This window comes from Hippoglossus hippoglossus, chromosome 22, assembly GCF_009819705.1.
Source record: "Hippoglossus hippoglossus isolate fHipHip1 chromosome 22, fHipHip1.pri, whole genome shotgun sequence".
Taxonomy (NCBI): domain Eukaryota; kingdom Metazoa; phylum Chordata; class Actinopteri; order Pleuronectiformes; family Pleuronectidae; genus Hippoglossus; species Hippoglossus hippoglossus.
In genome coordinates this window covers 5,869,729-5,995,369 of record NC_047172.1, presented here as the reverse complement: position 1 = coordinate 5,995,369, position 125,641 = coordinate 5,869,729, and the positions used below count along the sequence as shown (strand labels likewise).

Below are 125,641 nucleotides of genomic sequence, written 5' to 3'. Positions count from 1 at the left end.
ATCCCAAATCTGCTCAGCCTCTTCCCATTTTCCACAGCGTTCTCCTAAGTCCTCAGACAATACACACCCATCAGAAACAATGTTCGTGTCTCCCTTCTGCACCTTCTCCCAAAACTTCTCCCAAATCCTGAGAAGCTGCAGGGCCTGAGCCGGAGCTTGGGCCTGGCACAGAGGCGCCTGCCAGTTTGATCACAAAGGTTGAACTCTAATTACACTCGCAGGTTTTAGTTCAGGTTCCACAGAGTTCAGGAGAGTTTGGATAGTTTGAATATCTGTTCCTTGTCTCCACAGTGATGAGGATGTGCAGTATGTGGACAACAGAAGGCCCATACACCCCCACATTAACAGCTTAGGATGCATAAAGGATGCATGTTCTGACAAACACAATGAACTCACGTCTGAACCTTTTACGCTGCACAACCCTAACACTTGTTTCCACAGCAACTGAATACGTCTTGAAACACCGCAGAGTCACTGAACTGCAGTTTAAACCATTCTATTGTTTGCCTTTGTTAACGACGACTCAACACTTAAAACTTCCATTTCACCTAATTCACATAATGGGGGAAATTCAGGGGTCTAGTGTCCTGCCTGAGGTGGAATGAGGATCCAAGGATTGATGACCTTCTGGTTAGTAGACGACCTGCTCCACCTGCTGAGCCAAATTTACTTCCCTTTTAAACCAGAAACATGAATGTGTTTTATTACATTGTTTTCACACACACCCACACACATGCACACACTTTTAAAACTAAGTCCTGGGATTTGGGCAGTAGAGGTGATTCAACATTCACTCATTCATAAATCTAAATCTTTTCTTGCTCCCACCATCACCAGTGGATTTACAGATGCAGAAGATTCCTGGACCAACCAGAGAACATATCTGCAACACGAGCACCACCTGCTGGATGTCTGGTGCAGGTGCAACATATTTTTAGCTTGTTCTCAGGATGTGGGAGTGAAAGAATAAAGTAAAAAATGATGGGAAAATACTTTAAATATTTGTTTTTTAACCGCTGAGATCAATTCAGTGTGTTTGAAATTGATTTAAAATCTTCTATAAAGGAGATATAATAAGAGCAGCCTCACAGTCTCAGAGGATATTTATGTAACAGGGTGAAATCCCTTGTTGACTCTGACCCTCTCCACCACTAGATGGGGGAGTGGGGCAGCAGAAGTGACACTATACGGTCCTTTTCTCCTCCTGTGGTGGCTGCAGACCTGGATCTGGTCCCAGTCTATAGGGCTGCACGTATACACACACCGCTCCTCTCCTCCTGGAGCCTGGAGTCCGGAGCAGACAGCCTGGTTCCCCTGCACGTCACACGATAAGGCTGGAGGGGAGCCAGCAGGGCCCCCGTTTGGAGAGGGCGACCCATATCTCAGTCAACGCGCGCGGCCAGGGCCCCATTATCTCCAGCGTGCAGGGAGGCGTAGCCCCTCTCCCCCCCACCCCCCCACCCCCCCCCCCCCCCCACCCCCCACCCCCCACTCTCTCTCTGCACTCTCTCCCTCTCCCCCACTGTACTGACTACAACCTGCCTCAGACGACGCCCCACAGCCCGTGAGATTTGCGCACCAGAGCGCCGCCTCAGCCACCGTGCGTATTTTCCTCGCGCCAGAAGAGAAACCATCCTCGTTTTGTTCTCCTCCTCGTTCCTGCCGGGCTGTGAGCACAGGCTGCCCCGCGGCATCACCTCAACATTACCAGCCAGGCTGCCTCTCAGAGGAGGAGGAAGAAGCAGCAGCAGCAGTAGAGGAGGAGGAGGAGGAGGAAGAGGAGGAGGAGGAGGAGGAGGAGGAGGAGGAAGGGGTGGCAGAGTATTCCGAATTGACGCTCAGAAATAAACAAGACGACAGACAGCCTGGTTTTGGGAGACGTCCGCGGCGGGGAAGCGAATCTGCATGTGAGTAAAGTCGTGATTTTGCAGTGTTTTCCAGTGGCTGACCCGCTTTTTGGGGGATTTGTCCAGAGGCACAATATATGTGCAGCTTCCCGGCGGCAGCAGCATCCTCTGGTGCGGGCTGGAGGGGATGGAAGAGGGAGATGGAGACAAGGGAACCAGAATAGAAATAAGAAAAACCTATAGATGCTATCTGTGGGAAGCCCTCACTGTGAACACCCTGCGATGGTCGCTTGCGTCAACGCGAGGTTACAACTCACGGGAGGCGCAGCATCCTCCGAGGGACACGCTCAGAAATAACATGCTGCTTTTTGGGGGGGGTTTTCATAGAATAAAAATGGCTGCAGCGTTATTATGTCATGTCAACATCCTCCAGTCCATCGCATGGCTCCAGGGCCGCTGCACCGAGCCGTGCGCTGCAGCCCCGGACGACAGGTGTATCTGGATGACATGTTTACGCGTTTGATGATCCCATCGTGTATCATCGATCTGTTTTTGCGAGCCCAGGGTTTTTCAGGATGTCTGAATGTTCCAGTGGCGCCACCGCTGCTGCACGGCTGAGAGAGAGAGAGGGAGAGAGAGAGGAGGGAGATGCTGCTGCCTGGCTGTGCAGGAGCCGGGAGGAAGAGGAGGGTACGACAGGGTGTTCTGGCGCTGTGATGTGAGCAGCCTGCTCCAACATGGCGCGCATGAGCTGATAAACCTTGGCCATTACATACTCCTGTCTGGAATTTACACTGTGCAGTGGGCCGGGCACGCTGGGTTTAGTACGAGACCGTGCCTCATCAGCCTGGTTTGGCACCAGATGACTCTCAGCTCTCTGGTTGCCACGGGTGATGGAGTCTGCTCCCTCTCTCCTCCACCCTCTCAGAATATCACGTAGGCTTGTGTTTATGTTGTGGAGCTATTTCCACTTGTGGTGATGTAATGATGTTTGATCACAGCAGGTTACGGGCGCAAGCACACAAAGAGTGTGTTTATGTTTGGTCTGGTGTCCATTGTGTCTCTCCAGGTTTTTTTTTTTCTGTCCTGTGAGCCGGTGTCACTGTGTGGACAACACCTCTGTTTACAAGACGACAGCATGGTGTCCACAAACATAACACACCCATTATATTTGAACTGGTGTGAGTCCCTCGAAGGATGCAGGACATCAAGTTTCTGATTATCACTGAAAACAGCCAGAGGGACCTGTTTGATTCCTGGAAACTCTGCAGGGACAATAAGTGAAGTGAAAGTTATCGACTTAGACGTGACAGGTCATCTAAGGTGTTACAAGCTGGAGGCACATTTCAATTCCAAGTAACGATGTTTTTCGGTGAAGCGATAAGATGGAGAACTTTCTGCACTCTTTGGTCCTTTGGTTGCGATATTATTAACCGTGTTACAGCTTGGATCCTGGATCATAACCTCCGTAATGTGAGATGACTGGGTTTAGTTTCAGCGTCTAACTAAATTTAACCTCTGCTATTCCCTAATAAAATAAAATACATCCTAAAACTCAGGTTGACCTAAGCTTTGCCATAATTAAGGCAGGTGTTTATATATGTGACCTTTGAGCAGACTTTATAAAAGATCTGTTGGAAATAAGACGACCACTGACGAGTTCTTTTAGTTTTAGTGAGAAAATACAAATCAAACCAACAAAAGGTTGAAGAATTAACTTATCAGTGGCACATGTCTGCTGCTATTTGCGGTTTGTTCTGTCATTTTTGTTGTGTGTGTGTGTGTGTGTGTGTGTGTGTGTGTGTGTGTGTGTGTGTGTGTGTGTGTGTGTGTGTGTGTGTGTGTGTGTGTGTGTGTGTGTGTGTGAGACATGTCAAATCCACCCTAGGCCTCAGCCCGGCCGTGTGCGAGCGGAGGGTCTATATCCGCTCGGCTGCTCTGTGTTGTGTCAGCAACTCGCTCTGGAGCTGACAGCACTTGTCTTGTCCACCCAATCATCATCCGGCATCAGGACTCTGGACAGCCACATGTCTGTGTGTGTGTGTTTTGTGTGCTTGTATGTATACGTGTGTGTATCTGTTTGTTTGAATATGTGCGGCCTTTTGTGTGTGGTAGTCTGTTTTAGCATTGCACGCCTGAAACAAAAAGATGGATAGCGTGCACGTGTGTGTGTGTGTGTGTGTGTGTGTGTGTGTGTGTGTGTGTGTGTGTGTGTGTGTGTGTGTGTGTGTGTGTGTGTGTGTGTGTGTGTGTGTGTGTGTGTGTGTGTGTGTGTGTGTGTGTGTTGACTGTCTCCTGGTCTGGCGTGCAGGGCACTGGGACGGATCTGCTTTCACCAATTTAGATCAAGCTAAATGGGCTGGTAAGCAGAAGGTCACTCATTCCTAATCTTGTACTGTCAGTGAGAAATGTGAGCGAGTAAAACTCTTTACGACCAACTACATTCAAAGTGCTCTTCAGTAAAAGCTCTGACGGCCTGAACTCCAGGACTGTGACAACATACTGAGCCGCTCCTTGAAGTGAAAGTGTGGACCTGTGTTGCTAAAAGGAGCACAGACACACCAGCCCTGATAAAAACACTTAAAATAGGCAAAGGACGTCCAAGTGACATTACGGTGTCGCTGCTGATAACCAGGCAAAAAACGCTGCTTTGGCACAAATCCATCTCTACAGCAATGTTCAAGTCAAGTCACACCACCGACACATTATTAAAGTGGCTCTAATCAATTCATATTAATGGATCATATGGACTCATTGTATGTGGAAGGGGTCATTTAAATCCACAAAGGACACGAATGGCACATCCCCAGTCCCCTTATACAACCACATTTAGATTCACTAGATCCGGGGGTTTATTTGTATCTGCACCAAATTGCACAAATTCATGTTTACTCACATATCAGTCCCTTCAACATTTCAGACTTTTTTCTATCAAGTTCCATGAATTATTCTCTGGGAAATCAACAAAAATGTTGGGGGGAAAAAGTCCTATCTCGCATTGTCAAAGAAAGTGGAAAGAAAGATACCTGGATCCGCCTCCTGATCCGGATCGGCACCAAAATTTCATGGGTTCTCTCCTGACCCATGCAGCATCTTGCCACCAAGTTTTGTGGAAATCCGTCAAGTCGTTTTTGCTTAATCCTGCTAACTAACAGACAAACGCAGATGAAAACATATTATCACCTAACGTTGCGTTTCCCCTCTTTACAGCATCTTTCGGGTCATTGCTTTAGTTTTGCAGATCACAACTTTACCATCATCGACAACGTGTAGCTGCTTAAAGCCAGATATTTCCTCTGTAGGCATTAGCGGACACATAGAGATTTACTCCCGATGTTTCTCTGTAGCTGCTGATTGTGTAAATAGGCAGCAGTTTGTCAAAGGTTAAAGGTTAGAGGTAAATCCTATGGTATTTTTAAGTTTAACATAGCAGAAATACTGCTACTGCATGGATGCAACATTTCAGTGGCACAAACGGGCGGTACAACATGATTACCAGAGGACAGCCAGCCTCCTCATGGGTTCACATCCTGCTCGGAGCGAGGAGCCCACGAGTGATGGATACTGCTAATTAACCTCACCGACCTCGCTGTCATTAAGGAACCATTTCTGCCTCGGTTATAAAACCCGACCAGTAAGCTACCCCTGGAAAATGAATGCTGTGCATTACAGTTACACGTGCTGGAAGATGGTATTGCTGGGTGGAAGAGGAAGTGGAAGTAAAAGCTTTGCTTAGCGAGTGTAGCGATAAGGAGGAACATCTGGGCTCTGAGACGTGAGATATTATTAGATATCGTGATGCACTCCACCTTGCCCTTTTTCTGTCTCTGTGTTTTTTCTTTCTCTCTTTCTATTAATCTCTGCCGTCTCTCTTCCTCCTGGGTAGTCACTTTTTCTCTCTAACTATCTCTCATTACATCCCCTCCATCTTAAACGCTTCGTCATGACAGATAAGGCAGAAGAGGATTGGTTTTTTCACTCTCTTCCCAGCAGATCGTCTGTCTGCACATAAACTGTCATTTTTAGCCCATAAATCGCTTTAATCTCAGAGGGAAATGTGCTCGGCAGCAGCACGTTTGTTCATTTGTGTGTGTGTGTGTGTGTGTGTGTGTGTGTGTGTGTGTGTGGGTGTGTGTGTGTTGGGCCCCTCCCTAAACTCACGTACACCCACACTCATATGATGATCATCTGTGTTGTTGCAGAAATGATATCAAAAGCACTATTGATAAGCAGCAGAGAGAAATAATCCATCTTTTTTGCACTGTAGATAACCTCACACACACACACACAGACACACACACACACACACATCTGGTTTAAGGGCGAGAAAGAGAAGGAATATTAGATCTCGTCCCCGTTGTAAATGAAATACATATTCTTTTCAAATCCCAGAGGAGGCTGGACAAACACCTTGAGCATAAACAATTGGTCGACCCTCTTGAGAGCCTTAAGTGGGGATTGGGATGTTGCCATGAGGGGAGGCACCTATGTGGCCTAATGGTTCCTGTGTTAATGTACCGATGCTGCTCCAATAATGCGAGTGTGTAGGCTTCCTATTCCTACATCCGGATATGTAGAGTTTGCTGATTGACCAGGAGGTAGAGACCACACAGGGCATAAGAGACTCCACAATGGAGACGCACATAAAAGCCGTGCTGTCAGCAGGTGATGCTGATACTAATGCTGTTACTTTGCTTTTGCAGCGTGAAGTAGACTGATCATTAGAACTATCGGCCTTCTCCTCTCCACTGCACCACCAACGATCAGGTGACGGATTTTTCTAATGTGCGATCCAGGCCAGGACATTTAGGGGATTCACTCAAGTTGTTTTATTGCATTGGCTACACTTAACATTCAAATGGAGGCAGGCGAGAACACCCCCTACAAAGGACACATTGTAAAAACCCAGCCGCTCTGTCTGGAGCAGATTCAAGACTCAGCTCTTTTGTCGAGATTCCCGGTCGTGGAGCCGTTGTTTTGCTGCTAATCTAAGAGACAACCACAAGAGCAAAGGGCCCTGGTGTAAAGGTCCTCTAACGGCTGCTGGAAGCTCGCTCCAAAAATGTTCCACCGTGAGCCGTGTCATGCTTTGTTTGTGGGGCTGCAGCTAGGAATGGTGTTTCATTATTACGTAATCTGCAAGCTGTTATCTTGAATTGTTGTTAAATTGTTTTGTCTCAAACAAACAGATTCAAACTGCTCGAGATGACGTCTTTATATTGCTTGTGTTGTCCAACCAGTAAGATTTCAGTCATCTGGCAAGAAAAAGCATCAAATCTGCACATTTGAAAAAGCTGGAACATGCTTATTTGGCAGGTTTACTTTAAAAATCATTTATTTCAATTCAATCCAGTGATCAAAACCGTCATTTTTTTACAACTAATACTTCATAATACTCGTGCAGTGCCTGTTCTAAACCTGCCTGTTTGGAATGGGCAGTTTGTTTCAGTGGCACCGAAGACACTATGCATTCCACAAGCTGAACTATGGAAACACTGGGAATCGATAAGATGCGATCAGAGCTGTGGATGTGTAAGAATGAACAAGCAAAGACCACGACGGCCACAGATCGGCAGTGTAAAGGTTTACTGTAGCAGAAGTAACAAAGGTCGAGTGTGGTCAAGTGGAGAGATGTGGTCATAAGGCGAATCTGTGAGGAGGAATCCAGGGAGAAGAGACACAGGGCGAAGACGTCTTTGAGGAGACTCACAAGAGGCACAGAAATCGTTTTGGCCACTTTCTGAAACTGATAAGTCAAGTCATGCCGATATGAGAAAGTAGGCAAGATTCCAATTTTTTTTTTATTGAATAAATGAGTGGAACATTATGAATGACTGACCTGTTTTCCCCGTATCTGAACGATTATCGCATCTCATCCCGCTCTAAAGCTGCTTTGAGACGTGCACTGAACTCCACAGTTGCTCCGTATTTTCTCCGGAGGACATGCCTGCGTGAACGCAAATGTTCGAGGGAGACGCTAAGCAGTTTCTGCGGACTTTATCTGCCTCTGGCCTCCTAGTACAAAGTCCCTAGAAATCCAGGAGAAGTCAATGTGACTCCTGCCTTCGACTGTGGTGGTTTGAAACAACCATAAACACTGTTGAACCCCTTTTTGTTCTGAGACTACTGTGAGAAGCTGGTCAACATGGTGAGGGGGGAAATTATAATGCATAATAAAGCACTGGTTCCAGACGTCAATTAACATTCTATGCAATAGACTCATCTCAGAGCCCATCGGCTATAGAATGACGATGAATTTGCCTCTGGGGGCTATGGCCAATATTTTGGGGCTTCCAGTGTAGACAGCAGATATCTGGGCCAAGACTCCTTCCTCTGTTCCCTGTACACAGTTTACAGTCCGACGAGTTCTGACTTATCTCTTATAACAGCTGTCTGCCTATGAATGCTGATACATTAAAAAGCTGATGCATTTATAGTCTCTTTTGCTCGGCAACCAAACCCTGTTCAAACCTGATTGGTCAAACCCGAACTAGAAACAGAAACCAGAAGGCTTCCGGCCTCAAAATCTTATCCCTCACTGACAGATTCTGAGTATTCACATGAAGAATCTGTTCGAAGAGATTAGAGGAGAAGTGCAAAGGTTGCCTCATCTCCAGCTGTGCCACTGTGGTTTTAAAAAAACACAAATAATCCAGATCAGTTCAGTCAACATGGTGCTATAGTCAGCCCGTTAAAACAGTTGTACGATGCATTGTGTGGCGTCGGAGGAGCTTTGTCAAGTCCAAAAATAATGCAGCGGTGTCACCATGCAGGGTCTGAAGATAGAAACCTTTCGGGTTGGGGCTACACTTAAGAGCTATGAGAGATATGAGAGTTCGGGAGGGTCTAATCACAAGATGCTATTTATTGGCATTCTGGATAATCTATGATCTAATCCTCCTGGAGCTTGACTGATGTTCGGAACTAAAGTCATGTCATAGTAAATGTCAGGATATTTCGGTCTCTGCTTCTTTACTCTGTCCCCGTACGTTATGTAAGAGCGTCGCTAAATCACAGGGGGATTTTATTTGTTTGTCTCGGTCTTAGTTTTAAAAAAAACCACAACAACATATTCAAGATACCACTTCATTAACTCGTGGCCAATTGGAACAAATTGAAAAGTCAAATCGGACTCTCGGTCCCCGCTGACCTTCTCCCTGCCGCCCACGTGTCTGTGTGAAGCTTCACATTTGTCCTCTCGACATAGATGTCACACAGCGTCTCACCCTCGTCTGTCCTGACAGAGCTGTTATTTGTGGGGCGACCTCGGGGGGGGAGTAAGGAGTTTTGCCCTCTGATCCCTGGAATACTAACATGTGACCTCAGTGGACTTCCTTCGGTTTTTATTGGCACCGCACTGTTTATGTTGGGCATAATTTGTGTTGTGCTTCGGGTAGAAGCCGCTGAGCTGCCTGTGTGGTGGAGGAGGACGGGTGGGGGGGGTCGTGGCGTGCATGCCGGCCTGGGACGAGTGTGCATGTGTGTCTGGGTGAATGTGTGATAGTGTGTGTGTGTGTGTGTGGCCGGAGCAGATAGGGAGGGAGGGAGTATTGTTGTCCCTGTGCTCTTTTGGCCTGAAGGAAGGAAGCCGTGGAAGTGGGGAGTAGAGAGAAGGGGAGAGAAGTGCCACTCCAACCCAGCGAGTGTGAAGGGGATTCGGGATTAGTTTCCTTTTCCAAAGTCGCTCCGTTTTTGAAATGCAGGGCCCGGGTCATTAAGCTCAAGAGTCATTTTCATAGTCATCTTTCTCCCTGAAGAGGCAGTCGTTTCTGTGCCAGACAGTGCTATCTGTGTGTGTGTGTGTGTGTGTGTGTGTGTGTGTGTGTGTGTGTGTGTGTGTGTGTGTGTGTGTGTGTGTGTGTGTGTGTATTTCTAGATTCTAACAGTGATGAGTACAGTGATGTCATTTTTCTACCTCCCCATTAGATAGTTGTTTTTTGAGTTTCATTGCGGCGGCACGGTTTCCATTAAAAGCTTCTCAATGAACACCTGAGTGAACACATTTCCTTTTCAGAAGACACTCGTGAGGTTATTAGAAGGCGTTTGCCATCATCGTATAACTGGGGCCATTAGAGGATATTCTCTAGTTTATTCGTTGTTTCTGTGAAATGCAGCTGCTGTTAGAGAGCATCGACGATGAACATAAATCATCTCCCCGTTCGTCTTTTCTCCTCCACTTCAGGCTTCGTGACAAACCCGTCGCTCGAGCTGATCTCACTCTCTGGTTTCTGAATGGTTAGCAAGAATGTCGCTTATGGGCCAACAAGCCTCGGAATTCCTTTCAGTGTGGTTCGCAGACATTTCCGATCAGGGATCTGTTTCAGTATTGAGATCCATTTAAAACACAGCAAGGATTTAGTTACACTAGAGCCAGACCCCGTTTATCGATCGGACGATAATCAGCCAATATCAACCTTTTAGAGTCGTATAAGCGTTTATGTTTGCCGATAGGAAAAGATGTGCATTCATGTTTATATTTTACATATTTAGTTCTATAGATTTGATTCTATTTGTGTTTGGCTTCACTGGTACAGTTCCCGTTCTAAACCTGCCTGTTTGGAATGGACTGTTTGTCTGACATGTGGTGATTGAGCTGCGCGGATCAAAGACCATCTTCAGGACTCAGGATCAGAACCACGATGCAGCAGTGTCCAATTCCAGATTGTTTGTGGTGTTAGTTTAAGATAATCCTAGATTAGCGGTGATGAGAGCGGGTATAATCTGCCACTCCTGACACACTGACTGTCCTGAGTAGTTTGTCTCCTCTCATGCACAGTACACATCAGTGCAGCGTACTCCCAGACCGTGTAACATAAATAATTAATACAGTGTTAACAGACTTTTTAGATCATATTGGTTCCTCACTTACAAAAACTACTTTAAAAGGTTTTTAAAGTATTCAGCCCACTCACTGTAAGGAAACCCATATCTTCTCACCTTGGAGAGTAGAGTCGTAAATCCAACCTTCAACATCCAACATCCATGCTCAGCAGGATTGTTGTACATTTAGCGCCACAGGCCTTTAAGTAATCACTTTTAGGGCTTTTCAGTGCAGATAGAGAGTGTGTGTGTGCGTAAACTGCTGGTGCCAGAGGACCAGGAGCACAATGCTATTAGAGGAGGATGCTGGTGCGCTGTGCAGTGCAGTTAATGTGTTCCTGGAAATGCTACAGGAACAGTGCACTCAGCAGGGAATAAGGCCGGTCATTAGTCGGTTTCCCCCGACTCTACACCTGACATGCTGTCAGAAACGTCCATAATTTTAGGAAGTATTGGTCTTTTGTCTGTCTGACGGCTAAGAGCACTGACCCCCAAGGTCCTGTCTCACTCTATTCTATCATATTCTTATGTCTCTGCTGGCCTCCTCACTGGATGTCTTCCCTTCCCGGTCAAACATGTCATTATAATGTAATTAACTACGCTGCAAAGATGTTTGTCTATGTGACTGCTTTCCCTTCTCCCTGTGTGTCCATAAGTTATGAGAGGTGGCGGGACTAACCTGCTTTCTGCACAACTTGCACAATGAAGGGAGGTTGCTCAGTTGTCGTCATTGAAATTATAAAAGAAAACTAAAAGATTTTAAGTTAATAAGACGCTATAGCTCAGAATATCAATGTACTGTATATATTTAATTGAATTAACTCCGCCAAGGAACATTGCATTTTCATTTTCTGTTGTTTTGTTAGTAAGCAGGATTTTGCAAAAACTCCTCAACCGAATTCCATGAAATCCTGTCGAGGGGTGGGGCCTGACCCAAAGAGGAACCCATTGAATTGTGTCGTGGACCCAGGATTTGTTTTCTTAAACATTGTTCAACATTGTTGTTGATTCCTCATCTTCAAAATCCGGCATATTTATGAGTGTGTGTAATTTGTTGCAGATCCAGATTAAAACCAGGATCTGTATTGAATTTAAATGTGGTTTAATAAGGGGATTGTTGGGCCTTGGCAGAGTTTTGCAACATTAGTGCTCTTCAGTGATATTCTACTCATGTTTGGTTTGATAAGCACTCACTGACATGATGACTATGTTTCATTTTTGCCAATATATGTTTTCCTTGTTAATGTGACATTAAATGTTCAGGAAAATACAAATTATTGGTTAATTACACAAAAACTATTAGACTGATTATGACAAAACCTAGAGAAAGGATGCGATATGGGTCAGGGAAGAACCCATAGAATTTTGGCAGAGATCCAGATCAGGGGCGGATCCAGGACATGGCGAGATAGGGCGTTATCCTTGCTGGATGTTTGTGCTTTCTGAGCCCCCTTCTAGTTAAATTATTAATTTTTCTTAAGCTTTGACATTTCCAGTCAGACGAGGGTCTTGTGTCTAAGCTGAGTTCTTCTTCTTCTGGTTTAGTTGGGAATACTTCGTCTTTGAGCAATGACAAAGCAAGTTTCACAGCCGATTTCTCTTCCCGAGGTGATTGACAGTAATGAGAAAACATGTAACTGGCTCCATCTGTACCTCCACTCTCCTGGGAGCTGCCTCCTCTCTGCTCACGCTCAGGGTGACCTCTCCCGGGTCAGGATGGTCAGTCATTTAATAACACCAGAATCCAGCCAGAGCTCCCAGACCTGATGAAATGATCCAGATGAGCTTCCAGATGCACAGTGTGCGAGCTGCCATGCTGCCACAGTTACCCGAGGGCTGGGAGGGGAAGGAGATCCAGAGAGAAAACAGGCTATAAAACACTGTCAGCCCACAATTACAACACCAAATAAGCTGAGGTAATTTAGTTATTAGTTGATGTATTTTACTTTTGATTAGACATATTCATCTTGGTTAAAGTTGCTTCATCTCCAGAAACAGTCTTTGTGTTTGTGCTCGATCAGTGGGAACGGAGAGAATTAGAAAGAATGCAATCTGTGTATGTACAGTATGTGTGTTTATGTGTGCTCTTGATCAGATGATTGTGGTTTAATTTTTTTTCCTCACGGGCTCCATGTGATGGCGATGTGAGAGAGAGTGTGTGTGTGTGCATATGCAGAAAAGCCAGATATGGTCACAGGAATTCTGCTCAATATAATAGACCCCTGAGGTTTCCTGTCAGTGCGACAGCTTCATCGGTCGGACAGTGGACTAACAAGCATAAAACCAAACGTATTTTTATCTATGTCCTGAGAGGAGCTGGTGCTGTTGCACTGCGTGTGTGGGGAAACCGGAGCAATCACACCAAACCCTACAGCAACAGTGAGAGAGAAGGAATGAGGTCCATTGAAATGCTGAGTTTTTTTTCTTCATTCTTCTCACAATTCTAGCTTTGTGAGAAATGATGCAAGCAAATTCAAATGGTGACCGTGGGAGTCCTGGACACTCATCAGAGGCAGTGACACAATCACACAAGTTCAACACATTGTGCTGGCAGTGGCGAGCCGTGGGCGGAGAGTGATGCCGAGATGTTTTTGTCATAGTAATTTTCTAAGGGTTTGGACCAGTGCAGAGACACGAGGATCCCATATGTGTCGTGATGCAGAGTCAGTTCAGGCTGGAAAAGGCAAACTGTGTCGTGTTTTTAAAAGACAGATCGTAGAGTTAGGAGCTGTACGACAAACAACCTGAGACTCTGAGTCAGGGGCGTTTGACATTTTGTTATCAAACCAGTGCTTTTGTACAGAAGTAACTATTAAGTGTCTTCACTTTAGGGTTCACACTGATTTTAAGGTCATCCTATGGTCCAATTAAGAGTCTCCAATTAACGTGACTCTATCGTCATGTCTTCGGACTCTGGAGGAAGCTGGAGTACACGGAGAAAATCCACATAGACACAGGAAGAACATGCAAACTCCACACTGAGTTTGCTGTACCACAGTGCCCCCCCCCCCCCCCCCCCCGCCCCATAAGGTCATCCATTTGTCTTAAATGTAAACCTATGATATCATAACATGGATGGCGATTATAGCCATTATCAATTCATCTGTTTTCGGTTATTGATTAGTCTTTTGGCCAACAACAATGTGGCAAATGTCCATCATATGGACCTGATGTCTCCCAAGGTTCGGTTTTGTCCAACCACAAGTCTAAGATATTCAATTACAATGATTTATCTCATTTTAATATCTGCCATCTAGAAACTGAAATGACGACTTTTGTGCTTGACAACAGACTCTAACGACTGATCAGTTAACAAAATAGTTTTTGATCAACATAGGTTATCAGCCCAGTTTCAAGGTAAGAATTGTATCTGACATATTGGAGAAATGAAAGATCGTCTGCACACTGTACAGTTGCACAGTTGTCAGACACAAACTGCTTCTTTATTTTTTATATCATCAGACCACAGCTTTGTTTTTGTCAGCTGACAAATCTCATGCTTGGTGGCGAAAGGTTGCATACTGTACATACTGCAGTGTTGTGCAGTGCATTACACTCAGAGTACGCTCTGTTAAGAACACACAGTTCTGTTGAAAGAGACTGTGTTGAGCCCTTGCACATACATTTCTACACAACATTAGTGAAAACTGGCCAAAGTTCATCTTTTAAAGCAGTGTCAGCACAATCCTCTGCAAGGCCCAACAGTCTCCACGAAACCACATTTAAATTCACTAGATCTGGATTTTCTATTTGGATCTACACCAAATTACACACACTCATTCATATCCATCCCCTAAACATAACATTTATGATATTTGTCATCAATATCCATGACTTATTCTCTGGGAAATCAATGAAAACATCCACAAAATGTCATGGTCATCTAGTTATGTAGTTTTTGCATAATCCTGCTAAATAACAAACGAACAAAGAAACTAGAAAAGTACTTGGAGATCGCATACCGCCCTTTCTCGCCGTGTTAAAGAAAGTGAAGAGAAATTATTGTATGTTCTTGTATGTACTTGCGGCATGCCCCACCCCCCACAAAATATCCCAGAAATCGTTTCAGTAGTTTTTTGCGTAATCCTACAAACTAACAGAGGTTAATATCTATATCTCATCTGATGTTTGACGTGGTCCTGTCAGGAGCAAGTTTTATCACCCACCAGAAAAGAAAAGGAAACTGGATGTAGGATACATGGCTCTTTTTGGGGGGAAGCATGATTCAGTCACAGCTTCGTCTCGTCTCGGAGGAGCAACAGTCGCAGTCCCTTCCCTCCTGGCCTCAGCTCCGCTTCCGTCCATCCTCCATCCTGGAGCTCTGGGTCTGGAACCCATTAGAGCAGGAATCTCCAGCAGCGCCCAGCTAGCACATTAGCATGCCCTCAGCGACAGGAAAAAGAGACACTGATTCAGTGCCAACAGACAGATATTTAACCTCAGTCACTGGGAAGTCGTTGGAAGGTAAACGGCCGGTGAAAGAACGTTACGGCTGAGAAGGGTTGGGTGTCACTTTGTGTAATATCAGATGTTGGTTTTCGTGTGTGGTTGTAACCTCTCCCTCTCTCTCCCTCCCTCTCTCTCTCCCTCCCTCTCCCTCCCTCTCTCTCAGGATGGCTGAGGTGTCCCAAGAGGAGAGACTCCAGGCCATCTCTGTAAGTTATTTCTACTCACACTGTCTCTTCTTCTTAATAATCTTACACACACACACACACACACACACACACACACACACACACACACACACACACACACACACACACACACACACACACACATACAGGGTGCACATCAGGGCACGCTGCTCAGTGTACGAACAACAAATCATTGCTGCTTGTCAGGATCTGACTGCGCCTCCTAATGGCTCAACCTTTTAGATTCCATCTCCTTCTCCCATTAGCGGACATCCAAAGCTAATGCAGTAGCTCGATGCCTTTTTTCTGTCTGTCCTTGTGTCTCTCAGTGCGTCTCCTCCTCCCTTTGCTCTCCATCAGTCGGTCTTTGGTACTTTCAGCCTCTTATTTTTCTGTGTTCTCTGACAAAATATCTATGTTTCTTTCCAGAATACTTGGATATATTGTGGTATATGTATATTTTTATTAGAATACATGTACAATTTGTGTCCAACAGTGACTAAAACACATTTGAATTTGGTTTGTTTTGGGTGGGCACAGCCTAATAACTGTCTCTGGACTGGACAAATAAATACACAAAAATGTTATCAAGAAAAAGTAAAAGTACCACATCTTTTCTACTTACTCGCTTTTCAATGTACGCAAAATATTAAACGTAGAATTACTTGCCGAGTGTATTATATTCCATGATGCAACAGCATACTACATCATTATGGCCTCGTCTCGGCCTTTCCCAAATCTCCCGCTCTGCTTTGCTCTGATTGGATCAATAGATAAATTCCCCTCTAGTTAAAGATTGCTTTAGAAATTTTAAACCTGAAATCCAATCTAATCAAAGTATGGATACAAATTGATTTACACTAATGTAAATGTACTACGTCCCGCCATAGAGTCTTGGTGGGAAAGTATTTCTAAAAACAACTTTTACCATCAGTATTATTATAGCAGCGTAAAAATCAATATCAAAAAATTATATTTCTCGTCAACATTCCAAACATTTTCTCCAGTTCACTTGTATTTGAAATGGAGCCTATGAATACACATGTATTGTAATACACCAACTGATGTCTGTCTTCCCCTTTGCATTCACAATTACACCTGCAGCCATTCAGGTTTACCATTTATTCATTAGCGTTAAAACCTTCGCAATGTTTATAATGTTTCGATGCTTTTGGCCATAAAATGTCAGAGTTCGATATTTAATTCATGAACATCGACCGTATCCAACGCAGCGTGGTGAAAACACTGGAATAACAATGTTCCTGATATTATTGTGTCCACTTTGTGCAGAGAACACAGAGTAATCATAGTGTTTCTGTGCGCTATCAGGAGAAAAGGAAGAAGCAGATGGAGATCGAAAACAAGAGGAGGCAGCTGGATGATGACCGAAGGCAACTCCAGCATCTCAAGGTACAAACACACCTCAGCATGCACACACACACATTTGGCACCTGGCCTATTTGTTCTACTACACTTATGAGAAAGCTTTAGTTGTAATTATGTTTGGAGAATATACAAAAACTGTCCTGTCCACAAACATCTGGAGCGCTTGTTTGCTGCTGTTCAGGAGGCAGCGAGTAAATTAATCGAGAGGCCGTTTGCAGGTTCGCAGCCTTGTTGAGCATGTTCAGCATTTGACTTGACCACAGACGAGGTAAAAACCAAGTATATGACTGGACCACGTGTGTACAGTCGCCATCTTGATCATAGTGTCGCTCCTGTCAAGCTGCTGCTGTGACGACACAAGACCTGAACACTTACACACATACAACAACGTGATAACAACTCTCTGCTAACATGGAGGATATAACAGGTTTGAGACCAGAAATAATTGCCCCTGTCTGTAGCTGTAATCACCCCAGTCTGCACATCACACTTAGTCTCACCAGGTCTCACTTCCTCCTTTCTTTCAAAACAGCAACACCTTCTTTTGCCTCATGCTTTTTATGTGCTCAGTTGTTGGCTGTGAACACATGTTTCCAGTTTACCTGCTATTTCCACCTTGGGTCAGCACATGCTGACATCACTGTATGAATCAGCTCCTGGGAAGAAATCCATCCTCAGCTCCCTGATCAAGTCTGTGAATGAAGAACGATTAAGTGTTGTTTTTAATTTCACAGAGCTCCGTTTTAATTCGCAGCACCTCGAGAACTGTGCTCTATCGATCGCGGCTGTGCACTCTGAATCTGTAAGAAACAGCAAGGGAGGCTGGGAAGTAGATGTTCTTTGCACCTTTCAGGTAGATGAGGAGGGAAGAGTAATACATGTTTCGTATTGACCGGATTCCTCAATGCAGCACTTCATTTATACACAGAGTGTGAAGGATGGGATGGACGGATGGAGGGAGAAGACTAAGGTTTAAAAGCAGTCACTCTTCATCACTCCTCATTCGCTGCTTATCAAATCGCTCTAGGGATTAACACATTTTAATATCTTTATCTATTTAATATACATATATCTTTTGCCTGTTTGGAATAGGACAGTTTACTTAATGATGCTGGTTGCAGTTTTCTGAACTGTAAAAGTGACGGCGAGTAAAGACCGGCTGCAGGACTCGGTCCACAGAACCCTGAAGTCACCTGTTTAGTCAAAGTTCGGTGAAGCTCGACTCATTATGCAAAACCCTGATCTGGAGAATCAGTTGTCGTGAAGTCATGACCAACAACGTCACTTTCGTTGATGAGTCCCAGCCGCCGCTGATCCAGAGCGTTGGTTGCCTGTTTATCCAACTTTTGTCGATATCGAACATATCAAGTGTCCGAATTGCATAAATTTCAACACTGCGCCTCCTTAAGACCTTAACAATACACATGCTGAGTGTGAAGCCAATGAAATGAACGGTTCTTGAGATATTCGAGACACAGTCAGATTAGAAAGTTGTTTCTGTAGAAAGAATCCGTACTAGGGTTGGATCAAATCGTCTTAGATGTAGTTTCATTGCAAAGTGTCTTGTGTTGTCTTTGCTTTAGATCTTTTTTTTTCACTCGCCCTCCCCTTGACTTGTAAATTCCACCGTGCGCTGTTGACGAACCGCCCTCAAGTGAGTTAAGTGAACGGGCAAACTCTTTGCCAAATTCAACTTTAAATGTAGCCACTGGAGCCATTACACTGATCGTATTAATGCATGCAGAGAGTAACCTGAACCACTACTGGACTCCCTGTTACTCTTCCCTGAACTTCAAACGAACTGATGGTCAGTCCGGTGTTTTACGGGAATCCGGCCCCGAGTTCGACTCCCACACAACAACATAAAGCTCAGCGATTCTTTACACAAAAAATATCAAACCGACAGTGTGAGATACTCCCGAACTGCTGCTGTGTTGGAATGTTCAGAATGGACGGCAGATAACGCCGGCAGCCCCTCCGCACGCTGTTTATTCACACACACACACACACACACTCCCTAAAACACACACGCATTCAAATCTGTATGCATGCGGACACACACTCATATCAGAGCCAAGGTGTGTCAGCACTATCAAAGCTATTTCAGCCACGGACAATTCAGCGGGTCACAGATAGGAGCAAAGGCCGTGTGTGTGAGTTTGTGTGTGTGTGTGTGTGTGTGTGTGTGTGTGTGTGTGTGTGTGTGTGTGTGTGTGTGTGTGAGTGTGAGTGTGAGACAGAGTTCAGTCAAATGTGCATTTCTGGTAAAAGTGCTTGTGACCTGTTCTACTGCCCTTGCGTGCTCCCACTTTTTCTATTTTCAGAGTATACTTTGGAAATGTGTATCTCTATGTGTGTGTGTGTGTGTGTGTGTGTGTGTGTGCGTGCTTGTGATCGTTTTGTGTGTTAGTGTGTTACTTCATAAAAGAACACAGAAGCCTCAGACAATGCAGAGGGCTTTGGCAGAGGAAACAGATTTTTGTTCCACTCCCACCAACAGGAAAGAGCTCTTACACCCACCGCACCCCGTTTTCGTCCCACGCGCACGCACACACACACACACACACACACACACACACACACACACACAGAGGGGAAGTGTAATCACGCTGTACAGGAGTATTAGAAGGCTCTTTGTGCATACCACAGCAAGTATTCCTTTTCCAGAGGCAGGCATGTGTAGAATCCAATAAATGTCTCTGTTAACGCACGATATTTTTATAATGGTGTACCTGCCCATCCATTAAATCACATCAGCATCACACACACACACACACACACACTCACAGCGCAGACAAGATGGTGACATGTGGTATTACAATGTAGTTAACACAGAAAGCATTAGTGGGACTTCTGGTTTTAATTAGCAAGCCATGGCAGATATAATCATGCAAGTAATTAAAACCTCTAAATGTCAACATGTCACTTTGAAAACACGCAGCTCATAGAGAAACATATTATGAATGATATTCCACAATGAAATATTATGATATTTAGTCATCAAAGTTGTCAAAGGAATAGTTTGACATTTACTTACAGATTTTTTTTTTGCTCTTTTGCCGAGAGTTAGATTGGGGTTTGTTAGCTTAGCTTAGCATAGAGACAGGAAACAGGGGGAAACTGCTAGCCGGGCTGTGTCTACAGCTCACTCATCAACATAGGTGTAAAAACAACATGTTACCTTTACTTTGTACAACTACACTATGTTTCCTGCTTTTTTTCCAGTGTTTGCACTTGAAACATCTTTTGCTTTTTGAATGCTACGGTTGATGAAACAATATGACTTACACGGACTGGATGACCCTTATTTTGAAGAAACTGATGTTTTGGACAGATGCTAAATGAATTTTGAACTGAAGCTCCTGTCCCTACAGCTGTTCTGTGTGTGTGTGTATGTCGCTCTGTGTGTGTGTGTGTGTGTGTGTGTCACAGTTCCGCCCTTTGTCTGCTACGTTAGCAGCTTTTACTCCAAAGAACAATGGCGAGAGAGACATAGCTTCAGCACTCCAGCTTTACGACCATCCGTGCAGACTGGTGTGTGTGGGTGTGTGTGTGCGCATGAGTGAGTACATTAGTGATGTCAGGCATCGGGTAGTAAGGTGTGGCGAGAGGGCGAGTGAGCAAGACTGAAAGAAAGTGAGAGAGAGGGGGAAGCAGGGTTAGATTGAGTGCCCAGGAGACCAGGGCTGGGGTATGAGCAGTGTAGAGTTACACTGTGTGAGTCTGTGCTGTAAAGCTCTGTGCAGCTGGGTGTCTGCAGCTGAATTCCTCAGCGATGAAAGTAAGAGTAAAAACAGAACAACAGCCACTTTCACACATAGAAACACAGCAACACAAACTGAGGAGGGACACAACACAACCTATAAGTGGAGTTCATGAACTTCATGGTGGATAGAGATTCACGCGAGAGAGAGGAAGGGGTGGGGGTCGAGTCAGAGAGGGGAAAAAAAGCAGGGGGAGGTTTTTTAGAAATTCTTGTTGCATCACTGGAGAGGAATTCACATCAAGCACCGGTCCAGATTTTCACTCAGACTCGTGAAAACAAGAGCTTTTTACTTGCACTTTTCCATATGGCCAAGCAGGGTTGTCTTTCACTGCACGGTCCAACAGCTGCGCTGTTATATTTACCTCGGAGCACGCCAACTATTCGCTTTGATATTAGCTTATCTGCAGGAGGGAATGTGGACGGGAGGCAGGATAAAGATACTGAGCTGTTTGGAAAATGATGAACGAAATAAACATCGATTGAAAAAGAGTCGAGGAAGTGGAAGGCAAGAGAACAGTGAAAAATCCATAATGGAACAAAGTGTGGTTATTTTATTCCTGTGTTTTGTCCATTCATATTTGTTTTTTAATTAGGTTGCAATAGAAGTAACTTTATCTAAAGTCATTATAATTAGGATATCCACATTTATAATCATTAAATCTAGTCACAGTTTGTACATTCAACGAGTCAGTTAAGACATTTGTGTTGTTATTGTCCAGCTCCTGGCAAAGTTTGACATTATTTATGATGTGAGCTGTTTTGTTTTTATGTTTCAGTGACTTCTCTAGATTTCAATTAAGTATAATGAGAGAAATTACATCCTATTTTGGTATTTTTCTTTTTGGTGCCAGAAGCCTTGATGCTCTGGCTGGAGGCCAAAGTCCACTTGGCAGCGACCAGTTGGCAGGAGTTGAAGTGTGGGACAGAATCGCTGAGTGGCAGCAGTCTGTAGAGACGCAGCGGACGTGCTCCCTGCTATATACTCTCTTGTAGATTATAGCTAAAGGGCTTGTCCTTCTCTCCCAGTGAAAGGGCCACTAATCTCTCTCTGAAATAAATTACACTGGAGTGAAAAAGGGCCGATAACATGTTCTGCGAAGGAATTGATCAGCTGCTAAGGGAGAAAGATGCATGATCAAGGGTTCTGAGTTGGATCCTTTTAATAATTTGTTATCTTTTTGCATAGAAGCTTGAAGCATTAATACACCCACACAATAATATGGTTATTTTGCTGATGTGCTCTGTTACACGCGAGATCTATTGCATGTCTGTCCGTCCTGGAAGAGCAATCCCCCCCTTGTGACTCCCTGAGGTTTTTGGTATAGGACCTTATATTGACTCTCATGTTTCTTTAGGATGTTGCACCTATAGTGTTACGCCCTATGTGGCAAACTGGGATTTGTGGAGGCTTTACAAATATATTTGATTTAAATTGATTATAGCACAATACTGTATACACCCATACTCCAAGTATATGGAGATTTCATGCTGTTACATTAACATTATTACCACAATTTTAATGGAACAGTGAAAAAGTCGTCTACCTAATCGCATTGCATTGTGTTTATCCTCTGTCTTTATTTGTTGTGTCCACTTGCAGTCGAAGGCACTGAGGGAGCGCTGGTTGTTAGACGGAGCTCCGGCGGAGGACGAGACTCTGAAGCGTCTGCACGAGGACGAGGTGAAGACCAAACTTCTGGAGCAGGTCATCCTCAGGTCAGCAGCTTACAGTAAAAACCTCTGCGTGTCCAATCTGTGAAACTCACTGTCCAGAGCATTGTCTTGTTTGCATGTTTGAGACAATACATCGGGCACCGAAGGTCAAATATGTGGTGTGGCTGCTCTTGTTGTTATGGTAGAACTGTAGGCGTGGGTACAGTGGTGCAACTGTAAACAGCAGGAAGAATGGAGCTGTATTATCTTATATACAACTTTAGAAACAGAGGTGGTTGATGTCCGTCGCTGTGTGATGATGATGCTTTTGAGGTCATGTGATGTGTGATGTCCTGAGAGAAATCTCAAGAAATGTACTTCGATCCAGATATTACAGTATTAATACACCAATGAATTGTGTAATTTTGTCCCATTTATTTGTGTGTGTATGTATTGGTGCAACAACCATATATAGTATTATTATTATAGTATTTTATTATTGACCTTCATTAGAAATGTGACTGCATGGCAAACGGTTTAAGATCACTGTGGATAATATGGTAGTTATATAAAACGTTATAAGGAACAAATCATCAGTCATCATTCAAGTGTTTACTCTTCATCACAGTATGATCTCTGTAATTACATATTCATTTGAATAATGAAGTGTGTGTGTGTGTGTGTGTGTGTGTGTGTGTGTGTGTGTGTGTGTGTGTGTGTGTGTGTGTGTGTGTGTGTGTGTTCCTGAGCCAGGCTGGAGCAAGACATTGAAGAACTGGAGAATGACGAGCCAGAAAACCAGGGTGTGGCCAAAGAAAATGGAGGTAAGTTTGGTATCCATGGCAACACATGATCATGCAGGAAACCATGGCAACCCGGCCTTAAGACCAGTGTCAAAAAGAGAGAGTGCACTAATAACGGCCTCTTCATTGGCTTTATTAAATTCTTCCTCTCAGCCGGGGGCCATTAAAACAATATTTCCTTTCTTTCTTTGTCTCTCTGAATTCCCCCCCCTCTGGACCACCCTCTTTGCTGCTGCACGACCCTAACCTCTCCATGATACTCTGGTGCCCCCTGCAGGTGAAAATGGAGTAGTGCAGACCTCCGGTAACACCCCCAAGAGAGAGGTGACAGGGTTAGAGGCCAAGCTGCTGGGCCCCAGTCCTGACCAGGCCAGTGAAGACAACCCCGTCACCCTGGTGTTCATGGGCTACAAGACCGTGGAAGAGGAGCAGGAGAGCCACACGGCCCTGGGAATGGAGGGGGTGGACGGCAACGTGAAGGCCGAGTTTGTTGTGATCGAAGATGGGGAGGGGAAAGCAGGCGGAGAGGCAGCCGCCGACGAGCAGGCTCCGCCCAACGGCAGCATGGCAGAGAAGGAGAAGGCCAATGGAGGCGGGGAGGAGGAGGAGAAGGAGAAGGAGAAGGAGAAGGAGAAGAAACAGACCTGCAAATGTTGCACGGTCATGTGAGATGTGTGCGTGTAAATGTGTGTGAGTGTGTGTGGATGGGGACACACCTGCATCTGTGTGAGTGTGTGTGTGTGGATGGGGACACACTTGTACATCTGTGCAGGCATGTGTCTGTATTTGAAGTGTGTGTGTGTGTGTGTGTGTGTGTGTGCGTGTGTGTGTGTGTGTGTGTGTGTGTGGACTGGGGGGAAATAACAGAAAGCAAAGTACACAGCCAATTTACCAACAATGAGAGCCAATACAAGCTCCAGCTACAACAAGAACCACAAAGACTCATACGTACACTTTACTCTGTATACTTTCTCTGATATGTATTTGACTTTTGATTTCTATTGATATTTTTCTATTTTTCTGTCTTGACATTTATATTGTATTCAGTATGTATATCTTTATTATGGGACTGTGTACTGTAAGTTCATTGTTATTATTGTTGGGAAAAATAACTGTATTAGCTCTCTGGATTGTACTGCGAACCCACTGGGGGGGGGGGGTCTGGAAACTTTAAACCATTTAACAGCAAACTATGAAGGACACAGATACTTAAATATATATATAAATATGTATTTCTCTGTGTAGGCCTACCAACTATTTATCAGTCAATTTCATATTACAATATTGTCTAAGATATTATTTTAAATAGTATTTTAATATATTGATATGAAATTATGTTTTATACAATGTATTTATTGTTTTTGGTTCTCTATACCATCCCCAACCATTAACTGCATGTAAAGCTTGTAAGCACTTCCAGATTAGCGTAACAATCATCACAAGTGTCCGTGCTTTCTTAGACTCATATGTGCTCATATCTAAAGTCACACAAGTGTTTCTATCGGTAACAGTAAGTATAATTTGCGGTGTTAGAGATATGCATTGACTTTTAATAGGAAACTACAGCGCGGAGACGAGAGGCAAACTACAACACTGACCACGTTGCAAACTGCATAGACGCTGTACGTGACACGTGTACATGAGGATCACAGCTTTTGTCTTTTTCTTTTTTCGAATAAGATGGACACACGTAACAAGCCGTTGCACAGCGACTAGAAATGCTTTAAGGATTTTTGCTCTCTCAGCCGTAGAATCAATGTAAATCTTATGAGGTAGCACTGCATGAAGCCTTGCAACATTTTTGACTGTCTTGTCACTTTTGTTCGGTCTTTTTATTCTGTGCTGTCACGTTCACATGAATGTAAATTCCAGGGGTTAAATTGGGATTCGTTCTACCGTCATAACAAGAAGAGACGAGCTCGCTCGGCGTTAAAAAAAAACTAAAGAAAAAAAAGAAGAAGAAGGTTTTTGTCTCTTTATGAACCAAATAAAATCTGATGATTCTGTAATTTCCCTGTGTGGTGTTGCTCGGCTGCTGGTTTCTGTCCTCCTCCGCTCCCAGTTTAACCCCTGATGCTTACTCTGCAGACCTGCCCCCCCCCCCCCTCGTTAGTACGTGAATAGATTTTCTGATAGTAAAAGACATTCGAGACATTTGAATAGACTTTTAAATATTCATCTCTTTTGACCTTAAGCCTTTTCAGCCCTTTGAGCACAATATGAAGAATAGTTGTGCCCAGGTAACGAAGATTGTTAGTCATCGCTGCATTGGAAATAGGTTGTATTCTGTAAGACAAACCATTTTAAACTATTCAGGCTGCTAGAAAGACAATTTGTGCATTTACACCATATCAATTTAAAGCCTTGAAAGACTATTAGCAGCATTTCTGTCCCTTATCTCTCTCTCAGTAGAGGTCATGCATGCTCTGGGTCAGTGAGGCAAAGCCAACGATGCTTCTGCTCCCCTCAGGCTCATCCTTATCTCTGACTCATCATCTCACCGTCACCGTTACCTCATCATCATCATCATCATCATCATCACCCTCACCCAGCCCCACCTTCCACGCTCTGAGACACACAGTTCATAAACCTCTGAAGTTGGTGCTAATCCTGAGTCTCGCCTTTTAACACTCGCCATCCACCAACTATCGTCCTGCTCGTCCCCGCTGTCTTGCTGGTGAAGAGGGTTTGTGGGAATCTACTGCCTCCTGCTTTGACTCGCTGAAGAGTCTTTTTGCAACCTTCAGTGCCCGATGCATTTACTCAAATCCTGCCTCTATTTACCACCAGAGAAATGATCCCTTCTAACATTCCTAAAGGAGGTCGACAGGCGTGGATGGATGAAAGATAGTCTATGCTTTCCATACGTACAGTTCCACTTTAATTGTACAACTTGGAGCTTTGTTTCCGTAAATTGACTCTCATGTTTCTTTTTCTTTTTTTTCATTCCTATGGCCTCTTTGCAAGGCAGTATATTGTATTTGATGTGTGTATTTTTAAAAGAGAAAAAAATAACATGTGTATTGTTGGTGCCTTTGTCAGATTCAGTTGGTTGGACGTGTCTGTCTGCCGCCATTTTTTTAAACCGGGCTTTTTCTTGCTCTGCTCAGTGTCACGATGATCCACTGGAAACACTGCCTTCGACTCCAGAGGGTCAAATAAACAAGTGTAGTAGATAATTAAACTAATAAATATACATAAGTGCAGCTTGGATGGTAGGTAATATGCAGACTGTTGGTGTCTTGAAAGAAAACTTTGTATCCTTGTATGTATTCCTTATTTTTTATTTTACAGTTATCTTTTATTATATCAAAAGTCAACCTACATGCAACATGTTTTTTCAACATTTCGGGGGAGGATACAAACTTCATGCAGGAGACCAACTGTCAGTCTATGTATATACAGAATATACACATGTATATCTATGTGTATAGCTACAGGACAAAAAAATATAAACATGTAAAGTTGTTTAGCTAAAGCTTTGCCTAATAGTGGGTCTCTGGGACAGCAGCAGAAAAAGCAACCAATGCCTGTTCATCTATTCTGTGGTCGTCTAAATGTTTAATCTTGAATAAAACTACTGTTTGTTTACAGCAAGTCAGACAAGTGTGTATGTGTTTGAGTAAATGTGTGCACGCTGTGGATGGAGCGGTGCAGATGAGCTGCAGATAATGATGTGTGTGGTGTTTTAGCATCTTAGCTGATGGAGTCACAGATGGGTAAAGGACACAGGATTATACACACATATACATATAATACATACATAACCTAATCTAGTAAACAAAGAGATGTACAATTGAATGTCGCTTCATTATAGAGAGGGAATAAAGAAGCATAATAAAATATGAATAGTGAATAGAAAGAGGACATATTTAAAACATGAAAGAGTAGTAATATATTTCTCATTTATTTGATTTTAGCTTCAAATCTGAAGACACAAATTGACTTGAGTATTTTGTAAAGTGCACTTTCCAGAATAGGCCACTAGAGAGCATATGTTTACTGTTCTGTAATTAGGTCTCATTATTCTTGACAAATATAATGTAGGGCCATAATGTGTGTTTGTGTGTGTGTGTGTGTGTGTGTGTGTGTGTGTGTGTGTGTGTGTGTGTGTGTGTGTGTGTGTGTGTGTGTGTGTGTGTCAGAAAGAAAGGGTGAATTTGGAAGACAAAGTTGAGGCATTGAAAAGGGGCAGTCAACACTGCAGCTATAATTACATTTCTTTATGCTGCAGCAACACTGTGTCTGATAAATAATAATCATAAAATTGTCCTGAGCCCGTTATGAATGTGGCATATTTTGTTTGTGAGTTCAATCTCTGTGATCTCAACATTTCATTGACGTGGAGGAAGAACTGTTCCACATCACGAGACAGAGAATATATTGTGTGCTGTTTTTTAGGTCACACCCCTGACAATGCTTTTCCACTCGCTCACACACACACACACACATGAAAAACATTAATGTCCTACATCGGGCCAGCAGAACATAAACAGTCATGGGGGGGATGGAAAGAAAATGAAAGGTTTCATTTCAAATCAATTTGACAGGGTAGAGAGGAAATTCAATTTCTGGGATCACGAGACACAGCACAGAAATTTGTTGAAGGATCCAGCGCATAAATCTTCCCAATCAGCCCTAAGAGGTCTAATCAAAATCAAAATGCTGCTATGGTAACAAGTACCGGTAAATTACCTTATCCTCTGTGATTAGTTTGTCAAACGTCAGCCTCGGCGATACCCGGCAGACACAAATTAAGATAGACAACCGAGTTAACATGAGGAAACAATAAAAAATGTTATCTCCTTTAAAATCCAACCTCCTTAAAAACGATGAAATCAAGATGTCGTTCTCAATGGTGCGACAGTGTTTTTTTACACACCAGCTGACATCCATGGCTCATATATTTTCCAGGAGCAAATAACACACATCGCCAATGTGTGACTGGTGTCATTAGCTGCCTCATCTGGGTTTGTGTTACTTCTCACCTTCTCTCCCACCCGACCATTCAGCTCCTCATCTCATTTCCTAACACAATGAGACAAACCGTTTAGTCCCATTCTTGATATTCCCCCTCCTCCTCCTTCTTCATACAAACCACCAAGACTCAATTACAAAGGGCTATAGGCAACAAAATACATTAGGATACATTAGGTTTTTTCCATCTTTAATTATGACTATAGATATAATTCAATGCACATTCCCTAATTGGAATTTCTATACTATCATGTTTTGCTTCCAGTTCACTAGTTTTAATATCACTGATTCTGTTTAATTACAGAGTGTACGTGTCCCTGTTGACTGTTTACATAATGAAACTGTGTTGTGTACGTTGTGTTTATGTCCTTCTGGGCTCAAACACTAATCTCCTCTGGTAATACCGCCAAGCTTTTGTTTTACTTGTTTACTGTTTACTTTTGCATCCAGCACTTGTGTGGGCGTTACCTTTCGCCTGACTTAGAGGTATACGTGACTTGTAAACTGATTGTTAGTGGCTTTTTTTTTTATAATATACATGCGCAGCAACCCAAGCCGATCAGTTCCCCTTATACCCTCTGTATCATGTGTGAAAGTTAGAATATCTCCCTGACATGACACTTCTCGGTGCTGACAGTAACTTGATACAGTATCAGGACAATTACCATCTTCTTTGTGTTGTCTCCACCTAAACCTGTTCTGTTGTTCACACCTCACACTGAGCCAATCAGTCTGGGTGGTTTCATTTGAATAGGTCTTCACAATGCTGATCAGTGAAACTTTGTCCAATTCTGTGGTATAATCAGGATTATCAGGTTGTTGTTTTTTGCAAGCGTTCTAGATCGATGTCATTGTCATCGTGAATAAGTACATGTGTGTATTTTACATTCTGTTTTCTATATTCAATGATCCAAAACTCGTACAATGGGATAATCTAATATGTAATAACTATAGCTTGACTCTCCCAATCCTTACTGACTTTTCTCTAGTAAAAGGTGAAATCAATGAAGCTTGAGTACAAACATGAGGTTTTTGCACTTTGAGTGTTTTCAGTTAAATAGTATTTCATATTTAAACTCAGCTTTATGTCAGATTAAAATATTGTAGCCAAGTTTTTATTATCTCGGTTGATGCACTGTTCACGTTAAACCACCCAATTAAAGGAATAGTTAACATTTGCTCCATGCTACAGCTGGCTGAAAATACACAAACACAAGTTATTAAAAAACAATATTTACTGTAAGATTGGCATTTCCTATCTACATCATGTACTTTACTTAACTAGCCTAATCGAATAAACACTTCAGTCTGATTACAGCATCTCAAGTGTGAAGGTTCAATACCTTTCTTTGACATTAATTGTAGCGAGCTGACTTTTAAAACTTCAGCAGGCAGTTTTTCACACACAGTTAACAATTAATCTACTACAATCAATAAAAGAATGAACAGATAATGACAACAATCATTGCAAATGAGTACAAATTGAAGTATCTGGGGACCAGTGGACAATTAGGCTGAAAACATGGTGTAAAAGACACTGTTTTGAGTCGAATCTGAATGTTTGTTGCTTACGGACACATGGACGACACCCCAGGAGCAGTGTGGAGGCCTTTTATGTTTTTTATCTGTTGTTCTTTCTACATTTGAAGAAGTGGTCGCCATTTACTTCAATTGTATTGGATTTGGCCGCAACGCTGTTTACCCCTGAAACTCCAGAAGTGTTTTGTGGACTCAAACACCTCACCCACCACCTCCATCGGCACAGTGGTGAGCAGATAATTGAGTGAATTTTCAGATTATCACTGAACTATCCCTTTAATGGCTGCCACCAGTTGATGTTATCAGATGTTAGTGGCCAACAGAGGATGTTGATGTGAGAACACAAACTGAGCACAGGAGGATTCATTGTGTTACTCTACCTTGTTTGACGCTAAGCTAAGTTTATAAACAGCCCAACTAAACGTGTATTTACCTAAACACACGTGCTTGTTGTGGTTTTACCGTGTGAATCCAAAGTGAATCTCCCATCACGTATCAAAAAAACTCACCTCTGTTGTGATGTGCTGGACATTTGCCGCGGCCTCCTTTTTTTTCCCCCCGCGCGAATGACGGCCGTCTTGTCCAATGGCGTGTCGCCGCCGAGGCCGGCCCCCGCCCCCTTTCGGCCTCTCGGGGGCGCCTGGGCCAATCGGCGCTCGCCCCCGCGCGTTCAGCCATTTTGTAAGAAAATCAAGCAAGTGCGCCGCCCTGTCTTCTCCTCAGACCTGCAGTTTGTTTCTTGTGCAATGGACGGGTAAGTGCGAAAGAACCACACTTTACTCTCCGCTTTTCAACGCGAGCCGGCCCCGCGGCCACTCCGCCACGCGCCCGCGGGTCTCGTCGGCTCGTCCCGGCTCCTCATGGCCGCTCGGGTCGAGAGTTTAACCGGGAAAGTTTACTCGAAACTGTTTTTTTTCTCCTCCACGCAAACATGCAACAGTTAGCGGGGGCGCGAGCTAACTGGCTAACCAGCCGCTAGCCAAACCTAAATTTTCCGCATCTGCGTCGCTTTTGTGTGAGCGTCACCCTTTTTCTAGAGAGTTGAGAAGTTAAACGTGGATTTAACTTTATAGTTTTACATCTAACGTGTGTATTAGCATCGTGTCGTGAGCTGGCGCAGACTTTTTTTTATAAACAATGGCTTATTTTGGCGAACTGCCCCTCGGTAAGTTGGTTACACGGGAACTAGCTAAAGCAACGTGTCTCATTTCCGCATTCATTTGTCTGCGGAGCTCCAGGGCCATGTTGAAGATGTCTGGCCCGAACAGTTCACGCTGATTCAGTCGGTAGACTCCTTAAAAAAACCGGGACTAGGATCCACAATAGCCCGTTGTTGGCTTTCAAGCGTGCTCTCCACCTGAATCTGACAGTAATCGTCACAGTACTCGAGCGAAAAAAATTCAACTCGAGGCAAAGCTCGAGTTTGAGTTCGAATCCGGCGATCCGACCAAATTCATCTCGTCGATGTTCGTGCAACTGAATGTGAAGTTTCACACTTTGTATTTCGTGTCGTCCTCAGCCGCCTAGACGCTGACTTGTACCCTCTGGGATCCGGCTACGTCCCTGAAATCGAGTAAGTATTTTGATTATTCATTACAGGTTCTCCTATCTCGACGAGGGGGTCGATTTCCTGTTTGTTTGTTTGATTGACCAGTGTTACTTTTTTGTTTTTCTGTGGTTGTGTGTTACCAGAGTTTATAATTCTCCAAGTCAGTGTCGCGTGACTTATTATTGTTTTAATTTCCTGTCTAATCGAGAACATTTTTCTCTTTCTCCACAGGAGTGTCCATGACATATCAGTTGGCACAAAGGTAGGCAATATTCAATCATCTTTTGTTTGTTGTTGCATTCCCTCATTTAATTTGTTATAGTACACAACTAATACTAGGATTTAACATTTTTCTGCACTTTTTTTGCAAAGTACATCCAATAGTTGTACTGTTAGAGCAGTTTAAAGTTTACGAGCTGAAGAGTGGCCTCTGTTTTGTGGTTTATATTGCTGTGTTTAGACTCTGGGTTCAGATTAGTCTTATATTTACATGGATTTTAATAGATTTTACAGATGTGTCCCGTTACAGTTAAATAAAATATATATATATAAGAAACAAAGCTTTTTTTAGAATTAACAAGTCTGAGTGGAAATGGAAAGGAATAGAGTCAACGTTGGGGAGGTGAGACGCATTGAGTTTGCAAGAGCTTCCCCTATAATTACAGAAGTGCTGTGTAAAGCCATTACTCAACGTGTAATGAGTTTGTAGCTGCGTACTGGCTCACCTTTTTAAAAATTTATGAAATTCAGCCGAATGGTCAGCAGCCCGAGACGGTGACAACTTGGAGGTCTGTGAAAATTCACTTTTCGATAATTGAATTGAAATAGATTACCTGAGGTGGGGCTTTATGTTTTCCTTCCCTGTTTCTGTTGGGCTATGTGATTGCTGGGGGGGGAAATGAAACTTCCTGTTTACTTTCTGTGTTCTTTAATAGGCCAGTCAGCCTTACAGGAATGTTGAGACAGCAACTGAATTTGGTCAGAGTGCTTGATAGTTATCCTCTCTTGTTTCTGTCACAAGACCCCTCCACCAGCATGAGTCAAACAAATCGGCAGCAAAGTCTTGTCCAATGTTCATTCAGTGCAGCTTATGTAACTGAAATAGCGATGTTTGTGTATGTGTGCAAACTTGTTGGAGAAGGAAAACATGTGTTTTGTCACCGATGGCTGTTAACATGCATACCCGATGTATAAAATCCTTGGTAACAGGGCCTATGGCAGCTATGCGCAGGAGGGGTAATTGATCTTGACTTAAAGCCGCAACCATCCTCCTGGGCAAAGGTCTTCACACTGTTTAAACAAGCCCTCTAATACATACACCCGTAAGAGGGACACACCCCACCCCCTCTATTCATTTGAGTCTGGTCTGTTTTTCAACATGATCAACAAAGCACCGTGTCACGGGTGCCGATCAAGGGTTGGGATTTTCACTCCTGGTGTTTTCCTTTTTCTTAAACTTCTCCTGTTTTTATGGATTTGATGTGCTGCGGTAAAGATGATGCAGAGTTATGGAGCTCTGCCACGCTGGAATCTGTAATTATTCCGTCTGGGCAGAGCGTCTGGCATTCCGCGGTCACATTCCAATCTTCCCCTCCAGCCCCCTGGTGAGGCACAGCTCCCTACCCCCTCCACCGACTAAAGGCTGATCACACTGAACAAACATGTCTCTACCTGTGCTTGCCTCCTTTGTGCTTTTCTGGAGAGAGAACCTCCCACCAACAACCCTGCAGGGGCAAAATAATGTTGCTTGCAGTCTTAAGCACAAAAGAATCATCTCAGGTTTAGTTTCTGTGCTGGATCCAAAGTTGTTTTTCTCTTTGATGCAATGAAACTCAAGTGTATGGATCAAGGAAATCGCCCCAGGTCTTTTTTCCCTTTTAAGGGTCCTGCATATTGTAGGAAGTGATGAATCTTCAACACTTCCTTAACATTGTGATGTCACATCTGGAACCTTGAAACTAAAACCACAAATATATCCTCTTATGGATATTTAAACTTTAAAATGAAACAAAGGAAATGTGTTAAATGTGAGATCTTTTTAAGTTCAAGGCATCTCCATTGTCAGCAAAAGGAAGTTGCTCCAGTTTCAGCCTGTGTGCCAGCAATGTGTCATCACCCCCTGAAGGTTACTATTATACTGTCAGTGCTCTGCGCAAACAAAGGATAAAACCACGTCGATGTACATTTAGTGGGTTGGTGTTGAAATGGGTTTGGCACAGTTTTGAAGTCTGCTAACAAACCATGTATTAGTTCTTTCTTTCTTCCTTTGACTTGGTAACTTTTTCCTTTGTGCTGCTCTGCAACATCAACCACTCAACCCTCAAAAACCCGTAGATATATTCTTCAGTCGGATGCAACGCAGCCTGATGTTCTGTGTGTGACTCGATTCTTCTGCTTTGTACTGTAGGCTGCCTCAGCTCTGTGGTTATTATTAGACTGAGGAAGTAGGGGGGAGAGAGAGGGAGAGAGAGTCTCAACCAGAACAGTAACTACCAGTCTCCAGGAGGATGTGAAGGAAAAAACCCTGGAAGCTGGTCTGATCTCACTGTTCTTCCTGTTAGGAGTTGGTCTGCTGACTGATAATGTTACGCCGCCTGCCCATGTCCATTGAGTCATGCTGGAGCCACGTCCTTCATTTCTCATGGCTCGGATCTGCTCCTCGTCCATTTGTCAAGCGCAAATATTGTTTTTATATTTCTTCCCACCAAATAGAGCACACCACCCTGAGCTACACCTACTATTATTAGATGAGAGATCTTAACAGTATGTTGACTTAATATTCCTGTTGAGACAAGCTTCGTCTAGTTGCACCCATCGCTTTCTAATCTATAATTGTCTTGCCTTGTAGAGACAGTGCAGTCTGTCTGGATCATAGTAATTCTAGCTCAGTGATTGTATTACATGGATGCATTTAATTTGCCAATATTTTATAGAATTTCCAAATCTAAAAAAACCAGCAGAAACCCATTGGAATGTCTCTCTGTGCTTTTAAGTTCATGAGTTACGACAGCAGACCCTTTTGCGTGGGCCTCAGTGCGAGAGGCAGCAGAGTCAGCCAAACCATCTGGAAGTCAAAGGGTAGTTTATACTACTGCTTACAGTGCTGCATTCTCATAGCAACTATCTCAGTACCCCACACCCACCTCTTTCCCCTCTCTCGGATTACTTCATTCCTGCCTTTTGTGAGTAGACTTTGTTGCCTGACTGGAAACCCCACCACAGCCGTGCATATTTAAAGGCCAGGATTCACTAGGTGGAGAAGAATACTCACAAACCTGTATGACTGGTTGTAGTTAAAACACTGCAGGGCCCTTCAACTCCCAGAGAGTCCTCGGGGCTCCATATGTGTGTGTGCTGCCGCGTAACAATGCCCCTAGTCTCAGCCTGAACAGGACCATCATTGTAGAGTGCTGTAGAGCTTAGGCTGCTGAGCCACTTCTTGTGACTGCAATACTTCATCTCACACAACCACAAACACACACGATGACGAGAACAGCCGTGAAACCGCATTTTATATCTACTGAAGAGAGTGAGAGAGAAGCTGGACGGGGTTCATTCAGCAGACACTGAGCTAGTGTGAGCCGGGAGTATCTCTGTCTTGTTTTCCCATCCAGAGGGCTTCAGTTTGTTATTGCCCTTCCTATTACTGAATTGAGAAGATGAGTTTTAATGACTGACAGCTGTCGACTCGTGTGCCCGAAGCTGAATAGTAGCTGTTCCTCGAGACTAAGGTGCCAAATTATCATATTTTGTCAGCAGAGTAAGATATGATGTGTCTGTAATTAGCGTGTACTGTACTGAATGAGATGGGGGAGGTGAAATATCCCTGCTGACAAGGGGGGCGACTGAATTCCTCATGGTGAGCAAGGTGGAGTTTTTTCTCAAGCGCGTTTGCTAGATCCTCTTTTGGTTATCAGATTACTTCCTCCTTTATCACACAATGGCTCAGTAATAGGAGCGCTGTACTCTCCACCTGTCAAGCTGTGCCCTCATTGTTGAATGCTCTGAAGTAAACCATTGTTTTCTCTCCTTCTGCAGAGGGGATCCGACGAACTCTTTTCTTCCTGCATATCCAACGGACCCTATATCATGAACGCAGGTAAGGGGGGGTTGCCAGGGAAGGGTGAATCCCTTTTTTTCCTGAATTGCATGGTGTGTCTGTGTTTGTGTTGCCATGACGATCAATCCATTATTCAAGAGGAACCAGAGCCTTCTGTTCTCTTCCTGATTGTATCTGCCTCTTGTTTTCTCTTGCAGCCAATGGCAACGACAGCAAAAAATTCAAAGGTGACGTCCGCAGCCCTGGTGTTCCGTCACGTGTGGTCCACGTACGCAAGCTTCCCAATGACATAAACGAGGCCGAGGTTATTGGCCTGGGATTGCCCTTTGGGAAGGTCACCAATCTGCTGATGCTGAAAGGGAAGAACCAGGTAAGGAGAGAGAGAGAGACAGGTCTGCTCACCAAACCTGTATGGTTTGCACTCGTTTTTTTTTTTATGTCTGGGGCAAGGGATCGGTTTTCTATCCATTGGTCCTGACCTAAAAATGACAATTACCCTTCTGCTACATCCTTGTGGTTTAGTGGGAAGAGAGACAATTGGTCTTGTAGAGATATCCCGGAGGAAGACGGTTTATCCCTTCTTCATTTAGTTTTGTGTTATTTTACTCAGTTCTATGTCAAACCCAAGAGATCTCATCAAATTTGGCTAAAAGGAGACAAACATTGCAGTTAATTAGAGCGCTTTACGGCAGATGTGCAAAATCAAGAATGCTCCCTGAACATTGCTGCAGGGTGCTATCTTATTGTATGTGTTGGGAGCAATAGATTGAATTTGTGTCTGTGGTCCTTCCCTGCAGGCATTCTTGGAACTGAACAGCGAAGAGTGTGCACAGACGATGGTGAGCTACTACTCCTCTGTCACTCCCGTCATCAGAAACCACCCCATCTACATGCAATACTCTACCCATAAGGAGCTCAAGACGGACAACTCTCCCAACCAAGTGGTAAGGGCTGCCTGTCACACATGGTTTGCATATTGGCTGTTTTGACTCGAGGCTTAAATTAGTTTAGTCAATAAGTTAAAGGGTGTATATGTCTGCTTTGATCTTTATAAATGCTCTAAACGGTGCAAGGTGACATTTTGCCAGTTATTTTGCAATGTGGACAAAATATCTGTGCTAATAATTACCGTAGTTAACTGTTACATATCTCCATTGTTGTTAAGGAATTCCTTTTGCTTTTCCCCCTTAGCGTGCGCAGGCAGCTCTGCAGGCAGTCAATGCTCTGCACGGTGGTGGGATGGGAGGCATGGCCATTGCCACAGATGCAGCAGCCATGGGAGGAGCAGGGGGTCAAAGCCCTGTTCTCAGAGTCATAGTGGAAAACCTCTTCTACCCCGTCACGCTGGATGTCCTACACCAGGTACAGGCAGTTTTATTACTGTATAGACATAGAAAAAAATCTAGCGTGGTTGCCAAAACTGCCATAACTGTAGTTACTGGAAAATGTTATTTTTGTTTTGACATTGCAATTTAAAATTTGAAAAGAATTCCATTTTGAGTTTGAGAAACATAACTTCACCACCACATCTCTCATTCCAGGACAAGCAGCAACAGATATTCAGACAATATATACATTTTTACAAATATGTACATGTATAAAAAAAAAAAGCTTATTTTGCCCGAAGGTCTCTGAAAAGTTACGTTATATCATGCTCAATTTAATTGACATTTTGTTGTTCTATTTTAGTTGTTTTAAAGTGGGTCTTAAAATGTATTACTAAGTGGTGTAAAGTCCTAATTCTAACTTGGCCTAAGCTGAAGCCTTCCACCCACTCACCTACTAAAAATATATTTTGATATTTCACTGTTTTTGCATTTGCCTCCTTTCTCCTGTCATCATTATGTTACTGAGAAATAGAGCTTGTGCCTCCCAGGTGCACCATAGTTAAGTGCAGTGGTAATAATGTAACTCTTGTTTTAAAAACTATGCAAACCTCCCTCCCTAATCCTTAAGTATAGCTGTCATAAGTGTGTTAAAATGACATTCCTAATAGGCCCTATCTCCTCCCCAGATTTTCTCCAAGTTCGGAACAGTGCTGAAGATCATCACTTTCACTAAGAACAACCAGTTCCAGGCTCTGATCCAGTACGCCGATGGCATGACAGCTCAGCATTCTAAACTGGTAAGACAACTTGTGTCAGGATGTTTCGGCCTGAGGTTGTTACCGTGATGTCATTGCGTGCTTTGCCGTATTTAGTAGAATGAAAACTGGTTATGCAAAATGAACCAGACTAAAGCAAACTGCTGCAGTATGTGTTTATTAACACAAGAAACTGTAGGTAGTTACAAATGTAAAACGCCTTATGTTAACATAATCCTAATGTTACTATCTCTGCCTCAGTCTCTGGATGGACAGAACATCTACAACGCCTGCTGTACCTTGAGAATTAGCTTCTCCAAGCTGACCAGCCTCAATGTCAAGTACAACAATGATAAGAGCAGGGACTACACTCGACCAGACCTCCCAACTGCAGATTCACAGCAATCTCTTGATCACCAGACCATGGCCGCCGCTGCATTTGGTGAGATTGGATGTGATTTCCGAAAGTTTTTGTTTGTGGTTATTGTCCATAAACTCATGTACAAATAATTCAGTTGCCTGTGAATTTGGTCATTAAGTACACATTCAATAGAAAAGCTTGTTCTCTTACTTATCATGTTTCCTCTTGTTCAAGCTGCTCCAGGATTAATCTCGGCCTCTCCTTATGGTGGTGCTCATGCCTTCCCCCCAACCTTTGCCATCCAACAGGGTCAGTACACTATTTTTTTTTTTCCCCGTAAGGCCGACATTCTTTCTCCAAACAATATCTAAAGTGCAATCAATTCATAGGTCCGTTTCCCATAGGTCTGTCAATGCCTGGTATGCCCGGTGCCCTGGCGTCCCTGGGTATGAGCCATGGTGGCATGGCAGCCGCAGCTGCTGCTGCCAGCAGGCTCGGCCTATCAGGCCTCACTGCCACTGGGGGACACAATGTCATGCTGGTCAGCAACCTGAACCCTGAGGTCAGTACACTCAACCTGGCTTAGCAGCTCTTCATCCTGCCTCCGTCGGCGCTGTGCAGAGAAACATTAAAATAATGCAGTGCCCTTTGTTTCACTATGATTCTTGGCCGTGGATCCATTTGTTCAAGAGAAACCAGTGTTTCATCGCCCATGTCCCACCTCCACTACCATGTGATTAGTCCGACTGCCCTGACCACAGTTTTTTAACGAAAGGGGGGTCGTCAAGTCAAAAACCTCTTCTCTTTCAGGATCCTCTCTGTGTTTGACCAAACCTGCTGCATTTCTGACCTGCCACTTTGCTCACTGTGAATTTAAAGTTTATTCAAAACACTAACTTCCTTTTTATTTTTGAACTTACCATTTCATATCTTCATTTTTTTGTCCATTAGTTGAAATCATTCCTGAGTTGTTGGAGAGACAATATTACTTTTTTTCCTTGTATTTTGTAGACACACACGTTCATTAAGTAGGATTTCTCTAGTATAGTATGTAGAATGTATAAGTAGTCGGCACACTCATTACATTTAGTATAGTCATTACAGTAGACCTATACATTTCACCTATACATTTAGACTTTTAGGGATAACTATTGTTTTTTTTAGATTTGTATGTCAATATAATGTAATTTAGGAAGATTTAAACTAAAAAGCCTGTAATCTAAAAGTACATATTGTCTCTGCCTTTTTTCTGTATTTCATTGTTAATCTTTTTTTCTCTTCTGTTTCTTCTAGTGTTCCCATAGTGACAATGCATTTTAATTTAGCCAGTTCTACTGTCTGAAGCACTACATTTCTTTGTGTATACTGACCTTGTTTTTACTTCCTTTTTTCTCTCTCTTCTTTCTCTGTCCCCCTCTCCCTCTGTTTTTTTGTTTTAAAACACCCTCACCTCAACCCTTGCCAACTGACTGCACGCCCCATGACCAATTGTTCCCTCTGTCCTCCTCCTCCTCCTCCCCTCTGCCACTCCTGTTAATACTACGACCACTCCTCCTCCCATCCATCCAACGATCTCGCTCCCTCATTCATTGTCCCCAATTTGGACACCAACCACAAATTGAAAACAAAAAACACAACATTGGCACCTCTGCGGTCCCCCCGATTTTGCCACCATCTGTCCTTCCACCACCTTCCATTTCTCCACCTCATCTACTCTCTCCCTCCTCCTCTCATGCTGTTTGAATCCCCTCCTCCTCTTGTCCTCTCTTCATTCTCTTCGTCCCTCATGCCTCTCCTTCCTCCATGGTACTGTGGCCTTCCTGTGGACCTCGCTGCCTGTGGCCTGCGGACATGTCCCGACTCCACTCCACTGTCCTCCACTCCGCTCCGTCTCTTTTCCCTGTCCCCTGTTCCCTCTCCCCCTTTGGCCCCCTGCCCCGCTGCTCCCCCTGCTGTCTCTAAAGAGCGTTACGCCACACTGCCTCTTTATTCTTTTCGGTACGTTATCATCCTTTCATCTCCTTTTTTTATTACTACTGTTACCTGGCAAGGTGGGCAAGTCTTGTCTCATGTTGTTGGCTTTGTTATTTATTTTTTTTTACCACTGATGGCTCGTCATCAGGCTTCAGGGCTATGAAGGGTGGGGGTGTCTGTTTGTTTTGGGGGGTTTGGATGACCGGTTTTGGTTGATGTGGGTTTGTATAAGGGAAGTAAGGTGAGAACCCCTCACAAAGCTGCAGCATTTCATTTGTTTTTTTTTAAAGCCCTTGTTTACTCTCCACGGGCAGTTTTTCATATTCAAAGAGCTCAACCCTTCTATTTGCATATTGCTCCACTAAATAGAAACGTAGGGACGATTTTGTCCAGAAATTAGGCAAAACGCTTTTCTAAATTCTAAAGCATCGCCCTGCGGAAGTGGAAGAACGTCAACAAATTATTTACTTATTGCACCATCCAATTTTAGGCCATTAAAATTCATTTAATTTAGTTTTCAAGATATTTTTTTTCTGTGGTTGCCTCGAGTCATTCAGTACAAAGAAAGATGAAATGCTGCTGCTCCTCTAGTGCTTGTGAGTTGACATATTCCTCGGACTATGTCACCATATTACTCTTTTGCAGTGTGGCTCAGTTACTCTGATGTAGGTATGTGCATGCTCAGTTTATTCCTGCACGTCGCGCTATCAGGCCCTCAAGTTAATCAAGTAATCAACTTTTTCTTGTGTAGATAGATTTAACTGATCAGAAACGCTCCTTGATTTATTTATTTTTCCAGCCCTCTTCAGATCTTTAACTCCCCCTTCTAAAGCAGACGTGTTGGCTTAACATGGCATCCATGTAATTGTTATCTAAGGGGGGTTGTGTAGGTTTAGTTGTAGAAATTCCACTCAGAATTGACCAGGAAATTAGTGACTAGCCTGACAATTACTTTTCAATCATACATTGTTCATGTAGTAGCAGTATTATGAATGAGTCTGATTTGATGGTTTAAATTGTTTTTGTTGCTGTGGTTGTGTGGCAATATGTTCAGGTTGTGTTGGTATCTGTTGCACGTGGATTGTGACACCTTCCTCTTCCTCCCTAGGTGTGTATGGCGACGTGATGAGGGTGAAGATCCTGTTCAATAAAAAGGAGAATGCTCTGATCCAGATGTCCGATGGCACACAGGCCCAGCTAGGTAGCTACACCCCAGACCTGCAACACACTATTTACTCTTTGATCCGGCATCTTCTTTCATCTTGTCTTTTGTTCTACCATGCATTGTTCTCAGTCTTTATTCAGTGGGTCTCAACGGAGCAAACAGTACAGGTCCTTCTCTGATAAACAGCTGGTTCCCTGTTTCTTATTATGTACTTGTTTCATTAGTTTTACTATATCTGAGTACGCTAAGTGTTCAGAAAATCTGAATGTAGAAAGGATAAGGATGGAGTTTTGATTAAGTTGATTCAATTAGCCCCAGCGGACTGTTAAAATACTAATAACTAGAAGGGCACTCGGAGAGCACACACCTCCTCCCAGGCTGATTGGCCACTTGATCACCATATTGCATAGACATGTATTGAGATCAGATACATGTACCCTGTACATAGACATTTTCTACAAACTGCTTATATTAAACAAATACAAATATCCATCCTCGTGTAGAGATAATAAACCAAAAGATTAGAACTTAATACTAGTTTATTTATTTCAAAATGTGAATATCAATATGAAACGGTGAAAATGGCCATTTATAGACGCATAGTAAAAAATATTGCAACGGTTCTAGGCTCTAGTTCTTGCTATTCAGTAAATTAATAGATCCCCCCCCCCCCCCCCCCCAAGGAAACAGATTTTGATTAACAAACTCCTTGTTAAAAGAGGTTTTCTGTGTTAGCAACTAATGAAAAACGTTTTGCCTGGTATGTTTGTGATTATGTTAAAGTATTGTCTTTCCTGTCGTCAGCTATGAGCCACCTGAACGGCCAGCGGCTGCATGGCCGGGCCATGCGCGTGACGTTGTCAAAGCATACCACAGTGCAGCTGCCCAGAGAGGGCCACGAGGAACAGGGCCTTACAAAGGACTACAGCAACTCACCGCTGCATCGCTTCAAGAAGCCTGGCTCCAAAAATTACTCCAACATCTTCCCACCCTCTGCAACACTCCACCTCTCCAACATACCGTGAGTGCTGCAGCAGGAGCCTAATTTACACTCCCACTCTTAGCCATTGTGCTCTAAGCTTTTTGCCTCTTCTCTTTTTTTTCTTCTATTTTTAGTGCTTTGGTTTAAGTAGTTGCGACAGTATTTTCTAAACATTCTACTCTAGAGGTGGATTTTTAGATTTAATCATGCCTCTTGTGCTTTTGTTTTAAACACACCTGTACGGAAACACAAATTCAAATGAGTAAAGGGAATTTAAACCCACATCAATAATTCATATTTGTTTTTTTCCCACTGCTTTTAGGCCTTCAGTGGTGGAGGATGACCTCAGGAGACTGTTCGCCAGCTCAGGAGCGACAGTCAAAGCATTCAAGTTCTTTCAGTGAGTCTCAAACCATTTACACTCCATTTTCCTGATTTATGTCCTTAAGCATAGTGAAATTCTTGTTTTTCAACCACAACACATCAAATGTTAAGCAACCCACATAAACAATACATTGTTTTCTTTTATTCAACAGAAAAGACCGCAAAATGGCCCTGATCCAGATGGGCTCAGTCGAGGAGGCAATCGAGTGCCTCATCGAGTTCCACAACCACGATCTTGGAGAGAACCATCACCTTCGAGTGTCCTTCTCCAAATCCACCATCTGAGTGCCTTCCCTTCCTCCCTCCAAATCTGCTGCCACTTGAACGCTGCTTCTCTCAAGTTCGCCTTCAGTGGAAATAGCAACCATAACACATCTGTGGCTGTGTTTCTGTGTAGAGCGTTGCTCCCAAGACCACAATTCTTAGTCATTCCACATCGTTAATAGGTTTGGGCATCAGATTTGATCAAGTCTGCTTATTGATTCCAGTTCTTAAATTCCAATTATATTCATATTTAGAGAAAAACCATACAGAAAAGACACCAAAAACTGAAATTATTTTGAATAAAAATATTGCTAATTAAGAATAATCCTTCCTGACATACACAAATTAGTCATCATGGATTTTGTGTTTGAGGTAGACCTGCTTGCTATTACATCAGTGTGTTTCACAATATGTAGACATTTTGAGGAGTCATCATTCCCCCTGAAAATGTGTTTTCAAAATGCCCTTCACTACAAGAGATGAGAGCAACCTCAGAATTAGCAACATAAAATGCTGAAAATGACAATTTCTTACCAAGATTTGGCTCAATCAGACCCACGACTCCCACACATCACATTATTTTGCCGGGCACCATTGTTACATTCCAGATTATTTGCGCCCAATAATGGAAATCATCTCTTCAGTTGTTTGCTAAAAAAGCTTCTGTCCATAATTATGTAGAAATTTAAATGCTCAGGCAAGATTTATCAAGTGGTGTCAACAGAAGTGTCTAAACTTTGATTAGATTCAGTTTTTTATTAAAAGCACTGTCTCCAGTTCCGAGCAGATCCCTGGTGCCCAAACCTAATAATCGAGTTGTTCCACCAATAAGTTCCAAGTGAGATCCTACGAAACGGGGCAACATTCTGCATTGAAACATACTGAAAGTATATCGGGAGGTAAAGTCGAGGAAGCTGATGAACTGTCGCGTTAGGTCACATTGCTTAAAATCACAAAGAAAAGACCCTCCACCGCAGATTATGTGGATGAATCGGATCAGACACACTTCAGCATTCCTTCTACTACCATAGTTGTGTCGATATATCTGTGTGTGTGTGTGTGCCTTTTTGAAATGCCACTTTGAACCTGTTCGGCCAGTCGGTAATGGGTTGAGATGAGGATTTTGTTTTTGGCTCACAGACCCTACAACTCATTTCCCAGTTTTACGTTTTGGTTTTATCTTCTCGTAACTACCCACATATTTTCTTTTGGGGGAACCATACCACTATCTGAAGTTGTCCTAATAAGAATAACATTGGTCTTGTGCCTTACTTTGCCCCAACCAGATTGCCTTAAGCATTGCTCTGGCTTCATTTCGAAATCGTGGTTCTCAAAATGCCTTTTTATTTTTTCTCCTCCATGCCTATTTGGTGTGTACCAGCATTTGTAAAATTGGGGAAAGTGGCTTATTCATTGTTTCTTCTTATGTAAGGATTTGTATGCATATAGCCTCATCATATATATATGTAGAAACTATGAATGTAAGTCAGTTAGATGCCTAATATCCTTGCTAGGTGACGTAGCTCTATTAGGTGTATTGTGGCAGGAGTGCAGCGGTATTCAGGCTTCCTGTCCTGCAGTCCCCCATTCACCTCCATTCAGTCCTCTGCAGGGCCGGGGGGGGGTGGCCGTGGGCCTCATTTAACCATATTATGTTCATTTGTATGTGGACGCGTATATTCATTTATCTTTCTTTTTAAATGTTAGCATTTACATGTGTATCACTTCTAAGCTTAACTGGTAACCTACATGTAGTGGCTGGGTTTGATCATTATCACAGTGCCTTGACTGCTTGAGTCTTAAATCAGAGGCTGAAACACTTAGTGGCCTGGTCAGTTGATTTTGTTGTATACCTCTAATTCAACTGTGTGATCTTACCTGTCTGCATAGATGCCTTTATCCCATTCTATTCAGGTAGCCGTACCTGTGAGAGGGCAGCTGGGAGGCATTCGTCAAATTGATAGCAACAACGGTCTTGGACTGTGTCTACAAACCCAGTGTATTTCTCTTAAATTCAGGATTAACAGGATTACAGGGTGAGCCAACCCTCACCCATCCCCTGTCTGTGTCCCCTTACGCCACAGTCAGGTTCTCTAGTGCACTTTTCCTCAATGATAGGTCCAAGTTGGCACCGTCACGCTGAAGTCTTAAAACGTCACATTCCTGCGTGCCTCAAGCACCAGATATCACAGCCTGGACCACTAGTCTCGGACCAGATACAGACACGCTCTCTCTATTTTTGTAAAAGATTGTTATGCATGATTTAACAAAGCTTCATGTAGCTGCAAACGGTTATTGCTGTTAAGGACCAAAGTATCTTCTATCCCTGCTGTTTTTGTAGTGTTGTGATTTCTTAAAGGGTTTTTTGTCACATTCCTGTTATTCCACAAAAAAAAAAACCAAGGCTTTGATTTTCCTTGTTTCTGTTCCTCAGAACAGTTTGGACGAACGTCACAGAGCTAAATGAGTTTTGGGTAACACCGTATACTGTACCCCTTTTGTTTGATTGACTTTACAAAGAACCTAATTTGGCTAGCGCTCGCTTTAGAAGGGATCCTTAATTGATCCTCAGTCCTAGCTGTGATGTTGACAGTGTAGATTATATGCCTTTCAGTTTCTGTTTAAAGCTTTTATTTTTCTCTCCTTTTTTTTATATGGGGGCGGGATGGGGTTATTGTATGAAAGCGGGATCGATGGTTGTATATATTCGTGTTTTTGTACCACAAAATCATTTGGATTATATCCACTTTACGTTCAAAACATGTATATTTTGATAAAACAATACAGACCTATTGAGCTCTTTGGAGCTGTAAAAACAACAAAAAAACTTTTGTAACACAAAGACATTAAACCTATCTGAACACACAGAAGTGTCTCTGTATGTGCCCCGCTCCCCTCCCTCCCCCCCTTGCAGTTCTGTTCTTGTCTCTTGCATCTTCTGCTGCCTTCAATAAATCTTTAGTTTGTTCCCTCTTTCATCTGGCCTCATTTGGTTTCTGTCTCTTCCTCTCTGTCCTGTGGACCTGCTGCTCTGTGTCGGTTAACATCTCGTGTAACACTTTCCACATTTCTCATCCTGTTGTACTACTGGTGAGGTTTTAATTTTCATTTATTTTAAATCTTTTACTATATTTCCAACTTTGTACTCATCCCATCTGAAACCTGACTGACTGCTCATCTGGGCTCAGCTCAATCCCGCTACAGTGCTTTGATGAAACTGCTGCCGCGATGATGGCAGGGTGGGGAGTTAATTCGATATGCAACGCCGGATGTTCCCCCATTCTCCATGATTCAGAATAATCCTCCTGTGCTCAGCTTTGACCTTTTCCAGTTTTTAGCAGATCCCGTCTTACTCTGAGAAGAAGAGGAGAAGAGTTGCTGTGGAAACCAAGTCGCTGTAGCTCATCAAATTAAATATTAAGAGGGAACACAAATGTAGAATGCCTGGCATCCTTGGGCATCACCAAGTTTGTCAAGGAGAAGAATCCCATTGACAAAGTAGTTGTGCACCTCCTGAACCACCAGGGGGAGGTGTTGCTCTCCGGTGGTGCAGAAAGGCTGTTGAGCAGAGGTGACTTTACCTGCCACTCACAATGTCAATAGTTAGTGGCTTAATCTCAAGTGCCTGCTCGAGCTTTCTGGCCTCATTCCTTTTTTTCCCCCTTTCTTTGGCTTACTCACAAAGCAGCGCAGAGGATTAACCTCGGATCTTCTTGACTTTTCGAAAGGGACAAATGAGGGAATCTGGTCCAGTGGTGTTTGCATTCGAAGCTGGATTTTCTCGTCTAATCCCAGTAGTTTGTGGAGTGTGGTCTTAAACACGGCGAGCTCTGCATTTGTATGAATCTCACAGAAAGAGGCACTTGTTCTTCTTCTGTTATTGCTTTGCATAAGGAGGCATGCTTGAAGGTCACATTTAAAAACAGACACCAGACAGAAGATGTACACGAAAAACTAAACATGAAAAAACCAAAATCTCTGCAGAATGTGAAAAGACTTCTCTTATTTTAATGTTGCCCCAGAGTCTTTAGTACATGTTGGGCTGTAAACATCTTCCCTGCCAGTAAGGAAATGACTCCATGGCAGCAGCCTGGTGCTTTGATGCTGCTTTGATACCTCAGACCCTTGTTTACTTGGAGCGTTTTTAGAAATTCACTCGGCATCAGGACTAATTTAGAGCAGAGAGCGGTCCAAATGGAGTCCTCCTCCCGGAATATGTCGGAATGCGAGGAGATTGCATAACTCAAAGTGAGAGGATCCAAATATATATATATATATATATTTTTTCTTTTTTAGTTAACCAAATTCCTGAATTTATTGGCTCAAACAAATATGCTGCTTGACAAATTCAGACAGATTAAATTCAATTAACTGCAACTGGGTGGTATCTGCGGCAAGGGCAAACATTTTATTTTCTGCAATCATGATCCAAAGTCCTGTGTACTCTCTGAGCTCGGTTGCACCATCACACTATCTCCAAAACTTGCCTTTGTACTTTTAACTACTTCAGTGTGTTGTCTGCACCCCACCCCACCCCCCTCTGCCATTTGTTTGCCAGATCCAGACCCTTGGGATGTCCCTGGCCTCATCCGGCGCTGACTAAATGCAACCATGTGGGGGTGGGGGGGTGATTCCCAACACATCTGGCAACATTTATTTACATCAGCACTGTGGTCTTTAATCAAGCAAATACTGGCAAACATCAAGGCCACACACAAACACACACACGCGTGGAGGCTGAGAGGGCGCGCACGTGGTTCAAGAGACTGATCCTGGAGGTAATTTATCACATGTTCAATGTCCACAAGAGACATAATCACAGAGGGCGAAAAACCCACTGGATGTCTGATGCGAGACTTAAACGTTGGCCGAATTTAAATGGATGCTTTGTTAGTCAACATTAAATCGTCTTGATTTGCGGTTTAGGTTCTGGAGCTGGGAGATCATTCACATGTCCATAATTTATCTCTCTCCAGCAGAGTTAAACTGCAGAGCAATCACAGACTTAACCAGCTATAAATTCCAGGCTTTAAGACCCTTTTTACGGAGCCGTGCATCCATACTTACTCACACTAATTTGGATTTAGGATCACTTAAAGAGTCCCTCGTAGCAGAGTCCTCCCCACTCTGTTTAGTCTGCAGAGCTTACATGAGATTTAGCCTCACTTTGAGAGTGACAGAGTCGAGGAGGAAAAGGCCCGGAGCCGGGGTGAAGGATGTCTCAAATCTGGAGTGGCTCCCCCCCTTTAAAAAAATAAAAAAAACAAGCCACCAGGAACCTATCCACCTGTTTACATATGCACGCCTCAGACAGATGTTGAATAATTCATCCAGAGAGGCGGACAACATGCAGCTGTATTTGGGTTATGGGGGGTGCATGGGTTTGCCGCCCTACCTGAATTTAGCAGCCAAAAATTATAGGCATTACTTGGCAGGCAGAGCAGGGCAGAGTAAAACTAGGACAGTTTGCATAATGGATCCGACCGAGAGGCACAATCCGATGTGAGAGATGGAGCCGCAGAAAGGTTCCTTTTTAAAATGATATCATGGGCCTTTTTGGAATCGGGCGTGACAAGTCCACGTTTGATTTATTTATCTTTTTTTTTAGCAAATCAGGAGCCGGAGGAGTTTGTACACTGCAGAAAATCCTTTGCCTTTCCCAGGGGCAGATCCAGGGATGGGATCGGGGGGGGCACCGGCCCCAGCTGAAATCTGGTTGGCCCCCTGTCCAGTCATTTTTCTTTATTCTTCTAATAAACAAGCCCCTTACTAAGGGTCAAAGTTCAATAAAGTTGAAGCCCAAGCAAAACCACACTGCATTTCACCTCGCCACATGAAGCAGATGTTTTATTCGGCTCCTCGCTCGTGCAGATTGGAAGTGAACAGGAGGCTAAGGACATATTCACGTATCTGTGTCCGGGCTCTCTCAAAACTCAACAACACATTTCTTGAGACTTTATTTTCTTAGCCTTTTGATGCATGGGAAGTACCTTTTCTAAATGTGATGTGTGGCTTTGTTCAAAGCTTCAGAACTGATCGTAAACAAGGAAGGAATTAAATGAGCTGATGAACATATGAATTGTATTTCTCTTTATTCATTGTTTTGGTTGATGCCCCTTCAGGAGAGTGCAACTGAATGAATGAATCCTCTTGTTGCTTCTTCACTTCATCATTCTCCTCTTTACTGGCACATTAGGAAAAAACACTTGGTGGAAACAATGCAGCGCCTACTTCTCTCTTTCTCTCTCTGAGTCTGAATGCCTAAGATGGATGTGTCTGTGAGGAGCACTCTGCGCGCACACAGACACACGCACGGCAGAGGCATCAGGGGTGGCAGCGCTCTGTCATTCACAGCCATCAGGGGGTTTATGGCTCACAGGTTTTAGACTTGGTGCTGCAGCCGCTTGCCCTTTGGGCCTAATGGACACTGATGGAAAATGACTCCAGTGTTCCAGCGATCCATCAGACGCCCTATTTCTCCTCTTTCTCTCTCTGTGTGTGTGTGTGTGTGTGTGTGTGTGAGCGTGTGAGCCTCATCCATCAGGACGCAGCTTTCAAACTGACCGTGAACTTCTTGAAACAGGAGAAATACGTCCTCTGATTGCGCATGTTCTTAATTCCTGTCGCAATAAAAGCTTGAGTCCACTTTTCTAAAAATAAGACCATGTTTAATTGAGTTGCACGGTTTCCAAGTTGTGCATCAGCAGGGCGCAGTGAGTCAGCCAACCCCGCGTCCCCGGAGTGAGCGCGTCGCGGCGCGGCACGGCACGGCTACAGACCCCGCCCGCGCAGAAAGGAAAGAAAGAGGGAGAGATATATGGGAGAGAGAGAGACAGGAGGGGGTGGGGGCTACTTAGGCTGCACCGAATCAGGCTGCCGGAGAGCGTTTGTTGCCGCCGTCGGTGGAGGTTGCACCGGAGCACGTTGGGATTAAAGCTGTGATCGCCACCAGCGTGACGCACGGGGAGAGAAGTGCAGGCGCGTTGGATGAGAGCCGGTGGCACCAGGTGGAGATGCTGCAGGAGCTCGCTGTGTGAGGAGGATGCTCCCGTCTCGCTTCCCGGTGGCGTGCGCGACAACTTTGGACTGAGATATATCGCAGAGGAGCGTGTCCGTGTGCGTGGGATGTATTTCCTCCAAATGCAAGAAGAAGGAGAAGAAAAGCTCCAGTGGACGTAGTTTTGTGCCCGTGAAGAGATTTTTTTTTATTGCGCCGCGAGAGGAGAGAACAAAAGCGTGCGTCAGGCTCAACACGAATGTGGGTAAACAAGTGTGACGGCCTGTTCGGACGTGTCTCGTTTGTGTTGATGAGTAACGACAGAATTACAAACCTCGGATGAGCTCTGGGAGGTGATTTGTTACAGTAGTCGTCGCATGGAGAGAGGGGGGATCTGACCCAGGTATAGCGCATCCATCTCCCGCGGCCGTGCGTAATGGGAGAAAAGTTTCGGAACCTTTCCGAGGAGACGCACACGCAGCTTCCCCGCGCTCGTCTGTAACATGTGAATCCAGCTCCCGTGTCTGCGCAGGACCAAGTTTGAAAGTGAATTCCAAGCGTCCAGTATGACTTGAGACGCCACAGAGGGTCCATCGGAACTCGCATCAAGCCGGAGAACGATCCATGACGCGGTTTGTCCAAAGACGCGCAGACGGACATTGATGATCTAGAGAGGATTTCTCCTCCTCCTCCTCCTCCTCCTTCTTCTTCTTCTTCTTCTTCTGCAGCAGCAGGAGCAGCAGCAGCGGTGCATTGAAAGCCTGATCCCGGTTATAGAGAGAGGTCCCCCCCCCCCCCTGGATGTCTATGATGTTGTGCCAGCTCGGGCAGAGGGGTGTGATGGAGGTGGTGGTGCTGACCGTCCTGTCCTGGGTGTCCGTGTGGGCAGAGGAGAAGATCATATTCGACAGACACGCTGTCTACTGGAACAGCTCCAACCCCAAGTGAGTTCTAGAAGCGGTGTTGTTTATTTACCTCACTCTACCTTTTATCTCTGTTTTAATTCTTTGCCCTTTTACTTCCTGTTTGGGGCAAATATTGTGTTTGCAGGGTTACACGCACACACAAAACACACACAGATGCATACAAGTGGAAGAGTGTGTTCAAGTGTGCATATGTTCATGCACACTGGATATTTTGTTCTGTGGCACAGGGAACCTTTTGTTTAAGACAATGAGGGCATCTTGCCTCCTCTCCCCATCAACGTCTAGAGATTTACCCCCCCCCCCCCCCCCCCCCCCCCCCCCCCCCCCCCCCCCCCCCCTCTGTCTCTCTCTCTCTCTTTCTCTTTCTCTCACTCTCACTCTCACTCTCTCTCACACACACACACACACACACACACACACACACACACACACACACACACACACACAAACACACAAACAAACACACACAGAGCGTTTACCTGTCTTTCATAATTTCAGTGCCTTTATTTCCCTGTCAATTACAAGCATTTGTGCAAAAATCACATCCTTAAACACACAAGCAAGCAAACAAATAACCGCACACACACACACACACACAAGGTTGCACACACAATACATGCGTGTGCATCGACACACACAGGAACACACACAGGGTCGTCTGTAGCCAGGCCTCTCATTGACATGGGGCAGAGCACACTTGGTCCGTCTGTCTAATGGTTTGTGACAACCTGGTCTGCCTCCCTCTTTCTGACTCGCTCTCTCTCCCTCACTTTCTCTCTTTCGCTCTCGCTTTCTCACCCATCCTCTTCCCCCCCTCTCTCTCTTTCTCTTTCTCTTTCTCTCAGTCTCTCTCTCTCTCTCCTCTTGTTTTTGTCCTCCCTCTCTCGCAGGTAGATAAATAAACAGTGCTCCGTCTCCCTGGCTCACTGCTGAATTAGTCTAAACTAACGGGTCTGTCTCTCTCTCCCCCTCTCTCCATCAACCACACACACACAGACACACACACACACACGCAGAGATGCAAACACACACACTGAGCTAACAGGCCCGTCTCTGACTGCATCACTTTTCCACAGAAGGCTTCTCAAATATTTAACAGGCAAGGGGGAACATTTTCTCCCTTTCTCGCCGTCTCCTTCTCTCTTTTGGTCTTTTTTGTCTCTCTGTGCCTCCTCTTCCTCACCACACACACACACACACACACACACACACACACACACACACACACACACACACACATGTATGCACAAGTACCTACACATTGCAGACATCACATTGCACATTTAGGCTACTGTATGTGGCTGGTTGCTGGGGGCGCTGTTATTCCATCAGCATCATACGGAGAGTTTTGAAGCAGAAAGAGGCCACATCAAAAATGCATTGCTACTAAAGCAATGAATCTAAGCTCTGGAGCCCTGGCGAGGTTGGTTCCCCCTGTTAGACACTGGCACCGCCATTGCTCACGCTGCGTCGTTTTTCTGCACTCGCTCACACACAACCCGGTCCCGCTGTACTTGCGAGGACCCGCCGCTGACAACAATTCATTCTCTGACTTTAATCTAAACCTAATTCTCTTTGCAAACTTTGAGGATTATGGCGAGTGGTTTGAGAGACGGGTGAAAGGAGGAGAGGAGAGGAGACGGACACCAAAATACGTCCTTGTTAAATTTGCAGGGCAATTCGTGTTTTTTTTACAGTGTTGGTTTTATTTACAAATGTTTTTCGCTTAAATTGTACGACTGTTTTCACGGAGAAGTCGTCAAACAGTGTGAGAGAGAGACAAGTAGTCGCACAATCTGGTAAACAAACTCAAGGGTTATTGCTAATTTACTGGGAAGAAGAAATAATTAATTCAAAATCTTATTCAAGTAAAAGTACAGAAGTATTATCAGGAAAGTATTGTGGGTTTTCAGTGGGGAGCTTGTTTTTGTGTTTCCCAAGCTCGGGGTCAGGTCCCTTCGAAGGGTCAGAAGATGGATGGTGCAACGAAATTAGTAGCAATCCACAAATGCACTCACATAATGGAAAATATTTTTTAAAAGTTGAAACGGTACTGATTTAAGCATATGAATAAAAATATCATTAATATCATTTTTAATCCTGGACGTTTGTGAGAAAGATCGTTCGCCCTTACAATTGTTGACAATAATTGACACATACAGTTTTTATACATTATATTTAATCGGCAATTTTACAAAACATTCAACCAATTTCATAATTCAAACAATCATCCAAAATATTACAAAACCCAATTTCCTCCCATATTAAAACAAACAAAAACAACATACGATAATAAATCTTGAAGCCAATGGCTCTGGGTACGTTTCCATTTTGCCACATGCAGAAAACCATCATTGCACACGATCCTAAAATGTTCCTTCTCTCCGAACGTATTTTCCCTGGAACATTTCATGTAGGTTGTTTCCAACGTGAAAATAAAAAGTAAGAGGTCTCACTCGTCTTTAGAAACAGAACGATTTGGTCACGAATCACTGCAGAGAAGCTCGGAGACCAAATCCAGGAATAATGCGTCTCATCCAAGCTGAGGAAGCAAAGTGACACCAAAACCTGTGAGAGTGAACATCTGTGCGTCTTGATCGAACGCACGACACCGAGCGCACACAGCCTGTGTTGAGCCGTCAGGACGCGTTGCCCGCGTCCATCAAAACTTGTTCCCGCCAACTCGGCTCGACAAGGGCGTTCTCCCCGCAAGGTCACGAGTGCCGACTTGGAATTCGCAGAAGTGATAATCACCCGCTGCTTCTCGGCGCCGGTGGTAAACTGTGTGTGTCTCCGAAAAAAAGAGAGAATGGACGGAGGGAGGACTGCATGAAGCGATGAGTCACAACACAGTGGAGGGAACTTTTTCTGAAATGGTGCCAGGGATAATGCTGGTTATTGTTACTGCAGTCCTACTTCCATTCTGACTTTTCCTCAACACAAGCAGAGAGCGCTGCAGTGTGAGATCTGCGAGGATGATTCCTCGTATTTATCAGTTACTTGATTTATTCCATTGATCCGTTTTATATAAACAAGCTTATTTCAAATGTAAACCTTATTTTTCAAAGCTGCCGTAGTCAATATCTTTTTTTATTAATGATGGATCAAATCAATATGTGTGTGTGGGAAAGTTCTTCTTTGTGAATTATGATGCAGCTCTGCAGTGTTTTGCTTTTCTCACCTGGAGCTGTGTTTTATTCTAAACGCTCTGTCAAGCATTTCTGGGCTTGCAGATTTTTTAAAAGTGTAAATTAATCTAAATGACCAAAGCGTTGCATTTTTATACTTTGCCCCAGATGTGTGTATCTCCGCCAAGCAGGTTATGTGTTTGTCTGTTAGTTTTCAGGATTACACAAAACCTACTGGTCTTTTTTACCACTAGGTGGAAGGAGGCCAATTGGGTCAATGAAGAACACATCACATTTTCGTGCGGGAATATTTTTATTACTTTCTTAAACGAGATGAGGTGGTTTTCAGCATTTTCCTTGATTTCTTAGAAAGTAATTCATGGATCTGGATGAAAAAAATCCTACACATTTCGGGGACTGTTATTTATCAGTGTGTACAAGTTAAGATACGATAAAACTTTATTGATCCCACTCAGGAGGAAATTTTCCTTTTTACAGCAGCAGACATATCAGATCCAAGGTGCAGATCTAAATAAAAGACCTGGATCTAAATGTGGTTTCATCAGAGGACTGCTGGAGCTGTGAGCTTCTATTCTACTTTGAGGCATTTGTCTATATTTTCAAAATGAATGTGGGTTAGATTAAATCTTGTCTGTGCCGTTCGGTGGACTGAAAAACTGACATTTTAAAAATTTTAACTGCAGAGACATCGTCCCAGTTACTCCCACAAATCTCCAGACCTCTATTAGAACTACCTGCTCTCAAAGTCGTCCCAGAGTGAAACTTACATGAATTTTTCAACGTTTTCCGGCGCCACCACATCGAAATTATACCCCCCCCCCCCTCCCCCTTCTACAATGTGACAGAACAACTTTGGGAGAGGTGGAGAATTTGGGTGAACTGACCTTTCACAAATTGACATTTTTACCGAGGCTGTGGACACTGTTTCTCCATATCTCCCACTGCCGGTGATGTTTTTAAATGGTTCCAGGGGACGTCTGTCTCCGTCCTCTCTTGTCCGACACAGTCCCCCTCCTGCTCTACTTTTCTCCTGCAGGCTGTCCGGGGGGTGGGGGGGATTAATCACCCTCCACGCCGACGTGTTTTAATTGTGTTTTCTCTTTACCTGCTAATTAATGGTGCTGTCGGTGCGTCGGCCAGCTCCGCGTAGCAGCGCCTTGATCTCAATGAGACTAACCTGGATAAGTCAAGATGAATAAAACGAGTTAAACAAATGTTTCTGCTTGAGGGAGGAGGCATACTACAAATTGGCCAAACCCTTTTTTTTTATCAAGCGGCCTGGCTCCCGACAAGCCTATCTCTTTCAAGGTCTCGCAGGATAATAGAAAATGTATTAGATAATCCAATTCAAACAGCTCCGGCCGCTCCTGGTCACGGCGGGGAGCAGAATTCACACACACTCGTGAGTGTTGTCCGTCCTCCTGGTGCGATGAGATACGTGGAGCCGCACACAGTAACAAAGTACCGTAACACACATTATCACAACAATAGTGCAACACTGGAACAGGATCTGGAAATCTCCCAGGCCCCACATAAAGGGATTTCTGTCACATGCAGGCAGGAATACAGGAGAATCGCGCACACACACACACACACACACACACACACACACACACACACACACACACACACACAGACACACAGACACACACACACAGACACACACACACACACCTACACACCAGTCGCAGCCAGATTTAGGTCACAAGCTCACACACACAATTGCATACAACCAGAATGGCTGTCTGCTGAATACATGGTTAGGCAGCCTGCATTTATCTATTTACTCACAGCCGTGCACACACACACACACACACACACACACACACACACACACACACACACACACACACACACACACACACACACACACACACACACACACACACACAGTCAGTGGAAGCTAGATACAGGGGAGCGTACGTGCACACACTCATATGCTCGGACACCCAGACTGGCTGTCTGTTGGGTAAAAACCCTTTTTCCACTGGCTGGCTGGCACACAAGCTGCATGGGCACACACACACACACACACACACACACACACACACACAAACACACACACACACACACACACACACACACACACACACACATTGGGGACCCCTCTGGCTCTTAAAGCTTTCAGGTGAGGGGCTTTGTTCACCCCGAGCAGCTAATGTGCTCAGAGCAATGGTTTCCCCCCCCCCCCCCCTGCACCCACACACACAACACACACTCAGACTCACATGCACGCACTCACTCACTCACACACACACACACACACATAAGCACTCACTGGTTCAATGGTCCAGAAGGAGCACCTTATCTAATCCCACGGTTTATCCTTCAAAAGACTTTCTTTTCCTTTTCTTCTTTGTTCCTCCATCGCTCCTCGCGCTTCATCTCTGTGTCTTTGAGGAACTCCGTGTCAGTGGGAAGCGCTGATGGTTGACGACACTCTCATTCTGTGGGACAGAATCTATCTCCTTGGAGACACACACACACACACACACACACACACACACACACACACACACACACACACACAGAGAAGTATCTTATACACCGAGCACCCACACACACACTGCAGACAGCAGGTTTCATATGTACACACATGTTCATGCACACGTATCAACACACACACTCGAGCACACCAGGAGTCCTTCCGTCTTTCTGTTGTGTCCCCTGTGGCGCGCAGTTATGTGTGTAGTCACTAGCACTTTCCCGGCCCAACCGCACACACACACACATGCACACACACACACACACACAGATTTGCATCCAATTTACATGTAGACGTGTAGTCCCCCTCTCTCAGTTGACAGTTTGTCAGACTCAAACCTGCCCCTGGGTTAAATCCATCTTACACTGCCACTACCACCACCACCACCCACTCCAGCTCTCCTTCCCTCCATCCCCTCCCCTCTCTTTTCTTCCTCCTTATCAAGCTCTCATCTTCCACTCTGCCCTTATCTCTCTTCTCTCGTATCACGACCCCCCCCCCCCCCCCCCCCCCCCCCCCCCCCTCCGCCCTCCCTCTCTTGGCCCGTCGGAATATGTGCTTAGCATGTTTTCTTTGTACAGGACCTCGCTCCGTCCACGCTGCCTCAGGCAAACTCCGTCTCTAAGTACACGCATAAAGCTGCAGCTACATCAGTTTACATGTTCTCGCTGTGACCTACAGCAACGGGCCGCGTGTGTGTTTGTCTTAAATATCAGCCGCGGTGAAGCTCTCGTTGGGAGACACGGGTCTCAGGAGTGATCCGTGGGATCCAGAGCTGCTCACACTGAGCTAAATATGATAGTTGGAGTAATTAAAGTCGGGGCTCCTGCCTCGCAAATTATTTCTCCGAGCTCAGCAGGAGAGAGGGTTGCATAACGAGATGGAGTGTGGCTGATCTTAGTCATCAGCGCATTCAATACGGTGATTGGCAGGAGGAGGTCATCTGAATATTCAGACGCATTAGGGTGGAACAGTTTGTCTGCTGGTATTAAATGCACTGCCAATTCCTTTGGTTCCACTGTGAAAGTCAAAAAGTGAACATTTGACGTGTGTTCTCTGTGTGTTTGACCACGTATGGATCATGTGAACAGAGCCAACACGTGTGTGTGTGTTCAGTGCAGTGGACAAACACACACAGACCGGCATGTATGACGAGGCCCGCTGACCCCTGACCTTCACATCCAGGAAGCACAGAAACCATTTGGATATCGGCACGTTTTGGAAAAGTCTCGTTTGTCATGTTACAAACCAGACAAATGTTTTTTTAAATGACCTCATCAACAAATGAGACCAAAAATAAACCAAGAACACATCAGAGACAATTTCAACCACATTCAATCAGTCGGGTGCTGTTCATGTAAAAAGAGTTGATTTAATCACTGAACTTTAGATCATTTATCTAATAGAACAGCCACTAGTAAAAATATGCAGCGGCTCTGTAAAGCTGCACCTTGAATCCACTCACTAGTCCCTACTTCACTATGTAGGGACTTCTGTATAGAGGATTATATAGTGAGCTGACGTCTTTGTGGAAGGATTATGATGTACAACAGTATTTACCATGATCTTCATCTCAGTTTAACATTTGTTGATTGGCACCAAACACAAAGTACGGCCGATGTATTCAGTCATAAACCAAAGCGCTGGACAAATAAGAATTTTGGCCTCATGATGGCGCTGCATCAAATTATACGAGATGACGATAGTTTGTATAAATCATCACGAAGAGATTCGATTGTTTGCTGGTCCCAGAGTCAGATGGATTCAAAGCGTGTCAACATTTCACGGCACTCCGTCAATTAACAGTTTTACATTACTGAGAATGGAAAATCTTTGTGTTTTGGCTCTGACGCCCGGTTAAACAGCACAAGCAATCGACTTTGTTTTATTTTAGAGCAGACGTATTGACTTTTCCACCACTGATTACATTAATGATGGTTGCATTGCATGCGCTGGTTCCAGAGGCAGACTCCCAGTGCATGCTGGGTCACTGGCACAGCGTCGGTGATGTGATTAATTACACTTGTGCGTGCCCTGCTATGACAAGCCAGAATGTTTGTAGTGAGAAAGAACAGTTTGAGGACAACAACGTGCGTTCATGGGTGAAATTGATGAGCCTTTTAGTGCTTTTCCTTTCATTCTACAGACCAAAAATATAATGTGCAGAATATGTTTTATTATGAAGAAAAATTGGTCGCAGTCCTAGATTTTAACCTTTAGTTGTCAACCACTCTCAAATAAACTGAACTAAAAGGTATTTTTCAAGTCGAATCCCAGTGAAAACACAGTTTCACAGATTTCTGCACTTAGTTTGAAACAAATCGCAGACATGCATATTGCACAATTTGGAAAATGACTGCGTAAAAATCAGCTTGTAAATTACTTATGTTCTGTATCTTTTATTAAGAGCACCTTTTGATCTCTCTGCTATTTCTACCATGTCACTTGATCTTTACATCTTCCTAACAAGCCGACGACGACCCGGGCTCCTGTGCTGATTCGCTCCGCCACTCATGTGTCATTTATCTGTTAGAACTGGAAAAATCGACGTCAGATCGAAAAGAATCTCTCCAGCCCCTTGATTTTTATTCCTCTGCGGCGGTGACATCTGTGATATTCTCACCTCATTTTTAAGATGAAAGGTTTTGTTCTTTCTGTTGTTAACGGTAGTGGCTTGGAATCATAATCCTGGTCGTAGGTTCCCCCTAAAGAACATCTCGCCCCTGAGGCAATGAAACCAGACCTCTCCAATGCATTTTTCACAGGAAGGTGCCCCCTTTTCCCATCCTGCCCTCGAGTGTCTGTGCACGCTGCACAACATCATCATCATCTGATCTGCCCATAGGAGGGTAATGATCTGTTTAGTATGTCAGCAGCATGGCCATGAATCTGTAATGTGATACGAAATGTTTACTCAACTTTGGGTTGTTCACGCAGAGGAGCAGGTTGAAAGACTTGAGTAAAGATCCGATGCTGCTTCTGTTGCTATCCCCTTCCACTAATGAGGTTTGTTGATGTTAATGACTGTGGCAGCGATGGCGGCGGTGATGCAAGCGCTCGGAAACAACCTGGGGAGCTCCCAGGAGTTGTTGTTTTAATGGAGAGAGAAAGAGAAAAAGGTTCGCGCCAGGAGATAAAGTCAGTCAGAGAGTGAGCCGGGGGTGTTAAGAAGAGACGGAGAGGCCAGCAGACGGGATGAAGGAATGAAAGCATGAATAAGAACGGACAAAATAGCGAGATACCAGCCCGGAATATGAAAGATGCCAGGCTGCACTCAATACACAGCGAACAATGGGCATTGTCATTCCTGCTCCATCCTTGTTTCTGCTCCCCTCTAATACTTTTCCTCAGGTCGCTGCTGGTTGTGCTGATTGTGTTGGCCGAGCAAAAGAATAGGACTCGTCTTCAGTTCAGTCTGGGACTCTGATGGGACCCCGGCCGCTCAGTCCTCCCATATAGACCAGCTGCAGGCGGATAATAACACATAACACTATTGTCTGGCCGAGGCCTCGCTTTGGCCCCAAGACACCGCAAAAAAAAGACGAAAAAAATGTGAAGGGGAAATAGAGAGATCTGCTTGAGGGATTAATATGAAGAAGGACAAAAAGTTGAATGTACAACAAAGGCCATTTCTTTATTTCTTTAAAAAAACAAAAAAACAAGACGAGGGTTTGTGGCAGCTTAAAAGCGAAGGAAGAGAAATTAGGTGGAAGAAGAGAGTGAAAGTGGTGGGAATCAGCGGCGTTGAGAGGAAAGGAGGCAAAGGCACATTACTTCTGCAAGTATGAGTCAGGCGAACGTGCAGCGGTGTAGCTGGAGAGAAAGCAGCTATAAGCGCATGGTTGGATGGTCCCAGCAGGTGGGTGTCGAGGGGCTGGTATTACAGGGGAAACATTGGCCTTTAGCATGGAGCCTCGCCCAACGTTTAAGATGCCCTCTGGCGCTCACAGCTTTTTACAATGAGAAAGCTGGCATTTAAAAAAAGAGATGATGCGCTGCAGAGATGGAAAGATGCCGCCCCTCCGTGTTTATTTCCCACAAGCCGTCAATTCAATTAACAGCTGACCCTGGTAACTTTCATGCCGATAATCTCTAGTTCTTTATTTATTTACTCTTTTATCAAAGGATTTTGGCAACTACGTTCATCCTGACAATTGTTGGACCCGTGTTTTATGACAACAAGTTTTTTTTCTCCTTGTCATCCTGCACAGCAGCATTATGAGACTCACACATATCACGTGCATGTGTTGGAGGAACCACGAAAATCTGCTTTTCATCTTTGTCCAAAAAAATAAATAAATCCCCAGTAGATTTTCAAACAGCAGGAGTGAGTCAAACAAAAGAAGGATGGAGTGAGTCATTTGCATTGTAATCCATCAGACAAGGCAGAGGGAAATGGAGTAATTCCCAGCCAGCTACCTTGATTTCATCCAGAACGGGGGGGCGCCGCAAACAAACCCCTCATTTTACGCCACGCTAATGGAACATAATAAGGCTGAAACAACAGATGTTCCAGCACTGCCATGATTTTGTCGCTGCTTCATGCCGCTCGGTGCCGAGGCTGCTGACTGACTTGGCCCCTCTGATTCCTGCACGCCGCCTTCTGCTTCAGCGTGTGTGTAAATTTATCTGAGCTGCAATTTTCCTTATTACCTGCAGAATAATCCTCACCTCAGGTCTAATCCTGGGCTAAGCCCGACTCTGAGGGCTTTATATTAGAAAACTGGCCACTAATCTGATGTGCCTCCAGATAGGGAGCACGAGAGCAGGCGATGATGACGGCGGTGATGATATTGATCCCTCTGAGACGAGAATGGCACTCAGCAGAGTGCAGATACCTCCGCCAGGGCCAAACGATCCTGCACATGATCGTCTAGCTCTCATAGGAATATGATATATATATAAAGTATTGTTGAAGCAACACCGAATAAATGAAAGTTCCCTCATTATCTCCTCACCACTGTGCCGATGGAGGTGGTGGGTGAAGTGATTGAATTCACAAAAGTTTCAGGGGTAAACAGCGTTGCAGCCAAATCCAATACAATTGAAGTAAATAGTGAAAAATTCTTCAAACGAAAACAAAATCCCACAAAAATCATCAAATGCCTCCATGCTGCTCCTGTGGTGTCGTCCAAGTGTCCGTAAGCTCCGACATTCAAATTCAACTCGAAATGGTGTCATTCACACCGTGTTTTTAACCTAAATGTCCACAGTTCATCCAGAGGAGGATATCAGAGGATGTTTAGGCTATGAATATGGTGTAAATTATCTGGTTTTGAGTCGAATTTAAATGTTTTTCATTGTTTTGGATGAACTATCCCTTTAATCCACATCCTCACCAAAAATCGAAAGGGATCCACGCAAAATGTAATGTGTTCATTCTTGACCCAGGTCACATCCCTTCGAAAACACGACCCCTTCAGGCGAGCTCATGACGAAGGTGATTCCAAACGGAAGAGTGAGAATGAAACGTATGTCTGAAGATGTGAGATTTGTTATTGAGTCTAGAGAATCATTATAATTGCCGAATCCAGGCTAGAAAAACTTGTCTTCGGACGGAGTAAACATAAATTAGAAACTCTGCACCTAATACATCACAGCTCCAGGACAGGTGCAGATCCATTCAGTACACCGAAGTTGCAATAGTTCATCTGGAGTTGCGGAGGACGCTGACAGCCTCCGGGACAAAAGACCTTTTACAGGTTGTTCTCGGCCATCTGCATTTTAAAGCACCGGGCGGGGGGGGGGGGGACCTCAGACTCATGCAGGAGCAGCCTCTCCTGCAGCAGACTGATGAATATCTCCCCAACACGTCGAGTGGCTCGAAAAAACCTCGAAGTCCTTAATGTTATTTACACAAACAAAATCATGACGATGATGCTGATAATGTTTTCGAAGACGACGGTGATGAAAACAGCGGGGGGGGGGGGGTAACGACGGTGATTAGAATTCTGATGAGGGTGATGACAGCGATGATGAAGATGGGGACGATGATTGTTTAATGGTTTCATGTGATGCTGATTATATTAATGGTAATGATGATGATGTAATGATGATGATGTAATGATGATGATGTAATGATGATGATGTAATGATGATGCTCAGACATCGCACATCATCAACAATTCAGAAATATGTGTCCAAAAAACTGATGTGACATTTGGAATCATCGTCATTACCATTTTTAATCACTGATGATTAACAGTGATGGGTCCATGTTGTGTGACAGTGACAATGCAGTGATGCTGCTTGAGAGGATAATAGGGATGATGAAGAGGAGGATAGAGGAGGAAATGATGAACATAATAAATGTGATCATATGATGATGAAGATGAGGATAGAAGTGGAAATGATGAACATAATGAATGTGATCATATGATGATGAAGATGAGGACAGTGGTGGTTATGTGGCTGATGCTGAAAGACATGATGATGAGGAGGAGGAGGAGGAAGAGGATAAAGGTGTAAATTATAAACATAATGTGATCGTATGATGATGATGATGATGATGTCAAAGATATTATGATTATCAAAGAGTTTGGAGAAAACTCAATGATGAAGGATCATTATTAGTTTCCACCTCTGTGCTCTCCTCCCTCCTCCCTCCTCACCCAACTCCCCATAACTCTCCCCCATCCCTCTCCCTGGAGTTTTTGCGAGAGGAGAACACTCCATTAAGATTCTTCTTCGCCGTCTCTATAGAAAATGACGAAGGAGAGATGAGATGTAGGAACATTATTAGTTTTCTCTTGGAATGGAAATGGGAAATGAGGAGATGGCTTCATTCTTTGAGGCGTCACCTCGAACTTCCTCACGCAGACGCAGACGGGTGTTATGTTACAAATGAGCGGGAGATTGTACATTTCTTCCATTGTGTCCACACCTCATTGTGTTTTGTGTGTGTGTGTGTGTGTGTGTGTGTGTCTTCGTTGTTCTGTGCCTGTTACATGTGGCTCAGGAGTGTGTGTTGGGGGGGGAAAAGATCCTTACACCAGTTTGAAGAGCCTAATCAAAGGCTGGCAAATTGTCCTCACCTGATGTGTAGTTCTGAGGCTCCTCTTCTTTCGGCTTCCTCCTTTTTTTTTCTCCTTTCGCTCGGTCCTCTCATCCCTGATTACTAGAGGAGGCTGCAGGAGGGCTCTGTTCTTCGCCGAGCTTTGTGTTGACATCCTTCATAGCTGCTGCACTATAGAGGAGCGAGCTCCCTTAGAGGAGGATTCAGCCACTGAACAAACACAGCTCCTGCAGAAAACTGCGACTGTCTGCACTTTTTTCTTTCTTTTTTCTTTCACACTGTGGGATGTGCATGGACACAAGTGGCTGACGTGTGGCACCAATCATCCAAGAGCCTCAGGTGAAGCCACAGACGGGAGGGAAGGAAGGAATGGGAAAGATTTATTTATAGTTGGTGCACAATGGTGAATTATATTTGCCGAATGTGAAATATGGCTTTCGGGTGTTTCTGTACATTTTTTTTTTTAGATGAGGAGGTGTTATGAAACAAGAGGAGATAATGGTGTGAATGACAGTCTCTTGAAATAATTTGCCAACCATGTAAATGAATGATATTTGTGTCTAAAGCAAGCAACGATGAGAGAGGGAGAGAGAGAGAGAGAGAGAGAGAGAGAGAGAGAGAGAGAGAGAGAGAGAGAGAGAGAGAGAGAGAGAGAGAGAGAGAGAGAGGGGGACGGGATGGACACGGAATCCCAGGAAGAGGTGAGCCGGTGGAAAAAGTGCAGCTGAGGATGAAAAAGAAGAGCGTGAGAGACGAGGGGGGAAAGAGAGAAAATTGACAGGAGGCGTGTATCGCTGTCTCTGGGTGCAGTGAGGAGTATGGGCTGTGGCATCCGCTAGTGGTGCTGCATACTCTCTGTTTGATCAGACCCACTTCAAACACCCTCGCTGACTTCCTCTCGCCGAGAGTTGGGAGACGGGCGGTTTTTTACACTCTCACCGTGTGTGTGTGTGTGTGTGTGTGTGTGTGTGTGTGTGTGCTGAGGAAAGCGGTATTGATGTTTTGTTTATCTAAAATGGGTCAACCCGACACAAAACAAGCACAACAAGCGTCTTCAGCGGCTGCCGTGTTGGCTGCTGTAAACTGGAGCTTCCTCGCCCGCTCCCTGAATAGACGAATAGCGTTGATGAATGACCCCGTGAGTGCATTTGTACAGTTGAGTGTGTCTGTGTGCGGTTGGTCCTGCGTCAGCCTGTGTGCATGTTCGCTACTTTTCTGCTATTATCCCTCCCCTGCCACTCGTTTCACCTCTGTTAAGTTGTTCGCCATTAATCACCCTCTACATCTTCTTCATTTCATATCTTCCTTCTCCCAGTTTGCCCCCAGTGTGGATCTCCTCTTGCATCTCAGCGTCTCCACTCCAGAAAGCTCATTAGAGCCATTAGCAGAGAGGGGGTCAGGGAAAAGCTCGGCCCTCTCTCCTCTCCCAGGTGTCTGCTCTCATATCGCTAACTGCTCCCCTGCAGAACCACCGGAGCCGTCCACATCCCTCCGCTCGCTCCTCGCCTCCTGTAGGTGGCCTCCTCCTCATGTTGCATTACGTGCACACTGCGGGCTCGCCACGTCTTCTTTAATTTCTCGCAATTAAAAATCACTCCGGCGCAGTCATCCCGTCGCATGAAAGTTTGATTAGGAACATTATTGAAGACCGGATCGATGAATTATTGATCGGAGAGGTGGGAAATCTTTGGGGAGCAGATTAGACACAGGCCACAAACTGTGTGTTTGTGTGCGGGTGATACTGTAACATGTGCGGGCCTTTGTACAGCAGGCACGTGTTCACTTTGAGCGATGTGCGAATGTGTGTAATTGACTATGCATGCTCGTGACTGATGAAGCATCTGTGAGTGTGTTTTTGTGTGTGTGTGTGTGTGTGAGAGCCTGATCCTTGAGCCTGGAGCTGATAGTAACTCAAAATGCTCTTTGATGTTACACTACAGACACTTACAGCTACATGAACACGTCAACCGCTCTGTGCAGGCAAAATAAAAACTGATGACCCCTTTTAATTTTCACTCCCTCAACTAAACAATCCTGTGTGTGTTCGTGCACAGAGTTTGTGCGTTCAAATCCTCGACAAGCTCCGGTCGGCCTCGATGAAAACAAAGTCGCACAACACCCTGACTGCAGTTGTGTAACGGTTGGTCAGTCTAGTCAGCTGTGGGTGGAGGTGAGAACGATTCTGTGCTGGATAGGTGTTAGATGATTTTAAAAATAAAATCCTGTACAGGGGAATAAAAAAAACCAGACTGTGAGTGAGTCTGTGCGTCTGTGATGTTGGTTTGGTAACTCACACTCTGCCTTATAAGACACATACTGAGGGAAAACACCTGTCGTAGCAGAGCCAGAGGAACATCAAGTCTGCAGGAAGATACTGGGATGTAGAGCATGTGAAGTCTGTAATGGGAACGTTGGGGTGTTTAGTGGTGTCACAGTATCAAGGTCCTGTTGATGCACGTGCTCGACCAATCGTGATGTTTCACCTCGTTTTTATAGCATCAAATAACTAATTAAAACCAAACTTACCGGAAACATGAACATCAGTGTGATAAGAGCTACTGTCTACTAACATGGAGTAGGCTGGGTTATACTGCAGCCAGCCACCAGGGGGCGATCAAACGGATTTGGCTTCACTTTATACACAGTCTCTGCTTTTCCTAGTAGCTAATGGTCAGTATCCGTGATGGCATCTCCGAACTCCTCATTCTGATGTGACTGTGAAGAGTTTAAACTTAACCATGTTTAAAAAGTGAACTCATCCAGATCTGATCGAGTTTAATAATTATAAACAGACACAGATTCTTCACATGAAAGTTGCATTTTCCTGCACGAGTAGCTTAGCTCCCTGTTAGTGTACAGCCCTTTCCTTCGGTCCTCTTCTTATAAAGTATATTTTTTGTTTTATTATAGATATCGTAGTTATTTCGTAAAGATAATCATTAATGGCCTAAGCTTTGGTTTTGATAATGTTTTACTCTGCCAGTTTAGTATGTAAAACTTTCAAACTATGCAGTTTCCGTTAGCTGTGGGCGGCGTGATCACATGCGTTACTCATCTTTCACCTGGTAATGGAGATGTTCGTTGAGAGATCAGGTGGAAATCAAAGTAAAAAAAAAAATCCGTGACAAATCATCCAGAATTCTGCATTATTTAAAATTCTAAATGTCCATAAATAGGAACAGGGGAGAATAAATGTCCCTCATTATATTTGGAGGTTGGACTTTTTTAGGACATTTTTATACTGGCCACAGAAAAAACACACATTTCCCCTCCACAAGAAAAAGGTTGGTGGAGCTCCTGTTAGTGTGAGTGGGTTTTTTGTGGTGACAGGATAATAAATCCAGTGTTCACCTCCATCCCTGTAAAGTGGGAACAAATAGGCCATGTGTGTCAGTGACTGGTCTTTTATTTAGAGGGCCTCTTTGTCGCCTGGCCCTAAACACACTCTCACCAAAGCATCTGGGGAGCTACTTAGCAAACAACTCGGAGCCAGTAATGAGGAAGTCGCTCCGGCTCTCGGCGGCGCGTCCTCTCCTTTCTCTCAAACCCAGCCTCTCATTTGTTGATGACTCTGTCGTGCGGTGTCTCTCGGCGGTGATACCGACCAACTGCTGCCGTCTGCATTCCAAATGATTTCGCCCCTGGGACTCTCACATTATGAGCAGAATATATACTCGCGAAAGGCAACGCCGGAAAGTTCTGGGATAATCCAGTCCCAATAGCTCCGGGGCAGCCACCGCAGATCAAATGCTTCCTGGGTGGAGGTGTTTCATGCCAGGCGCGCACCCCGAAGCCGCACTGCTGGGCGAGTTTGAATCTGCCTTCAGAAGTTACTGTCTCTTTCTGTTACTGACGGGTCAGATGTGAAGGGGGCAATGTTTGTGTAACCTTGTTTAAGTGCAGAGTTACGCTGGTCGATACGTCTCACGAGTACAAGCACAGGGGCTGAAACACTGATGCAAAAGTGACAACACGAATGCAAACGTAACAACACAACTACAGAGGCCATAACACAACTAGAGAGTCCACAACACAACCGCAAAAACCACAACACAAATGCAAACTTGACAAATAACACAACCACAAAAGCCACAACATGAAAACAAAAGTGAGAGCACAACTACAGAGGCCTCAACACAACCGCAAAAACTACAATCCATGTAAAAGGGACAACTAACACAACTGCAAAAGCAACAACTTGAATGCAAAAGTGACAAGACAACATTTAATTTAAATGTTTCTCGCATTCATTGTTGTTGCGTTTCCTTTTTGTGCGGTTGTGTCCTTTTTTTCGCGGCTGTGTTTTCCATTGATGCACTTGTGTGTCACGCCTCAGCCGTCGTACTCTCTCCGAGTCACTGGGAGTTTTTTGTTCCCTTTTTTTTTTTTTAACTAAACACCATTTTTCTCTCATGATATCTACTTTTCCTCTTTTGTGATTCACTCTTTACTTCTATCGTGTGAGTTGTGATATAAACCACACGCAGCCACTTCCACCCTCGATGATACCACGTCTCTGTGAAAATGTGGAAGTAAAGAAATTATTCAAATGTGAGTGTGTGCGTGAGTGTGTGTGTGTGTGTTTGCATGGATGTGCACACACTTGCTGTAGTTGTGTATTTGCCTGTGCACATGGTGAGGGAGTGTGTGCAGAGCATGCATGATAACTGCAGGGAGCTCACAATAAACCCATGACGATTCTTATACAGTATATATATGTATAGATGCTAATTTATGAATGGATCTAAATTCACTGCAGAATTGAAAACCAGCCTCTCGTTACCGTGCAGAGACACGACTGCAGAAACATGATCAACAAACCGTCTTCTGCTCTGTTTCATAGCAGCAGGTTTGTGTGTCCTGCAAAATCCAAGCAAGAAGCAGGAGTGTGAAGTCCTTCAGAATAAAACACGAGCATCAAAGCCGAACTTCATCGCGAGAGTCTCTCAACTTTTGCTTTGTCCGTCCTCCCTGCTGGTTTTCACTGGTTTATTCATCTGTCTTTTCTCTTCTTTTTGGTTTTTGCTCAATTCCCCTGAAACCTGTTCAAGTTTAGTCTGGTCTCTTGTCATGGCAGCGAAAACAGCGTTGACAGACAGACGAGAGATTCATGATTGAAGATTAACTTTGTGAAGATTGTTGAACACACTTCACCTCAAATCAGAAAACAAAACCAAAAACAAAACGCGAGTGAAGTGGATGAAACTAAACTAAACATCACGAGACAGAAAATGTAAGATGAAGTTTAACAAAACATATTATTATTCTTATTAAATTAAACAATCCATGAAGACAGGGGAGGTTGAATGACCTACATCTGGTATTTACAGTCAAATTTACTCTAAAGTGCATTTGTGGATCTAAACTAGTCTGTCATACATAAAATATTTCATGTAGTGGATAGAGAAAGGGATAAAAGCTCCTCTCATCTCTCAAAACAAACTAATGAAGCAAACATGAAGTGAACAAAAAAGAAAATAAGATCAAAAGATAAACTGAATTAGAAAAACAAGGATCTAAAGCATCAGAAAAAAAAAGAAAGAAACCAGCCCGTATCACAGTAACTGCCAGAGAATCCTGGACAACTCTCAATCTGAAAAATATGTTGTTTATTCTCAAGAAGCCGGCTCTTCAGAGACGTGAGGAATGTTCTCCTGACAGCGGTGACAGGCAGCAGGTCCTCGCCGCGCTCCCACCACAGTTGATTTGGCGTCTCCGACGAGACGCAGGTTTCTCGCTCACGTCTCCGAAAGCACTTTAGCTTCGCTCCCTTCCACCAAACGGACAAATCTGAAACGAGGTTGACGCTTTTGGGAGGTAAAGCAAAAAAACAGATGAAAATTCGTCCCAAGACGGTGTGTGTGTGTGTGTGTGTGTGTGTGTGTGTGTGTGTGTGTGTGTGTGTGTGTGTGTGTGTGTGTGTGTGTGTGTGTGTGTGTGTGTGTGTGTGTGTGTGTGTGTGTGTGTGTGTGTGTGTGTGTCTCCCTCTCCTGAGCCGTCCTCCATCTGCAGAGGAGAGAACTCTTTGAACTGTGAACCACTGAGCATCGCAACAGCAGAAAATGTTGCTAGGAGCGATTTCTCCGTCCAGCTGTGGACCTGCGCTCAACACATACACACACACACACACACACACACACACACACAAAACACACGTGCACACCCAAAACAAGCTGGAGTGTGTGTTAAGGCCGCACTTGTCAAGGTGATAGACACTTAACGGATGTAACCTCCGCCTCCTCCTCCTCTTTCCATCACAAGGTACCATGTTACGTATCAGGACCGCGTCATCTCCTTCTTGCTTTGCTGCCATTTCTCTCCTCCTCTCCCTCCATCTCTTCTCTCCCCCCATCTCTTCTTTTTTCTATCTAATGCATAAAGACAGGGTGGATGTATAATTCATACCCTCTCTGCCAGCCCTGCTCCTTTTGCTGTGTGTGTGTGTGCATGCGCGCGTGTCGCCGCCATTACCCGTCAGGCCCAAAAACACAGACTCACAGACCCAAAGCAGCAACGCGGAAAGAACGGGTCATCTGAGTGTGTGTGCACGCGCGTGTGTGTGTGTGTTCATGTGCGCACGTGTGTTTACATTGATATGAATCATGTATAGGCGTGGGAACGCTCGCTTGCTGACTTTTCTATATGTTTCATTACGGGACGCAGGGTGAAAGGAAGCGTGGGCAAAAAATGGTTGACGTGTGTTTTCCTTCGGCGTGTTTATTGGCTCTGGGATTCGTGTTTATCTCCGTGTGGCGTGCGCTCCCGTGCCGCTTACGAAACTGTAAAAGCAGGCCAGCGTTTGCTCTCTGAAGACAGACATGCTTCTCTGAGCTCGAGTTTCTCTGAAATAGAATTTGGGAGGGCAAGACCCACCTCTCTTCTCCACTCAACCATACACTTACTCATTCCCTCTGGGGAGGAAAGAAGGAGAGAGAGGTACGGGAGTGGGAGGAAGGAGAGAGAGAGAGGGAGAGGGAGAGGATGAAAGAGGGAAGAAGGGCGTAAAGTGCAAAGGAGGGGAGAGGATGGATGGAGGGAGAAAGAGGGAAGTGAAGAAGAGCAGGGCGAGAGAGGAAAAAGAGTGGATGGATGGGTATGGGTGACTGCTGCACGGTGGGGGAAAGTACAGTCATGTACTGCATTTAGATACAAACGTAGTTGTACTGGGAGTATTTCAACTAAATGTACATCAACTGTTACAATAATTAGATACTTTTCAGATTAAAGGATAAATCTGTCAATATTAATGTAGAAAGAAAATCTTTGTACTGAGGCTTGAGTCGTTTGCCGTGTGACCCGGTTTTAGACACTTTGTGTCCTATCAGTAAAAACCACTGTGCCACAAATACAATACAACACAAAATTACACAATTAACACAAGTAACAAGCAAACTCAAACTATTAAAAACAAAGAAACGAGCCACACGGTTGGACTGGATGCGATGATCCTTCATTACTAAGAATGTGGGCCCTGACATTCAGTTTCAATACTAGACGTTTATTAATATGCAGGAGAAAATAGTCCCCAACAAATACACGATTTAATACTAGAAATGGAACTGAGGTTTGTATTAGTGACCTATTTATGAAAATGTACTTATCCTATGATAAATGTGCTGCTTTCCTAATCTTAAAGCCTTTAAGCCTTAAAACCTTAAATCTTGAAATAGCTTTGTTGGCACAGGGGCAATTTGGGGGTTCAGCATTTTGCCCAAGGACACCTCGGAATGCACAGGAAAAAAAAAGCTGGGAATCGAACCATCGACTTTTTGGGGTTAGCGCACGACCCACTCTATCTCCTGAGCCACAGCTGGCCCTAAGATAAGATAAGATAAACCTTAATTAGTCCCACAATGGGGAAATTAGCATTGTGCTACAGCAGCAAATTAAGGGGATTGTAGACGTGAAAAGCCTCAGTTAAAAAAAAGTAATAACAAACATGACAGGATCCTTCATCACAAACCAAATGTTTATTAATACGCAGCAGAAAATAGTCCCCAACCAATGCACATTTAAAAAGATAAAATTTAAGATTGCAATCGTGACCTGTTCATAGAAATTAAGATAAGATGATCTAAGATAAGATAAGATAGGATGAGATGAGATTTGAAATTTGCAGCATGATACAGCAGCAAAGTGTAAAAAAATAAAACGCATTAAAAAAACTAATAAATAAGTAAACATGCAATATAAACAGGGAAATATACAAATTGGAAACTTTAGATTTATGAAAATAGCAAAAGTATTTAAAATATAAACACCTTCATGAGGAACTAATGGATTTGGGGCGTTGGGGAAAGATATGGTTTCTAATACATTGTTGGTTTATATCTTTTCATGTGGTGAGTGGATAATAAGAAGAACAGTTTTCTCCAGTAGATACACTGAGCCTGTTATATATGAAACTTAACCACCACACATTTAACTGGGTCAGTTGTGAATTTTGTCCAGTTTGACCTGCATCAGTATTAAAATGCTAATGTGGATGTATAAGTAAAGACAGATACTGTATGAAACTCCAGTCTGAAAGTGCCTCGAGTACATTTCCTTGTTCGTCCTTTTGTGCTTCTTCCGTCAAAGTGAAATTTCTAATACACGACTTTTCCAGGCGATTCCAGTTTTTTTTTTAAATCCGAGCACTTCTGCCGGTGCACATACAAAATGATAGGAAAGAGATGTCGGGTGAGAAGAGAGACACGCTGGAGCTATAGGTGCGGAGAGCAGGGTAATGGAGAGGACATGTACAGCAACACGGGGAGAAAGCGCTGGAGACGGAGGAGAGGGGAGGTGTCCGCCACCAGAACACGTAGAGGGAACAAGATAAGAGCAGCAGAGAGGGAGGAGGAAAGTGCCAGAATACATGTACTGGTGAAGGCAGGGAGGGAAGAGGAGAACATGCAGAGACAAAAAGAGGGAGAGGGAGAGGGAGAATCAACTCTTTTCCCCTCTAATGGGTGAGTGAGCATCGGGAACAGTCAGCTGAGTCCGTGTCAGGAGGAAAAGAAGCTAAACGAGAGCAGAGCTTTACATGCACAGTTTAGCTGCCCGCAGACAGCCTGCACACTAATGGACAACAAGCAGAGTGGAGGGGGGGAAGGAGGTGGAAGAGAGACTTGGGGAGATGTTTCAATTGAGAAGGAGGAAAAAGGAGAAAAAGGCACCTTCATGCTCTCTACTGTACGATTTAGTGAGGATTCAGGGATGGAGTCGGCCGCAGCTCACTGGCTGATAAACTGCCCACAGAGCAGGAAGGAGAAATACACAAGGGAGAGGATTTGATTAAAAAAAGTCTCCAAACTCATTTAGGCTAACTCACTGCTGCCGCTGTAGTTCCGCTTAAAACGAGAGGAGAGGATGAGGAGAGAAAAGGAAAGGATGAGAGAAGGAGAGGAAAGGAAAGGAGAGGAGAATGAGGGTGAGGATGAGGAGAGGAGGATAGACGAGAGGAGACATGATAATGAGGAGGGGACAGGAGGAAAGGAAAGGATGAGGAGAGGATGAGGAGAGAAAAGGAAAGGAAACAAGAGGGTGAGGATGAGGAGAGGAAGAGAGGAAGAGGTGAATGGAAACGAGAGGAGAGGATGAGGGTGAGGATGAGGAGAGGAGACATGATGATGAGGAGGGGACAGGAGGAAAGGAAAGGAGGAGGAGAGGAAGAGAGGAAGAGATGAATGGAAACGAGAGGAGAGGATGAATATGAGGAGAGGAGGAAATCAAAGGAAAGGAGACAAGAGGAGAGGAGAAAGTTTGACATATGAGAAGAAGGACTAAAGGTGGACACAAGGAGAGAGAAGGAGAGAGGGAGAGAAAGAAGAGAAAATGCAAGAAGATGGGAAAAGGCGAGAGAAAGAAGTAGAATAAGGAGAGGGAGAAGGAGAGGAGAGGATGAAAGGAGACGAGAGGAGAGGAGAGGAGCAAATGTAGGGAGATGGGTTAAAGACGAGAGAAAAGGGTAGAATAAATATAAGAGGAGAGGATGAGGAAAGGAGAGGAGGCAAAGTTACATCAAAGTGCTGTTGGCGGTAGAAACGCATTAGATGTAAGCGTTGGCCTGATGTTTGGAATTTCAAAGCTTCCACATTTCTCGCTTCCTATCCTGGGATCTAAGTGTTTTTATTACTTTGAGGGTGATCCCCCCCCGCTAACGGGAGCAGATGACCGTGGCTGATGTTATTCAATAAAGCAAATGACAGGAGCTGCACGAGCGCCGGCTTTTCTCTGTTTAACGGCAGAGCGAGGAGAGAGAGAAGTGGGGGGGGGGGCAGCGTCTCCAAGCTTATTTAGTATTTTCACCGACTTCCAGTTACTTCAGTGGACGGAGCGGTGAATCAATTTTTAAAAAACTAATACCGACACCAACATATTACAGAGGGAATTAAAAGCAGGACCAGGTCAGAACAAGGTGAAATCATTTCCGAGCCTCGTGGAGTTATTCAGACTATTTTCTTGTCTGAAATGTTATTATCTTTACTCTGGTGCAACAATATGTCTTGTTAAAAATAATACATATCTTGTGTTATTGGAAAATTCCTGAAGAAAGTGGAAAATTTGGGCTGGAGCGATATTTCTCCTTATTTTAATAAAAACGAAATCAAATTTGGAGTACGAGGAGAAAATATAATGCAAGTAGATATTAGAATTCGAGTCCACGTTCATTTACCAAATAGTGATGGATGTCTCTGTGGGTGGTTTGAAGTTTCCTGTGCAGATGTATGCAGCTAATGGAAAGAGCCGGTATTCACACTCATATTGTCACTTATGGGTTTTGTTCGTGGACAGACTCCTCCTGCGTTCGTGTTATTCTCCTAACAAGACACCAAAAATGTCCCTTTTGAGCCGGTGCCACATTCCCACTCTTTTGGCAGCGTGCATGAGGCAGGACTCTCTGCTGGGTCTCATTATCCTCCATTCTAACCCCCTCGCTGTATCCTGTGCATCCTTCTGAATACTACCTGGCCCAAGGTTATCCATGTGCTAAGTTTTTATTAAATAAGGATGATAATAACTTGGTTTTATATAATAATAATGATCTGTCCAAGGCCACGTTTGGTGAAGGATATTAATTTAGGAGGTTCAGGGAGGTCGTTTTCATCTCATACTGGACTCTGCCGTCTCTTCTCATGAATGGAAGGTCAGTGGTTTCACACGAGAGGGACTCACATCATGCACTAACATGCACGTGCAGCCGGAGCGCTGACCAAACCAAAGAAGAGAGAAGCTGAGCTGCCGTCACTTTGAAATAGAAAATAGTTGCGGTGCCCAATGGCTCGTCTGGTTGAGCGGACGCCCCACGTACGGAGGCCTGAGTCCCTCAGAGGCCCTTTGCTGCTTGTCTTCCCCACTGTCTCTCCCCCCATCACGATTAACTGTGGAAATAGTATTTCAAATATCATAAATATATAATTTAAATCATGATAAAGTCTGGATTCTAAGACGAAGCCAGTAAGTTACCTTACAGGGTAAAGGTGACAGCCTGTAGCCTCCCAGACTTGAAACTAGAAAAACATCAAACTTTTCCCAAACAATTAATCGTTCGCTGCTTTCAGACTGAACTCCGGACTTTCCCCTGAAACTTTTTCCAGAGGGGCTGTTTATGAGAACACAAATCTCCAATTCCTGAACTTTCAGACATCCTCTTGAGTTTTTCCTGCCCCTCCTGGTACAATGTCTGGGAAATGTCAGAGTAAGTCCACGTCAGACAACAGCAGGAAAATGACAGCGCATGAGTGGGCATGTTGACGACGTTTCTAAAGTGTGACGGACACAAAACAAGAAAGAACACAAAGACAAACACCTGCAGGAGGAGAAAGAGGAGTCACACATATGAGACACTGATGAAGACTTGGAAAGACAATGAGAGTCTTGGTGATAAGAAGTTGGACAATAGTGAGTTCTTCTTATGAGAAAGGCAAAGTCCAGAGAACGTCCGGAGTTGTTGTCTGAAAACAAAGAAAACACAACTCAGCCAAAAGCCGACTGTCGTGAACAACAAGCCTGTGTACACTTCATCTTCGAGTGCACGGGGGCAGGATGCGAAGGGGAGAAACGAAATCTCCGCAGAGAGATGCTTCAAAGAGAGGAGAGAGGCGTCCCCCCCCCACCCCCATCGGACAGTTTAGAGTTTCCTTGTCAGTGTAACTGAATCGCGATCTATTTAATGGACAGCAAACAGAAGGGAGAGGGAAGATACATGGAAATCAGGCTGGATATTGAAAAACGATACTCGGTGCTGAGCCCCTCGCTCTGCAGCAGCTTCTCCGTATCACAGAAAGTATGAGCTGACGGTGGGAGAGAGAGAGAGAGAGAGACGGAGACGCACACTGCAGAGACGCTTCAAAAGTGTCTCCGAGTCAATTTAGTGTTCCCATGCCGCTGTAACTAAATAGCTCTGCATTTCATTGACAAAACGTGGAGGAGAGAAGAGCCGGATAACGAGTGATGAGGAAAAAAAAATGAAGAAAAAAAAAAACGAAATCGCAGGAGACGTAGGAATCCTCTCAACCTCATTTGTGAGCTCTGGTATTTACTGCTGCTATCAGATGTGGATTAGAGGCAGATCACAAGTCGTTTTTATCTCATTCACTCACTGAGTATTATTAAATCATCACTGTCCTGGAGAAAGCTCCCATCCTCAGCAGCGTGACGTTTGTCTTATTATTCCCGATGACTAATTAGGTTGTTTTAAAGACTGTGTCATGTCCAATATAGTTTCTTGTCTCGTTTGGAGCAGGAACGCGTTTTTATTAGCGTATGTCTCATCCTTATATTTCATCTGAACGTCAGTATGTGGGCCGCTGATGTTTCAGACCAGACGAGAAGTGATGACAGAGTTGGAAATGTGATGTTCGGTGAGGAGGAGGAGGAGCGTGGGAGGTTTTTTATCTCTCGTCTTTCCAAAAGTGAAGTAGTGTTGTTCTATATTGACTCCACTGCAGCAATAAACACAAAGTAATCACATTAAATCTATTAAAACTATTGTAGGAAACCTGCAGACGAGTATTCATGTCACGAGGGATGTGTTTACTTCGTCTGACAACTGAATAGTTCTTTATTTTTACAGATCTGTCATTTCCTAAATTACTACGGGGGCGGTTTCCTGGATGTGTTTGTGCAACATGAAAGTAATTACAGGCAAATTCACAATTTCCTTGAAAGCGCAGCACAGAGTAAATATTCATCCATTATTTATCCATTATGGGAAAAACATTTGTATTCTTGCCTGTGGACAAATTCCACAGCAAATTTTTGCATGTTGGTTTGACCTGCTGTGCAAACGAATGTGTAAACCAGCATCAGTTGAGTGGAAAGTGCCCGTCCCTCGTGTGCTATATTCAGTTATTTCAAGGAAAGTAACAAGAAATGATCAGGAAGTTATGGACTTTTAAGATTTAAGAACTTTGGCTGACGTGAAGCATCCATGTTTGTTTAATTTTTAGCAGCTATTTGTTAGAAAGTACTTTATTATTATTAAAATTATGTTATTATTTAGGTTCTACATTTTGCCAATTACAACAACATGCAGGATGACAATGTATTTTTAATTCCCCACCAGGTTATTATTGGGAAACTAGAGTCACACTCAGTAGAGCGCACCCCCCCCCGCTAAGGCCCAACAATCCCCGTATGAAACCAAATTTAAATTCACCACATCTGGATTTTTATTTGGATCTGCAACAAGATTCACATCAGTCTCCTGAACTCTCCGAGAAGTCAAGGAAAATGTGGAAAACGCTTTACCTTGCAATGTTGTAAAGGTGAAAAACAAATCCTGGATCCACACGCTAATCCAGATTCACACCAAAATTTAATTGGTTCTTTCTTGACCCATAAAACATCTGTCCACCGAGTTCCGTGGTAATCCATCCCGTAGTTTTTGCATAATCCTGCTAAGTTACAGGCGAAAACACAACCTCCTTGGTGGAGTCGGTAATAAACACAAATGTTATTGATCTGACGGTTGCTTTAGTGTGGATGAAATAACACTACACATGGCACTACATCCAATAAATCAGGATTTAGTCTCATGTGAAGATAATGTGATAGAAGATAAAGTGTCTCCTTTAAAATTCTAAAAAGTTTAGGAGGAATCCGGCCTGTGATGAATTTACGCCTGCGTGTGGAATCAATAATGCAAAACAAACAAACACTGTGTGGCTGTGATTATATTAGAAAAAACCAGTGGAGAACATCTGCAATGCAACAAGGTTAGTGGGTTCACACCATCTCCAACACACACACACACACACATGTGCACACAAGGAGAAAAATTAGTCAATAAGAAATACTCAGAGGAGAAGACAACATGTTGGTGAGGGAGCGAAGCGGTGGGAGATAAATGGAGGAGGAGTGAGGAGAGAGGGGGGGGGGTGGGGGGGGGGGGGGGGGGAGGAGGAAGGAAGGGGGAAACAGGGGTAGCGGAGCGAGGGGGAAGACAACAGAGGAAGAAGAAGGGAATCCATGCATCGCTCCACTGGGAGCCACCGCTCCAGTGTTCCTCCAGACCTTCAAGAGCCGTCTAACACATCAGAGAAAACACTGCCTCACCCCCACAAACACACACACACACACTCACACACACACACACACACACACACACACACCTCCGTCTCTCAACACCCAGAACAGCTGTCAGATACCTCTGGACCCTCTGTTGTGTGTGTGTGTGTGTGTGTGTGTGTGTGTGTGTGTGTGTGTGTGTGTGTGTGTCATGTAACCACATGTCATACATTCAGTACACTGGAGCATTTGCGAGGAAGAAATTCAAATCTGATTATTTTTGATTAGCTCTAAGTTTTAAATCCAGTTTCAGGCTCCAGAATATTCACAGCCTATTTATAATTATGAAAACTCACAGAAAATCATATTTTAAAGTATTTTAAAGGGCGAAAAAAAAGAAATAGAAAACTAAATCTGGGGGAAGATTGGATTTATTTTATTTTAAATATGCACATGCAGTGCAAACATGAGGCATTTTGAATGTTCTTGTCGTTACTTGGAGGGAAGCTGCTGCATAATCAGCTGCTCATTTGCGTTTTCTTCTTGTTTTTTCACATTTATAAAAAATATTTCCTGAGCTGTTTCTGCCAGTTTAAGAAAAAAAATACTTTTAGATGCACAGAGACAGAAAATCTGGCAAATATCATTTATTATTTTGATATATGTCGGAAAACATTGACCCTTTGGTATCTATGTTGTGAGTCTGTGTGTCTCTATAGCATGAACTACTATAAATATATAATATATATATATATATAATTTATATGTACTGCATGTGTATGTCGTCAGTGTTGCTGCATTTCATTTCTACAGCAGAGTATACATGAGTCTGTGTGTGTGTGTGTGTGTGTGTGTGTGTGTGTGTGTGTGTGTGTGTGTGTGTGTGTGTGTGTGTACAGTATGCACCATAAGGAGGATGGTTAACAAGGCATTAGTGGTCTTACTGTGCTTTCTGTCACTTTGAGTCTTGTTAGAGGCCGTTTTAGTTCTGCTCAGCTAAATCAATACACAATAGTTGTTACCTTACAACACACACACACACACACACACACAGATTGAAACTGTTGGAGGAATCGCTCAGTCAGCGACAATGTCCAATCAAGAGCCGTTTAAATAGATAGAGAGAAGCTGTTTAGAAGGTGTATGTGTGTGTGTGTGTGTGCGTGTGTGTGTGTGTGTACACGTGTGCATGTGCGTGTGTGTGTGTTTGTGTGTCTGTGTGTGTGTGCCTGCTCTGCTATATTGAAGAAAGCCAGAGACAGATAACTTGTTGCCACAGTTGATGAACGAATGGTGCTGCTTGAATTCACATGCTGCTAATTCATCAATAACCTTTTACTTTAGCTGCCAATACGTGTGTGTCTGTGTGCGTGTGTGTGTGTGTGTGTGTGTGTGTGTGTGTGTGCGTGTGTGTGTGTGTGGTTATGTGTCAGTCGTTCTGTGGCTGCAGACAAAGGTTCAAGTTTTGCATTTCAAAACACTCACACACTTAGACTGCTTGTCTGAAGCTGCGCCAAGTGATTGCTTCAAAAATGAACTCTCTTTCACCTTCTTCATTCTTTCATGCGTTTTTTTCTAAAACGTCTTTAAAAACGTATTTACTCTCGTGCATAAATTCCCGGAGCCTTTTCCCGACGAACCCCCGACGTCCCAAACAAAACACCGGCAACAAAACATTTTAATATTACCTTCCCGATAATTAGGAAATACATTACGTGTGTAAAGCTCAGAGTGGCTTAGCCGTGTTGACAGGTAGTGTTCGTGGGGCGCCGGTGCAGAGAGCAATTAAAAATTCATACTCTGCTATTTATGGAGCTGAATTCTCGGTGTTATGCGAGGGCGGACCACGCGGTACTTTATAAGCCGTCCCACCGTTATCTCCCAGTGTGTGTGTGTGTGTGTGTGTGTGTGTGTGGAAGAGATAGTTGAATTTGTGTGCAGCAGAATATGTGTGTGCGTGTGCGCGACAAGCATTTGACTTCTAAAGACCTAAAAAGCCATGAATCAATACTGCTAATGAGAGTCTTAGAGCTGGGAGAGGAGGGATAGAAAACCTCTCACCCTGTTCTTTCAATTTGTCTTTCCCTCCCCCTTTTCCCACCTTCTTACCTCCACCCCTCCCTCCGTCTCTCCCCTCCCTCTCAGTCAGTATGTTTCTTCTTCCCTCGCTCCACCTCCCACTTGCGGTTCGCACCATTTTGTGTCGTCTCTCCCCCCCCCCCCGCCCTCCCTCTCCTCTCTCTCCCTGCAATTTCTTACACCCACAAGTAGGCGTCAGGTGGCGGTAAACCGTACCATCATCTCCTCTCAAATGCACTTTGCTCCGCTCCCTCCCTCACTGACAAATTGAATATTCCTTCTAAACACTTTTCCAGGAGTCGGAGGCATCTCATGTTCTGCCTCCGCGGCTCCGAAAAAACTCAACGTCAGTCTCCCCAGACTCGCACACAGCCAGTTATCGGCACAGACGTAACCTGCGATGTCAAACTCTTCATGCCTTAAAGGACCATACCGCACTGGCTCTGCACGTCTTGGCTCCGGATCCACAAATCGAGTAGACTCACTGTTTTTTTGCAGCCAATTTTCTTTCAAACAAAAGTTAGACAGATTCTCCAACAATTCCCCGGCAGCCTTTCGCTCTCGATTCACTGCTGTCAATTATCTCAGGAAACGTACTCGTATCCCTCACACTGAACATCAAGCAGGCATAAATTTGTGTCAGTGTTACATTAACAGTGCATGTTAATTCAATTTCGAGCACAGCGCTAGTTGAAAAGTCGGCGCTTCATCAGAGCGACTTGAGGAGCCCCCTTCACCCAAATTTGTGGCACACGAGCGGCGTTTTTTGCAACATGATGAGTTAATCTGCTCGCGCTCATTTTAACACGTTTCGCTAATCAAAACAAACAGTCGTACATGCGAGGGCTCGGTAGGACTTGCAAATTTATCTGGAATTTGCAAGTATCGCTCACTTGTGAAAATGTGGGCATCGCTGTTGACAGAAAGATTGGTCCTGAATTGCTTTAATGACACGAACCCCCAGAGATAGTTTTATGGCACTTTCAGAAAGTTGCAGGGTTTACGGGGGAGTCATTTGAAATAAGATCAGAGGATGAGATGTGTGACTTTTAGCTGCTGGTTCGGGTCAAACTCCAAGAGTGTCGTGGTTTCCTGCTTCATTTCCAATAATGCTAAAATGTTCTTTCCCTCTCTGACCGGCAAACAAAGTATTTTGTTAAAAATGTGCCGCTGAAGTTCTGTCACCTGAGTAACAAAAGTCTTCCAAAGGCAACTTCATGGAGTTTGCAGTTCTCCCCCATGTTGAGGACATGGCCTCTGACATGGAAATCCGTGGAGTCCCTGTAACTAACCACACATTTTTACGATGATCGTTTTATTCGAGAAAACCGAAGTACAGACATCTATATAAAATCTATGCAACCAGTGAATACAGAGATGGTTCTACGACGCGAGTGTGTAGTGGATTGGACTTTGACATCATGGAACATTGCACAGTAAATGAGAGACGTCCACTGCACCATAGTGTAAAATAGAAATGTGCAGGTTAAGTACAAAATGGATCAGTGTACTTGAATTATTTATTTTAGTGCAATAATGTAACTGTAATGCAGATTTGACCTTCACTGTGTTAGATCAACCAAGTGTCTGCAGAAACCTGCCATAGAATTTCATGCATAGAAAATGTGTGCAGAATAGTACAAACTACTTCAGAGTTTTACATTTACATATAACAAGTTACTATCGCTGTCGAATAACTATTTTAAAAGCATAATATTTCTCTCTCTCTTCTTCTGAATGGATCCCATGGACACCAGGGAAGGTCGACACAGGTTTGCAACATGTTCTAGTAAAGATGTAAAGTGATCGGTCGCTGTGTGGGCTCGAATTTGCAAAACAGCTTTAAGAAAAAGCAACCCCCCACCTAATAAAGCAGCAAAGAAGATGCACATCAACACCGTCTGAGGACAGATGATAGTTTAGGGACTGCGCTGAACAAAGGTGAGGTGCGTTTGACAAATGGCTGACTGGGCACGGCGTCGTTTAGAGTTATTAATAAAACACAGACGCTGTATTGATCCGTGACACAGCCGGGCCTCGCCGCTCCCTCTGATATAGATTTACATACGGCCCGCTGTTCTCTCCTATGGATTTAGTGGCAAAGCTCAGGGTGTTTGTGAGGCTTTGACTGATTGGGGCCGTCCGACCCGCTGAAGGTGCGAGGAGAGGTAGAAAGGAGGGAAGAGAAGGTGAGAGAAAGATGTATTTACTGTTTACGAGATGAGCGAGGGCAGAAGGGAGATGCCCCCCCCCTGTTCCCCAGATCGTCTCGGTACATGCAGCGAGCTAAGCGGAGCGGACAGGTGTCAGCGCCGCGGTGAAGTCTCCCTCCCAGTGAAGCTATCAAGGGCTAGAGCTGTCGGCACTCAGTTAAAACTCCTAATCATTTCCTCCGACTCCCGCAAACTTACAGCCGGTCGTCGCCATCGTTCATCATCTTCCGCGAGACGTCTCGGAGAGAACTTCTTAATTTATTGTGATTATGACACTGTTTGCATATAAATCGTCGGTAATGATAGGAGCCGTAATTTGGGGGGAGGAGAAACGGCGGAAGGGAGGGTTTGTCGACTTTTTTTTGACGAAGATGAGGAAGAAGAGGAAGCGGATCCCACGGCTTAAGTTCCCCCACGACTTTCAAACACACACACACACACACCAACATTAGCACATGCGCACATGCACAGCCCATCTCCTCTTCTACCATGAAGGCACGTGCAGGGGTCCAGGGATCACCCAGAATGCTTTGCCCTGCATTGTGGAGCTGTTCCTTTCAGTGCATTGGAGGGGGGTGAGAGGCTCTTCTTTGCCAAAAGATGGGTCAGGCCCTTTCACTGCCAGCATCCTTCTTTCACCCAGGCCTCTGTCTCCCAGGGCAACTCTCTTTCTTGTCCCCCCCCCCCCCCGAATGTGTGTATATCTCTGAATGTGTGTGTGTGTGTGTGCGCGTGTGAGTGTGAGGAAGAGTGCAAGTAAAAGAGGAACATGAAAGGGAAAAGCAAGCGCGACGACTCGCTGCCAAACCTTCTCCAGTTTCCTCTCCACGGCTAATCTGATTGGCTCCTCTGATGCTCCGACGGTGAAAGGACGGCGGGATTGGATGATGCCGGCAGGAATCGAGCCGGCAGTGGGCCGGACTTGGCCGCGAGTGTTTGGGATGAGGCAGGAATTTGGGCAAATTTCCCCCCTATAGAACTCTTTCGGGGGGAATCATTATGTGTACGTTGAAGCGTCTGTATAGCGTGTGTGTTTAGAGCATCCCACTTCAAGTGCCTAATTCGCGTGTTTGCCTGTTTGCGGTTCTGCATGAGCATCCTGTCAAACTGAAGGGCGGAGGAAGCTTTAGATTTCGGGGGGGAAGAAAGGACAGAGAGGCCAGCGGAGAGAAAGAGGAAAAACTATCTCCGTTCACCCGATTTAGGATTACCAAGAAAAGTAGGGGGGGGCAGTCGGAGAGAAGGGGAGATGGAGGGTGACAGAGGGAGAGGAGGAGAGAAACAGAGGGAATTAGAGATGTGGAGAGGAACAATGAGTCTGGAAGGAATCCGGATGAGCAAACCAAATCGAGAGGGATGTTGGGAATCTCAATCCTGTTAATCGGCAGGTACGTTGACCAGAACGTGACCAGACGGAAAACGAGTTCATGTTCAGAGTCAAAGTTTAAAAAAGGTTTAACTCGTGTACTCTCCTTCCTCTCTGTTATCCGCACTGTCCCTGTTTGCGTATTAAAATTCATGATCTACCACGTTAGCATATTTGCTATTTGGCTCGAAACACAAAGTTCAGCGTTGAAGGAAAAGGCGATCAAGAGGTATTACAGTTCATCCTGAGGGGAACGAGGAGGCTCCGAGCCAGAGTTACAGTTTATCCCAGAGGTTTTCAGAGGAGCTGAGTGCAGGCCAGTCAAGTTGTTCCACACCAAAGTTGGAAAAGGGATGAGGTGGGTGGGTGTGGGTGGGGGGGTGAAATGTTGAAATATGACAGGGCCCTCCCTTGGAAGCACAAACCATTGCAATTTTTGCTTGATTGCTTCCTCCGTCCGCACAGATGAAGTGGTAAACAATGAGGCTAAGAAAGAATCCAGGGTCCAGACATGTTCATTTGTGGTATTTATGTGTATGGAAAAACATCCGAAGAGGAGGAGGAGGAGGAGGTGGAGGAGGAGAAGAGCGTGGACCCAGCAGTGTTTGTGGAAAAGAGGCCAATTTGGGATACCATTGGAGAAAGTCATATCCTGCTGCATTTTCTGTTGTGTGGTCTGTGGTCACATTGTGAGACGTTAATCCTAAAGACCGTGACGTCTTTGAACCTCTCACAATGCGACGTATGATCATCAATTTGAAGCCGAGACCGAAGATAGAGACGTTTTTATTTCACATTGAATTTAATTATATTACATTTTATTTGTATCGCGCCAAATCAAATTATACATTATCTCAGGGCACTTAACATAGTGAGGTCGAGACCTTAAAAAATTATAGGGAAACCCAACAATTCCCACAGTGAGCAAACACTTTGTGGAGAGAAAAAAACTGGAAGAAACTTCTAACAGAACCAGACTCAATCCACTGGTTGTGGTGAACACACAACACACAACAACAACAACAACAGTGGCTATATTCTCTGTTAGGCCTTATTACAAGTTTGCAGCTAATTACCGGCCTTCACAGGGGTTTTTTCCGCCCAATGGTACTTGGACCACTGCGATCTTCTCTGGTGTTTTTGTGTTCTCGTCTCTACGTAGATATTCTGCAAAATGGAGGATAAAATATCCGTTCAAATAAATATCTGCAGTAGTGTAGACGAGGCTTAAAACTGCATTGTGTGAACCCAAGGGGTGTCCACATACTTTTGGCCACGTGGCGCTAGTTGTCTTTGAAAGAAACCAGGGGACCAGCTCAGTTGTATATGTTACACAATAGGAACACACCTCTGTGAGCTGGTGAACATGAATAATTGCAGCAAAGTAAACAGTCATTAACTCCGCCACACACAGAGAATAAGCAACAAGATGTTTAACACGGCAAACAGTCCAAATCCAAACAGTGTGAGACGCGGGTGAACCGACGGAGAGAGTGAGTGGGAGAGAAAGAGGGAGTGAGTGTTAAAGCGGCAGAAAGGTGAGGGAGAGAAAGACAATACGAGAGGACAAAGGAAGACGAAGATGAGGAGTAAATGAATAAATAAGAGACGCGCTTGCCAACTAGGCAGAGTAACAGGAGCAGGGATTAGGACGTGTGCAGATGCGGAAGGAGAGAAGAAGAGAGATGGAGAGAGAGAGAGCGGTGTGGGGGGAAGGAAACGAGAGAAACAAAGACCTCACAGTGTTGGGAGTGCTGCTGGGCGTCCTCAGAGGAAAACAGAGCAGACTCCTTTGTAGTTGCAAAGGAAGCTGCAGGTCTTCATGGATGTGTGCATTAGCTGGTCCTTGAATTAGTGGGTCCCAGAGGTTGCTCTTCCTCTCCCTCAGAGGCTGCTCTTCCTCTCCCTCAGAGGCTGCTCTTCCTCTCCCTCAGAGGCTGCTCTTCCTCTCCCTCAGAGGCTGCTCTTCCTCCCCCGTGCGTCTTTCGCTCCCTTCATCTCTCCATCTCTTTTAAAGTCATCCCCTTTTCCATTTGTTTATCTCTGTGGCTCTTCACCTTTCTCTGTATCAGTCTATCTCCACCTCTTTCAATGTCTCCTTCTCCCACACAAACTTTATTTCCAACACACACACACACACACACACACACACACAAGGCAAAAATACCAAAATAGAAACATCTGCACACACACGGCAATGCACAAGTTATGCAAGCATATACACAGACACACACACACAGACACACACACATAGAAGCACAACAGTGTTTTTTTTCTCACAGGCTCAAACAGGCTTTCCAAACCTGGCTTCCTTAGTGGGTCCCCAGATGCAGAACTCAGATCAGAACAGGCTCTTCTCTTCTTATCCTTCTTTACCTTCTTTTCTTTGTCTGGTAGAAGGATAAAAAATAAAACTAAAAATGGAAATTGACAAATTACTCTGCCCGTCCCCTGCTCTGCCGATTTCACCTTCTCCTCTCCTTTTCATCTCTTCATCTTCCTCCATCTCGCTCTTTTCTTTCCTCATCTTGGCCTTTTCTCTCTTTCTCTTCCCTTTTCATTTAGTCGAGGTGAAACTCTCATGCGCTAATATGCAAAGCAAGCTTATTAAAATCTCTTGTGGGTGTTTCATTTGGGTGTTTTTCTTCTGGGGGGAAGCCTTTGAGAAACTTCTTGGGTTCTCTTAACACTGTTCCTGTGAGCAACTCTGGTGTTTGTATTTAGTTTTTGCAGAAATATACTTGATACGCTTTACTGAGGTAACTTTTTTTTGCCTTGAGCCTAAGTTTCACTTCAGTGGAGAGATTCTGCAGAATCATTTCTGTAACTGTAAGTCGTCGCCTCTAAATGTCTCACAAAGTTCAGTCTGATGCTTGTTTGAACTGCTTTATTCATTTCAGCACAGTATGACAACTGTATATGAGGTCGCTGAAGGCACCAAGGATTGTTTCTGAGGTCTTTGTGTTCTTTCAGCAAGTTTTTACTCATTAAGTTGAATGCTGCGACCTGCTTGTTGAATTCAAAATGTGTGGAGCACTTCCTGTACTCAGTGTTTGAGGTGCTCTCTGGATGAGATGCATCTAGACATCGAGAAAATCCCAGAAAACTCCAAACCAGCTCTAGCACAGCTCTCGTTCTAAACCTGCCTGTTTGGAATGGGCTGTTTACTTTGGCCTGTGGTGATGCTGGTTGCAGCTTTTCTTTCTGAAACTGTAAAAGAGACCTGCAGTGATTGAGCCGCGGCGAGTGAAGGCCGACTGCAGGACTCAGTCTGCAGAACCCCGAAGCTGCGCCACCGCTGCTGCACAAAGAGCTGTTCACCTGTTTATTCAAAGCTCAGTGAAGCTCGACGATGCAGAACAACGAACTGGAGAATCAGTTGTTGTTGCCGTTGTTGTGAATGATTGGCAACATCCCTTACGTTGATGAGCCCAAGGACGTTTCTAACATGTGATAAACACGTGGCAGATATACAAATATGGAAAAGATTGTCCTGTTGTTGCGAACGCGTCTGACTCAGAGAATCTCCTGCTGCGTTCTTAATATTCCAAAGGGAAAGTCCAGATTATGTCCAGGACCAAATGTACGGACACTTTGCTGATGCGGAAGCTAAAGGGCTGAAGCTTTAATGTTCAACACCACATGGGAGTCAGATGATTTAGGTGAACTTGAGGATTTAGTCTCATTGTGCTGAACTCCTTGACCAAACAGATATTGTTAATTATTGTAGCATCTGCCAGTAGCTTTACACACAAGGGACACAACCTGTCCCCGGTTTATATTTAGTGCTACTACAGTCATGCATCACATCCGTTGTTCCCGCCTGAGCTCGGTTGTCTCGCTGCCTGTGCAGGTCGGCTGTAGCCTTGTAAATTCCCAATCGCCATGCATCTCTGCAAAGCCTGCCGACAGGTAGCACTGAGGCGGCGGGGGGGATGGAGGGGGGGGGGGGGGATATGTGAGACACTTGTTCAGGGAGAGAATGTTCCACCAGTCAATGCCGTGTGTATTTTTCTCAGGACAGCTGGCACAGTGAATGGAAGCCTCTCCACAAACCTCAAAACCCCCCCTCAACCCTCGCACGCCTCCTCCTGCTCCCTTTTTGCTCCTTTGGCTGCATCCTTCACCCCCATTCAGCAGAGTTGGCACGGTGACATGAAGCAAGAAGAGACAGGGGAGAGTGGGGAGGCGGAGGAGGGGGGGCTCTGCTGGTGCCGGAATGTAGAAGAAGAAAGGCATATCGGTTGCACCTACAGAGAGTGCCAAGGGACAGCGGGCAGGAATCGGGTCGTTAGTGAGGGGTTACGGTTGGAAAATGTGGCTCGAGAGCCGCTGAGCTGGAACCGTATATGATAAGAGCATGGTCGTTATGATGAAGAGCTCCCTGAGGAGTTATCAGTCTGCGAGGGTCTGGGGTTCAGGGATTTTTGTTTGTGTGCGAGTCGGACTTTGAATTTACTGTCTTGGTTTTGTGAGTCTGTCGACACGCAAGCTGGAGTGTAACGGTCTGGTCTCCTCATTTATGCACATTTGTGTGTGTGTGTGTGTGTGTACTTTGCAAATTTGGCCGGTCCTGTTTGTGGGACTTGGTGGTTTGGTTAGGGTCACAGTTAGGTTTAGGTTGGTTTAGGGTTATAGTTTACGGTAATCTTGTCTGACTATGAATTAGCCTTTGGACCCAATGGCCAATAATTTGGGGCTTCTGATATCCAGGCCAGGACTCCATCTTCTGTTCGCCGTTTACAGTCCAACGAGTCCACACAAGTCTAACGTCTTGGTAGGTGTTTAATGACCAGACGACGTTTTGGTTTGTCTCTATTGACATCTATGAATGCAGATAAATTAAAAAGCAGATAGTCGTTGCATTTTGGTCATGTGGTCATCTCTTTTGCTCGCCACGCTAACTAAACCCTGCTCCAACGTGATTGGTCAAACTAGAAATAGAAACCAGGAGGCTTCGAGCTCTCAAATGTTTGTCCCTGCATATGCACATGCAAAATCTGTTTGTAGATATTAGGGTAAAAGTTAGGATTAAAGGTTATTTAGGTGTGTAGGTAAAGGTTAGGGTCAGTAAGGGCATGGAAAGTATAGAAAAACATGTGTGTTTCTGCATCTGTGCTTTACTCTGTTTAAGTCTTTGTGTGCCTCTATGTGTTGAACATCTTTATGCGTGTCTGTAAAATGTGGGTGTGTGTGTGTGTGTGTGTGTGTGGCATCCTCCACATCTGTTTATCTCATTGTATCAGTCCCAGCAGTAAGGGCATGTCTTCAGCAAGTCCCAGTCTGCCCATATGTCTGCCGTGATCCGTGAATAACTCTGCCTGCCAGTCTCAGACAGGGCCAGCCCTCTGCTGCACACCACACTGCTTTCTGACACACACACACACACACACACACACACACACACACACACACACACACACACACACACACACACACACACACACACACACACACACACACACTCAGATGCTAATACTTACCCGCTCTTATTTATGCACACAGGTTTTCACTCATCCTCTGATGCGTACACTCATACACCCACACAAGTATAGTCACAGATGTGTGCAGGCGCAAATTCTGCTCAGGTAGATAATTGAGGCAGGAGCACAAGTGTACACACACACACACACAAAGGCACACAACTACTACCCACACCTGCACTCACACACACACACACACAAAAAAAAAATCAAATCACTCACAGATGGGTAATTGATGGAGGAACACAGGCAATATACACATAAAAGCCTCTCACTTTCTCACACACACACACACACACACACACACACACACACACACACACACACACACACACACACACACACACACACACACACACACATGCATGGCAGCCCCTCCAGCATCACTCTAATTTCCTCCAGGTTAGAGGACACCGAGGTTTTTGACATTGAGCACAGCGGAGGGAAGTCGTTTATACGCTTTAATAAAGTCTGATAATAAGGGCGAAGGTAAATAGGGTAAGGTTAATAAGCTCTGGGCGAGAATTTGTGTTAGAACACAGAGCTGAAGAAGCGAACAGACCCGGGTTCAGGCAGATCAAAGTCTTACATCAAGATTACTCCTCTTGGAAAATAAACCACAACAAATTGGCGGCGGCCGAGGACTTCTCTCTGATTCTGACTGCGATAGGATCAATTAGCACTTCAAAGCGGCATGAGGGTTTTCTCCAGCTATCTTTAGAAGCCAGTAGGCGTCTTTCTAGCGTTTCTGTCAATAAACACTCAAAGTTTCTGTGGACGGGGAGCGCGAGACGGGGGAGTTTGTTGGGGAATCAGCGGAGAGACATTCAAAAAGCTTCCCGGGAGAATATGAGAGGTCAGTATCACCTTCATAATTGGCATCGTTGTAAAGATGAACAGAGTCGTGTGCTTAAAATATCAGGACAGACGACAGACAGACAAGCGGGCGGGAAAAACTTGGCGGCGCTGAGATGAATTTCTGTGCGTGGGACTGTGTTGTTTTTCTGTCGTAGATCCTGAATGTCAGGCTTCTCCCGGCACTGTTGACAGGAGGGAGTTATAATGATGCATACTGTGACACGGCTCCCTTTGTGCCACCGCATCACGCTCAGCAATCTGAAGTTTTAGAGTCAGAAAAATCATCATCGTCAAACGGCATCGTAAATTATCGCAGTCATCAATTCCAGACTGGAGCCGCACTTTCAGGATTGCTGTGTCCCGTGCGGTAGGAGGGCAGCGTGACCCCATAATATTCCGGCCTAGACGGTCTGATTGCCGCTGATTGAGATTAGATTGCGATAAAGCACAGCTCGCTGTGGAGCCGCTCATGATTTCCTCCCCGCGCTTCGTCAGCTGCACAGACTGAGCCGCCGTTCATTATCATGGAGAGGCTGTAGACTGTTTGGGGAATCCAGGGGGAGGCTGGAGGGAGGAGACAAGGAGAAGGAGGAAGAGGAGGTGGTGGGGGGTGGGGGGGGGGGGAATCAAAGCAAAGTTTGGTAAACTTTCCTGAAGGTCGTCGGAGAGCGTGGCTGGGACGGGCCCGGGGGAGGGCCAATCAAAAGACAGCTTTGTCAACCAATCAAACGGCGAGCACCGTATCATCTTCAATCGACAAAACGCGCCCGCGGAATAAAAGAAAAGAAATGCAAGAGCGTGCTTCGCTCCCTCAGAAGGTGGTTACAGAGAGATCCTAACCTTTATCTGTATACTTCATCAGCGACTTCGACCTCCACAGCTATTAACAGGCGTCTGTGACACAGACACACACACATACAAATGCACTCTGTCCCCGTCTTTGTTTTTCTCTTCACAAGCACACATAGTAGGAAATTTAACGCTCCCCCTCACACACATGTACACACACACACACACACACACACACACACACACACACACACACACACACACACACACACTGCTTGGTGCTATGGGGCTGTTTACATAAGGCCTTGCCCTGGGAAAGCACTGTCATGCTGCCAATGCTGCCAGCAGCGAAAGAGCAAATGAAAGAGATGGAGAGTGCGGAGGGGAGGGCGATGGCGGGCGATGGAAGATAGAGCTTTGCCAGTCTGATGTGCTCACAGCCTCGGGGACCAGCGGTCAGTCAGAATGAGGGATGAGGACGGATAGGAAGGAGGGATGCGGAAAAGGAATGTGAGATGAAAGGAGGAGTGTGTAGTCAAAGGAAATCTAAGCAAGAGAAGGGATGGATTTGGATGGATGGAGATACATGAGGGGGGAGGAAGGAGAGGCTGGGAGGGGGGTGAGAGATAGATTTAAGCGGAGTGAAGCAGGCCAAACTAAGCAGGGCAGAAGAATGGACCAACGGAGCAGCGAACAAAGGAGGTTAGGGAGGGAGATTGGCAGGAGAGGAGGATGGAGAGACAAAAGAACCGAGCAAAAAGAGGGGAGGAAAAGATGAGACGGAGATGGAGAGGGAAGGGAGGAAGGATACGATTGGCTCGATGCTCCTGCTCTTTGAGGCTCGAATGCATCATGAGCTTCATGTTCACGCACAAGACGCAGATCGGACGTTCGCTCCTCACGCTTTCAATAAAGTTTATCTATTCAACTGGTGGGAAGGTGGGGGTGAACTGGTGTGGGAGGTTAGGGGTGAGGTGGGGGGGGGGTACCCAAGGTCAAAACCACTTAAGTGTGTCCCTCATTCTTCTTATGTAACCTCTCTCTCTCTCTCTCTCTCTCTCTCTCTCTCTCTCTCTCTCTCTCTCACTCGCTCTCTCTCTCTCTCATGCATACTAAGACACACACACACACACACACACACACACACACACACACACACACACACACACACACACACACATGGAGGCATACTAAATCAGGCGGGAGTGTATCGATTTAGCATGGTGTGCAGATTCCCACCGCTGCCCCTATACGCAGATTAAAGAGAGAGGGGAGGAAAAAACACACACTCACACACTTTCTCCCTCACTAATACACACACACACACACACACACACATTCACCTGCACACACACTCGGCGAGGCAGCTTTTGCTCTCCAAGCTTTTTTCCCTTTATCAGTGCAAGTGGGGTATAATCATTATGCATATTCATTTTACGCATATTTAGAATTAGTTCTCGGGCATTAAGTGGTTTTGACAGTATTTTCTAAACATGTGAGTTCAGAGGTGCAGCTTTTTTAGATTTAATTTAACAGCGATGTAGAGGAATGTGTGAATGTAGGCTTGTGTGTGTGTGTGTGTACAGACGAGTGTTTGCATAGTGATCATTCCCTTATGCCGCAGCTTCTTGGGGCTCTCAGCATGCCAGCTGTTATCCCCTGCTAAGAGACTGCACACACACACACACACACCTACACACTCACATGCTACACCTACACACTCACATGTCACACCCTCTCTGTTTCAACATTATCAGTCAGCGGTGCACTTCTGTGTCTTCCTGCAGGACTCTCTCGGAGTGATGTGTGCGAACCTCGAGGAGTGTGTGCGTGCGTGTGTGTGTGTGTGTTGTGACAGTGTGAGCCCTGTGTGATCTCTGTGTTCTCTCTCTCGCCGCTCTCCTCCGATACACTCTGTTCCCAAGCCACACCATTAGCGACACACTGGACCCTCAGAATAAAATAAAAAAAGTACTCCCGACTGCAAAACCCAAAAGAAGCTTTTACTGGCATGCACCAAAGGGATACGGCACGCTCCGCTCCATTAGAAACATTTAAACTTATTTTTGTGAGCCTGACAGCTTTTTCTTTTTTAAACCCTGGATTCTGCACGCAGGCTTCCACACACAGTTTGGGTTTTTTCCTGCTCTTTCTCTGCATTTAAAAGCATTGAAATCTTGGTTTCCCGTAAAAATGTGGGTTAGGACCCTGGTATGACTCTTAGGCCCATTTTTCTTCCACCGTAACCTGTAATATAAGAATTTTCATTCTGTTTTAAAATGGTTATGATGAATCTCTAAGATTTTACAGCATGAATTATTGTCGAATAGCTAAAAAATGACAAATAAAAATGGAAACCCATTTATTTGATAAATGAGTTTTTGACAGAAAACTCGATTTCTTTCTCTGCAATTTAATTTCGACGCTTCAAAAACAAGTTTCCAGGTGACTGACGGAGTGAATTCCACAACACGACGCAGCGCTGACAGACACAATGAAGTAACAATAAAACGGCGACTCTGACAAAAGTAATTTAGGGCTTTACTGTGGAGGATTATCCGGCTCGTGCAGTTTTTGAGTCGGTGCAAGTTGTTTTTTCAGACACTTACGAGCAGGCAATCGGCAGCAAACGGTTTATTCTGGAGGAATTAAAACGAGCTCTGATATCCGCGACGCTGCTGACTGACTGCAGACGGAACAGATATCATGGGAAAGAAACAGAGAGAGAAAGAAACGTGTCTTTTGGCAGAAACTTGAAAAACACACCCACTGGTTTGAGTGGCTACTACTACTACTAATACTACTACTACTACTAAAGGTATCCCAGTGGTTTGTTCTTGAAAAGCCTTAAATGTGAAAGCAGTAGAAGGACGGGATCATTATACTGTGTTGATGCTGAGATGAAAGTAGATAAAGATGAATTAATTCAAAATTCAAAACCATCAACACATGCTACACCATCCTTTGATATTGTTTTCAAGAGATGTTTTTTTTTTGCACAGTCAGAATACAAGCTGACAAAATGAGAATAAAAAGGAGAAATACATTAATTAAAAACCTACATAATGACACATGATGACAGTTGTGGTGAAGCTTTAAAAAGAAGAAAAGTTGAGCCGTAATGAAATCAAACGTATTTTTACTTTTCTCGGTGTCCACACGTTGATTTGTTTGTAGCCGATGTTTTTATTTCTTAAATTGGTCAAATCTTCCTTTAAAGTTGTGCACGTTCATTCATCCAGTCCCTCCTCACGCCGCTCGCCCTCTGTCTCTCTCTCACTTGCACCAACACACAAGCATTGTCATCGGAAACATCTGTAAACTCACACTGAGTTAAACAACAACATTTGGTCTTTGGGAACACAAATGCAAAGACTAAAACATTTTTATTTGCGTATCGAGCGACGAGGTGAGAACTTGATCACATTCACGACGGATTTTAATTTCGGGCGTGAACAGACGAACTTAACGCCGACGTCTTGCGATCGGATCGTTCTGATGATACACGCAGTCGCTCGTTAGATCGGGTACAGGTAACATGTTCCAGTGCAGCAGCTGCAGCCTGCAATAGGTGCTGCTTTGTATTCTGTCCTACTTTGTGTCTTTCCTTTGTGCTTTTCCTTTTCAAATCCTGCACTGAGAAAGAAAATCTGGCTTTTGTTTGCGTCTCCTTGATAAATTTGTATTTGTTGCCGGGAGAATGTTGCTGGTTATGTGCCACTGAAGCATCGGAACGACACAATAAGAGCGGAGGCATCGATAAACCCCCGACAGCCTAATCCAGAGTTGATTTAGTTAAGACTATTGAGCTATTGAATCTGGCTGCGGCACAACAAAACTGTATTCCAAGATGAATTCATAAAGTGTGAGCTGCTTGTTAGAGATGCAGCAGGTACGAGTGCGTTTGGACAGTGCAAAGGTTTTCTTTCTTTTCTCCTCCCATCTTCCTTTCTTTCATTTCTCTTTCCTTTTGTCACTGAACCCATGGGACAATTATCGGCCAAGATAAATGAGACACTCACTGGGAGACCTTTACTTTTTGGCAAATTTCAAAAAAAGCAGTACGAGTTTCTCTCTCTTTCTTCCTCTGTCTCTTTCTCTCTTTCTTTCTTTCTCTCTTCCTCTCTTTCTCCATTTCCTGTCTCTGTCCTCTTCCAGCACCGAGCTGTGTAACAGAGATGCTGATGGAATCACGGAGGGTCACACTATCACGCTAAGATCAATGTAACATGACAGGGGGCTTTTTGGCCAGGTATTTATAGACTGGCCTACAGCATTATGGTTTCTCTCTCACACACACTGACACTTCATTATCAGGAGCAAATCAAGTAACTGTCACGTTCTGGGAGTGTGCGTGTGTTGTAGTGTGTGCATGTGTGTGTGTGTGTGTGTGTGTGTGTGTGTGTGTGTGTGTGTGTGTGTGTGTGTGTGTGTTCAGGGATGTAGCGGAGCCAGTCAAGGAAAGTGGAAAAGAATGTTAGTGTCTCTCGCTTGCTTTTTCAGGCGGACCTTGGTCACACAGAGCATGTACTCAGGTGTGTGTGTGTGTGTGTGTGTGTGTGTGTGTGTGTGTGTGTGTGTGTGTGTGTGTGTGTGTGTGTGTGTGTGCGTGTGTGTGCGTGTGTGTGTGTGTGTGTGTGTCTGCGTGTGTCTGCGTGTGTGTGTGTGTGTGCGTGTGTATACATATACAGATATCTTTGTGAGGACCATTTTGAGTCTAGAACTTAAAAAGTGAGTCCTCCCTCACTTTTAGGGTTTGGGTTAAGATAAGGTTTAGGTTAGGGTTAAGGTAAGGGTAAGGGGCAATGGAATGCATTCAAGTCAAGTCAATGTTTATTTATATAGGACGTATAAAACAATTACCATTGACCAAAGTGCTGAACATGCTTGAAATGAAAGAATATGAAAATATATATAAAAAACATAGGATAAATAGAAAAAACAATTAAATGTTAAACATCATAACTAATTGAGGATTAAAATATTGCACAACCGCAGATATAATCAAGGTCTCAAACTCAACTTGGATTAAAAACCAGTGAGAAGAGAATGCACTATGCCAATTAGTGTCCTCACTAAGATAGAAGTACAAGTGTGTGTGTGTGTGTAAATATATATATATATATTTGGACTATTGGGGCATTACAAGTCAACAATAGCCACCTGGCTAAAATTTATTCTCTGGTTTATCTGGACCCACCATCTGCTAGTAAATGTCATTTAAAGAGCAAATTTAGGAAGAAAATTGCTGGAAGAACGAGTAAGACTCCACTCAGCTAAACTCTATTTATAAACCTGAGGGCGCTGATTGGACAGTGCACGGTTAGTCTCTTCTTCATTGGTTAGAAGCACATGAAAGAGTCAGAGCGCACGCACGCTCGAACACGGGCAAATACGCGTGCGTGCGCCAGCGGACATGCGCAGACAGCACCGCTAGCTTAGGCATGCATGTCTTCTAATTAACATCCAACCCCCAAGCTGTAGCGTACAGTACAGACTAACAATAAATTCATCCTCTCTCTCTCTCTCACACAGACACACACACACACATATACACACACTCTCTCTCACACACACACACACACACCTCCACTAATCCGCTATGTGTTTGCTGAGAGGCATTCCCCTTTCCTACTCCCTCCTCCTCCTCTTCCTTTCTTGCTCACATCTCTTCTTCCCTTCATCACTCCCATATTAATACACACACACACACACACACACACACACACACACACACACACACACACACACACACACACACACACACACACACACACACACCTCCAAACCTGCCTTAAAAGAAAAGACTTTTATGACTTAGGAGTCTTAACACTTTTTGCGGGGTGGCTTAGGGGTGTAAAGACGTGCGTGTGTGTGAAACACTGTTAACTAGTGTGTTACAAATACACAACCGCAGTTAAATGTGCAAGTGTTTGTGGCCTGGTGGTTGTGTATATTCCTGTGTATATGATTGTGTGTGTGTGTGTGTGTGTGTGTGTGTGTGTGTGTGTGTGTGTGTGTGTGTGTGTGTGTGTGTGTGTGTGTGTGTGTGTGTGTGTGTGTGTGTGTGTGTGTGTGTGTGGTGATGGGAGGAGATGGGGGTGTTTAGGCTTCAGGGTTTAGAAGGATAGAGGCGAGAGAGGAGAGGAAAGGAGGGAGAAGCTGCAGTGTGTTTGTGTACGTGCGCGGCAGGCGTGCGCGCGTGCGAGAGGCAGCAACGGCGGAGAAACAGCAGCGCTAGCACTGCTTAATTAATCAACATCAAAAGACGGCATTAAAAATGAATGGAACCCGAAGCAACAGTTTGGCTAAAGTGAATTATTCAGGCGTGGAGCTTACCCCGCTGCCCAACATTCTATTAAGAACTAAAATCGTGTTTCTTTTTTTTTCTTTCCTCCTTCTCTTGCCCCCATTTAGTCTCTGTTTGTAGCAGGCCTGCAAAGTTTGCTGCCGAGGATCAATGCACGCTTTCGCCGAGGGAATCTTTCGGCAAACAACTCTCAGTCCACTTTCCAGGCTCCTCTGTCTGAGCGGAATGCCATTAGTCTCACCGCTGACCACAGTTACGGGCCCTTAGTTCCAAATTAAGGCTCTATTCCTTTTTCAATTAATTGTATTCGAGGAAGTGGTTTTCAATTAAATGAAAAAGTCGCTGAACTCTGAGATGAGGAGATCTTTAACCTAAGTGAAAAATCCATTCTCCTTTCAATTATTTAACTGTAATTTGAATATCTAGCCCGATCACATCGAATTAAAACGGAGATAATACACATTTTAATAATGTATCAAGCGCTGTGTACTGTCCGTCTTGAGTGGTGATTGTTAAGGCGGAGGGAGATAGCCGTCAGGCATCCATCCGGCTTCTCTATCAATTTTGTACCAAAGCTTAATTAATGTAGTATTCTCAATTCATTATTTAACAACATCATCAAATAAATTCAACAGGCATGCTGCGACTGGAAGTCTATATCTGCTTGTTGTCAAATCCAACATCGTCCTTCAGACGGCAGAAAAAAGAGTGAATTTTGAATTTTGCCAACAACTTCTCAACAACTTCGCTAAGAAGCTGAGATCCTTGTGCAGCCTGTGTTCCTAGTGTGCATCTGTTCACTCCACAGCTGGTCTGTTGCGTTCTGGTTCTCACGTCCTGTCATGGGATCGTCATATTCAGAATTCAGAACATTTGAAAATGTTCACAGCCTCTAATGTTCAGAAACCACGTCACTTTCCTCAAATCGCTGCAGCTCCTCTTTTCAGCCTCTGTCTGAAACGCTCTTTAAGACCCTCCTTCTGATAAAGCCCACTCTACTGATATTGTTCAACCACTAACAGCATGTGCAGGAAAGGTTTACCTCCATTCTCACTGTACGTGGTTATGCTAGGGGGCGTGCTTGAGCTGCTAGCCATGCATTATGCATATGTTGGAGTATGATGACATTGCATGACATAACGATCACGCGGAAGTATCGGCCGGTCCCTTGACAAGGTGTTTTAGGTGTTTTCAGTCGGGCAGAGAAGCTCCCATTACCACAGACTTGGAGCTTTCCAACTTTGCAGAGCCTATGCATACACATAAAAGTATATAACACGCTAGAGGAAAATAAAAACTGAAAAAAGCATCATATGTCTCATGTCAGCCGGGCCCGAGTGCAGGCGTCAGTGTCGAGGGGACTGCAGAAGAGAGGACAAGATGGAGAAGTGGGGTGTAAGAGGAGATTTGGGGGAGATCAAGGGGAGGAAAATGAGGAGAGAGCTGGGAGCTAAAGCAGCAGGACTCGAGTCTGAGTGCCAGTCTCATCAAAACCATGCATGAATCTTATTTTTATAGAACGGGCTCACTGGCTGCAGCTGGAGCGGCATTTTCGTCAAATGTACTTTCATTTGTAGTATCTAAGACGCGCGTCTATACCAAAACATCACATTTTACTTGTTAATGTTTTATTAAACCACTGCTTAGCACCAAGTAGCTGCGAGAGAGAGAGAGAGAGAGAGAGAGAGAGAGACACAGAGAGAGAGAGACAGAGAGAGAAGGAGGGAGAGAGAAGGAGGGAGAAAGAGAGAGAGAGAGAGAGGATGACGGCACGGCCAAACTGCGAGGGTTTGAAAAACTCCTCTGAGCATTTTATATTTATCTTTCTGTGTGTGTGTGTGTGTGTGTGTGTGTGTGTGTGTGTGTGTGTGTGTGTGTGTGTGTGTGTGTGTTGATTTTATCAAAGTCCCATCTTACTTTTATTTTTATCTTATTTTGCGCATTTTGTGATCTGAAAGTCGACTCAAAGGAAACCATACTGTACCATAAGACGCACACATATGGCAAACCGGTGAGTGGAAGACAGTAAGGTCCATATTCATGCACACACACACTAACACACAGACACACACAGACACACACACAGACGTGCAATTGTGTGTGTGAGCTCCAGGGACACACTTTGGTTATTAACAGGATAGAGACATCTGGAACAACAGTCTGGGTCTGTATTTTTGGGGTCTACGTGTTTGCACTTGTGTGTGTGTGTGCTATGTGCATGTATGTATGTGTGTGTGCATGCAATCCTGTGCGTGTGCATGAGTGTGTGTGTGTGTGTGTGTGTGTGTGTGTGTGTGTGTGTGTATGCTGCTGCATTTTACTCAGCAGTCGACGAGATGAGTTCACCCTCTCCCCTGAGTGAAAAAATGGAAAACCATGGCGGTGTGTGTGAGTGTGTGTGTGTGTCTGTGTGTGTGTGTGTGTGTCCGTGCACTATATGCATCTACACTTTTGCAGCCGAGAACTGTGTGTGTGTGTGGTGAAAGGAAAGGCTGCAGGCTTTATGTGTGAGAGTGTGTTTCTTTTCTTTTTCTCCCTCAGCGAATGCCTATTTCTAGATCGGTTTGAGGGTCAAGGTTTGGCCACCGGTGGAGAAAAGCTGTGTTCCCATTTAAAAGGAAGCAAAAAAAAAAAGCTCTCGCTCTCTCCTCACAATGAAAAGAAGACCAAACACACATCATCCTCTTAAAGCCTTAACCCTTGCTCCGCCATGTAGCAGCTCGCAGCTCAGATCCTCCCCAGACCAAAGTGCCGCAGCGGCAACAGATCCCGGATAAAATAAAATAAAGGAGATAAAAACATCAAATCCTGACATTCTGACATTTTACTGACCATCGAGTCAAATTGTCGAAATTCAATTCAAATGCTTTGTTTTGTTTTGCACAGGCCAGAGGCAGAAAAATGTAGTTGACGTGGTGTGACTTCATCGTGGAGAACATTTTGGTGTTTTAAACGTTTGTCTGCTTTATATTGTCGCCATAGACTGAACATAAAGATAAGATGATATGAAAGCTTCCCCAAAAACGAAGCCTTATCATCTGGATCGCCCCCTGGTGTCTGCCTGCATTGTGGGTCATAAACCCCTGTTCTTTCTTTTCAATACTCGGGTCAAACTAAAAAAGTCAAAATACAAACTATATTTCAGGGTGTTTTTGTCACCGATATATGTTCAATTGTTAATTTTGCTCATTAGTTTGGTGTAAAAACAGGCTGAAAGTGAAGTGAAGCCAAATCTGCTTCAACCCCTGGTGGCTGACTGCAGTATAGGTCGTAAACCCTGCCTCCTTCATGTTAGATGGGACATGGGCCTAATTAATAAAGTCAACGATGTATGTTCAAGTGAAACCTCTTGATTGACAGCTGAGACTGAAGACAGGTGTACAGGCGGGACCTCGATTCTTTGGCTCCATTCCGTGATCGCTACTGCTCCAAAATGACGTCACCATCACAAAATTGCAAGATCAGCCATATTCAGATTATTTAGGCGTCACTTTTTGCAGTCGGAGGAAGTGGAGACACATTTTCCATCAGAACCTACGGTCATTTCTAAATACTTAAACAGCAAAGAACTGGAAGACCACTACTTCTTCACTCTTAAACCTCAGCAGTGTATTAGTAGAATGTTACATCTTTATGATTCATTCATAGAATATAATTCAGCAGAATAGTTTTTAAGAAGTTCCTCCTCGTGAAGTGAGCGTCATGATCACGGGTGACTCACGCTCTGACTCACTGGTGAACATTCGCTTTAAATCCATTACCCTGTGAAAAAAAACAAAAAACATGGATGTAGCATCCGAAACGTCACCAGCAGGTTTTCTGGAGGGAATTCTGAAAGCCTGGGTCTCCGCATTTGTCAAGACAGATGCATTTATCCAGCAACTTACTCCTTAGTGAAGTGAAGTGTATGAATAACCTTTGTAGGGCACACGTCTGCTCTGCACAGGAAGAGTCAATCAGATATAAGGAGTTACCCATATTTTACCCTATTATCTACTTTTAAAAAGACATACATTTGATTTTAATTTTTAAAAGTGGAAAGAGAAGAAATAGAGCAGGGAGACTGTGCCCTAATTAACTGTTCCCAGTGATCTTGTCGTCTGTTTGGCACCGGATGAAACAAATTTGGCGACTGTTGGGAGCCTGGCTGAAGTAGAGAGTGATACCTACCTGAGCAAGAGCTTTATCAAAATGCAGGCCTTTAAACCAGCGTATATCTAAAAACAATATGGTTATTTTGAAAGGCCGATATCTTCAGGTGCTGCTACCTTCAGCTAAATGGAGGTTTTCACTCAGATTGTTTTCAGAATAATTCCACAGAGCAGCAGAATTGAACAGTACGGTGGCCCTGAAGTGCAAAGATCACAGCGACAAATGGGAAAACACCAAAAAACACAATGGCAAAAAAGAAAATGCAATAGGGTTTTGTCGTATTTTTTGATTTGTTGTTGTGTTTTTTGGTGATTGGACATGTTCTGCATTTCAGGGCCATCGCAGAACAAAAATAAATTGTACCTTCATTTCCCACGAAATTATGAACCCAAGACAATACAGAGACTAAATTGGACAGAAAAACCTCCTATATCGGCTTTGACGTAGGAAATGATCCCATATTATATTTGTTAAAATGCAAAAAACAATCACAGTCTCAGCAGAATTTAAATTACAGATATAATGTTTGTGACAGTTTGAAGTGTAACAAAAGTAATTGCCCCCTTTCCTTCTCAGTGGCGTCACCTGAAATATATTTTGAATAGAAATAATTGTGGGTGACATGTTGGGGGGAAAAAAGTCCAGAATCCTGAAAATGGAAAAGTCACACATGATTCAATCACACCCAATCAAATGAGCAGTACTGGTTTTAATGGGTGCATTTACTGGCGTTGTTTCAATTCTGAGTGTTTTAAAGTTCTGTCCCTTGTATTTTACTGCCTTTGATTATCAAACTTTTGGTAAATCCATGATATTTTATTTATTAATTTATTCTTTAGACTTCTGTACAAACCTCAGACCTCAGAAAACTTCTTACCTGAAGCTAAGTAACAGTATTTGGTAGCTAAAAATCCAGATATTTCCTTCAGGAGGTGGTAGAAACCAAAGACAAAGCAAAAAGTATAGTAAATATTGAGCCACAAACCTGACTCCAAATAAATGTTGCTCCAGGTCTTAAAGATAAAATATATGACTGTTTGCAAACAGATGTGCAATATCACTATATGTACATCTTACCATTTGAAGGTATGTCGGCTTCCACAACCAAATCTCCAAAAAAATCTGTTTTTGCAGGTTTAATATCCGCCGACAGAACTCTGACAGCGAATACTTCACTTTATTGATCTGTCCCTTATGATGTATCACTCTGGCCACCTACAAGCAAAGTGTGAATTATGTAATACCCATTTATACAGATAAATATCCAGTGTACATAATTAATCTGCAAACCAAGGGAAGTTCACTTTCAAATTAAATCTCCATTTATTAACTTTCATCTCCCAACACCATTAGAAGCAGTTGAGGAAAAAAATTAATCTGAATACTAAGAAGCTTTCATGCAGTATTTAAATGTCACTGACGGATGAAAAATATTTTTTAGAAAACATCTGTCACAGACTCAAATCTGCTAACACATTCCGTGCCGTGGTTCCACATCGATCCCGGCCACGTCGCCCCCAAAATGGCAGCGTCGCCCTCAACAAGCCACGAGTTGCTGCCGCCGAAACGAGCGCGGCAGCGTGTTTGCAGAACGCCAGGGGATCCGCGGCATCCAGATGTGTTCCCCAACTGTGAATTTTAATGGCATATTCAGCTGCAGCCTCCATCACGGCTCAGCCTTTTGCCGGCGGGAAAAAAATAAAGGGTAGAAAGATGGAGGGTCCTTTTGATATCGCACATTCAGAACCCAGTCAGTGATTTGCATTGACTCTGTGGTGATGGATGGACCGAGACGAGTGTGTGAAAAACATTACTGCGGGACATCTTTGCACAATTTGACTCCCTAACTCAACACCCCCCCCTACCCAACACCCGTAGTTTGAGCATACTCCAACTACAGGGGGGGGGAAATAAGCTCCCTACACACAACAGTAAGTTTCGAGATGTATGAAAGACGTCTACCATCAACAAAAGTAGCTCCAGGCCAGGTTGAAATCATAACCAAGATTGACTAATGTTTATGGATTTTTTTAGTGTGCGAGTGAGTGTGTGAGTGTGTGAGTGTGTGAGTGTGTGAGTGTGTGAGTGTGTGTATGTGGGATATCTGTGACTATTTCTGAAGAAAAAAGGAGCAAGACGGAGGAAGAGAGACTCGGAGAGAGCAGCAGCTGAGCCTCTGTGGAGTTGTTTTGGTCATGGTGCTTGAGCACTCTGATTAATGCTCATAGAGAGACACCAGATGGAGAGAGAGAGCGAAAAAGCACGCGAGAGAGAGCGAGAGAGAGAGAATGAAAGGGTAGAGTAGGAATATTTGGGGAGAAGAGTACCCTGGAAGGAGATGATCAGAGATGGGGGAGATCCAGAGAAAAGGACGGATGGAGGCGAGAGGTGCGGTGGCAAAAAAAAAGGTTTAGACCGAGCACATGGAGATGATTAGAAAAAGCGAGAGAAAGGAAGTGAAACTGAATCTTCTGCAGTGTTTGGTGTTTGCAGTGGTTCTGTGCTGACCAGTCATCGCTCAGTCGGCCCCGTCTGCAGTGAAAATCACTTCAAGTGGCCGGTTGTGGTATATTTTCAGGTCGTCCGTCCATCCATCCACTAGAATGCGATATATATATATCAAGAACACCTTATGGTCATTCCTTCAACTGTGTCTAATGTAGTCCAACCATCTGAAAACACTCAGCGGCAACTTGCACGTTCATGACAACGGTAACAACGGATTCTGCAGTTTACAGTTCTGAGTCAACCAAACTTTCAACAGGTTTCAGGCTTCACACATCGTATGTGTACTGTTACGAGCCCAGTGTTGAATTTGGTGCCATTTCAACAAGTGATACGTTCGATATGAATAAACTTTGGATAAACAGGCGCCCGGCGTTGTGAAGCAGCAGCGGCGGAGGCTGGGAATCAGTCGAGCTTTACTGAACTTTGAATAAACAGGTGAACAGCTGTTTGTGCAGCAGCTGTGCAGCTTCAGGGTTCTGCAGACTGAGTCGGTCACTTTTCCAGTTTCAGATAGAAAAAGCTGCAACCAGCATCACCACAGACCAAACAGGCAGGTTTAGAACAGGCACTGCTCTGGTATAGGTTCATCAGACTTTGCCTCATAAAATCAACATGATCTTAAAAGTGGAATTATTCTCCTCCACAGTTCTTGGGTTACTATGTTTAACCCTCTTAGAATAATGGTGGATCATCGAACAGTAGCATATGTATGATATGAATATGCATGAGATCCAAATGAATCAGTTGTTGTTCTGCTATCTTACTGGAAAAAAGGGATTAGATGTTGCTCCAAAACTGAACTTTCTTCACCTCAGTGTAAAACGATTCTCATAACTTTTAGAAGCCTCGACTTCACAAGCTCTCAACAGCCTCTGATGAGGAACCTGCTCCTGCTTCGCTCTCTGGGACTGTCTCCGAAACTGTGTTCTATGATGTCAAGCGCCGCTCAGTAATGTTGGAACGTCACAATGTAGCTGTGATGCTGATTACTGCATGATTCACTGATTAATTTATGTTATGCAATGCAAATATGCCCCGAGCTAGATTCCAGGGTGACTGCCTGCACTCTGCACAACTGCTGGTATTAGCTTAAACCGTCCCCCCCCCCCCCCCCCCCCCCCCCTCACCTGTCTTCTGAAAAACAATCATCAGAAGCTGTTCTCCCTTCAGTTTGCTTTCTTACTCTTTCCCCTACTTTCTTCTCTTTTCTTTTCTTTTTCTTTTTTACTTTGGTACCCTGATTTTGCTGTCTTGAGGAAAAGCATTACTCACAGCAGGCGATCCAGCCTCCAGCTCCAGCATCAGCAGTCACTCAGCTGAATCGGGAGGCTAAACCCTTGTGCACATTTTGTAAGAAGCGAGAGGGGCCAGAGAGCGCCTGCTATTTTTTTGGGGGGGGGGGGGGGGGGGGTGTAATTTGTTCTCTCTGCTGATTTATTCGGTCAGTTTTTAGTTTACTTGTGACAGGAATTACTCGCAAATAAAAAAATAATTCAAACAAAAAGTTTTCATTAAAGGCTTTTCAAGGGCCCAGAGTATTCAGGCCAACTTTTGTCCCCCCCCCCCCCCACCACCACCACCACCACCACAACACCCCTGCTTGTGAATACAATTCATCACGAACGCCTGAAGGCAACATCTGGCACAGGCGCCCATTTGGAATCAAGGATGAGCGGATTCAGATTCTGTGTTTTTCTTTTTTTTTCAGGGTTGCTGTGAGCTGACAAGACACATTTCTGATTAAATAATTCTAATAAGACAGAATTTCACTCAAATGTCTAATAAGATAAAACACAAAGTTCAATTTCACTTCATTATTGTTGTGCACAAACACATTTCTACCGATTATTCAACGCTATGACTCAGGAACACGAAGAAAAGCTGTGACAATATTTCACATTTAGTCACATAAAGGAACACACGTGGATATAAACTGTGACTTGACTGGTTGGATCAGGGAAATAACCGTGAGGCACTACGTCTAGTTTAAAAGATTCTCGCATGAAAGTTTGCCTGTGCGAACTTTTTGAGCATGATTCTACAAAAGCGTTCATTATCTCACCAAGCCGGGGTACAAGCCCGAAGAATAATCTTTTGGTGAAGAGTGTATAGTTGGAGATGTAACGTTTGCAGAAGGGGAGAATTTTGAAAGAGGCAGAGAAGAGAGAGAGAGAGAGAGAAAGAGAAGAAGAAGAAGAAAAAGGGCGGTGGGGGTGGAATTTGGGGAGATCAGTGGCAGGGAAGAAGATGAGAAGATGAGAAAAAAGGGGATTGGGCCGGTTTTGGGTGCAGTGGGATTACTCCAAGATGTGGTGAGTGGGAGACAGGAATACAGAAAGACAGAGAGAAGGCAGCGCTGCTTTTTGATTCGAGCTAAGAAGCCAAATCCTCCTGGTGTTATTGCAATTTAGGAGATACAGTTCCCCAAATATTGAGCACATGCATTGGAAAAACATGGGAGATCCAGGCTGTTTAAAGGGAAATGTACTAAAGCATGGTTTTGTTTGAGGGTTAAGGTTTTTGCGATTTAACTGCAACTAAAAGTACTGTGCTCACGGTTAAACCCACCGAACTGTTTACGTTGGGGAATTAACATCCATTTAACTTGGTTAAATAAGAGACGACCAAATACCGACTGTTAGCAGGAGGTGGTTAGAAAGTCAAGCTTCCACCTACACTTCTCCTTGGGAGGTTTTCCAGTACTATAAGGGAACGGTATGCTAAGTAGTTTGTCGGATCATCAAACAGCATTTGAACCCCCCCCGTCACTACCATATGTTTCTTGGGGCTGCTTCCAACAATTTCCTTACTTTCTGTAAAACCGGAGGAAATATAAGTCCAGGATTAAGCTGCCCGTAAACTCCGGCAGAGCCGCCCGTCAGATGGCCCAATAGCTTCGGAAGGGCCGACGTTAACACGGGTCATTTTACATTTTCCGGACAAAAAGAAAACAGTGCTGTTGTTTCTCTGGTGAAGACAATCTCAGCTCCGAATCTGTTAGTTGTAGGTTTATTTTTTTATTTTTTGGGGGGGGCTTTTGCACCCTTGGCAATCGGCAATGAAATTGAATTGCAAGTGAGTGACAGAAAGAGAGATTGACAGCAAAAGAAATGGGCAAAACAGGAGAGGGAACGCTGAGGAGGGCAAGTGATGGAGATGAGAACGGAGAGATGGAGGCAGAGAGGGGGGGGAGAGAGGAGGAGATGCTCGGTATGAGAGTCGTTGACCTTCACTCCATGTATCCAGAACCACGTACAGCATTTAGCACATATGGCGCCATCTGACTGTGTGTGTGTGAATGAATGTTAGTATGAGCGCACATGCTTCCATATGTCTGTCTTTGATTTACATGCTAATGTTTACTTGTGTGGATGTGTGTGTGCGTGTGTGTGTGTGTGTGGCTGTGCCTGCAAATACAGTGTGTATCTTAATTGGACTCCATTCAAGTGTTTAATTACTCGTTAGAGATGCTGCAAAGCAATCTATACAGCAGCTTTTCCCCCGGTCGCTCCCTCTGCCCTCTGTGACTCCAAACCCACACGAGGCTTGAGCGCTCTGACCCAAAACTACATGGATTATTTCACCTCGTCAATCTGGATCAACCCGTTCGTATTGGATGAAGATTCTCGGGGCGGCGAGACGAGACAATTAATAAGTCAGTCAGTCAGTCAGTCAGTCAGTCAGTCGGCTTGACACCCGGCCAGTTTGTTCATGTGTAAGATTAGCAGTCAGTCAGTCAGACGGCTGGCCACGCTTTCACCCCGTTTTCCAGGTGGTCAGTAAGTGAGCAGTCAGTCAGTGGGCCAGTCAGTTACGTAATGGTGTTGTCAGCCTGTCAATCACTCCATCGGTTAATCTGTCAGACTGTCAATCAGCGGACGGACAAAAGAACCAATAGACCCTTGATTTTCTGCAGCAAATCTGCAAGTGCGAGACAAGAACAGAGAAAACATTCATCAGTAAAATACCACAAAACACGGAGAAATGCAAATAACATATATTTATTTGCATAATAAATAATAAAGTTTCATGGGGAGAAGAATCCTCCCGTTTGTCCTGATGAAACAGTCTTTGTTTGCCAGACGTCTTGGTGCAGAATATGGGCTGCATCTGAAATCACTCACTATTCCCCTACTTCACCATATAGATACTTCTATATTATATTGTATTATATAGATTATATAGTGGTTGTACACTATTTTTCATGGTGCATTATGGGAAACAATGAGTGCACTATATAGGGTGTAAAAAACTTTACTGAACATTCGGACACCGCTACAAAATGGCAGACTCACTCTATCGCTGGTATCTTGTATCGTAAATACGGTTTGGCTCAGTAACTCGGCTCCGCTCGGGATAAAGTTGTTGGTAAAATATCCGCTGGAGGTTTTATGGAAATATAAGAGTGAAACTTTCCGAAAGAAAGAAAACTTTTTTTCCCTTGACAAACTCTTGGTGGCCATGTTGATTTACAGCCAAAAGTGTGTCAGAAAAAAAGTGATGAAACCGAATGATAAAATCTGAAGAGTATTGATAGAATGAAAAATAAATCATCCGCCTCTTTAAACATTGACTCGGTGGCTTCGTGACATTTCTTCGGGCAGGGGGGGGGGGGGCTGACACAAATCCTCTCCTGTCTCCATGTTGAGAGATCTTGCTTGGACATCAGCCATCAGCTCCTTCTCACTCCGCTTGGGGCCAACCTTGTCGATACCAATACAGCCCAATGCCGTTCACGCCGGCGTCGGTGCCAAAGCATCACGGCGAACGCCCCTCAGAAAACAAGCCGGCTGATACAGGCATATCATGCACCCTGTCTGTCAGCCTGTCAGACGCACCACGTGTGCCCGGGCTCTCATCCTGGCTGTCTGACTAACTTGTCCTTCTTGTCCATCCATCACCGGCTGTGTCACTCTATCTGTCTCGTTTTTTGGGTCTGTACCGTCTTCTACTTTTTGTCGGCACGCTTTAGCTTCCACAACACCAAGGTGCCAATTACCCTTCCAGGGGGGTCTGGAGGGTAGTTTTTCCAACAAGGTTTGTTATGTTAATTCGGTCTGTGGGTGTCGGGTTGTATGACGGGGAGCATGTTTGTGTCTGACAGTTTGTTTGTATGTGTGCTTGCGTGCATGAGTTTGCCAGGCATTGGCGCAGGCGGCGGCGAGTCCGCAGGGGGGCCCCATGTTTCCCGTCTTGACGAAAAACATAATAACCTTTCAGATGTGCTGAATGTCACCACGCTGATCTATGGGCTACATTATGCCGAGTGACAGATGTGGAACTTGTCACAGCCACACAATGTGAGCGTGTGGTGTGGTTTTGATGGTTTATTTTTTCATGCTTTGTTACGTACGTACAGAACAACACACGTGTGTTACGTTTTCTGTTTCTTGTGTTTACGCAGAACATTGGAGGAGCTAATATACATAATTCAACATATCTTAACGAGGGCATACATTGTACTGCATGTGTTAATGTATGGATTTGATATATGTGTCAATATGTCTTCCGTGTGCCTGTGCCCTGGTGTGTTACATGCAGGTGTGTGTGTGTGTCTCAGTGTGTGTTTGTGTAGAAAGCGGGAATGTATTTACTTTGCCCCACATTCCGAGGCATCAGCAGCAATGCAGTGGGAATCGCAGGCAGAGACGACAGCAAGAGAAAGGAAAACCTCATGCTGAGAGAAAAGCATCTAAAGAGTCTTAGCGAGAGGAAGATGGGAGTGTGTGTGTGAGTGTGTGTGTGTGTGAGTGTGTGTGTGTGTATTGATGGGGAAGAGGGATGTCATTTTTAACATAAAAAAAAAAATGAGAAGAGAGCATGAGGCTTGATGGGGGGGATAAAAATACGTTCAAAGGAAGAAGGGGGAGGGGGGTTAAGACAGAGACGAGATCAAGGACGAGAAAACAGAGAAGGAAAGAGAATCATAACGACTGCAAAGAGGAAACAGTATCACAATGTCAAAAGACGCTGCCGTGCACCTGGAGGGGAAGTGGGAGGCGAAGGAGAAGGGGGAAGGAGAGCGAGGAAATGAAGCTGAGGTGAGTGGTGAGGAAGGAGAGGAGCTAAAGACAGATTGAAGACAGAGAGATAGAAACCGGGAGTAATGTGGAGTCGATTGAAGAGACACTGAGAGTGACTGAAGCTGCAGAGTGAGACACAGGCTACTTAGAAACACACACACACACGTCAGGAAGCTGCGGTTTCCTCCTGCCAAAAAGCCAAATGAGGTGAAATTGTGCGCATTTCAAAGGAGGAATGTGAAATCTTTCGTTTCAAAGGCTCCACATTTTCACTTGGCCAGCAGCCCCCTGCACGGATAGGTGATCGTTGTGGGAGTTTGTTACTGTAAATAAGAGGATGATGATAAACCGGCCACAAAGGTATCGCCCACTGAGCCCATGCAAAACTTGAATCTTCCCAACTTTCGCCTTGAACTGGAAAAGCGGAGATGAATCAGATGTTCAAACTGAAAGTTAATCCACATCTGAGTCATCTGCCTTTTTCTTCTTGACTCAAAAGTGGAGTGATGTGTTGAATAAACAGTCCGTTTAGTTGAAGTTTCTTCCAACAGAAGGAGAACTTTGATTTCCCTGGTCAACCTGAATGTGTGTCTTTCTTTTCCTTTTACCTTGGATTCTCAGTTAAAGGTCACATTTGTGTTTCTCTACAAAATACACCGACAAACTGTGTTAAGCGGATTTTCCTCCTCATAAAACATTTGCTTTTTGATTATATTTTAAATCTGGATTTGTTTATAGCCACATTAGCCTAATGTCTCCCAAAAGCTCGCCAAAAATTCAAATATGCAGTGTTTTGATTGAAGTGCACAAAAACCTAACTTACCCATTTTCACAATTTATTACCATGCACGTTAAAAACAAACATGATGTCGCCCACCTGACCACTAAATGGGCTGTAGTCTGGTTTCCATGACAAGAGTCTTTGTCGCACAAAATATTGCATCATTGCAAACGTGGACTGTGGAGAGCTCTCCTGTTTCACTTGACCCATCTTTGTAAGAAAAAAACCTCGATGGTGACTTGGAGGCGACTTTCTCTTCTTTGACTGACATCCCGTGTACCCGGGGCTTTCACTCCGCTGGATGCACACCGCATTACCAAGTGCCACGGAGGGAGATCAAGTGAGGCTGGAGAAAAGGAGGAAGTTATGCATGGAGGGAGACTGGAGGGCGACATAGGGAGAGGGAGAGAGAGAGCGAGAGAGAGAACGGAGGGAGAGAGCGAAGCGTCCTTTGATGTTTGTTCGCTGATCTGGCCCGATGTTTAGGACACAAGCAGGTACGGTAAACATCCGAGGCTTCTCCGTCATCAGGCTCCTGGAGGCTTTGATCACCACCACGTTGAAAGATGGTGTTGATGACTCAGTGGTGCCTGAATACTAAAGAGAGGCCACTACACACACTTATTACTGTACGCACAGATACTTCTACATCTACAGTGCGTTAATGCAGCACACACACACGCGCACACTCACTATACACACACTCACTCTCCTCTTTTAATCTTTCATTTCAACTTTTGAACTCCTCCATTTCTATCTGCTGTTCACCCGGACGCGCACACACACAATACCACAAAAACCTTTTAACACCGACTCTTCACCGCTGATTGGGGTGCAAGCCTCCGAACGAGCCTTTTTTTTACGTCCAGATGAGAGCCAGCAGCCGAAAGGCAGAGTGCTTCAGCCGCATCTGGCTAACCTCAGCAGACAATTCAATTGCAGTGAACGAGTGAGGAGAATCTGAGAGACATCGGGGGGGATTAAGGAACGAAGCGAACCATCATATCACATTGCAGAGACAGTGTTAAATAAAGAAATGGCTTCGAGCTGCGGAACAAAACACTGAAAAGACCATGTGCCGAACAACATGCACTTCAACAATACTCTGTGTAACGGACGTATTTTGGAGACTTTTGCATGGAGACACGACTAAGTTCTGAGAGCAGAAAGTTTTCAACATCCATCCTTCTTTCCATTCTGAACCTAATCGTCAAGTTCTTCCTACTTTGGGTAGATTTAGGTGTGAAAATGTATATTGACTATCAATACCCCAGAGATACAAAAAGCTATTTCTCACTGGAAACGAAAGATAATCAAGTTTTATCACCTGAAAAATATGTATATACATTATTTCTTGTCCTGGTGGGGAGAGTGTGCGCAGGATGAGTCAAACGATAAAGATAATATTCTACTTTGGAGTAAACTACCTGAGGGACTCTACGTGTATAGTTTTATATTACTGTACTTTATAATCCGTAGAATTATAAGGATGGGATACGTTTTGAAGGAAGATGTTGTTTGTTGACAAATGAGACATTTGTAGTGAACATTGCTGCAGTCGATTTTCATGTGTGTTGCATTCTGTCATATATTTGCTTTTTTTTAAAACCGCAACTCTGAGTCACTAAAGTTAGACATAGTGAAATCGTTTGTGTACAGTAGAAGGCCATTAAAAAACTTCGGTAACAAAGCTGTGCTACAGCTACCTGACCACAAACCTGTAAGATAGACGATATATAACGTTTTATTTTTGCTCTCTACTGTCCTTGTGGTGTTTGGTTCATCCTTGTAAACCATTTTGTGCAATAAAAACTTATTGAAGAGGGACAGTCAAGCTCTCTGAAGGAATCAGCTCGCTAATGGTCAGCTAGCAAACGGACCACGCTGCCAATGGCCAAAGGAATGAATTGAATTTGCTCAGGTCTTAATGGTATAAAGAGTAAATACAATGGGTTGAAGGCTGTTTCCAGCAAACCTATATCAACAAAACAACTATAATAAAAACAGAGTGCGTACAAATCACTCCCTATTTATCACATTGTGCACCACTGTCTGCCATTTTATTCAAGTGTCTGAATTCTGAGTGTGTGAAAGTTTCCACCAAACAGTGCCCTCAAAGATTCAACAATGGGACAAAAACCGCAGAGGTCACGGTTTCTGCAGTCGGCAACAATACCACAAAGCACAATGCGTTTCACTGCTGAGCGTCCGTTATATCGCGTAAAGGGAATGAGCGAACAAGGGTGAGATTTCAAACCCTAACACTAACCCACTCATATTTTGGAGCAACACTGTGAAGTTTATTTATCACGTAGATATTTGGGGTTTTTTTCTGCTGCATGTGTCTAAAATTGAAGATGCCGCCCTATTACATTGCAGGTGGTGATCTCCACATTGAAATAAACAGCAATGTGACTTTCATGGAACTCCTACTGGATAATCCACCAACTTCGCTGTGCAGAGATTTCGTCGGAGCAACTTTCTGCATAAGAAATTGTCCCTACGACAACATTTGACAGTGTGTGACACTAATGAAATTCCGTTCACCTTGACTGTATTTGGGGTGGAGGCAGATTCCTCCAGTATGTGTTTTTGAAAGGTTGAAGTGATGCTTCGAGAATATGAGGATTCCACACACATATGTCTTAAATTAAAAGCAGGGAAATTATTCATACGCTGTCGTAAATTTTGACATTATCAAGAAAATGACACTTAAAGGGTAGTAGACTGTGAATATGAGTCCTGCACTGGGCACCACTATGTATTTAGGACGGCTCTCTCTCTCCTCTGTCTGCTTCCTGCCTATCATCAGTTTTAAACAATCCCCTCGGCTGCAGGAACCAAATATCTCCGATCCAGCAACCTGAACGCTGAAGGTGTCAGGTTTTAACTTACAATGACATCTGTCTTTTAATGAGTCCAGACCAAAAAGCCGTGTTTCACTAGTTTTCACCTCTAACCACTTAGCAATCATGCAAAGTGCTTTACAAAGAAGAAACAACCAGGACAAACCAATGGAACATGAGCAGAGAAAACAATGAGGAAGATAGAATTATATTAATAAATAAATAGGATTAGTCAATGTCAACAAGAGCCTGTGTCAATTATCTGTTAAAGAAGGGATTTAAAAGAAGCTTCAGAATTAGTCTGTTGGAGTTTAATGGACAGCGTAGGCCCGGTCACCCTGAGTTACAAGGGGGAGACCTGGGAGCAGCAGGGCTCCATCACCAGGTCAGTAAATCTGTGAGGTATTTGGGTGCAAGGACATTAAAGACCTCAGGTGTAACCCAAAAGTACACGTGCACTGTCTCACTGCACCAGGTTGAGAAGTTAAAATGTTAAATTACTCTGAAGTTAATAGAGTTGTTTGGACGAGGTTTGGGTGAATGGTACAAAGTGCATGACTGTCACGCCAGATGCATCCGTGGTCCCACCGGTCGTTAGGTCCAGGCAACAAAAGCACTTAGTGATGGTTATATTTAAATAAACATGTTGTGTCTGCAAACTTTTTCTGGATTAAACCAGACTGTATATAATTTCCTTAATGTTAACCAGATGTTGTGAGTGCCTAAAAAGTTTCATAGAAGTTAAATAGCTACTAAATTAAATTCTAAATAATAAATTGTCTGACAGCATTTTACCGACAACATAATTGGAGTTTACAAAATATGAAAATTAACGACATAACCTCACTGTGTTGATAGAAAACATCATTTATTCATATTCAACTTTCTTTCATAAAGTATTGGCTGTTGGAAATTAGTTAAATAAAGAAATATTATATAAACACAGTTGCTCAGAGACGGAGCTGCGTTAGAAGAAAGACACACCAATACCTGCGGCAGTGACACCCACACACCTCACACACACACACACACACACACACACACACACACACACACACACACACACACACACACACACACACACAGACACACACACAAACACACTAACACACTAACACACACACAAGTTCTGTGAGGAAGTTACATGACGTAAGTGAGAGTGCATTCTCATGTCTTTTTTGGCCAGTGCAGTGTGTGTGTTTAATTCCAGATGACACACAGCCTTAGAGGCAGCGATGCAGGGACACACACACTCATCCACGTATGACTACACACACACACACACACACACACACACACTCCAACATGTTCTGTTTAACGGCTGAGAGTGCGGTGGCGCACACCTGCACCCGCAGTTTGGCGAATTAGGAATGCAGACGGTGTCACAGGAGCAGGGAGCTGAGTAGGTTAATACAACTTAATGTATCCTGGCACATTAGCCCTTTCTTAGATTGAGCATCCTCACTCATCGAGACCTGTTTCACCCCCCCCACACACACACACACACACACACACACACTCACACACACACACACACACATACACACACAATTTCCGTCCAAGCACACAAACACAGTGCTAACGCTCAGACGGTAGTCATCCATAAATGTATCAGTGCACAATCAATAGGCAAAGCACATTTGTCTCGGATGGAAACCCACAATCGTACAAATTAAAAAGAAAGACGGAAAACTCCTCTTCCATCTGCTCTTCCTCCAGCTGGCCTCCTCCTCCTCCTCCTCCTCCTCCTCCTCTTTCTTTCCTCTGCATTTTTGCTTATTTCTGACTTTTTCTAACCCTAATTTCATGCAATCTCATTACCCCTCCTCCGCTCTCTGCCTCTCGCTCACTTTTGTCCTCAGTCTGCACGTATTTCCACTTTTCCCCTACCATTCCTCTCTTTGTCTCACTCCCTCTGTTCTTTCCTATCACTCCTTTTATTCTCATTCCGTGCATCTCTGCCTCTGTTCCTCTCTCTCCCTCTCTGCCTTTTCCCTTTAGTTGTTAATCAGAGTTGATTGGGAGCAGAGAGAGCCGAGAGGAGCTCCCCAGTGGATCAATGCATCTAAATGATCTGCTCAAGGATCCCTTTAGAACCTGCGAAACTCGCTCTGATAGGGCACCGAAGCATGAAGGCACTCATTACATCTAACTCACTTCCTGATTTGCCCTCTGGGAGCGAGATAGGACTGGCGTTATTGGGATAATTTGTCCCAAAGCTAAATATCCCACTAACCAAAAGTGCTTAGACCGAAATGTCTTCATTCGAGGCAATCAATTACTGCCAAGGTGAGGAGGAAAATGATGAATTTGTTTAAAAAGCTTGTGTGCGCGCACGCCATCTGAGACGACGAGATTGCCCCGACAACTGGCTTTGTTTACGCTCATTTGATTGCAGGCATCTTCCTGCGTCTCAAATTTACCGAGCTTGGAGAAACAAGATTTGATAACGTGCAGCAGCTGAATTTTAAACGTGTTTCGATGTGGTACATTTGAAATCAAATTGATCGTGGCCATGGCGAAGGATGACGATAACGACAAATGCCAGAGGAAGTGGTCGCCGCAGACGCAGACGCAGACACATGCACATGCTCACAGAGTAATCGACACTAGCTTATCACGCATGTGAATTTTAAACATCCTTTAAAGTGTTTAGTGAAGAATATTCAAAGTGAAACGTGAATATCAAAATCACTGTGGGTTGTTGGAAATGCAAAAAGACATTTGAGGAGCGCTGTAAATAAAATATCTGAAGTATTAAATACTTTAAAGATGCTGATTCATATTGTAGCTGTAAACTTTATATTCTTTAGTATATTAAGCTAAGACTGTTTTATGAATACGTCTTGTGATATTCTCTGTACTTTTAAGTGTTTTATCCAAATCCTTGTGGGGATTAGTCGTCTCAGCTCCATTTTTTTGTTCCAAACTGTCAGTGAGCAACACTGTGACAGCAACTGAAATGTTTCTTCATAACCATAAACATGGACGCTGTGAGTTGAGCTCAAATTCACCATCCTGCTGCGGAAAAATACCCACAAGAGCATCAAATATGCACCAATGCATTGGTAGAAACACTCCCGAACAAATGCACCGCAGTCCTGTTTGACTAATTTCTGCAAAAGAGGGACAAAAATCAGTATCAAGCTGTTTTAGAGGATGATTTAGCCTCTTTTAAAAAATGAAAGTAGGTGTTCGTGACCCATTTTTAGACATTTATGTTTTCAGAAGAAGCCAGTGGGCCTGAGGCTGGGGTTCGCAGACAGGGTAGAGGAGTTGAAAAGTTCAATTATAATACACAGTTGGCTTTTTTTATCTTTTAATGGCATTTGTTGGCAATGACAAGAATATAGAATATCACAGGTCTCATCCTTTAGGAGAAGAGCGTCTCACTCCACCGACTTCAAGATTGTAAACACGAGTCCCGCTTTCCGTGCACACGAGCAACATTGGCACAAAACCATAAACCTAAAGAGAGCTTGTATTATGTGGGGAGAGGATGCAGCCATATGGTTGTAATATATCATAACTAGCAGAGGCTTTTGAACAGAGACGGGCGGAGATGCCAACTTATGTTTCTCCATATGTTACCTGCACATGATCCTTGACTCGGTGCCAGAAGGAGGAACGCAGGAAGGAAAATTGCATATTCCTCCACCGCACTTACCCTCCACAATGTGTCTATGCACTGATACGTCTTCTTCACTAACCTCTGACCCACTTCTATTCATCACACCGACCCCGGTGATCTGGGATGTGTACGGAACTAAGTGGACTCTTACCACAGCTGCCTGTATACACGGCTTTAGGGGACGGGATAATAATGTGTACCCTCCTCCATCACATGACCCACTTCTCTTGAGTGTCAGAGGAGTCGGCTCATTGAGGCGCTCTGACAGGAAGAAAGACTGGATCTCTAACATACAAACCATTCCCCTGATGCATAGCTGACAAAGATAGATCTTATTTTATTAAATAAGTTTTAAAAAACACCCTGTTCGATGTTTTTGCTATGCACTGCAATGACCCTCTATAATAAAACATTGGAAATGTCCTCGGAAACAATGCGTTGGATCTCTGAAGGCTGCAGTTGTGTAGCTCTCTGTGACCTCTCAGCTTCCTGGGGAGATGTGCAAACACAGAAATGTCCAAACAGCAGTCATAATATTTCATATAATTGCCGTGCACAGCGTGATTGCACTAAACGGACCCTCACCGCAGTTTTCCTTATGCCGTGCAATCATTCAGAAACTCGATATAGGTTGTAAATATTCATGGTTTTGTAGGGATGTATTTGTAAACTAAACTATTGTCACATGGACGTCTGCCCACTGATTCAGTGCATATTCCTTTGCCTGTTCATTTCTTGAGGAAACTTTAATTTCCTTTCCTTTGTGTCTTGCAGGTTCTGGCACGGAGAGTACAGGGTGGCAGTAAACATCAATGACTATCTGGACATCTACTGTCCTTACTATGAGGGTCCTCCGTCCCACGGGCGCATGGAGCGCTACATCCTCTTCATGGTCAACCACGAGGGCTACACTTCCTGCCAGCACAGGATGCGTGGCTTCAAGCGCTGGGAGTGCAACCGTCCCAGCGGTCCTGACGGACCCCTGCGCTTCTCAGAGAAGTTCCAGCTCTTCACTCCCTTCTCCCTGGGCTTTGAGTTCAGGCCCGGACATGAGTACTACTACATCTGTAGGTTATCAGCCTGGCACTGTTACTCCTTATATGTGTGTGTGTGTGTGTGTGTGTGTGTGTGTGTGTGTGTGTGTGTGTGTGTGTGTGTGTGTGTGTGCAGGTAAAAATGGTGTTTGTCTGTTTGTTGTGTGCATGTGAGTGCGCGTGTGTCCTGTGTTTGCATGTAATCCACCCTCCTGTTCAATATGCATTTGTAAACCACGTGTAAATATGCAATCAACAGAAGCTGATTGAGAGAGTTCTCAAACACAGCCCGCCATGTCGCTCGCACAGCCACAGGCGAGCGTAAACACACCTTCCATCGCTCACACACCCCCCCCCCCCGCACTCGCTCACTCTCCTTATTTCTTGATGTATCTCTCTGCTTCTGTGGAGAGTGTAAGTGGTGTGCTCAGCAAAGTGGTAAAAATGTCACCGGGCGTAGTTTGTAATCATTTTTATATTAGCTGTATTGATGTTTCTCCTCACATCAACAAGTGATGTATTAGTATCACAGATGGGCTTTGCCCCCTGAGACTGTTTTTCTGAACAGAGTTAAAACGCTATCATTCCCCCGCCAGGCATGAGACAAATCGTATCTTCAAATTACTCTTAAACATTGTTTTCAGCTGCCAGATGGGTGGGATAGATTTACTACATCCGAACAGTTTACTGCAAGATCACTGGGTTATCAGAGAAATGCACATTAAATTGACTTTCAAAAGCTTTGCTGTCGATGCCCAAACTTTCCCGCCGCTGCTCGGAAAACAGCCACTTTTTAACTTCAGACGAGACGTCCTCCTGTTTGAATTCACAGAGCAGCTGGGGAAATGTTTGCAAAGGAACAAATGATCGATTGTGTTGATTTTGTGGCGAGAAGTGAGAAGATGCAGTGTGCAAACTTAGCATTAAATACTTTGTAGACTCGATAATGTTTCAGATGTAACTTTCAGAGGTTAAATCTATTTGACTTACTCTAAAGCTGTAACTGTTGTATCTGCAATGGTCAAAGCTATTACCTCCACCATGGAGGACATGTTTTCACCCCTGTCCGTTACAGATTGCACAAAAACAACTCAACAGATTTCCACCAAACTTGTGTGGAAGGATGAAAGGAATCGGTTCGGATCCAGGAGTTGTTTTTCATCGTCTTTCACATTGCGAGATATTCAACATTTTCACTGTTTTCCCAGGAATAATAATAATAGTAATCAGAGTTTTTACTTTCACATCAATTGCTGCTTGTCAACAGTAATTATTTTCGACGTCTCCTCTGAAAGACGACGAGGAGCATGTCTGCCTCTACGCAGGTCGCTTCATTTATCCCTGTGGTGCGGCTCCACACTCGGCTGGAAACCGACCTTAACCTCTTCAGTCGGAGATGAAGCGTTCTCACCATGACCCATAATGGGATGAGGTTCTCAGTTCCCCAGTCTAAGGTCGCCATGCAGGTGCAACATATTTCTTTGACTGACAGTGATCTGTCCTTGGACACAGATTCTGACCTTACAGAGATCATATATCTCCTCATCATACAGATACTGACACAGGTTGGAATGCAAATTTACTTTGTAATAGAGCTCTTGAATGTAATCTCTGGAAAATCAAACCGTAACGCACAACAGTACTTGATTACTTTTACAGATGATGAGATAGAAAGCAAAACTATTTGTCGCAAATGAGAAAAAATGATACCAAGTATTTGCAAATATATTTTTTTGTCTGTCGCTGTCACATAGAGACGAAGAGACTAAGATTGCAGCCGCCCAATGTCCTTGTGTACTTTCCCAGTCGGTACACACACACGCACAAACTCACACTCTTTTGTTTTCTGTCTCATGTAAGGATGGACAGGGCCCCTCCAGAGTTGTATAGTTGCTGACTATAGTACTGTGTCTCTGGGACCCCTGAGGGCTGTGTGTATTCCGCAAGGCTTGAGTGTGTGTGTGTGTGTGTGTGTGTGTGTTGTGGGGGGTAGGGCTGGTTGCGGGGTCAGTTGTCAGGCAATTGTGAGTCCATGAAAGGCCATGTCCATCATCTTGAGTGACAAGCGCACACACATTTTTTGTCTCTCGCTGTTTCTCACATGCACACACACACACACACACACACACACACACACATACACAGAGAGAGAGAGAGAGAGAGAGAGAGAGAGAGAGAGTCATACACACATGAACAGGTCAGTATTGATGTGGAATGACTGCATGGGACATTTTTAACCACCCGGCCCTTCCAATGTGTGTGTGTGTGTGTGTGTGTGTGTGTGTGTGTGTGTGTGTGTGTGTGTGTGTGTGTGTGTGTGTGTGTGTGTGTGTGTGTGTGTGTGTGTGTGTGTGTGTATGTGTGTGTGTGTGTGTGTGTGTGTGTGTGTGTGTGCTCTCTACAGATATTCTACAGAGTAAAACACATAAATCTTTGATGCTGATTTGCAGCCGGACGTGTGTGTGTGTGTGTGTGTGTGTGCCTGTGTGTGCACGTCGGCGTGTGTGTTTGTCATGTGGTTGACATGTTGACAGGTCTGCTCCACCTCTTACTTCTCCCAGCTGCCATCTGATGAGGTTGAGTGATTTTCAATGGGTTTTCGGGGGGGCCGCCGGACTGTGGATGTGCTGGGAACAAGAGGCACTGCAAGAGCTGATAAGACTTTTGAGAAAAAAAAGGGGAGACAAAAGTGAAAATTGTTGGAGGTCACAGAGAGAAGAAAAGGGGGGAAAGGAGAAGGGGGCATCTCTCCACCTCTCTTTCTCTCCCAGTGTTGCCATTTTTCAGTCAAACAGTGGGGAAGCCAAAAACAAAGAGGTGCAGCGGGACAGAGAACCTGATGCCAGGCCAGCGGCGCATCGCCACAAAACAATCTCTCTGCACGCTGTTAGGAGGGTAGGTGGATGATTCGTATCAAATTGGAGGCAAAGGAAGTGGGCTACAGAGAAGGCATGAAAGGGTAAAGGAGGTGAAGGGCAGAGGGAAGGATGGAGGGAGGAGTTGTGGGCAGAAAAAGAGGGAGGAGAGGGCAAGGGAAGGGTCGGATTTATTTCCTGTGCGCTGTGGATCTTGATGACAGTCCTCTTTAGGGTCACCGTGGGCTCCGGCGATGCGGACTTCCTCAAGGGAGAAGGCCAAAAGGTCTCCACGCCCGCTGCCGCATCCCATCAGCGTTTGTGCGCATATTCCTCAACACATCCGCATATAGGTGTGTGTCGAGTTGGTCAACCATCACCTCTGAGGTCTCCACTTCTATTTCACATCAGAGTGAAGTGCGACTAAAAACCCAGATTCAGTTTCATTTACTGCACTTTGAAGTTTGAATTACAGTCACTTTTTAACACTTCTCCCCATTTTTGTTGGGGAGGGATTCAGACGGGGGGGGGGGGGGGGGGGGGCGTGGTGGCTGAGTGGTTAGCACCGTCACCTCTCCTGTGAGAAGGGCGAGCCGCGGCCGTGAGGAATTTGCATGGATTTCATTCCCCCGTTCCAAAAGACATTCAAGTCAGGTCGATTGGAGAGCGACTTATTTCCCTAAGGTATGAATGCGAGTGTGACCGAATCCCAGTATGTGGGCTCATCCCTCACAGACTTGTTTACACTGCCTGAAGTGCTTAGTATGTTTACAGGAGTAGCTTGGGACCATGGGTTTATTTAGAACTTAAAAGCACATTATAAAAAATAAAATATATATATATCCAAATGCTTGAAGCAATAAATTACATCAAAAAAGTAATAGGCTGCAGTAATGACTACAGCAAACTCCAATTCTAACAAGTTATTCAGCGTAAAATACTGCCCTTCCTTTACACTCCTGATTAACCAGCCATGACATATTTCTACCGACTTGATTACAATTTTGTGTGTTTCACTTTGCGCTAACAATTGCCCAGTGAACGAGAAGAGATGTCTGCACGTATCTGTGTCAGAGGAAAAGAGGTCAGCGCCAAAGACGTCTCTGACTTCTGAGTCTCCAAAAGGGGACGGGGCTCGACCACCGTCCTGTGACACTTGTTTGAGAGCAGTCAAAGTGAATTAAAACATCATTTGGAAGGACAACATTTGATATAGCCGGGTCCTGCATTGTTACTTAAATGATAAGGCTCCTCCATGATCTTTATCAGTGTTCACAATTCCAATACAAAGGCCCAAACCTGGCTAATCACTCATTCATTCCTACCAAAGACATACGTAGATCTTCGGAAATCTATCATCTCTATAGGTTACTACCTCCACCAAGAAGCTAATGTTGCCCCCTGTCCGTTTGCTGGTTGGTTGGTTGGATTGTAAGCACGACTACACAAAAACAACGGATTATAACGAAACTTGGTGAATGTTGTAGAATCCATTAAGATCTGGATCAGGGGGCAGATCCAAAAAGCTTTTCTCACTTTCCATAACATTTTGAGATGATGGAGTTTTTCCAGTTAATGGATCTTAATGGAAGAAATCAGGCACGTTTGGGGAACTGGTATTCATGAGTGGGTGAGATTTGGCGCCGCTCGATTGGATTCAGGGGACTAGAGGTATATGCGCTCTACTGAGTGCCATCTAGATTAACATTTGCTGACTCTGCTGGACACTGTAGCTTTTAGCTAACGTGACTCGCACAGAAGTAAATAGAGCATCTGGTGGGGAATATTTTCAGCTGTGCAATAATGTGCAGTTGGGGATCTCGTGAGTTCACAGCAGGACAATGAATGTGAGATTTCACAAGTTGTTGGTTTGATGAAGACAAGAACATTTACAGTATCACCAGTTGTATAATTTTACATTGAGATCCTGTCCAGGGGGGCCGGTGTGGTGGTTAGCACTGTTGCCTCACAGCCAAAAAGGTCCTTGGTTTGAATCCTAAATTGTGTTGTTGAGTGTGATCGGTTGTTTGTCTCTGTTTAGCCATATTCCGACATGAACCCTAACCCTTTATCAGTGTCCAGGGTTTAGCCACGATGTCACCCAGTGTCAGCTGGGATTGGCTCCAGCTCCCCTTAAGTGCCACAGCTAGTGGATGGATAATGGACGGTCAGGTCTTATTTTGGTTCCCAAAGTCCAATCTACCTTAATAAGCTGCTTATTATGAAATAAATGTGTTTCATTTGTTTTCTTGTTGACCGGATTTATTATAAAGAGAGAGTCGAAAAAAGAGTAGGAATGGGAGTGATTGGGGGGCCCTCGGTTTGTTTTTTGCGACAGGGCCCACAAACAGATTAATCAGGCCATGGTCGCAGCAATCTCTCCTTTCTCGTCATGCTGCTAACCACCTGGTAATAAGCCTCTAGCCCTCAGTGACAGAACACTATCAAACTTTTATTAAATGTCCCCAATTACTTCATGAGTGCAATCAGCGGCGCAAATCACTTTATCTCTCAGCTAATCTCCTCGTCCAATCTCTCTGCTTTTTTTTCTTTCTCTACAGCGTCTCCTCACCCGAACCATGTGGGGCGGGCGTGTCTAAAGCTGAAGGTGTATGTCAGACCTCCAGGTGAGTCACGCTCCAACTACACACCCACACTCGCGCACAGACACACACTCGCCGACGCACACCGAGGTCCAGATTGGCTATCAAAGTAAAATTAGGGGGGAATAAGAGGCTTGATAGAATGCCCCGGCAACAGTCTCTGCTCTGATTCACAGGCCGGCCAGGCAACACTTTAACACCTTTTGCACAAACACACACACACACATTCTGACACATGCCGGCGCACACATAAGAATGCACAGGCGCAAACACACACATAGACGCGGGAGAAGAGGCACAGGCACAAAGTGGCATACGCACATCACATCAAATCACATCACATCACATCGCACTGGGTGTGAGGGAGACCTTCTGTCCTTGTAAAGAGAGAAGGGGGCAGGATGAAAGTGCTCTCTGAAAACGTTACCAGGCCGCAAGCGCCGCTCTATTAGCTAGATTTACTCATGAGAAACCAGAGAGCAATCTAATAATAAACCAATCGCATACAGAAGAAGTCTAATCTAATATTAGACACTTCATATTTTTTTATGAAATCCGCCTCATGCACCAGCCATGTGGTAAAAAGATGAAGCAGGTCTTCTTTTTTTTTTCTTCCCCCAAACAGCAGGCGGCCTGGTAAGACACACTCTTTAGAAAATAGCTCCTCTCAGATCGCTGACACCAGAGCAGACGTGTCGGCCGGTGATAGTGCCCGTTTCAAAAATAGCTAGACGGCGGATTGGCATACACGGGGGGATCAGGTTGCAGCAGGCATTACGCTAACCTTGCGTTATCCTGAAAATCTACCTGAGCGCCTTTCCAAAAGACGCCCTTGTGAGTTTCCTCGACCTGAGCCAGACTGAGGAATCAAACCCGGGTAGTAACACGTCTCCCCAGATAATGACACGGCTTTGAAGATCTTCGTACAAGGATGAGAGTCGGCCTTCCCAGCTTTCAAGGCTCAGATCATTCCATCTTTTTTCGCTAAGGGGGAAGGAAATTCTCTCCTCCTCCATAATTACTGAAACAACATACGTTCCTTTATTCTGTCATTGCTGCGGCTCCTCTCTGAGATCCTGCTTCTTTTTTTTTTGTGCTGTTAAAGTAATCTGTCTGACATTGCAACTTCCATCTCGTCTGTGAAATACTGTCACTCGGGTGAGCTGTGAGGGGCTGCACGTGTGTGTGTGTGTGTGTGTGTGTGTGTGTGTGTGTGTGTGTGTGTGTGTGTGTGTGTGTGTGTGTGTGTGTGTGTGTGTGTGTGTGCGTGTGTGTTAGCTGCTCCAGATTCTGAGTCGCTGTGATTAAACTGTAATTAGGTTGGTTAAACCCCCTGCAGAGCTCAGTTGCTGTCGTCTTCTCCTCCTCCCTCCTCCCTCCTCGCTCTTTCCTCTTTCCTCATCCTTCTCTGCCATCTTCCCTCAGCCTCTCCCCGGCTGTTGAAGGGTGAGACTTCTCCAGTTTGTCGCTCACGTTCCACACTGTCCCCCCACCCCCCCCCTACCCCCCCTTGAACAGTCTCGCCTGTCTACCCATTGTCTCTAAATCCACTTCCCCCTGTTCATCCACTCTCAGATTGTCTTGTCTATTCCGTGTCCCTCTCAGTTCAGACGTTTTGTTCGTGCTCCTCTTCTCTCTGTTTCAGATGGGTCGGGATATGACTCTCCGGAGCCCTTCCTGACTGACGGAGGTCCGAGCCGGAGGCCAGGGTGCGTGGCCCTGTTAGCTGTTCTGGCCTCACTGGGACTCTCCTCCTGGCTGTGACCCCTCTCCCCCTCTTCCTGGAGCTCCCACCCAGGGTTGCTGAGCCGGGCTGGCTGTCCCTCTAAATCCACCACCCCTCAGGGAAGCCTTCTGTCTCCGTCCCCCCCCCCCTCCTCTCCCACCTCCACCTCTATACAACCACCAACCACCCCCACTGCCAGCCCCCCCCTCCATGGCCCAGCCGTGGACACCCTACCCTGGCCTGGCTGAGAGGGCTGGGGTCGTGAGCTGCCTGGGAATCGACCCTTCATCTCTGATCCCCAACTTCTGGGTGGGACAGCACCTCTCAGCTGAAGAACACAAGGGAAATGTCTCTGCACTCATATCAGGGGGTCCTTTTTTGATTTGACTATTGACTTTTAGCCACCGATGGGGTAGATATAGCCGTGGCCATGATTAAACTTGTCGCGTGCAATTCCTATCATCCAATCACGGCAGGATGCATTTAGCGATAGGCCTGGATGCACAAAAATTGGATTTTTTTGCACACATTGCTATCCCATCCTCACACCAAGTATTGGAAGTGGCCAAGCTTGAATTGTAATTGGAATTCTGCACTATCTGGATGAATTCCAGCTACAAGGAGAAAAAAAAAAGAGCCGATGTACAGAGATGGAGAGGAGGGAGAGCGGCCTGGCCTGTGCGGAAAAAGAAAATAGGAAAAACGACTCGGGCACCGATTTAAATATGGGAAATGTAATATTGTTTGTGTTGATATTTTCAGACCCAGTGTATATGCACAGCGACGTGATATAAAAGTCATAGAGATTGATTTTTTATGAGAAGCTCAGATATCGTATTATAATGACAAGTATAACCATAGCCTGTTTCAGTAGGAGGGTTTGGGTGTGTGTGGGCGAGGGGGTTTTCCGGGTGGGGGTTTGATGAGGTGTACATTTTTTCAGGTGGGGAACATGTTTTGTCTTCGTGTTTCTAAACAAAGCATTTATCACGGCCTGGCCAGCACAGGCGTCTTCAGCACCGTCTAATGTCGACCGGGTCGGGTGACTTCTGGAACCATGTCTTTTCTC

At 44.4% G+C, this 125,641-nt stretch overlaps 3 protein-coding genes across 8 annotated transcripts; all 3 read left to right on the top strand.

Annotated features, from left to right (window-relative positions):
* Positions 1-1,500: 1,500 nt before the first annotated feature.
* On the top strand, positions 1,501-26,512 carry palm1b (paralemmin 1b). 2 transcript variants are annotated; one of them, XM_034576141.1, is made up of 7 exons: positions 1,501-1,753; positions 1,787-1,907; positions 15,280-15,322; positions 16,631-16,711; positions 22,054-22,169; positions 22,860-22,930; positions 23,187-26,512. In XM_034576141.1, coding segments are annotated over exons 2-7 (705 nt in total). In that variant the 5' UTR covers positions 1,501-1,753; positions 1,787-1,905; the 3' UTR covers positions 23,579-26,512. The 2 variants fall into 2 exon arrangements, with proteins under 2 accessions (XP_034432032.1, XP_034432033.1); XM_034576142.1 differs by having other exon boundaries at positions 1,501-1,907; positions 23,187-23,602; positions 23,633-26,512.
* A 3,572-nt stretch (positions 26,513-30,084) lies between these two features.
* On the top strand, positions 30,085-45,220 carry ptbp1a (polypyrimidine tract binding protein 1a). 4 transcript variants are annotated; one of them, XM_034575744.1, is made up of 16 exons: positions 30,085-30,179; positions 30,945-30,998; positions 31,206-31,236; positions 35,013-35,073; positions 35,232-35,404; positions 35,832-35,978; positions 36,226-36,396; positions 37,049-37,159; positions 37,379-37,559; positions 37,713-37,787; positions 37,883-38,040; positions 39,443-39,476; positions 40,561-40,653; positions 41,422-41,638; positions 41,922-41,999; positions 42,136-45,117. In XM_034575744.1, exons 1-16 carry the CDS (start codon positions 30,172-30,174, stop codon positions 42,266-42,268), a joined length of 1,725 nt encoding a protein of 574 aa, XP_034431635.1. In that variant the 5' UTR covers positions 30,085-30,171; the 3' UTR covers positions 42,269-45,117. The 4 variants fall into 4 exon arrangements, with proteins under 4 accessions (XP_034431635.1, XP_034431636.1, XP_034431633.1 ...); XM_034575745.1 differs by having other exon boundaries at positions 37,722-37,787; positions 42,136-42,498; XM_034575742.1 differs by having other exon boundaries at positions 37,722-37,787; positions 37,868-38,040; positions 42,136-42,498.
* A 3,804-nt stretch (positions 45,221-49,024) lies between these two features.
* On the top strand, positions 49,025-125,206 carry efna2a (ephrin-A2a). 2 transcript variants are annotated; one of them, XM_034577176.1, is made up of 4 exons: positions 49,025-50,188; positions 117,129-117,421; positions 122,805-122,870; positions 124,492-125,206. In XM_034577176.1, exons 1-4 carry the CDS (start codon positions 50,046-50,048, stop codon positions 124,608-124,610), a joined length of 621 nt encoding a protein of 206 aa, XP_034433067.1. In that variant the 5' UTR covers positions 49,025-50,045; the 3' UTR covers positions 124,611-125,206. The 2 variants fall into 2 exon arrangements, with proteins under 2 accessions (XP_034433067.1, XP_034433068.1); XM_034577177.1 differs by having other exon boundaries at positions 49,040-50,188; positions 124,495-125,206.
* Positions 125,207-125,641: the final 435 nt, after the last annotated feature.

Coding starts and splice junctions, on each gene's coding strand:
- efna2a (XM_034577176.1), top strand. CDS start 50,046: ATGTCTATGATGTTGTGCCAGCTCGGGCAGAGGGGTGTGATGGAGGTG. Junction 50,189..117,128: donor TGGAACAGCTCCAACCCCAA/GTGAGTTCTAGA, acceptor TGTGTCTTGCAG/GTTCTGGCACGGAGAGTACA. Junction 122,871..124,491: donor GGTGTATGTCAGACCTCCAG/GTGAGTCACGCT, acceptor TCTCTGTTTCAG/ATGGGTCGGGATATGACTCT.
- ptbp1a (XM_034575741.1), top strand. Junction 36,397..37,048: donor CGCTGGATGTCCTACACCAG/GTACAGGCAGTT, acceptor TCTCCTCCCCAG/ATTTTCTCCAAGTTCGGAAC. Junction 42,000..42,135: donor AAAGCATTCAAGTTCTTTCA/GTGAGTCTCAAA, acceptor TTTATTCAACAG/AAAAGACCGCAAAATGGCCC.
- palm1b (XM_034576141.1), top strand. Junction 15,323..16,630: donor AGAGACTCCAGGCCATCTCT/GTAAGTTATTTC, acceptor GTGCGCTATCAG/GAGAAAAGGAAGAAGCAGAT. Junction 16,712..22,053: donor GGCAACTCCAGCATCTCAAG/GTACAAACACAC, acceptor GTCCACTTGCAG/TCGAAGGCACTGAGGGAGCG.